Here is a 120,477-nt window from a genome sequence, read left to right on the forward strand (position 1 = left end):
AGGCAGGACTGTTCAACTAAAAAAAATTAATTTGGTCAAACTTATATTTTACCCTTTCAGTATAACATACTGACTGGGAATATATAATTTTTTTTTCAATTTTTTGTGAATTTGACATTTTTTTTAATGAAATTCAATATAAGGGCTCAAACCGCTATTTTCCATTGAAATGTATGGGAAAAAGCCAGTTTCTTACTGTTTTCAATTATCCGTCATCGGAGAAAAACAATACTTATGACAAAACTACCTATATAGAAGTCTAGTACTATGTTGGTGTAAAAAATAATGAAAATAAAATTTTTGGTATCTTTTTGATTTTGTTCAAAAAAATAAGGTAAAAAAATGCTAAAATAAGGAAAATTGAGAAAATTGAGAAATGCCAGTTTCTAACCGTTTTCAATGATCCATCATTGGAGAAAAACAGCCCTTATGACTAAACTACCTATATGGAAGTTTAGTACTATGTTGGTGTAAAAAATAATGGAAATAAAATTTTTGGTATCTTTTTGATTTTTTTCAAAAAATAAGGTAAAAAAATGCTAAAATATGGAAAATTGAGAAATGCCAGTTTCTAACCGTTTTCAATGATCAATCATTGGAGAAAAACAGCCTTTATGAATTAAATACCTTAATGGAAGTCTTGTACTATGTTGGTGTAAAAAATAATGAGAATAAAGTTTTTGGTATCTTTTTGATTTTTTTCAAAAAATAAGGTAAACAAATGCTAAAATAAGGAAAATTGAGAAAATTGAGAAATGCCAGTTTCTGACCGTTTTCAATGATCCATCATTGGAGAAAAACAGCCCTTATGACTAAACTACCTATATGGAAGTTAAGTACTATGTTGGTGTAAAAAATAATGGAAATAAAATTTTTGGTATCTTTTTGATTTTTTTCAAAAAATAAGGTAAAAAAAATGCTAAAATATGGAAAATTGAGAAATGCCAGTTTCTAACCGTTTTCAATGATCAATCATTGGAGAAAAACAGCCTTTATGAATTAAATACCTTTATGGAAGTCTTGTACTATGTTGGTGTAAAAAATAATGAGAATAAAGTTTTTGGAATCTTTTTGATTTTTTTCAAGAAATAAGGTAAAAAAATGCTAAAATAGGGAAAATTGAGAAAATTTGAGAAAATTCGTTTTCTGACCGTTTTCAATTATCCATCACCAGAGGAAAACAACACTTATGAATAAACTATCTATATGCAAGTCTAGTACTATTTTGGTGTGAAAAATGATGAAAATAAAATTTTTGGTATCTTTTTGATTAAAAAAAAAGGTAAAAAAATGCTAAAATAATAAATTGAGAAAATTTAAGAAAAGCCAGTTTCTATTCAGTTTTCAATTATCCATCACCAGAGGAAAACAACATTTATGACTTACTACTGATATGGAAGTCTAGTACTATGTTGGTTTAAAACAAGAATGTGTCCACAGTACACGGATGCCTCACTCGCACTATCATTTTCTATGTTTAGTGGACCGTGAAATTGGAATTCGGCATTAAAATTATAATGATGTTATCAAAGGAAACATGTACACTAAGTTTCAGGTTGATTTAACTTCTACTTTATCAAAAACTACCTTGACCAAAAACTTTAACCTGAAATTTGCACTATCATTTTCTATGTTCAGTGAACCGTAAAATTGGGGTCAAAACTCTAATTTGGCATTTAAATTAGAAAAAAAAACATATCATAGGGCACATGTTACTAAGTTTCAAGTTTATTGGACTTCATCTTCATCAAAAACTACCGTGACCAAAAACTTTAACCTGAAGCGGGACAGACGGACGGACGGACAGACGAACGGAGGCACTATCGTAGGTGGGGCATAAAAATAATGAAGGTACAATTTTTGGTATCTTTTTTACTCTTTTTAAAACAATTCAGTAAAAAAATGCAAAAAATAAGGAAAATTGTAATATTGAGAAAATTTTGCTTTGGCAAACCAAAATGGTATTACATGGATTAAGTTGCAACATACCATACACTTTTGCATCTTTATTGTATTTATCATGTTTTAGTGAGTTTTTGATGAAAAAAAATAAAGAAAAAAAGTTGTAGTCTTGTCGCCACTTTGTTCCTTTGGTTGCCATAGCAAGCATAAAATGTACACTATTCCTTTCCTGTATGCCTTTTTTGTACAAATTTTCACCATGAAAGTACTTAGTTGGGAGATGCAAGAAAATTCTCACTGAATTGGCATCTAGATCATAAGTCAATGCCACAGATACCTATAATACAATTTTTTGCTGACCTTTGACCTCAAAGAAAAAAGATGACTTTTGTTTACAATTTTGTGTCGGGAGCATTATCTGTTTGCCCTTTGACAAAATCGTTTGATATTTGGCACATGTGTGCAGCACCTCAAGACAATCGGTTGTGTTCCGAGGACCATCATCCCCAAATTTATCCAAACCTTCCTTTAGGGGAATTGAACCTTTTAACAAAATTTCATAGATATCCATTAATTTAAACTAAAGTTATTGTCCAGAAACCAATGTGTCTTCAGACAACAACAATGACGACATCATACCATTATCATGATTATACATTCCCAAAAATTGTTTGCAGTCGAATAATAAATGATTAGATCCTCATTTCTCAATCTTATATATTCTGAACTCCCAACTGGCATGACCATCATGACCAAGGATCTTGTCCATTTATATAAAAAAAATATTTTGGGGGGGGGGGGATTTCAAATCAAGGACAGACACCACATGAATACATTAGTACATGCGCATATATAATTGATAGTGACAAAATCTATAAATAAGCATTCTCTTTGTTTTTGCAAAATCAAATATGATTATGCAGAGTGGTTTAATTCTTTATTGAAGGCTGTACCTATTACTATAAACTTCAATTCAATTATGGCCTAAAGAGAACTGTGATAGGTACATGTAGCCTTGAAATTGGCAATCATATCAAACCTCCTTTGTTAATAAGACTGATAACTTGGCCTGATTAAATGTGACATATACTTAGCTACAGTGTTAACATAACAATTAGTTTCTTCTGTTTATTAATTCAATCCGTAAATTTTGATCAAGATTCAAATGCATGTACTTCACAAAACAAAGAATAGCAAGGGCATACTACATAGATACTTATATTAAAGTTTTTTTTTTTTTTGTGTACATATTTCTAAATAGCACAAAAATGTTAACACAATTATTTTAAAAAATACAATTTTTGACTTTTCATTTCCTTTTAACAGATCTGTTTTAATATAAATTGATCCCATTTTCTGTTACTCTGTAATAATTTGGAACTTATTTTATCAACACATATATACATCTTTTTAGAAATTCATATAAACCCTTGCATAACATAAATGACATGTATAAATATTTGCCTATATACACACATGAAACATGATAAATATCTAAATAGTTTCAGAAAAATTTGAAATATTCTTTCAGACACCCAGTAATATTTTAGAAGATAAAGATCCACAAACAACTAAGTTGATATTCTTAAAATTGTCCTCCATCAAAATTGTCATTTTCAACATTGAGGTGTCTCAATTACTAAAGTAACTTCCAAAATATTACCAAAAGTCAAACATATACATAAAAAACTTAATAGGTATTGAAATGTTCTGTTGTATGAGTCTCCCAAACTGGTTACAGTTTCATGTGTGATTTTCTTTTAGCTCAGTCACCTGAAAACAAATAAAGGAAAAGTCTAGCTATACATTTATACATCAGTTTTTTGCTTGAAAATGTTTTAAATTAATTATATTAAATAAGATGAATTTTAATATTATATAAATATATTCAAGTACACATATTTGAAGTTTAGTATAATTTTTTAGAAGATTTCACATTCAGGACTTCAAATACATTTGTAGTGAGAGATTAAAACCCTTCTTGCATATCTGGAAAATACACACTTGGTCTCATTAATTTTTATGTGTGTGTCATCTGTGTTTTAATTTGTTCTTAAATTAAGCTGACACTGGTCATATTAAAATGTTTAACAATTCATTTGTTATGCATTCTTATTCTGATTTACATTATGTACTGATGTAATGTCTAGTATATTTACAGGATTTAAGATTTCACATACTTTATCTCATATGGTACTTTATCAAAATAAAGATAAACATGTAAAAAATGTACTTTAAGAGATACTGGTATTCACTTATGAATGTTCATATTAATGCAGTAGGTTAACTTCAACATCAAGTTGATCCATTTTTTTAATTATAGGCTCCTCTATATGTAAGTCTGTCATCTGATGTATCTTTTATCTGTTTAAAGAAATAACAGATTATAAGGTGATCAATTATTCTTTGAATTGAATTTGGAAAATTGTATTTAAAATCAAATTAGTTATTTTCTTATCTTAAGAACCAGTGGAAAATATATAATGAGCTGTTAGCATCTTACTACATTAAAACATTCAAAGTTACAAGACTTTTTTGTATGATTAACTCTATTTTTAAATGGACAGGTTAATGTATAAAATGATCTAAATGAACACTTTAAAGCAGAAATGTAAATTGTGATTAACTTATTACTAAACAACTTTACTTGATATATTTGAGTCAAATTAACCTTATATGTTATGGGCTTCAGGATCACACATGTACATGTACAAATGTATCTAAATTCTAATGACAAGATCTCAAAATGTGCTAATTTTAAAATATTTTTTTCAGTTTTGAACTAAATGTTAAAAGTTTGAAATCCTTGCAATTGTATCATGTATATATCATATGTCTAATTTAGTTTCTAAGGACACGAAGGACAATAAACAACAATTTTATGAAACAAAGGTATTGCGGTCCCAAAAGATCCCATCTAAATAGTGGATTAAGAATCTAATTATCTTAAGATTTGATATACAAGTTTTATTTTTATAAATAAATATATATGTAATCATGATAACCACTTTTCAATATATGTGTGTCTTTCATATGTCATAATATATAGGTACACTGTATATGTAGCAATCAAAATTACAGAAAATTTAAATTTGACGTTCCTGATTTTTAACAAATTAAGCTTACTGTTTACATGTATATCTGACATAAACATACATACATGTATGACTATCCTGATAACTGTAGGATTGTCTTTACTTTTATAAATTGTGACTTGGATGGAGAGTTATATCATGATCTATCATTGACACTCATACCACATCTTTTTATACATTTATCTATTCTACATGTACATGTACATGCAAATGTATTCAGTTGTTGTCGCATTTTGCCTACATGTACATTCATTTTGGCACATGAACATACCTTACTGACATGTACATATTAATGATAAGCATAATAAATAAGGTGACAGACATGTATGGTCTGTTGTGTATATGGAGGATAGTTGTACATGTGATTTTCTCATTGGCAACCATCATGATCATAACCAAATCTTCTTTTTTTTTGTAACTTTTGAGTCTGAAACATGTAGTTTTATTTTTTTTTTATTTCAAATTATTATCCTATTCAAATAATGTTTGAACATGATGAATAAAATTGTATAAAATTGCTTTCAGCACAGATCATATATTTGCAGAGAATAATTTCACATTGTAACTAAAAATATGAGGGAAAGGGGGATGTATTAAAATTATTGAACGGGCCACATGATTTATCCGAGAAGTAATTTTAAACTTTCATAATTTAAATTATTACCTGTTCCAACTGGTATAACTGTCGCAAAGAATTCACTATCACTATCATCTGCTTCAAAGTGATCCGCCTTTCCAGTTTTCAAGATGCACAAAATTATGGCATTTAGATCTTTATAGTTTGATTTTGGTGTCCATGAAATACCATGTACTGTTTTAAGGTGGGAGAAAACTGTATAATTTCCAGCTTTTGTTCAGCTGAATCATCAAAAACTACTCACGGATGGCTTTACATTCCTCATATTCCACATTTCCAGCAAATAATACAATAATTTCAGTCTTATAAATAATCCTCATTCCCGTACAGATATTGTAACTGCCTCTGTCTAGAAGTGATCACCCGTACATGTATGCAACAATCTCCTGGTGAGGGAAATAAGTTTCCCAACACCACAAAGTTATGTACTTTTCTTTAATCTTATCAAAATGTTCAATTATGTATAAAAATATACAACAGAAGTTCATTTTTCTGTCAAAACATTACCAGCTGGTTACAACCTTTATCGGTTTTTAAATTGAAGAGCATCACTTTTGGTATGTCTAAACACCAAAAAGACAAAAGTAAACTGCTGTTTCCTGACAGTTTACTGCATTAGAACATTTACATATCAACAGATACCAAAGATGTTATTATCATTTCCTGCTGTATTCATGGTCATCTTTTAGAATATATATCAATTGTTATATTGTAGGCTGTTTTTGTTGAGAAATTAATACCCCTATTTCCCTATATAAGCAGTCAAATTTACTGAAAAATCAAATTCATTTTTTTATACATAACAAATGTGGACACAGATGAGTGTGGATAGTATGTTTTGATGTTTGATAGTTACTTATGACAAAAGGGAGTTGTATGTTTTCCTATATGGTGTTATTAACGGCGTTGCACGATGACAACCAACCTGAGCATTAGGAGTATTGTTTATTCAATATTTAGTTTTTATGTTCAAGATGGGCATGGAAGAGACAGTAATTACATTAGTTACCAAATGATTATGATCGAATATGTTCCACATCTTTGATTTTTGATTCACTTTGTAGCTAGGAGAGCGACACATAATAGGTTCATTTTTTCATGTGTTTTTTTCTAATTGGGAGATGATATAGAGATTTGATAACATGAGGAGCCTGTAATTCAGTGGTTGTCGTTTGTTTGTGTGTTACATAGTCGCTTTTTGTATAATTTTTGGTACATAACTAAGGCCGTTGGTTTTCTCGTTTGAATTGTTTTATATTGTCATTTCGGGGCTTTTTATAGCTGATGATGGGGTATTGGCTTTGCTCATTGTTGATGGCCATAAGGTGACTTGTAGTTGTTAATGTCTGTGTCATTTTGGTCTCTTGTGGAGAATTGTCTCATTGGCAATCATACCACATCTTTTTTTATATGTATTTGCTTACTATTTGTATGGTTGTATTTATATTATTTTGTGGTGGATCATCAGTATCATTAGTAAAAAATTGTTAAAATGTTCCTCATATTAGAATACATTTATTGGTTTTTAGTAATGACAATGCCTGACATGATGTTTGGGGCTATATGATCTAGGAAGAGAACCTTTGTGCTGATTTTTTATCAATTCTTTGATAATATCCCCTCCAAATCTGGTCGAAGCAAAGAAAAATATTGACCAATATGACAATGATTTCACATAAAGAACCTTTGAGCATGCTTCAAAGACTCACAACTGCTCCAAAAGTAATATGATAGAATTTCAAGTATGTCAAGTGGATATTATCAACAGCTTAATTAGTCTTAATATGTTTAAATATTTAAAAAGTAATAGTATTCAAAAGGTTGTGCAAAATTATTCTCTTTTCATTTTTTTCTGTTATATGGATACTAATATAAGTGATACATGTACCAATACAGTATGTGTTGTGGTATGAAAGTGCAGTAATTAACATTTACTATATCAATGTTAATTCACAAATTAAGAAATTATCCAATAAACAAATGAATGAAAAATGTTCAACATGTACAATAAAATATAGTTTTAGAAATCAGGTTAAATTGAAGTTCACATGAATACGGATTTAATGAGGTCGACTTAATCACTTGCAAGTGAATACTTCATTATCAATATTATTTAACATAATTTGACAAAATTGACCCATTTTGGCTGCTAAAAGCGAATTATTATTTCACTCTTTCAGTTTTATAATTGATTAAACAAAAACGAATCATACTTTAGATTTTTATACATCTCTTAGCTAGTGCCCCTTTAAACATACCCTTACTGAAAAAATCAGCCTCCTGCAAACATTTGCTGCAAGTTTGCTGCGAACTTGCAGCGAACACAGAGTCCGTGAACCACGCTGCAAATACGCTGCAGGTCTGCTGCAAACAATTTACCATGCAAATGAGTGTTTGCTGCAGACCTGCTGCAAACATTTATATGCAAATGAGTGTTTGCTGCAGACCTGCTGCAAACATGTATATGCAAATGAGTGTTTGCCACAGACCTGCTGCAAACATATTTATGCAAATTAATCTTTCTCCTGCGTGTTTGCTGCAGACCTGCTGCAAACATGTATATGCAAATGAGTGTTTGCTGCAGACCTGCTGCAAACATATTTATGCAAATTAATCTTTCTCCTGCGTGTTTGCTGCAGACAGTCAGCAAACATTTTTATTCAGATCAATCTGTTATACAATTAACCAATGTGATGTTGTGTACACACCATTTTATCTATATTACACAACAAATTTTAAAAAAGTTATGTTACATCCATTCATAAAAAAATTCAATTACATTATCATTTGAAAAATTATCATAGCATAAGTTTATACCTTTCAACATGTTAAATAAGTTGGATTAATTCCAAGAACGTTCTCAAATGAATTACATGCATGAATTTGAAGTTAAAAAAAGATTTATTTGAAATTTACTTTGCGCATATATATATATATATATATACAACTCGTCTAAACATCAACCCAACAATGTTAGATCTGTAAATTTGCTTTCGCAAGTTTTTGGTTCTTCCCTCGCCGGGATTCGAACCCATGCTACTGTGATATCGTGACACCAAATCGCCTGCACTGCAGCCGTCCCACTAGACCACACGACCACCTGGGCTCTCAAAAAAAGAGCTTTCGGTGGGCACGTGTTACCTTTCCACGTCAGTTTTAATCTAGCGGCGTACTACAGTACATGATACAATGTATATAAGGCATGAAGATGTAATTGTTACAGATCAGCTAAATTATCTATAGTAAAGGATCCTACAAATTAATGTAAGATACAGTCACAGAAAATAATTATATTCATAAGTACGTCCGAGTCAGTGACAACCCTACAACAGATGTATCCATCGGATCTATATACACAGCTAGTTAAATTAAAATTGTCACAAAATTCAACTAGACTTACATATTTTGCAAGTTATAATCTCTAAGCATATGAGGGAGTATTGTACATTGCATGGTTACATATTTGAAAATGTAATTTTAGCCTTCATGCAGATATCTGTGGAGGGAATGAATTTCATAAGTTTACATTCTACGATGAATTTGTACTTACAAATAATGTCTTAAAAAACTAATCTGTTAATTGCCAAACTATAATGAATCCCTGAACACTAATATATATCATGACACATTGCAAACATCACCAACATTTTCAAATTTCAAATCTTATCTTCCAGGAAGTTACCAATAGGCATGCTCAGTCGTTTTATGTAGTTTCTTGCAATGCTCTTGCAAACATATAAAATCGTCAAAGATTCCTGCAATCTAGTTGCAAACATCCCTTATATTCTTGTTTTTCCTGCAATCTTACTGCAAACATATTTGTTTCTGCAAACTTGCCGCAAGCTTGCAGCAAAAAGCTAGCTGCAAACCATCTGCAAACATTATTCTAAGGGTTCCTGCAAGCTTTTTGTTTGCAGCAGACCTGCAGCAAGTTTGCAGCAAATCTGCTGCAAACATTTCAGTTCTGTAAGGGTACTTTAAGGACCATTTACACTCAGGACCAAGTCATCAGTAGGCAGTACAGATGTATTAAAACAACCTAGCACCATATTGCTAGTAGCGGGAGTAGTATTGTCAGGTAAATTTGGTCTTTTTTTTTAAATTTGGTCAATGAACAATCGAAATAGAATGCTTTTATCTCCCTATTACTTACATTGTACATAGAGGTGATACTTCTTTGACAAATCCTTGTACATGAGAGTTGTCTGTCAAATCTTTATTTCACAAAGAATGAATTGCATAACAATGAACTGAGCTCAAAGCAAAGTACTTTAATAATACACGTAGACAAAGAGCTAAATCCAGTGATATACTTTGTACTAAAGGTCCTTCACGAACATCCACCGACCAAAACCATATCCCAATAACATGCCATACTACATGGTTGGATCAGAAGTCCTGAAAAAGACATGATTTTTTTTTATCATATTTTAAGTATATATGCACAGGTTAAAACTTTTTTGTGGTATAATCATTCAGTATCTAGCAACTATCAATTTGCTTCATGCACAAATTGATATAGGTTGAGTGCCCCTCTGTTGGAAATAAGAACCTAATTTTAGTCAACTGATGAAAAAACATTCAAAACTATAAAATGTTATCTAAGACTTGTCAGTGTCTATTTACCATTGCCACTGAATCAGTGATATATCGTACACATAATTATAAACATGCAATACTAAAATTTTAAAGTACATATACAAATGTTCAAATGACAAAGCAATAATAGGCAACCATACAGCCTTCAAACATGAGGGAAACTGTCCCAACATGAAAAGTATGCATTAATAAAATTGAGAAGAGTAATGGCCTGATTCATAATTCCACTAATAAACAGGTCGGGAACATCTACCCTTCAAATAAACCAGATGCTCCACAGGGCGCAGCTTGATACTACAGCAGAGGTCGAACCCTGAACAGTTGGGGCAAGTATGGACACAACATTAAAGCCTGATACTGCTCTGAATTTGGATTGTGATCATATAGTCAAAACAGAATAGGTTTCCGACACAGAATGAATGTGGTCTAAGAACTTAAAACATTTAATTTTAAATTGGACTTTTACCTATTGTGGTCCTTTATCCAAAATCTTAATACATGGTTTGAGGCACTTGTCGCAGAAAAAAATTCCTATATAGACTATGGGGTCGCCCATTTGATATTCTGGGGGAGGGGGGGGCAGGAGGATTTGTTTTTGACAGGTTATTTATTTTTTTAATCTAAGAGGACAAATTATTCATTTTCTGCACTATTGAAGCAAGATTTTTCATTTTCATTAAAGCAAGGGACTGATTATTCATTTTCACAACTGTATATATATGATATTATGATATTCAAAAATATACAATTTTTAAATGATTTGTTTATTATAAACAACATATTTGTGTTTCCTTTAAATTTTTATTTTGACATATTTTTTTTGCATGCCGAATGCTATAAATTTTATTTTGACATTTTTTTTTGTATGCTGAATTGATGTGCACGCAACTGCGTGTTGGTGTATAGGGAGCTACGGGCCTGAATACAATTTAATTAATTTAATTAAATATATTAAATAACTGGGAATCCTCCCCCTTTATAAGTAGAGACAATCCATCACCTACATCTCAGAAATATTAATCTTAAATTTATATAAATGAAAAGTAAGCTTCCATAAATAAAATTCAACAATGTTTCTTAAAATTAGTAAAAGTGGTTTATCGTCATACCCCAACATGTTGACCATAGATAGACAAACAATTCACTTGCATTCGATTCGCATTTGAACTATATGTGTTTGTTAATGTAAACCATTTCAAATGTGAATTAAACTAATTCAAATTAGGTGTGAACTCAGTATGATTCTCAGGTAGTTTCAAACTGAAAGATACTTTTAAGGGAAGGGAAAGAAACAGATAAAACCATGTGTGTTACAAACACTGTTTATTCAAGTCAGAATCCTGGATCTCAATAGTACTTTGAAAATGTCAAATAAAAACATGAATATGATAGTTACATACAATACTACATGTATTTATTACGTATTAAATGACATTTATTTTAGTGATTGGTAATTAGGAAAAATCTGAAATTCAGGTGTAAATTGAGACAAACAATATCACTGAATGCAGTTTCTAGTCAAGTGACCAGCAAACATGGCAATCTACCTTTTGAATGAAAGGAGAACTCTTACATTGAAAATGAATGATGTAAATCTAGATTCTAATAATAGCCGAAGGGATCTCACATTCACAACAGTTAAAGCATTGCTGAATTAGTGAACAAAGCATTTTTTTCATTAACTTGAAAATCCACCTATTAGAATGGATAAAACCCGAATTTTAAGACATAAGGTCCGAGACCACAATTATTTCGTAGTGCATTTCTTTTAGAACATAAATGAAAATAAAAAAAATCCGACCTGCGCTTTTTCAAAAAAACTTTTACAGTGTGTTGTACTACTCTTGGGAAAAATTATATCAAAATTATAGAAAACTTCATCGGCTCAAACTCAAACTATGAACAATTTTATGTTTAGGGCGTCTTGAAATCTTTTGACAGCTTCTGAAGTGCTAATTTTAAACCTTTTTCAGCTGGACCAAATCACTACTTTCCTTTATAATTCTGGACTCAATTTTTTTTAGTGTAATTTGACCCCCCCCCCCCCCCCCCCCCCCCCCCCGCCCCCTACTTGCAATTTGAGGCATTAAACATGGAGAAATAAATTTGGAAGTGGTATAAAAATTAATGGCAAGTAACCCATTGTCAACACTTTGTTTGGTCTCGGACCTAATAAATTATAAAATTCCTGATAAAAATGCTTGAAACATATTCAAAGAATAAAGTTATATAACTTCCTAATGTCATATCCAAAATTTATCAAAACCTAAAGAGGAGTTATCTTACTGTGGATTCCTATATTTTTCGTGGATGTCAGTTCTCCTGGATTGTTGAAAACTTGCATATTTATCGATATTTGATTTTGTGGTTTTAACAATCCAGACAGACAAATAGCAATAAGGTGTTTAGGAAAACATGACCTAAAACCTCCTTCATATAAGACAAAAATACATGGGAACTCATACTGAATGGTCAAATGTGTTCAATACACCTTATCGCTAATCCCGGCTGACCCGGCCGCTTGAATGTTTGAAGCATACAACTGTAGCGGGGTTGCTTCCCCTCAGTACAGGTAGAACATATAAAGCCAGTCTTAATCAACTGAGCTAGAGAATCGATTCTTTGGCTCAGTGGGTTAACGCACTGACTGTCACGCAGATGACCGAGGTTTGAATCCCGGTGGTGATGATATGAATTTGTAGAGTAGATACATGCTCTCCGGTTACACAACAATCACTTTTCCATTGTGGCGTCAGATATTTTGTTTTATGACGTCAAAATTTTACGGGAACCTGTGTGATATCCAGTAATGGCAGACAAATAGCAATAAGGTGTATATGAAAATTGCAGTTAACTTAAGATGGTAAAATCACAAATCAGCCGTTACTGTAAATGGACTAAAAGTATGACTTTTGAGCAAATTTAAAGGGAAATGACAGGGAAGGGGCCAAATAGTGTTCAAGGGGAGCAAATGCCGTTTAATTTGGTATGGAGGTTTCAAAAATAGAGGGAGAATTAGAGGGAAAGTTGAGTCATCTTTTAAACTTCAGTTAAATAATGACTTGTGAAGTTATGTAGACTTACCTTCTAATTCTAAAAAAAAACCACACTTCTCAGAACTATGTCTAATTCACTTTGACTACTGATATGCAAACCTAAAAACAAACAGAAAAATATATCATAAAATAGTGATTGAAAGATTCATAACACTTTGAAAGGATAATTCACACGTGTTACACGGGGAGCATGTTTGTTTACAAATAATAATGTCACGTGATCGCGCAGACCTCACATGTTGCATCGCCCTTACAATCCACTAATACATAACCCATTATCATGCAAACATGCAACGTGAATGTGATTGGTTATCAAATAATACAGAAATAATGCATGTACAGTTTATGAAGAAATTAGTTCATCAAATAGATGCGATTTTCACTTTTGACACGAACAGGTCGGGTTGACATTTCTGTCATCGGGGATAATAATTTGAGATAAATTGGATAAAACTGACCGTCAAAATGGTCTAGAGAAGCACATCAGGAGAACCTTAACATTAATAAGTAAAACTTACCAAAATTTCTCTAATTAATAAACTATATAACTGAAATTTCACAAAGATAACGGTAAATAATTTTGATGATGTTGAATGATGGTGGTTAAATTGGCGCGAAATAATATTCTTACTCTTTTTGCTTTACGTAAAAAAAAAAATGTATAGAATTGAATTTGACTAAAGTTGAGCATACAAAAACGTGAATATGCAAAAGCCTGGTAATATATTAATGATAAAGTGTGTATAAATTTCCGTAAACGAATTTACCCGTATACTTCACTAAGAATTACATTTGAGCGCAAGGAGATCTTTACCATCTTTATTTGTGAATCGGTTTATATAACCCCGGTTGAACTCAGGGTCGCATTAACGGAATTTTTTGCGTTGCTTTAACTCATTGAGGCCATCTATTTTTATTACGGGTTTCCACATCTTTAAATCGGAATTATAGAAAAAATGGAATGTTGTTAGCAGAATCAAAACAGAAATGATGAACACTGCAACATTTTCAGCAAAACATAAATAGGATGGAGGATCTGTGTATTCACATTATTTGTAAAACTCTCCTTATTCCTGTGAAGCGTGTGCTTACATCGAGGCTTTCTATGCTTATCATCGACGCCACAGTACTTCAACCAATCAGACAACGTTTATTTGGGGCATTCGACCTATTAGAACTCAGATTTTGGAATTTTTCAATCGAAATTGTAGAAAAATGGAATGTTGTTAGTACATGTAAAATAGAAAAGATGAATACTATTAGCTAAAGCAAGTTTGGATGGGGTTCTGTGTATTTACATTGTTTGTACAACTCTCCTTACTGATGCCATATTTTGGAATTTCCGTGACCTAAATGGTTCGCGAAAATTAATATTTTTATATATAGTATAGTAATAACCCAATATGACTTTTTAAAATGTCATTTCCCAACAAAACAAGGTGGATACATTACAAAAACACATTTATCTCAAAAAGGCTGTTGAACAAAATTTCCAAGTTCTGCCTGGTTTTCTCTGGCATTGCCTCTTAATTGGTTTGATGTGTGTTGAACTTTTGATTTTGACATTTGATAAAGGGCTTTCCATATTGAACTTTTCTTAAGAGTTCGTTAAACTTATTGCTTAAACTACATACATTAATTTATATTCTTATTTATTAATTCTGTTTTATAATCTCGTCAAGCTGTTTGATGTTCATGTTAGACATTTCCGGGTTATAAAATAAGAGAAGAGGCGTCATGTTAGGAAAAAGAGTCTATGTCATTTCGTCGAAATCTCATTGAATTATAGGATGTTTTTAAAAGTATAAAATCTATAAACTACATGTATTGGAATTGCACTTTACTTGTAATGAATTCAGGTAATGTCGGTTCAATCGTAAAGGCATACTTTGCAGTACATGTAAACGATTATGCCATTTTAACTTTCAAATACTAAAATCATTATTGTTAGTGCCTTTGTAAGATATAAGTGCATGTTTATTAGGATTATTCGATTTAGTTATGTTCTTTATCTATGATTTCCGGATCAGTACCGATTATCAGGTTGTCTGCATGTTGATATCGTAAAATATCAGCTGCGAGACATAATATGAAGCTTTTTGTCGAGTAAGCGCAGCGAACGAGATCAAAAAGCCTTCATATTATGTCGAGCAGCTGATATTTTACAATATTAATATGCCGATAACCTGATAATCGATTTATCGGGCTGTATTTGCGTCTTTTGGAAGTATTGTCTTAGTTTCACCAGCAACCGGAAGTTGACTTGATAAGTTCGGGTCAAACTTATCAACGTCGGTTCAAGCATTATGACGTCGCTGATATGTCCAGTTCAAAGTTATTAAGGCCAGGTCAACGTATTTGACGTCACAAAGCCGTGATATGGAGTTTTATTAAGAGCTGAGTAGATTGATATAGACAGTTGGACGACCGATAACAATTATTATCACGTTTCCCACTGTACAAATATATGTTAGTTTTGCTCACATGGTATTTGGCAATATTACAGTACTCATTATAAGCAACTGTCAAACAAATGAGACGTTAAAGGGGCACTAGCTGTCAAATTCATGTTCGCCGATTTTAATCAAATTCTCATATTGATTTATAACAATGTAAAACATTTATCCAAACTATTAAAAGTCTAAAACAAGCAATTAATAGGACACGGGCATGAAAATACGTAGCTTCGTTTCATGTGTATTTTAGTCTATATGCCATCTTATTAACTATCGATATGACCTCGAAAGTCATCCGATGACCATATACAGCGATGTATACAAAAATATAGATATAAATAGATTAAGCAAACTCGTGCAGTTGGAATTTTCTAGGTCTATTTAATATCATATCATAGGTGAAAAATAAATGTTAATCATCGTTTTTACATGTACAAGAATGATTTTTTGTAGATCGAATCAGTTAATCAAATGATTTACCTTTGTTTCACTTTCCATGTTGACATTGTTTTCCTTTACATATCTTTACACATACAATTCACGTGTTATCCATTTCAAGGTAAGGGGTTAAATTGAAGTTCACATTAATACGGATTCAATGAGATCGAATCATAATCAATGTGTATTAGCTTATTTTAACAAAATTGAACCATATTGGCTGCTAAAAGCGAATAGTAATTTCATTATTTGCATTTCATTAAAGATTGAGCAAAAAATATAATAAATTAGATTTTTTTATAAAGCTCGTAGCTAGTGCCTCTTTAAGCTAGCTATTATCCCTGGTTTTACTTATAATACATGTACAGTACCATGAGAGAAATATAAGTTGTTTTCCAGTTGCTGTTTGATGTAGTCGAGTGTTTGATTTTGTTAGGTTCTATAGACTTTACCTTTTTCAATTCGGTAAGTTCGGATTTGTTTGTTTTTCCTTTTTATTTTATTTCTAAAGACAAGACAATGTGCATCACATGACAGTGGCTACTGAGGTCAGTATTAATATAAAATTACCATTTAATCACAATTATCATTTGATTATTTGATATTCCTGTCCGGTGAAGAAAAAAACCCACGAAGGTTTTACGGATGACATGTCCATCATATTAAAAAAGCTAAATTTCTTGATTATGGATAATACAACATAGTGTTTTATGTCTATTCTAAATCGGTAATTTTATACACCTTCCTATTTTCATTATATAAAATTAATCATGCCAGATCAATTGCAAACTCAAGATAAGTTGTCACTGTAAGGCATTTACCAAAAACAGTGTAACGTTTGTTTGCAAATGCCTTATGTTTTTGGGTAAGTTAATAAAAATAGATGAGAAGAAAGCAACAATAGTTTTAGATTCGAAATCATTTTAAAAGATGGGCGAAAGATACCAGAGGAACATTCAAAATCATAAATCGAAACTAAATTGACAACGCAACGGCTAAAAAAAGACAAAGACAAACAAAAGTACAACAAATCGGAACATAGAAAAAGATATTCAAATATTGTCAATGTATTAAAAGCATTTTTGATAGAATAATTGTTATAACTAAAATAGTAGCAGTCTTTAACAGTCAAGGGTTGTGCAATATAAAATCGTGTAAAATTGCTGTTGTTTTCAATTTTAGATCCTGGTAGAAATGTTTAAAGACATTACCATCCTTAGCATCTTGATTCAGATGGCTGGAGGTTTTCTGCTACCTAAAGGTATCTTAACTTTTTCAGATTGGGAATTTAATGATCTTTAATTATAATTTATTTTATTATTTATTTTTAATTACGTATTCGAATAAACTCCATGACTGTCGGTTTACTTGAGATTTTTTCATTTGAGTCGTTCTTCCTGATTGAAAAAAGTATACAAAATAGGATATGAATTATGAAAAAATTTTTAAATTCGAAAAACCAATTTTCTAATAATCGTAACGAAAAAGCGCGGTTAGCTTTTTTCTCTTTTATAGTCTCAAAAGTGTTTTTTCTAACTTATAATTTTGTAACCACATTAATCAAACACAAGTTATGACTGTGTTTGACTCTACATGAATGGAAATTTTAAAACAATTATTTATATTTATTTCATTAAAACAAACTCCGTAATAGTATGGCATATAATAAATATCACTTGAATCGAGTGTAAGTAAAATATTAGAAACAAAATGCTATCACCTGAAATTGACAACTTCAGCCTATTTTGTTGATATCGTATCCATCAAAGCTTTTCTCTATTTACATGTATGTATGCTGTTTTATAATACTTTAATACAACAAATATATATACAAAAGGCGAAAAAAGGCAATTCTCGTCAACCTCTAAAGACAAGAACAGCCGTCAAATGTGTTTGTTGGTCGACTCCAGTCAGTCATGCAACTTTCAAAGTCAATAGTACATCATAAGATTTTATTAATCTGGTTCAGACAAAATATGCACTTTTATATCCAATAACCCCAGGTAATATTGTGTAATGTATGTTATCTGGAACATTTCCATTCACCTATCGCATTCGTGTTGTCAAACTGTCCTGAAACAAAATATTATAAACTTCTATTTATTATATAAAGTATATGCGCTAATCCGAAGACTCGTCTAATCATGATGCTAATGTTCAAAATGCTCTTTTATAGGAGAAAACCATACCGGATGCAGCGGTCACATTATGCTTACCGGAGACAAAGGTATGAATTATGACAAAACAAGACCTAATTTTTTTATATTGATTATAGAATTGAATTATCATCGAGCGTTCAAATGTAATTGTGATAATTAACGAAAAAAAATAATGTCAATGAAAAAGTCAAAGTAAATGTATTTTTGATAAAAATTTTGATTTTTTAAAGTAAAAAAAAAAAGGCGACTGATCAATAGGTAAAGATAAGTAATTGAAGACAACTCTCAGTACGCGAAGGTAGTTTACATATATTGAGTTAACCTTGTCATTAAAAATATAGAAAAAGGCAAACATATATTTTCTTCTATGAAATCCTTTTGACCAGCTAAATATTGCAGACTTTGGAAAATCCAATATTAATTACTTCAAGTATCAATTAAACTTTATGGACATTTTTTTAGAAGAAAAAAAATATATAATTTGAGGGTTTATAATTTTTTTGAAAAATAATTATTCAACTCCTTTAGGCGTTTCATCTTGAAGGAAGCATTGTTCAAGAGGGATATTTCAACGTTCAATTACAAGTTAAATTTATAAATTTGGTGTTACTTGTAATGCTGTGTTTTATATGTGTTGTATAAAAGGCAACTAGATAATTTATTATTTAATAATCATTCTTACAGTTAGGCAATGCGCAATAGAGGATGGCACTCGTATGCTTCTTGAACAAAGAAATACTGAATGGGGATGGGGAGAGCGTTCTGAGGCTGAGGCAATAATTGCACTTCATATGGCGAATGATGCATGGTTTTCAAAGAAAGATCCTGCCTCGTATATAAGTGTAAAACAAATGAACTTGGATTTGTTATCTGCAATCAGCAAGTATGAAAGTGTTTCATATCTGCAGATCACTAATAAGTATTATGCGTTAAAGATTTCAAAAGAAAAGAAGGACAAATATTTTCAAGATTATTCAAACTCATAAGTCAAAAACAAACTGACATTGTCATGGCAAAAAAAAAATAAAATAGAAAAGAAAAAAAAAACTTAAAGACAAACAACAAACAAGCATATTAATCTTTTAAAAAGGGCTAGTCTACTCTTTATAGCTGATGAAAATGGAAAGTGCTCTCGCTTTGTAGATTAATTCGTTTACTAGAATAGCCACGTGCATCAATCAACAAATTTTACCACACACGTGAGGTCACACGATTTGAAGTAGTATATATTGTTTAACGTTGTTGTTTACGAAACTCCAGAAGATTCGACTATTTATAGATAAAAGTTATAGTGCGGTGACTGAAGGTAGATTTTTTTGAATTTAATCTCCCCACCGAACACACACCTATATAATATATCATTGGAAAGAGAAAATCGTGTACTATAATAATATGCCTGTCGTCAGGATTTGGTATGGTCACAATTTTTTTAAATTGAGGTCAAAGGTCATACGTGAAAATCTGTGAAAATTTGGGAGGGTTTCAATTTTGACATTTTTTTCTATTTCTAAACTCTACATAAATACAAACGATACTGTTTTGGCTTTATTAATGTTTGTTATTATACATAAACCTTAATCATTAAGATTTATTTTATCAAAAAAATCCTAAAACGACGTTTTATATACAAAACCTCAAAAATTAAGTTTTCAACCTATAAAATGTTTAGAGCACCTTAACCTTTTGAAAAAATTTAATTTCAGGTAAAAATCAAGTGTCATGCAGGACAATACTTAAAAATTATTTTTTAAACTATCATATTGGGTGAGGTATCAAATCAAAGCAATAGAACCCTACAGTCAAATATGACCTCAAATTGAATTGCGGATACTTTACGTTTTATTATAGACTATTTGTTGCTTTTGGTTTTTTTCACAATTATTACTGCTTCCATATAGTATTATCTGTTGTTGCATATTTTACTCTGGTTAATATCTATTACATTATAACTTTTGTACCTATATCCCCCCTTTTTATCCTTGCAACGTACCACAAACTTCAAAAGTATTCCATATAAAAAAAAAAGAAGATGTGATATGATTGCAAATGAGGCAACCATCCAAATGAGACATAAATTAACAATATGTCCTGTACGGGCTTCAACAATGAGTAAAATTTATACTGCATAGTCTTCAATTCACGAAATGAATATTGTAAAACAAACGAAAAATCTATCGACCTGATTAATGTACAAAATGAATAAGAAACAAAAAAATATATTATAAAGAAACATACGACAAACACTGCATTACCGTCTCGTGACTTGAAACAGACACAAACAAAATGTAGCGTGATTGATTTTTTCAAGGGCACGCCAACACTCCCCAAACCCGGGGGTGGGACCGTGTGTATCAGTTCAACAAGCTATATACCTAATCAACCGTTATCTCCATCATCTTCATTTTCACCAACCGTCACAAGACATGTTTATAATATTTCTATACATTTCACTCATGGCCACAGGTATGCACATGAAAGGTACTGTTCAAAGCAAACACGTAATTTTGAGATTTTCTTATAAGTACAGACAAGGTATTGTAGGAAGTCCGAAGACATTTGTTCCCAAAGAAATACCAGCTTCAAACCATCCCTTTCAATTCATCCAAGATTTAACAGAGATCTAAAATGGGGAGATGACATCCATATGCTTGTCCTCAAAGATGATGGGGGAAACATTATGCATGAGACGTACACACTGTCTTCATTTCGCTCAATTTCATGGTTGGCAACACATTAGATAGCGTCGCACTCTATTTAGAAGCATAAAATCCATTGGCATTCAATATTTCAACAAGGTGTTTCGAACCAAACTCATTGTACATTTGTAAAGCCAATATGAAATGAAAAGCAGTAAAAACAAATGGCAACACAAACGGTTGACGCAACAACTGCTTAGCAATTAAGAAATTTCTGTGATGCTACATGTATTTCCTGAGAATAGTTTTGGCTATGCAGTTTCATTGAGTTACCATAAAATTAGTTGCAATAAAGACGAAGGCATTGACTGAATTGAAGAAGAACAAGACAATTCTTCCGAAGTTGGGTATACTTCTGTACAGTTTGTAGATATGTCTTTTCTATTTGTATACTTGCAGCGGAATGACATATCTGTCCGTTATTTTTGTCTATTACATTTGACATTAAAATTTTGAGTTCAGTTTTCCATTGACTTGCAGCTGATATGGCATCTTAAATAGTTATTTTGCTACAAAATATTGTTATATTTGCCTTGAACTTGTTGAAGTTGTTTGACAACTGAATTTCTATAGAAATCAATGAATTTAGACTGCATTTTACAAGTAGAATATTTTAAATTAGAATCAGCTGGAAGAAAAGATCTACTACTAAGTAATATATTTATCTAGTAACGGTGTCATGAGGAATGACCATAACATCGTTGTCAATAGCCAAAATAAAATTAGTAAAAGCAGTATCGTGATCTGAGATATCTGCTTTTTTTTCGTTTTTAGCAAATAATTTGTAATGCAACCAAAATGACAGAGTGCTTGAAGTTTAAAAGAGGGACGGGAAACTATTTTAACTTTAACTTTATCTGACACGGTTAAAACATTTTTAATACGCTCATCTGATTCAAACTTGAGTAGTTCTTGATCTTTCTAAAATGTTTGGTTGCAACAAAATATACAAGCGCTCCAGTTGAACGACTGCATTCTAGAACGCGTACACATACCGAAACAGAGGGACAACAGTCCGAAAATTGTATGTCGTCATTAAATATCAGATTAGAAGCTTCCTCGCTCTAAAAGGGGGAACAAATATGTTTACTTGTGTAACTTTTGTAGCATGAACAACGATAAACAGCCTGCACGGACTTCTGTAAATTAACAGCTTCCGCATGAAACATCTTGATGTTCACCTCGTCTAATCTTTTATTCAATGCAGATATAAAAATCGACTTTCCAATACTGGTAAATTGACTCAAAATGTCAGTCCATTTTTTCTTTTCTTTGCATATTAAACACTGCATAAAATTTAACAACGTTTGTCTTTTCTTTGGACTTAATGGGGCAAGTTGCAACGGACTTGACGTATCACGGAATATTTACTGAAACTATCCGTAAATTATTTGAATTTTACAATTAGACTTTTCTGACAAAGTATATTTAATGTTTTATAACAAAAAAACATAGAATATAAACACATACACACAAAGATTGTAGCATATATCAGTGCAAATATGTGTATATAATAGCGAAAAGGTAGTAATGTCATATATCAGTTGAGACCAAATTATTGACTAATACACAAAATGTGACGGAAGGCAAGTGATTAAGTTCCGTGTTGAAATTGAAGTTTTTTATTCCATTCTTTTTCCATTGATTTCTTAAGGTTTTTTTCATATTTTGGTTCCAAATTTTTTATCACTGATTAGTTTTATGAAATACTATATGCTAAAAATATTACGGGATAATTTGTTTTACTACAATGAAGAAGAAACTAAAGTTTGTGTCTGAATTTGCGATTAAAATTACCTAAATTTTTAACAGTCTAAACTTCGCAAATTTTATAGATTATAAGAAAATGAAATACTAAATAGAATATTTCGATATCTGAAAATAGCGTCAGGAAAAACTATTTCAGTTAAATGTAAGCAAACATACACAATTTTTCATTTTGAAAAAGGGGGGTTGAAACTCTCCTATATACTACTAGTCATTAAAACGACTTTTTAGAAAAATGTGACCGTACGAAATTCTGACGACAGGGCAAAAACTAAAGAAGACATATTTGTCTTTAAGTTAAGACCATTTTTAGCCGTGTGTTATTTGGGGAGATTAAACTCGCGATCTAGACGACTTTTTACACTTCTGTCACCGCACTATTACCTGTGTACCAATATCATGAATATGCATGATTAATTACGTGGCAAACTCTAGTTGCTAAAATAGAGAGGACAAATCCGATTCTCCACGGGATTGAAGGACATTTACTAGGTTTGGATTGTCCTAACCAATCAATAAACTTTGATTATTCACGTCTCGTAATATCTTCCATTCAGGTAGCAAGAAAAATTAACACACTGACTGTCCATCGTTCAATTCCTAATATCGACTCCTGGGAGCCGATAATCAATATGCTTGATAAAGTTTCATTTACATTTGTCTAATCACATATTGTATAAGACTTGTGTGCTCGTTTTTTTGCATTTATTCACTCGAACAATAAGGAGTTGTGATATGATAACCAATAAGTCAACTTACGGTTTAATGACCAAAATGAACAGTGTATTGAAGATTTATTTTTAGCACAAAAAAACCTTTAACTGGATTCTTAATTATTTTGAGTGGCCTTTCTTTGAATAAATGTCTATAATTTATACAAATATATAATCAGGTATTTGTGTTGGTTTCAAAATCTTGGCTATTTTTTTTTTATTAAAACAAGACAACAATGTGAAATAAGATCTTATGAAACAGATTGTTATCTTTTTACAGCGATGTAGCACTGACAAATCCTGCATGGGGACGCGGCAAGTTAGCTCATTACGTCCTCGGACTAACAGCTACATGTCAAGATCCAAGAAACTTCTATGGACATAACTTGATAGATAAACTCCAGAACCATCTAAACGTATCTTCGAAACATTTTCAAAACAACAAGTTTGCATATGCACTTGTTGTTCTGTCATTGTGTAACGCGAACGCTACTGTAGATGCAGCTTATTTGAAAGATATTTCAACTGAACCAGGCAACTATACATTCGGTGTTGGTAGGTATCATTGGTAGTTAGACGCCAATCGTGTAATAATAAGTAAATATGACGACAACACATATAATTTCCAGCCTTTAATTATTATATGCTTACTTGATTTGGCCTTTTTCAACTCTTTTTTTTCTCGAGCGTCGCTGATGAGTCTTTTGTAGACGAAACTCGCGTTTGGCAAATATACAAAATTTCAATTCTGGTATCTATGATGAGTTTATTTATATCATGAATGCAATTTTTATTCATGAGCTTAAATATATTTTCTATAATTATTTTTAAAACTTCAATGCAGTTAATTCTACAGGACACAAACACTATGATAATAGTAAAATAAGGAATCCGCTTTTCAACTTTGCCTTCAGCTTTTAAATCGAGAAAACAATCATTATTTCTATATTAAATTTTCCTCAGAAACTATCTCTAAAATTGAAAATGGAAATGGGGAATGTGCCAAAGAGACAACAACTTCTATTTTGAATTTTCAATACGTACTTTTGAATCTATTCCATTTTCAAAGTAATATTCGTGGTTATTCGCTGTCATAAACAAAGGCAACTAACAGTCATCAATCGATTAAGCAAAAACATATACGGGTCACAAACCAAATCCGAGGGACAGATCAACAATAAGACGAAAAACGTTTGAACAACAGAAATACTGAACTGCAAAGTAAACAAACGCATAAAACATAGAACCAGACAGTTTAAATAACAACTGCTAAACAACTTATCGGAATTATTCAATTTTTTATATTCTTCTGCTTTGACTCGATTTTTTTACTTAACCAATTTAGAAGGAAAACTACATATATGAGTAACAATAATATGTGATAAATAAAGGCAACAGTAGTATACCGCTGTTCAAAATTCATAAATCGATAGAGAAAAAACAAATCCGGGTTACAAACTAAAACTGAGGGAAACGTATCAAATATAAGAGAACTTGGAGACAACTTCGACACACCAGCGAAATGTAACACATACAGAAACGAACTATTATAATGTAACCACGGCCATTTTCCTGTCTTGGTACAGGGCATTTTATGAAAAAATGGTGGGTTGAACCTGGTTTTGTGGCTTGCTAAACCTCCCACTTTAATGACAGTGTTAATTATAACATTCAAATGACAACATTACACGACAGGGTTACAATAAATAAACAGATAAATGGGAGAAAATATAGGACAGAGAAACGAACGATAATAGCCGTCAAAAAGTAACAGGTTAAAAAATATTTGTATACGCCAGACGCGCGCTACGTCCACACAAAACTATGCTCGGATGTAAAAAGTTTGAAAGCCATAACAACTACAAAGTTGAAGATCGCCGAGGACCAAAAGTTCCAAAAAGTTGTGAGGCCATTTTATCCGCCTGGGACACAAACATCATTATTATCAAGGATAATACATAGTTTTGCAAACAGTAAATTTTATAAAATGACTATATAATAGATATACATGATTAAACTGAAGTGGTGACTAGCTTCTGTATAGATTGAAAACGAAAACATTACAAAAACACAGCCCTGTTAACCATATTCAATGCAACGCCCAAAGTGACGTCACATTTCAATTTCTAAAACGTGTTTCGAAAATTAAGAAAGAATTTGGACGAAATTCAAAATTAGATTTGTATGATTTATCTAACTTATATTAATAACAGTGAAAATATAATACTTATTAATATTTAATTGTAGTAGTAATTAGATAATTACTTGTATTATCTAGCTTTGTGGGTGTTTCTTTTGATCAAACTGCAAACCAAATATATAGTGTAAATTTCGTTGATCAAAAATTAAATCTACCAAATGAACTGGATCAATACAACACACGAATAACAGAAAAAAATACGATTTACAACTACAAACGTTAAGACATTTGACAAAAGCCGATGACAACAACAAACACAACATCAAAACCCAACAAATTAATTTGGGATTGAAAAGTACCGTGCCACGTCTTAAAGCAATACGAATTCACACTCAGCAAAACAGTCGCATTCGGGAATAAGTCACGTTCGGTAATCAAAAGATCAGACGACGTAATGACAAACCACAATCTAACACGTGGTAAAAATGTCTATAGTTAGTTTGGACAGAGATACATCGTATGGATCAACCAATTCGTGTTGGTGTCCGTAAAATTTACGGAGTGAATATGGGGAATCTTGACATTAATTAGAACCAAAAATGAATTTGCACATCTAAGTAAATTTTGGTATAGTGTTCTTTTTGGTATCGTGAACAATATGGTGAACGATTGGATGTGTTTAATTACTTACAATGTTTAATTTCAGACGAAGCTGCGATGGTTTATTTAGCCTATGCTTGTGTCAATGATGCTGCATATTCATCACAATCAAAGGCAGCATTTAGATATATTCTACACAAACGTGATAGTAAAGGGTTATACGGAAATGAATATTCTACAGCATTAGCAGTACAGGTAATTAAAACATAATTAGCCGTTAATATAGTGTTCAGCCAAAAAAGGGGAAAAGCTTTGAAATGCGGTTTTCAAACCAGTTCTCTACAGATGATATTTTGGAAAATTGAAAAATGGTTAAAATATGTCAAAGACATTCTTTTTTATATTTATATCAATTAATATGATAGTAGATTGCCTAACAATGTAATTTTAAGACACAATTTAGTATGTAAATTTAAGAATGTTTAAAATATTTAGAAAATGATGAAAATAAACGCAATATTTCGCTAGACCAACTAGCTTTATCAAGCGTGCATCTATCCAGGTGAAATCGGATGTAGATGATAAGAAACTTTTGCAGCTCAATGTATATGTTGCACTTGAATTTAGTTGCCTTGAAAATAAGAAAATTTTGCAGCTCAATGTATATGTTGCACTTGGATTTAGCTGCCTTGAAAATACATAATTGGTATTTGAAGGTAGCAACGTACATTGGCCAATATTACGGGATAAAAAGGACGATGCTTTGTATTAAATTATTCTTTATCTTTCCTGTATCTTTTCTCGTCTTTTTCGTTAAGACCATCAGGTAAGATAATAGTATATAATATATATATATTATATATATATATATATATATATATAACTCGTCTAAACATCAACCCAACAATGTTAGATCTGTAAATTTTCTTTCGCAAATTTTTTGTTCGCTATATATATATATATTTTTTTTCGCTTAAAGAAACACTGAAATAAAATGATAGCAGATCAAAATATACATATATACGCCAGTCTTTTTTAATTTTTTAATTTTAAAATATATTTTACCGAAATCAGGCAATATTTGCAAGCCACAATAAATCATTGGAATCACTGTCAGATGCTGGGATAGCATACATGGCAAATTCTATTGGTAAGTATATATATTCACAATTTTATTCAATAAGATTAGTACACATACACATAAACATTGTTATCTAGTGCACGTTGCACATTAGTGAATACAAATATACACCCTTGCTTTAAAATGAAAAAAATTCAGGCAAAACATTCTCAACCGATTCATAAAATATCCTATAAAATAGATTGAAATTCGCAGTATTTGTGAGAAAAAATGTAAGTTTTTACATCGACATCTATCAAATCGTAATCTTTCAGGTAGTTGTCTAATCTATTATACAAGATTTACTAGAAATACAGAATTCCTATTCTTCATCCTTCGTGCAACGTATCAAAACATATTTCGAAAATATAGAATAACCGAACATAAATTTATGTTTTATGGCTTTGACATTTTATAAGGCAAACCGCTGTTCCTACAATGGTAATTATAAGTTGAACTGTAATCATGTTATTTTGTTTTAAAATATTTACTTCAGATCGAAGCAAAAATCCACACAAGTCTATGTTGTTGTCTGTTTTACCAGCCTTGGCCAAAAAGTCGTACATCGATGTCGGCAGAACTCCCTGTATATCGGACATAATAGGTAAAGCTTCCAAGTATAACGATGGACTTGTTCAATTAAGTATAAGTAAGAAGTAAAACAAACCATAATATATTGTAAACTAGAACTACACAACTAGCATATATATGTATTTTAATGAAAAGAAAATACTGATGTGAAATAATGTGTAAAGAAAGCATATGCGAATGTACTGATTTCATTCTTCATTAGTATAGTACTTTTTGCGGATACCTGTCGCCATGATAAGCGTGTCTAATTTCCCTCTTTATATTTTTTAACAAAACTATACAAAGTGCGATGAATACGCATTGTTTTGTCCATTTGTTTAGTAGGAATAATTATTTGTTTACAATTTATAAGTTATATTCCAAAAAAATGTTACACAGTGATACACACACATGGAGGATGAAAAAAATGAAATATTTATTTGTTTACGATAAATATAGATACAATTTATAAAAATAAATAAATGTACAAATAATTACTTAAAATAAGCTTAAAGTACTAAATTGATATTCATATTGGCATTTATTTTGTTATTCTAAGCCCACTTTATTTCTTTACTTTCAGTTACTACTCCTCCTTCGTTGAAGGTATTCGCGATTAAAATTACGGTTATAAACAACGTATCAGGTCATTTCAACCGAGTGTGGTCAGTGTCGTTAAATGAAGGTCAGACGCTATTTAATGCATTGCAGAATTTACAAGCTGCTGATTCTTCTTTTAGGTAAGAACTAATATAAGTATCAAAACCTATTTGACTTAAAATATGAAGTTCATTATTATCAGGACGAAACATGTTTTAAGTTGATTGATTATGCAAATGACAAAAAGAGAAAAAAAAGAACTATTTTTTTGTACACTAGAGCATAAATAGTAATTTAACGACTGAAACCGATACATTTTGAATAGAATTTTTTTTTTTTTAAATCAACCGAAATTGACAACTCTCAGAAACTATAACTCTAAAGAAATTTAACAAATACTAACGTTTTTTTTTGTTTTTTTCAGCTTTACAAGTACTACAACAACATATGGTCAATCGATCAGATCTGTTTGCGGTATGGATGCTCTAACTGTAAATAGACAATATTGGCAGATGTTGGATTCTAATGACACTCCGTTGTCTACAGGTAATAATCAAATTTATTGTCTCCGGAATCAAAATTATTATCACTACATCCTTATAATTCGGATTGCGAATGCAGAGGCTTAAATATCTGTATAGCTGTGTAATATATTCTTCGACCATCTTTCAACTCAAAATAGTAAGTCTCAGCAAAAGAGTGCAGAGTTTGGTAATTAAGGCTTAATATTAGGATAACGATATACAGTAAAACTATGCAATTTAAAGTATGTCGATTTTAAAAACAACGCAAAACGTTAAACTTTGTACAAGAAATAATACGATACTCAGATTAAATGTTTTTTCCCTGGTGTCACCCATTTGCAATTAATAATGACTACTTTTGACTTGACGGGGTCTCTAAGAATAATTTTATTACTATAAAAAACGCAAAATTTTCACTATATGTATATATTGCAATATGCAGGAGATACACACTGTTGAGTATCGTGAATACCTTTATATGACAATGAATACGTAATTAAGGCTACATGCACTAGATCTATAATAACGATGTTCGTGCTTTTTTCTTTCATTTGCATATGTGCGTCGTCTAAAAAGTGTCTTTATGCCATTTTGTTTTTTCTTTTTGACATAGGTGATGTGTTTATAGCGATTAAGATTATATCACAGTGTTGACTGCTGTACCCTAATGTTTGATTTTTTAACCTACCATGTATAACCAAAATTAGAAGATGTGGTATGATTGCCGATGAGACAACTATTTACCCAATTATAGCAACTAATCGACCTTCAAACATGAGAAAAATTCTATACCGTTTAGTCGTCATTTCTGTATTTTCTTTCTCACACACCGTTGTCATTATGATGATTTTCTATGCAACTGTCATACAAGGAAGAGGTTTCCAATTAGCTAGCTATAAATCCAGATTTAAAGCACCAAAAATACTATAAGGAAATACCTGTACCAAGTCGGGAATATGAAAGTTGTTTCCCGTGTGTTTGCTCTTTTTATTTGTCATTTGATAAGTGACTTTCCGTTTTGAATTCCCCTCGGAGTTCTTTTTGCTGCTGTTATTTTACTTTTTATACTACCCTGTAAAGTGAATAGTAAAATGAAAAATGTCTGTACTTCTTGTATAACAATTGCTCAGGGTTGAAAGGGTTTAAAACTCAGTCTGTGTCTCAATTCAAGTAACTCATCGATGGTGAATGTTATAACGAAACACTATCGTCCACCGAGTGAACTTGACTATTTTTTTTTCAGTAAAGTTCAAAAGTGGCTCCTTATTAAACAATGTTATAACATTTTATATAACATAAAACGTGTATTTGATAATTGATCGAATACAGTGACAATATATTTGTTTCAGCCTCAGACAGATTCTTCCCTACTGATGGTTCAAGCTTTACACTGAAGCTGACTAAATGGTAATCACTGGTACACATTTTGGAAAAATGAGACTTGAACGATCCAAAGGCAAAAGTGGAAATATAAAGTGATGAATAAAATGCTATCAACCTTAAAATATCAAAATGTTCATTTTTTTTTAATTCCTGTCAAAAGGGTGGTAAAATTCTCATGGAATACTTATAAATGTCATTTTTTGAAAGATTTATAATTGTAGGTTTTAATGACAAATTCCAAACTCTCAAACCCACGAGTATGACATTGACTGGTCATTAGTTGTAATAAAAGTCAAACATTTTTTCCTTACGTTTAACAGTTTAATCATTGGACAATTCTGAGCATTATGGACATACCTCATTACCCATATTCACTCTCTTGCGTATACTTGTGAGGTAAATATCTGGTAAACGTCAATAACCCAACAACATAACAATTATCATACAAATAGAGATTTTGTAAATTTGAATAGTTAATCAAGATTATCAAAGCGTTATGTTTTTGAGAAATATTACACTATTGGTTTTTTTTTATAAAGAAATCAATTAGATAGAAACCGATTCAAGTACAAAAAGACAGGCGTATGGTAGAGAATAATATACAAGTTAATGAAGAAGTTCCTGGGTTTTGATAGTCCCATATGTGACAAAGTCAGCAACGTTTTCCGAGTTTTCCACCTCTACATTTTAATTCGATTTTTCAATTAGAAATTGTGAAAGTGCTGTAGAACTTAGAAAAGAAACTTACCTAAAACCGAAAACAATATATAATAAAAACTTAACAATACAATATATAACAATCAATGCGGGATAAAGAATAATCAGATAATAGACATACATAAGTGAATGATTTACTTCTAACTTCGGAGACTGTGCACAATTACAATGCCTTTAAACACAAATTAGTAAATAGAAAACACCACAGGCCCGAATTGAATAACATAGCCACATTCAAAGAAAGTCTCAAAGGACTTAACTTGTAAGATATGATACGAATGTTACTTTACTACTGCAGGTAAAACAACATCAACATCCAATATCACGTTTACATCCCTTTTGAATCTTGACTTGGAGTTTGGTATTTTTGTAACATATAAAAAAGAAGATGTGGTATGAATACCAATGAGACAACTATCCTCAAAAGACTAAAAAATACTTGTTTTAATACAACCAAGATGTCATTGGAGAGAGATGAATATCGGCAGAACCGAGAATTTATCTAGCAGACAAATCCATAACTAACAATACATCACCAATTCTAAAAGTTATTTTCTTATGTCTTGAAATTTCCTTTACTTTCTTTTTACCAATTTCGTTGATTTTGTGGATCATCTCGAAACAGTTGTATATATGCAACACTCCCAAACGCGTCCATCCCCTCAAACCTGTCCGATTACCCCCAAACGTGTCTATCTCGTCTAAACGGGTGCTTAAAATCTTAAATCGCCCAAATGTGTCCGATTTCACATCCCCCACATTCATTGATTCGCGTGTCTGACGTCAGAAAATTATATACGTCACATATTTTTGTCGTTCAATGTCTATACAAACAATTTTAAAATTTCACATGGGCAATGTTAGCAGACAGGGTTAAAAAATCTAATGTATGTTAGAATGAATTTCAGAAATAGACCGAGATTTAAAATAGTCCAAAAGTTACATTCCACTACGCGATTGAATAATTTTTACGTTTGTGGTTCAACGTATTTTCTTATTCATAATAGAAATATATTAAAATGATATATAATAGAAATATATCAAAATGATATATTATAGAACAATATCATAACGACGGGATCTTTTAAAGTACAGAGTCACGTTATAAGAACCAAAGAAACACAAAAATTCGCATATACAAAACACACCTTAAAAAAATGAAAGATAATACAAACACATTGACGGGACGTTTAAGTACCGACCCACGTAAAATGGATATTACATAAAACAATCCAACAGTAAAAGTAATATTAATAATAGAACAAAGACAAATGAAAGATCAATATAACACGTCGTTTAGATGATAAACAACATCAGTACGCAGAATCTATGCATCAAGACCATCAGGTATTATTTGTGAAGTTGATACGGAATATTTATCAACAAGGTCTTTGTACCTTCTGATGAACTTTTTAAGAAAAAAGGAAGAGACGTTCTTTGCATACAGACACTGATGACGTTTTACAAAGTCTGATTAGGAGCTTCAAGCTCTTGAATATCGAATAAGTTGGGATATATCCCTTATGCAGGTGAAGTTGGTATATTGCTACTAAGGTGGGGGAAATTTATAATTTCAAAATTAAAATCGTCTCGTTTGTCATAGATTATAGTACTGAGATGACTGTGTAAGTCAAATTCGAGATATAAGTCTAAAAATTAGTCGAAGGAAGCCGTATCTGTTGTTTCTTTGATTTCTAGTTCTGGGGGATATATTAATGGAACCCAATCAGAAAAGTTCGGATTGTTTATGGAAAGAACATCATCAATATATCTGAAAGTGAAATTAAATAATCTGGCTTCTTTGATCCTCTTGTTTTTGACAAGTGTCTGAAGGAATTCTGATTCAAATGAAACTAAGAAGAGGTATGAAAGAAGAGGCGCACAGTTTGTTCCCATAGGAATGCCGACATTTTCACGTCTCAAAACTTTTAGCGCCAAAATGTCCCCAATAAAGTGAAAGACGTTTACGGCATTTCAATGATGGGGAAAAGAAAGAAGATTATTTTTTTGATTGAATTTTAAACAAAATATCGTAGCCGCTATCCAAGGATATCTGGAAGAAATATGTAGTGATCCGTGTAGAAAAATTGTCCAATATACGATAAACTATGCATAGTGACTTCTGATTTTAAATATACAGACACCTGATAACATAAGGAATGAACAATTAAAAGTTGGTTTTGCTAACAGCGGTTTTATTATTTTTTTTATCATCGATTTACATTTTCATTGATCTGCTATTTTAATTTATCTTGCACGTTTTCCTAGTGTTTCACTATTATGGTCATTTATAGCATTCCATAATTAACTGTTGCCTGTTGATTGTTGTCCAGTAGCAAGTGTTTCATGAATATTTAGAACAAAGGTAAAATATATAGCGATTAACTAGTTTTGTACAGTTTAGTTCATTGCTTTCTTAGCAAATTATTTTGTTCTTATACACTCGGGCCAGGCTTAATAACCTTTAATGATATTGCAAGACCGGCTTCTTGCGGGAGTGATTTCTGGGCATTAAAATAGGAGACGTTTTGGCTTTATTGATACGTTTGATAGGATTTGAAACTATATGGCTTTAAAAAAAATGGACACGATTTGGCGTTTATAAAAAAAACACGTTTTTGGCGTTCGTAAAAGGAACACTTTTTGACGCCCATGGCCAACAAGGCATGTTTTTCAGATTCGTCACAACTCGACCAATTCCGTATCTGACTTTGAACAGGCACAGTAATGCAGCGGGGTTAAACGTATGTTGCAGCACCTGCATACGGGGTATATATCTCCCAATTGATACGATATTCCCGTGCTTGCATTTCCTATCATGATTTTCTTGATAGAGGTTTGCTGCTCACAAGGAAGCTATTAAACCAAGAGTTCCAAATGGTGAAGTTGAAATCATCCCTTCGTAAATTTTACGGACGCCATCACGAGTTGGTTGACCGTTATGGAATAACCGTTTCACAAATGATATCGGATATGTTCCTTACGTCGTAACTACAATCCCCTTCCCTTTCATGAATATGACCTACCGAATAAGACTATTTACCGGATTTGTAATCACTTAAGCAACACGACGGGTGCCACATGTGGAGCAGGATCTGCTTACCCTTCCGGAGCACCTGAGATCACCCCTAGTTTTTGGTGGGGTTCGTGTTGTTTATTCTTTAGTTTTCTATGTTGTGTCGTGTGTACTATTGTTTTTCTGTTTGTCTTTTTTTATTTTTAGCCATGGCGTTGTCAGTTTGTTTTAGATTTATGAGTTTGACTGTCCCTTTGGTATCTTTCGTCCCTCTTTTATTACCACTGGGTCGATGTCTCTGCTGGTGGACATTTTGTCCCCGAGGACATCATCCGCCCAGTAGCAAAACTACAATTGCATGAACTTACGAAGATTAAACAGGAAACTGGCTCGGACGTCGCCCAGTATAAAAAGGTCCGAAACAGACGTCACCATGGACACGGTGTCGTCTGATACGGCAGGTGTCCCCTCATCACCAGACATGACAAATATCTCAAACACGACTCATTCAGATCATCGTCCTAGTGACAATAGCAATATTACACATATACAGCCATGTTCAGTTCTCCTTAAAGACATTTTGGTGTTTGATGACACAGTACAACACTGTCGCATTTCAAAATGTGAGACCAAAGGCTGCAAAACTTGTGCTATTTTAATTACAGATGCTGAATTCACTAGCAATTTGACCAAGAAGTCATATTTTACCAGAAGTTACGATGATCTGAATTGTAAATCGATAAATGTCGTCTACGGATTAGAGTGCAACCTTTGCGGATTGGTATACGTCGGTGAAACGAAAGGAAGGCTTAACAAACGTATGTGCGGTCATAGATCAGACATTAACCTTAATGCTAACGACATTCTATACCAGCATTTCAATCAGCCCGATCATTCCATCGTTTCTATGACAGTTCGTATTATCGAAAAGATATACCATAGCTCTAACAATCCTAATCTTTCAACGACTCTCCGTAGACAAAAAGAAGACTACTGGATTAGACAATTGGGAACTGCAACACCTTATGGCTGCAATGACAAAATTGATGGTATAGGTATTCTATCTAGTCCTTCGTGTAACTCGGTGAATGTGATGAATATTTTCAACTCGACTCCTCGACGTAGACGCAGTCATGGTCATCGTCATTATACATCACCTTCTCTGCATGATGTCTCTATTAATGACTTGCTGCCATTCATACAAAAGCCGTTAGGTATTCATCACATTCGCACGAAACTTTATTCATTACCCCTTTCGAAACTTCATTCTCTGTTCAATTTATGTTTGGAATCCACTGTTACAAACCCTCATTCAAACCAATACAAACTTGAAGCTATAATTTCGGATATTGCAAGTCACAGACTTTTCAAGCCAGTTCGCATTGGAAAAGATGAAAAAGAGAAAAGATCTTTTCTTAATCTTTCCTTTGCCAACAAAGGTCTCGATGGCGTCAACCTAGGCAATATCCTTCATCATAAATTAGTGCAATCGAAAATACCTCCTTATTTCAAAGACCAGTCTGTACCAATAATTTCTTATACCTATACCAAACCTATTGCAACTAAAATTTTCAATTACAAACGCGTTTTGCAGGATCTCGATATTGACGACTTCAAGTCTAAACCTCCTGATTGCACTTGTGCTAGTTCCCAATTCACATATAATCCTGCTGGCCACGTTATTACCGGTGACCTTAACATTGTTAATAACACTTCTCTACGAAATGTGTTATCGAAAGGTCCCAAATATCGTGAGCCTAAATCCATCAATTGGAAATACAACTTTAAAATTTTGATGGATTCAGTTGAGGATTATGCCAGGCAATGGGCTAAGCGCGAGAAGGAAGACGTAGACACTCTTTCCGAATGGATTAAGGCAGTGAGGTCGTTGATACAAATCAGAATTAAGAAACTGAATGGGTCAATCAATGCCCATGCTACGTCAATCTTTAAAGACCCAAATGTTGCAAAACACCTATCCGACCTCCATGACAAATATGTTGTTGTCCCTGCAGATAAAGCCCCAAATAACATCGTTTTTGTGTGTAAAAGTCACTACATCAACTGCTTGATAAACGAATTAGGTATTGACAATTCACTTGGTAACTCAACATATACCCTCACGACACTTACCAAAGAGGAAATCCTGGATAATCATAGGTCTGTTCTATGTTCCTTTGGAATTTCAACCAAAGATGAAGAACTGGATCTTCCATCACTGTATTGGATACCTAAACTACATAAGTGTCCTTACAAACAACGGTATATTGCTGGGTCTTCCAAGTGCTCCACGAAACCTCTTTCTAAATTATTAACATCTATTTTATCAGCAATCAAAGACGGGCTTCAAAGTTATTGTGAAACTGCCTATTCTAGAGGTGGCGTGAATCAGATGTGGATACTTAAAAATTCAAAAGATCTTTTAGAGTACATACAATCTAACTCTCTTTCATCTTGTAACAGTATTAAAACATTTGACTTTTCTACCCTGTACACAAGTATTCCACATTCCAAACTAAAAGACAAATTGAAAGAGTTGATATTACTTTGCTTCATAAAAAAGAATGGCCAACGTAGATACAAGTATCTTGTTTTAGGGAGGGATAAATCCTACTTTGTAAAGAATCACTCTGATTCAAACAAAAAATTCTCTGAAACTGATATTATCAAGATGCTTGATTTCTTGATTGACAACATATTTGTTACGTTCGGAGGACGTGTTTTTCAACAGACTGTCGGCATTCCAATGGGAACAAACTGTGCCCCTCTACTCGCCGACTTGTTTCTTTATTATTATGAGGCTGACTTCATGCAGGAACTTCTTAGGAAGAAAGATAAGAAGTTAGCAATATCCTTTAACTCTACTTTCCGCTATATAGATGATGTTCTTTCACTAAACAATTCAAAATTTGGTGACTATGTGGAACGCATCTATCCAATCGAACTAGAGATAAAGGATACTACAGATACAGTTAAGTCGGCTTCATATCTTGACTTACATCTAGAAATTGACAATGAGGGTCGGTTGAAAACAAAACTTTACGACAAAAGAGATGATTTCAGCTTTCCAATTGTGAACTTTCCATTTCTAAGTAGCAACATTCCAGCAGCACCTGCATACGGGGTATATATCTCCCAATTGATACGATATTCCCGTGCTTGCATTTCCTATCATGATTTTCTTGATAGAGGTTTGCTGCTCACAAGGAAGCTATTAAACCAAGAGTTCCAAATGGTGAAGTTGAAATCATCCCTTCGTAAATTTTACGGACGCCATCACGAGTTGGTTGACCGTTATGGAATAACCGTTTCACAAATGATATCGGATATGTTCCTTACGTCGTAACTACAATCCCCTTCCCTTTCATGAATATGACCTACCGAATAAGACTATTTACCGGATTTGTAATCACTTAAGCAACACGACGGGTGCCACATGTGGAGCAGGATCTGCTTACCCTTCCGGAGCACCTGAGATCACCCCTAGTTTTTGGTGGGGTTCGTGTTGTTTATTCTTTAGTTTTCTATGTTGTGTCGTGTGTACTATTGTTTTTCTGTTTGTCCTTTTTATTTTTAGCCATGGCGTTGTCAGTTTGTTTTAGATTTATGAGTTTGACTGTCCCTTTGGTATCTTTCGTCCCTCTTTTGAAAGATCTCAACCCTCTCCAACACCTCAAGCCAATGCAGAATTTCTTTGTTCCAAGGATTAAAGCGATACAATATTGTATTTGCAAATTTAAATATGTTTTGGTTTAACAATTCTGAAAACTTATTTATCGTCTCCTCGAACGAATCATGATGGTATTAAGTCGTTTTAACTTTAAGTATTTCGAAAAACTAAGGATTTTCTTATCCCAGGAATAGATTACCTTAGCCGTATTTGACACAACTTTTTGCAATTGTGGGTCCTCAATGGTCTTCAACTTTGTACTTGTTTGGCGGTATAATTATTTTGACCTGAGCGTCACTGGTGAGTCTTACCGCGTATTAAATTATAATCCTGGTACTATTTGCAGTTGCATTAGTCTTAGTTTAAATATAAACAGATAAACCAGAAAAAAATGTTGTACAACAATGAAATTTTTCAACACAAGTGATAAACTAATTAGGCAAAACGAAAACCCTTTAAAAATTCATTTAGTTCCTGCATATACAGGCATGTACAGGCAAAGGTTTTAAGAGAATCAAAAAGATTTAAATGGACAAATGTATCCGGAAACGAGACTTCACTAAACATTTTATCAGTGAAACTTACAGTTTATGAATGGCTCGTTAAAATTTAAATCTCGTTGTATTGTTTGTAACTGTCTTTAACCAATTAATATACAATATTTGGTCGATGTCAGGAAAATACAAAAAATTTGTAAAAGACTGAGAAACTGGGGAAGGCCGAGGTTCTATCGAGCTATTTCCAAGTTTTGCGCCTAGTACAAAAAGTTTTATATTTTTATGAAGTTGACCTAATATTGTTTTATACTGCAACTTTAATTAATAAATTGATAGCTTTTTATATTTAACACAAATGTCAAACTTATTTTAGTCCCTTAATGGACCCCTGATTGTGGAGAAAATGATCCATGATGAAATTGACATCATACAAAATATAGAGATGTTACTATATTAAGAAATAAACACAACTAGTTGAAGTTTAAATATCACTGTAAACTCAGTAACAGTAAAGGACTTTAACTTGCATTATATTCAATGATATCCCCGCTTACAATTGCTATTGCTAAATGTTAATTTGCTTACTGAATAAATACACATGTGATCAAGATTTCACGAAATCATGAAAAATCCTTAAAAATATTCGATTAATAATATTATTGTGTTTAGCGTTTCGTATTAAAACAGCTTACTGCAAAGGTCATACATCATGTTATTTAAATATACATCTCGAAATCCCCAATTTTACATTGTTCATGCAATGGATTTTGATTAATAACATAATAATTCTAGTCTTTGATTAATTCCTGATGTTTATGCAGAGGAGAATATGATATTGAGAGGGGAATAGTATGGAAGTTTTGTTCAATGCCTTGGGGGAAAGTCTCACCAAATTGAAAGTATATTTTGCTACCAATATTCACATACATAAAAATACAAAAAAATATCGTTTGGTATTCTTTCGGTTTAGTTTTGGTTTTAGTTTCATGTGAATTTCTAATTTCCTTTATCAGAAAATACAAAAATTGTAAATTATTTTCAAATGGCACATATAATTCATCGTAAAAAATGTATTAAAGCGCGTTGATGATTTAAATTAAAATCACCAATGTGTTTTTTGACTTTGATCATGAAGTAGATACACTTTATATTTAACACCAAGAACAATCGGATGTTAACTAAATTTGGTATTTTCGTTATGAGGTTGATACGTACTACTAAATCATTTTATCCCAATATCCATACTTGATTTTTAGATATTGCTTTTTCAATAAGCTACTAGTTGCTCAGTAATTTATTTCAAAACCTCATGATTTAATTCGTTATTTATTTTAAAAGCATGTAAACAATCTATATTTTCCGAAAACGTAAAAAAGAATTTCATTTTGTAAAAGAAGAAGAAAATAATTGCGACATAGTGTTATATTGTTACAGGAGTAACCAAGATAAGAGGAAAGATTTACAAATAAATATCATCAAAGACAAATCCAATTGACTTTGATGATCACAATTCAAACAAACCTTTAGACAAATCGCATCTTATCATTTAATTTATGACATTTGAGACGCAGAACTGGCTATTTCGAATGTTATCATGCAATAATTATATTTGTATTTAATAGCATAACGGACACTGTCGGATACAGCATTTGCTGTTTTCCCACATAAACAAGATAAATGATTTTTCTTGGAAAGCGACATAATATTGAGTATTCTAAGACAGTGGAGTTGGATAGCCACAAACACACACGATGTTACAACCGAAAGGTAAAATATTCTTTTTTCTTCTTCTTTGTTTTAACTCTAAGTATAATAGTCATGTAACCTCGCTATTTTTTTTTAACTTTTAAAAATATTTTTTCGGTTATAACGCATTCGATTTTGTTTATACAAACCACACATTTTCTTCTTTTATTTTTTAACACTGGTGTATTCTTTACAAATACCTTCAAGATTGCACAAAATTGTAGTAAAACTAAATCAATTAAAATGAGTATGTAGAACTACTTATTCTGAAATTGTCATGATAGACTTTTAAGAGTTTCGTTTGGAAATTTGGAAAACGTTATGTTCATTGTTATTCTAATTAAATCTATACATTTTAGCTGCTTACATAAACTTTTATTTGTTGTTTATCAAACAAAATATATTTACCCTGCTTGTAGTTTTAAAAGTTATTAAATATGAAATGTAATGTACAGACTCCACAGAGAGGAAACGAGATCAGGCAATTATTTTTTAAATATTTTCGTACGCTTTGACCTACAAAAATACTGTATTTGAATCGAAATAATTTCTTCGTGTCATGTCATGCTCTATGCTCATTTTAACATGGGTAAGCATTATATTTGACATTATTTTACACCTCGCCAACGCTCAGTGTAAAATATCGACAAATATAATGCCTACCCATGTTAAAATGAGCATATATCTTGACATAAAGGAATAGTTCCTAATCTGAGTCGCACAAAATGAAGAGACATGTCATTTTGTCGAAAACGGCAAGGATAAGCTAAACATACATCGATACAATCTATCGTAATGGTTGTTGGATGAAGTGTGCAGTGTATTCTTCACGTACTGCACTTCTAAGTGTGAACAAGGAATAACACATTTACAATTGAGATACGACAGACAACCAATCTGTTTTTGTACGAGTTTGATTGTCAAATATCTGAAGCTTTAATTGTCAAATTGAAATGATATAGATGAGAAAATCATACAATATGGAATTTTATATGTTCATAGTTTATCTCACTTTGACGTACAGCTAATTTTCTTTCAGGGGAAATTATCTTAGGACTACTTCTGTTTTATTGTAAGATGATTTATCCTATACAGCTAACAACTGAGAGAATATTAACTTCTGAAGATACAACGACAAACGAGTCCAGATTATCCTCATCGAGTGAAGTCTCAGGTACAGTTGTTAAATGTGATCTGTTTCGCTATTTGTGGACATGTAGATTATACGTAACTGTCACTGTGTAATACGACTGAGCTAGCATTTGGTTGGGTTTTTTTTATTGTAAAGGACACATACACAGGCGTCTTTTAGGTTATTCTTTACCAGATATCCCTACATAGTTTTATTCATATTGTGTAAAAAATAAATCTGATTAATTACAATAATTTATGGACAACAAATGCTGTGTATTCAGCATCTTTCTATGAATATTTTTATATTTAATATTACCACCAGTTTAGTACATACAATGTTTTTATGAATATATAATGTGAGATAAACGAAGTGTAATTACAACGATGTAAAAGGAAGGCATATCTATGTCAAAATACGATGTGGACAAATATCTAGTAGATAATAAAATGTCTCCGAGTGTAAAATAGCTTGGAAAATACAATGATTTTCTGAACGATTTTGTCATCTAACTTTTAATTTACTTTTTTGACTAGATACACAAGAGCTGACAACAACTGGTTTTGTTACAACAGTTGACGTAGTAAAGACGTTTAACACATCTCCATTTGAGAGGACCATTACACATAACGATTCCATGTCAAACAGAATAGCGGCTGTTGGTGATGTAAAACACATAGGGTCTACAAAATTACCACCAGGTGAAAACAAATACTAGCAACCGTAACTCATGTGACCAAAACACTTATTAGAGAAACGATGGCGACAAGTAGAACATAATCCTAAACATAGCCCAGTTATACTTTTACAAAAAATAAATGTAATTTGAACGTAGTTATACATGGTATCTTGAGTTTACAAATGAACCGATTGAAACATTTTTATTTTAAAACTAACTCGTATTTTAGAATAAACTATTTTTTCTCCAGCCTGATTTTAAGTTTTTTTTTTATGTTTCTATGATTTATATTTAAGGTACTTCTATAGCTTCAGCCTCTATCAACATATCAACAGAAGAATGTGCAGGTTTTTGCAGGATTCTCCAGTATGTGATGAACCGAACAATAACACCAAGTACACCACAAACAACCAGTCCAACAACTAATACCACGACTGTATTAACTACAGCAGAAACTGATTATATTAGCAAAACATTACAATCGTATATCAGCAAAACAGCTGCCGTCACATTTCCCACAACAACAAAGCGCGTCGTTACATTTACGACAACGACAAAAACCTTTAAACCAACACCGGTTAACCTTGTTTCGATGACAACTGTTTCAAAAAGTACTTCACCATCGACGACCACTAACTTCTTGGACCTGTTGCTGCATGTAATAGATAAAAGCAACTTAAACATCTCGTTGACAGATATACAACCAACGCTTAAAAAAGTAAGTAAAATATATGTACTAATCAAGGTTATAAGCATTTAATTTACATTCAAACTATCACGCAACTAAATAAAAGTTACAATTTCAAATTAAAAAAAAATAAACAAGTACAGCATGAATGTTGTTACACGTTGTAGTTTTTAGTTCTATGCCTTATCAAAAAATTATAATTTTATGGATCGTATAATCTACAAAGTGTCTTTTCCATTGATATATAACTAGTGATATTTTGTGTTAAATTATATCATGTGTTGATACAGATTCGTAAAAAAAACCTGCTTTTAAATATAATTTACAATTCTATTTGGTTGAATGAAAGATTTGTATTGGTCACTGAAAATACGACCCCTCCCAAAGAGATAATGATATGTTATATGGTTATATTTATACATTAACTGTTTACAAAATTTTGAATTTTTGAAATACTAAGGCTTTTCTACTTCAGGCATAGATTACCTAAGCTGTATTTGGCAAAACTTTTAGGAAGTTTGGTACTCAATGCTCTTCAACTTCGTACTTTATTTGGCCTTTTAATTTCTTTTGGATTCGAGCGTCACTGATGAGTCTTTTGTAGACGAAACGCGCGTCTGACGTATATGCAAAATTTAGTCCTGGTATCTATGATGAGTTTATTTGCATTATGCTTCGGTCTTGTTATATACACATTGCTATTTTACATTTAAGGTTATTGATGAAGTGAATGCTCACAATAGTACTAACGTGGACATAGCCACTGTCAATTCTATTCTTACTCAGTTAGATATGCTGACGAATGGAACGACTCAGTTTGGAATCCCAGAATTGAGTAATATTCTACTCAATATATCCAAATGGAAAACTTCTAACACAGCAACAATTGAGGTACTTTGGTTATTTCAACATATACAAGCTTTTAAATTCTTATATGCTAAGTTTTTTTATTCATTGACAAACTTTAATATCAGGAAAAGATAATACTTTTTTTTAAATATCCTAAGCAAAGTTTTGAACTAATAATTTCAATAACTTGTAATAATGCACCCGTACTGAATATTGGCTGCTTCAATTTTCAACTTTGACATAGAACTGTGTTTCTAATGTACCTGTTCAAAGCATTACATATTTACATCAAAACACTCGCTCCACACTTGAAACGTAATAAAAAGGAATCACTTTTATCAACTCGATTGCAACTGAAAAAGATACAAGAGGTACTAGTTTCTCGTTGTCTCATTTCTCACTTCTATTTTCAAAATTACTTTTAGTTATAAATTTTTTTTGAAGAGAAAATAATTTTGAGTTAAGATCCATGAAAAAAATCTCCAAAAAAAATATTTGTATTTGTTTTTTCATTCTTTAGAAGAGTGCAAGTGTTATTTCAAATCTCATGGAAACAGTGAGCAACAATGCCAGTATAGCAACAGCAAGCGAAGAAACGGTAAAATTTATAATTCTTTGATACATCAATACATATAATAAAATTAACGGTACCAATTTTCTTGCACCAGATGCGCATTTCGACAATACATGTCTCTTCAGTGATGCTCGTGACCAAAATATTTGAAATCCAAAGCTTATATAAAAGATGAAGAGCTATAATCCAAAAGGTCCAAAAAGTATAGCCAAATCCGTGAAAGGAATCAGAGCTTTGCATGAGGGAGATACATTCCTTAATTTATAATAATTTCTATCATTTTGTAACAGTAAATTTTAATAACACAAAAAATCCGTATTTTCATGCCAGTACCGAAGTACTGGCTACTGGGGTGGTGATACCCTCGGGGACTAATAGTCCACCAGCAGAGGCATCGACCCAGTGGTAGTAATAAAATTAACGGTACCAATTTTCTTGCACCAGATGCGCATTTCGACAATACATGTCTCTTCAGTGATGCTCGTGGTCAAAATATTTGAAATCCAAAGCTTATATAAAAGATGAAGAGCTATAATCCAAAAGGTCCAAAAAGTATAGCCAAATCCGTGAAAGGAATCAGAGCTTTGCATGAGGGAGATACATTCCTTAATTCATAATAATTTCTATCATTTTGTAACAGTAAATTTTTATAACACAAAAAATCCGTATTTGCATGCCATACATATTTGGATAACACGAGGGTACTCAAATTGCAATATATTGTGCATGTGTTCACCTTTACTTGTATATGATCCAGATAATGGTTTCAATTATGGGTTTGGTTTGAAGGCTATCCTTATTTACAATGAAATCCCATCAATTTAATTTTGAATCCATATTGAATCATAGAAAAATGGTTTTGAACCAACTTCAAAACGATCCATGATATTGTAAAGAGGCGTACCCAAATTGCATCCAAGCTTACATTCGAATCCGTAAAAATTAAATGATTAGAACAATTTGAAATTGGTCAATACATACTAATTTTTTCATTGTTGCCTGTAACTTATCTTATTTGCTCATTTTATTTAAAGTTGACCTTTTATGGAGGATGCATGGCGGCGTTTCCGTAGATTTTACGTTTTCCAGTTTTCCTGTGAATACTTCGTCTGTTAATATATACTGTAAATATTATAGGTGCAATTTGTGTACTGTGAAACTATATACCATTGATAATGGAAAAAACTAAATGAGATGAAGTGGCTGGAAAAAAATAACCCAAATAATTAAGAATTATTATTCTTCGAAAAAGATATCTGCTTGAAATTAAACTTTCAAATCTAAAAACGAAAAAACTCTTCATGTTTTTGGCTAGGCTATGGAAAGACATGTTTACTGCACCTTATCCTCACTTAACGTGGGACAATGGTGCAACAGGTTAATATAAAACCAAATGGGTAAGTCAGTTAGAAAAGATTTGACTCATCAGACCGTTATTTAACACAAACACTAACCCGAGGGTATCACAAGCCCAGTAGTCAGCACTTTTTGTACTGACATGAATATTCATTGATATTGTTAGATTTATAAATTAACTGTTTACAAAATTTAGAATTTTTTGAAATAATAAGGCTTTTCTACCTCAGGCATAGATTACCTTAGCTGTATTTGGCAACACTTTTAGGAATTTTGGATCTCAATGCTGTTCAACTTTTTATTTGTCTATTTTCCTAAAAAAAATCCTATCTATGTTACTAAAACATGCGGAATGGGTTTTGCTCATGGTTGAAGTCCGTACGGTGACCTATAGTTTTTTTTTTTTTTAATGATAAGGCTTTTCTACCTCAGTCATAGATTATCTTAGCTGTATTTGGCAACACTTTTAGGAATTTTGGATCTCAATGCTCCTCAACTTTGTACTTTATTTGGCTTTTTTTTTTTTGGATTCGAGCGTCACTGATGAGTCTTTTGTAGACGAAACGCGCGTCTGGCGTATATACAAAAGTTAGTCCTGGTATCTATGATGAGTTTATTGATAACAATGTTTTAAATTCACACTTATCTTTTATATGTCTATTTTCCCAAAAAAAATCCTATCAATGTTACTAAAACATGCGGAATGGGTTTTGCTCATGGTTGAAGTCCGTACGGTGACCTATAGTTGTTTATGTGTCATTTTGGTCTCTTCTGGACAGTTGTTTCATTTGCGATCATTCCACATCTTTTTTTATATATAATATATACAGTAAGAAAAAGAATCTGTTTGTGAAATTTTTATTGGTCATACCTTAGACTTTAAACGAGCTAATTTTTATTTAGAAAATTACCGTTTCAATTTGATATATAACAACCTGTTTTATTTCAGAATGCAATGCAAAACATTTTATTGACGATGCAAAACATTGTTACATCATCCGTGACCACAGCCGTCTCTATTACATCATCAGCAGTTGGTAAGTGTCAACTATTTAACGGACCTTTAGATAGGTTGTTATAGATTTTTACATGACATTTTCCATAAATCTTCACTGGTATCAGACTGAGACTTTCATATTTTAAGTCAAATGGCGTAAAATGGCGAATGCTGTTCTTGACCGAGAGCTTATAAAAGGTTTAGTATTGAAAATGCTAGTATGTTCTATTCATTACATATTGTATTTATTGTATATCGTAAGTTAAATTCGGGGCACAATATGGGTATTTTAGTGCTAATATCGACACTGGCCACTAGTACAAGCAACCGACACTGACTCCCGGCTACTATTGGACATGAAAAAACGTATATATAAGTAAAACCGTGTGATAAATATTATCAGATTATAGGCTCTAGAGCCGAATGCTGATAATACATATGATATGAAAAATGATATGTTAGGATCTTTTTATCATATACTCCAAGAATGGAGAAAAATAATAATTAAATAATTCATCGTGGTTCTCAAGTATAAGCTTCAAAAGTAGATAGTTTTCGTTATTATAGTTTTGTAAGCAATACTGATATAGACATTGATTCAACATAATAAGTACATTTGTGGTTGTTATCTTTTCATCTATGAATAACAACTATTAACGTTTTTTAATAGATATATCAACTCGAACTGTTGAAGAAAACATAACATCAAGCTTTGAAGTCTTTACATCAGGTGGAAATATTGTTCTTTCTCATAAGTTGTTTATCAACAGAATAGGTAAGTATTATAATCCAAATTAATTAAACTTTTACACAAATTATTCAAAATAGTTTAAGTTGTCCATCGTATCAACCATAATCAAACCTCAAATTGAATATTACACGAGTTCCTGTTCATTTCTTGAAATCTAGCTATGAAATACTTTTTTTTCAAGGTTTTTAGGAGCGTAATGATTGTTTTTATACAAATATATGCAATCTAGTACATTCAGATCAATGATTTTTGTCTTTTTCTAGGTTCTCCAATATTTGGACACAATTTTCGAATGATCTATAATTTGTTATCAATTATATTGTTGACTATGATACAATAACTATAAATACATATATATTGTATTCTAGTTCGAATATCAACAGTTGTTTTTCAAGAGACACTTGGTGAGAAATTGGGAGGAAGTAACAATTTTGGAGGGGCAGAAGTCAGTAGTAATGTTGTTGCTGTGTCTCTAGAAGAATTGAATAACACATCTCCAAGTGCAATTGCAGTCAATGAAACAGGGGCTATAATTATCACATTACCTACAGAAATCAGAAGGGTAAGATAAAATAAAAGAATGCCATCTTTTAATCTGAAAATCAACACCCAGTTAAGGCTTCTAGCATATGCAAAACTTTTAACTGATATTCTCGGCAAGATAATTCTGGTATCTATTAGACATTGATTCCTGCAAATTTATGGATATAAAATATTTTGTTGAACTGTTTTTAAATTGCGGTTAAAACAGATTGAGCCTTTTTCTCATTGACATATTACAGTATTTCTGAAATTGTCATCAAATCCTGTGCTACTGACAAAGGACCGCGATGCTAAATTTGGTGTACTTGTATATAAATAAACTATAATTAGCACATTCTAGTGCAATTCTTATAATATAATATACTCTTTAACCTCGTAAATTGCTTTCAAACTGTTTTGATACAAAAGCCATTGATTATACTTGTGTGAACGAAACGCGTGTATGGATCACCAAATGTATTTACTTATCATCTTTGGTGAACTAATTATGAAATTATGAAACAATAAAAAACAATTTGTCGGTAAACACACAATAATTAGGTTGTGCAAAATGCTCACTTAAAATATTAAGTTTGAATAGTATTATAAAGACGTTTTCTTTTGTTTTTGATACACATATCTTTGTATTTATGTGTTTGTTCCGATATGCTATTTGATGATATTTACAAGTGTGATCTTTCAAAGAAAACATCCGCATATATTCTTCCTCCTAAGTTATTTCGCTTTGATGTATAATTTCAACTTTCTTTTTCAGAGGGAGAAAAGACGTATATGTACCTACTGGGATTTCAATCTAAAGTAAATTTGTTTTGTAAAGTAGACCTTCGTGCAATTTGTAGAATAAAACTGTAGCATACAAGTTCAAACAAAACGCCAACCTAACAGTTTGTAATATTACATAACAAAAACCAGTACTCAAGTATTTTTTAAACGAATAACTTGTTGATTTAACGAATAAGACTGATCAACGAGTTTGTACTTATAAGCAAAACGATGAATGCAAAATGTAGAACAGGATCAGTTTACCTCTTCCAGAGCAGTTGCGACTATACATAGAATTATTTAAAGGGGCGTTATGTTTCTCTTTCTAAAGTTTTAAGTGTTTTCTTTATTAATATTTTTTTTACTTTTTCATGAACAAATTGTTTCAATTTCAAAATTGGTCAATTTTTTTGATAGCCTTAAGGTTAGATAAGAGTGAATTACCAGTCTACTATTGCATGATGACTAACCATAATATACAAAAGAGAGGCAAAACATACCAAAAGGACATGATTGTTCAACATACTTGATCACGACGGGTTTCACATTAGAGTAGAAGTTACTTTGATCATCAGCATCCAGCGAAAGTGTCAGGCATGGATGAAATGATGTAGAAAAATAATGGTAATAGAAGCGACAAACAAATATTACATCTTTATCCGTAGACAATGACTATTCCTACAAAGCAGAGTACATTAGCCTATATGTAGATTGTCTTAACGTTTACGTTGCGATCGGATTCTATTGAACTAAAGTTCAAGGGTGTCGAAGTTCGATATTTTTTGTAAATATTTTTTTTGCAGAGGTTGGGCTTCTGACGTAGGAGTAATATTAGACAAGAATGATACCTATACAACCTGTATGTTTGACCATCTAACTAACTTTGCTGTACTTGTTATGTATTTTGATGATGAAAAGGAGGTACTTTTAAATTTTCTAATATAAAAAAAGAGATGTGGTTTGACTGCCAAAGAGACAACTCTCCACAAGAGACATAAAAGACACAGAAATTAACAACTATAGGTCACTGTACGGCGTTCAATAATGAGCAAAGCCCATACCGCATAGTCAGCTATAAAATGCCCGGAATAACAATGTTAAACAATTCAAACGAGAAAACTAACAGCCTAATTAATGTACAAAAATGAACGAAAAACAAATATATAACACATATGCAAACGACAACCACTGAAATAATGTTTACTTGTATTCAATGTTATCAAAATATCTCAGCAATAGTAAAACGAATGATCATCGTGATTTTTTTTAACTTGTTTCTGTAAATAAATATGTTTGTAAGCTTTTTTGTTATCGAAAAATAATCTTGTTTCTAAGACCATATTTCTAATCAGACTGAGTGTAAATTACAGATCATAGATTTGTCCGACCGATGCGCTATATTTCTGGATTAACCTTCATCAGACTTTGAAATATCTACATTAAGAGGTGATCGATTTTTGTGAACTTTTAATCCGCCAGATGTAATAAATTGTTAATTCATTTTCATCTTAAAAACGAATTCTACTGCTTGCGTTTATTGAGATCATTTCGTCACATAAATGATACAAACTGCATTTTTGAGCTTATTTCATCAAAGTTTTAAGTATATAAAAAATCAAATAACAACAAAAAAATGAAAATGTTCCAAATGACATATATTTCATTTTATTATTGAGCACATTAAAATGTAGTATTTAGTAGATGACTCCACAAAACAAGCAAAAGTAGAGTTTGATTACTGGCATATACTCTCCAGGATACCTACAATATTCTCGTCCGTAGTCGCATACAATTATATGAATTTAAACATAAAACGCATTAAAACCAAATTTGAACTGTCAAATATTAATATTTTTAGGTATCCATTAATCAAGAAAATATTCTCATGATTATGACAACAATTGGATGTAGCATATCAATAACATGCCTGGGGATGACCGTTGTAGCATTTGCATACTTAAAGTAGGTTTTGATTCTTTAAAAGTATATTTAACCTATTAATATTGTATAACACACGCCAGTTTGTTACGTTCTATTCGAATAACCATTATCGTGCAAGCATTTTTCATAAGGGTATCAATCAAATGGATAACAATACGTTAAAAGGAATAACTATTGTCATCTTAAGTAGACCTAACCTCATTATGATTCATCTGGCAATACACAATTGATGAGTAAATTAATAAATCGTCTCAGAAGCACTGTGCTCAGAAGTCGTTTTTTGCCCTGCAAGTAAGACATGATATATAAATAGTTATTAGAAGACATTTTAAAGTATAATTCTTTGCATCAAATAGATCTACAAATCTATGAAAAGGTATGCAGCACATTGAATTTGATCGAACGAGGTTAAAACCCTGACGGTAATAAAAATCTATATGATATCTACGAAAGCCGATAAGGCTCACCTATAATTCAGAATTCAACATTCAGAATTCAGCATTCAGAATTCAGAATTCGGAATTCAGAATTGGGAAATATTATTCTTTTTAATGTTATAAACTGAGTTATTATTGTAATAATTACTATTTGTTGTAAATTCAATAACTGTCTCCATATCATCTTCTCCTTCTTATACAAAGAAATCTGTTTATTTGTCCATGGCATGAGCTATAGAGGAGGGTTTGCTTTTCATTTCATCTTTGTGCGTTTACTGGTTTGAAACCGACTCTGGCAAGTATATGGTTCTAACTTCCACCCTCATAACCTTCCCATCATACACCCCTACGCTGTTTCTATTCCATGTCTTTTTAATCAATCAAAGAAAATACGTTATTTCAAACAAAAAGCGAATACACCGTTTAGCGTTAAAATTAAATATAGAATTACATAAAAACTTAAATAGAAGCTTTTTCATGATCGAAAGATAGTATCTCTGGCAAAACTTGATTATTTATGGGAAAATAGCAAGGCGAGACACGGATTCTAGCATTTTGCTAGCTTTGAATTAATCCTCACCGGTATGCTCTATCTCCACACTGTATAACATCCCTTTTTGCTATAATAAAACACCCATGCAACCACACTTCCCATATTGCATGATAGGACCCGACACATTATTAATTACATGTTTCGGCAGTTAAGCTTGGGATGGTAATTTTAAGATGCATTATTTGAATATAATCAACTATGAAAATTATTCATGTTTATATTGATATATTGATATTTTAATTCTTCTTTAATAGATCTAGTTATTATGATAGATCTGCCATCATCAGAGGTCCAACTGTCAATTTTATGTTAAAGTCTTTAACTTTGATCTACTAAGTATATATCCAATACTTTTATGTTTGCTATACGCAACTATTGGTGCTGTATTGAATATTTGTACACAGTCTTCGTCGAACTGTAATAAATGTCAGTGTTTCATTATACGTTTCTTTATTTTACGTATACATGGATTGTATTTAGTTGTTAAAGCTTCTCTTTAGATTTGTTTTGTTGTAATAAATCAGTACGGACAATTGATAAAGCATCAGTAATACTATCATTTATTTCCACGTTATCATAACCCCTATCTAATAATTTCACTTTTAGTTTATTAGTTTGTCTGGTCACTTGTATTTCTAATTTGCCGTATTGCTTCGTCTTTAATATATCCTCTGCATACATGCTGTGAGTGACAGCTATTTGATTTTCTGTGCAGAAACAGATAAGAATTTGATTCTTTAGAATGTATTTCGAGGTCAAGAATGCCATATGTTGTAAATCTTTGACCTTTAATTACATCAACATCCAAGAACGACATTTTATCGTTTTTTATTTCATAGGTGAACTTCAATAAGTGGTTATAATTATTTGCTAGACGAAAAAAATCTATAATTTCATCCGATGTTCCATCATATACTATGAATCCATCGTCTCTATATCTGCCATGATAGAATATTTTGTTTTTATATTGAAATGCAGAAATATTATTTGATTCATTATTTCGAACATAAGTATGTCACAGATTTCCTCACGTCGTCGATACAGCTTTAGCTTTTTCAATATTCTTTTTAAAGTTGCTAAAATTATCGACACATTATGACCGAGCGACATAGCTGATAATATCTCCAAATTTGTATAGCTTCTTGCAAAATATGACGTCACAATATCAAAACAGTGATTCATGCTTATTAAGTATTGGGTGGTCATCTTCAAACACTGCTTCTTCTGCTATAAGTAGAGAGGCAATCACAAGCTGAAATGATAAGAAGTATAAAAAATAAATGCATTATTCTAATGCAACGTTTCTTTTAAAGTTTTTTATTGGATATTGACCTGCATCTTATGCACGGTTAACGTTGAAAACATCATCGCACAAGTCGTCGCTCTCTGAATAAGCGTCATATTAAAAGGGTGGTTATGCCCTTCGCCGTCAGCCGTCCAACGGTAATTTTTGGCTACCGTTAGCGTCAAATTGGTTAAGATCTTACCGTGATTAGTCAAAATATCCTTATCGTGATTCGTCGAAGTCTCAAATAATTATCGTTACCGTCATTTTTGGAGAAAAAAAATAACGTGATTCGTCAAATCATCTGATTTTTTTATCGTCTAAAAGAAAGTGTACATTTTATCGTCATGCACTACACATTATTATTTAACGTCATTTGGCAAGAATTATTAACGTTGTACGTCATGAAGGTACCCCCATTATTACCCTCTATTAAGGATAAAGGAATATACAATTATCTTTACCAAGTTAATTCCTTCATATACACAAGCACGTACACTGGAACAATCGTGATAATTGTCCAGTCAACGTTTTACACTTTGCCTATACAGGAGAACTTAAGAGGCTCAGAAGAGGATTGTATTAATTGAAACTTAATTTTTCTGAATGGATTTACTGCTTGTGACTTTAAATGTCGAAACAATATAAATAAAATTAATATAAACTATTAATTATCACTATTTCTACCTATATCATATTTATTATTCTTATTACTATTATCAGTATTCTTATTTTCTATCTTAATGCTAAAAATATAAATTAAAATGAATACTTACGAATCGGCGTGACATCTTTTGGACATCAAATACACAAATCACAAACACAAAACACTTGATAATTAGCAGATTTCGAATGCATTAAGCTTGTGCTAATTAATTTCCACAGCAGGGGATGTTATAAACACATGTTGACAGATAGAAATATTCAGCGTATGGATTGTACGATTACAGAATGATAGTTTTAGATACGAGTCCGTTATAAGAGAGAAGACGTTATTAAAATCAAAATATATTTTATTGGCGAAGTAAGATCATGGCTTCTGTCGGTTACCAACCCACAAACAAAGGGTCTTTGGGCAACCGTAAATTAGATGCAAATAAAATAGATAAATAAAATTCAAAATTCCAATAAAAACTAAAATGAAATAAAATTTTTGAAATAATGGGATGCTGACTTGAACCCTGGCAACAGATGTCCAAAATCAACACGAGAAACTACGTTTGAGGTGGAAATGAAGATAACATGGATTAATGTTCTAAATTAAATAATAATACAGTGATAAATCAAGTTCATCGGTACTGGTGCAGCCTATAAAGTCCGACCTAGTGATGAACTCTGCTAAAAGACTATCATAACATTATTTATCGGTACACTATGACTGTTAATCCGTTATCACTCATCAGATGGACGTCATACTGTGGTTAATTGTGTTTATAGACTGGTGAAGAGTTGTAAATCCAGGAGCCGTGACAGGAGTTCTATGTTGAGGTTAAAAACAAGCAGAAATCTGTAAAATAAGACATAAAACAGCAGTATCGAAAAAATAAAAGAGGAGGGTTGGGTGGGTTTACATTAATTATGTGTACAATAAACTCAACAATCTGACCTTAGATAAATTCAGTTACTTCCTAGCAGACCGTGCATTCAACATATTGTGAGGAGTGCTTTAGCTGTTAAAATTGATATGCCGTGTAATCGAATTAAGACATGCGCGTTACATTGACCTGTGCATGAACTGTCGCAAGTCTTGCCTTCCTCTGATAACGCGATTTAACGGTCAAGCCCTTTAAATCGAATTATAAGAGAGAAGACGTTATTAAAATCAAAATATATTTTATTGGCGAAGTAAGATCATGGCTTCTGTCGGTTACCAACCCACAAACAAAGGGTCTTTGGGCAACCGTAAATTAGATGCAAATAAAATAGATAAATAAAATTCAAAATTCCAATAAAAACTAAAATGAAATAAAATTTTTGAAATAATGGGATGCTGACTTGAACCCTGGCAACAGATGTCCAAAATCAACACGAGAAACTACGTTTGAGGTGGAAATGAAGATAACATGGATTAATGTTCTAAATTAAATAATAATACAGTGATAAATCAAGTTCATCGGTACTGGTGCAGCCTATAAAGTCCGCCACTAAACAAATTCAAAAACATTAATTTCATAAAGGATGTTTTGGAACTTGTTACCGCCAACCAGTACCATACAATGAGAGTCGATATTACAGATAACTCTGATTGTAATATTGTAATAACAAGAATCTGACCGCAGTAACTACTAGCTAACAGATTCCCGAAGCCAATGACCTACTTCGCCGTTTGATGGTCAATAAATGGATGTAAATTGATAATAGCATAACTGGATAATAAATAAAAATGAAAATGGATAATAGATGAAAATAGATAACAGCATAACTGAAGTTGTAACTTGTATAAAATTAGATAACTTTCAATACTGACAAATAAATATTCCTTCTCACTGTAGTTTGGTTCAATCACTTATTTGGAATCTTGTTCTTGTATTGCAATCGTGGTAACATTGGAACCAAGCAAATTTGACTAATGTAACAAATCTTGGAGAAAATCAATATCGCTTATAAGTTAAGTCCTATCGTATTGAGCGCTTTGTCCGATGTCATGTCCATTTAAGTGGATTACTTAATATTGCGGGCCCTTCGAGAATGAGCATACGATAAGTTTATCTCTATACTTAAAGTGCCTCATAACACTTTGACCTTGCTAACAAATTGTGATACGAAAATGTATAAGAGAACACAACCATAAGTAACTACAATCTTCCGAGCACGAACGAAGTCATTTTGGTGATTGAAAAACCCACTATCCAAGCACGCTTTTGGAAACATGAAATATCTTAAATTGACAATCAATCAAAATCAGCTCCAGATTGGTAATATACAATATAGAAAAATAATTAAAATTGATATGATAACAGATGGAGATATTTGACTAGCCAACTGTTATGTTTGTAATCAGATATATGGTTAATACTTTTTATATTACCAATGACTGAATTCTATTTTTACCATCAGAAAATATAAAAACTAAAAGATCTGACATGAATGTCAATGAGGCAACTATTTGCCTAAAACTTAATAGCGTGGGCGTAAACAGCTATAGGCCACCATACAGCCTTCAGCATTGAACATAGTCCATACAGTATAATAGCAATAAAAGGCCCCGGCAACAATTCAAACAAGAAAACAAGGCCATATTTAAATATAAATCAATTTAAACGTAAAACAAGTATAATAGACTGCGACAAACAACAAGTTTGTGAGAACTAAGCCCTCTCGTAACCAGGGACAGTGGTTAACAACACAAAATAAAACAAAGTTGAGGTAGGTTTGACTCATCAGATCGACACAACTAACGAATAGACTAAAGACACCAAGTACCCACCTAAGAGTATTCGCAGTTACTGAAAGCTTGAAACTAGTAAATGAATCGTGTTTCCCAGACAAAAACTTTTTAAACTGAGGTGCAGTTAAGACCCCCAAAAATTTGACTCTAAAAATAGCCGATGGAATATTTGCCGTCTTATGGCGCTCGTCAATACGGCATTAAAACTGGTATCGTGTAACATTTTATTGTATTTGTTTAATTTTGTTTTTGTTTTTGTTTTTTTGAGTTTTGTTTTTGTTTTTTGTTTTGTTTTGTTTTGTTTTTGTTTTTGTTTTTGTTTTTGTTTTTTGTTTTGTTTTGTTTTTGTTTTATTGCATATCATGAGTATGGCGTTCGACAACAATTATTATCCCAAATCATTTATGACTGCTTCAAAAAACGAATATTCTCTAATATACGTATATACATAAAATTCCATGTATAACTGTTCACAATATTTAACCCAATTGCGTTGTTTCTCTTTCAGATAACAAAATCGTACTAATTAGCAGTTTTATAGTCTGAGATATACGCTACTATTAAATCTAAACCACAAAAGCAATAAAATTAATTCATCGCCTAACTTATTTGAACTTTTCTTGACCTCTGTAATGATATAAATAAGATTTAAGAAAACCATTAACCCAGACAATAACTCGCTTTCAGATGTAAATTTATATCAGCAAATTTTCAGACGATAATTTTATCAAAGATCTACACATCTGGTAATAAAGTTTGTAAACGTAACTTGCAGAAGTGTATAATATTTCTTATCTATTCGTTATTAATGGTAATTAAAAGATTGTAATTGCCAGTGAGACAACTATCCACTAAAGTACAAATGAAGTAAATGTAAGCAAATATATGCAACCGTATGGCTTTCAACAATGAGAAAAACTCATACCGTATAGTCTGCTATTAGAGGCCCCGACATGAAAAATATAAAACAATTCAATTGAGAAAACTAACGGCCTAATTTATAACAAAACAGTTTACGAAAAACAAATATGACAGACATAAACCAACGATGCCTTTTTCCAAGTATAGTAGTAAAACTATCTTGCCTTGCTGATCAATTTTCTAAAATTTAGGACTAATGGAAACATTGTTATCTGTAAAACGAATATCATTTGAATGCGCAAGTGGATTGATAGCTACTAGTTCCACTCATGAAAAATCCAATAAAGCTAGTTTAAACAAACCCCGAAAAATAAAGATTCGTTACTTGAACGGCAAACAGATGGCAATAATATTTCAGTTTATGTAAATATTTGATAGTTATAGCAATCTTGAAAATCAAAATTTGATTATCTTGTCCATTACATGTAGCATTTTATTTTTCTGGGCACGATTAAAACGTGCGCAAAAAAACTGTGTGAGTAATGACGGTTTATCCTAGTGCAAGACCTTAGTTTGATCACAATATTTATACATAATACAGACAGGGTATGAATGATTTGTTGTGATCATGGAACATGAATAATAGCCATAGATCTAAATCAACTGGTCCCCAATTACAAGACTGTGAAATAGCTTCTTTAACCGAAACAGCTCGTTTCCAACTTATGACCTGAACCCTGCTAGCTCCAAGACTTATTTGCTCATATACTGGATGAGTTCTCTTGCCTACTTCAAATTGGTTGTTAAATAAATATCCAATATAAAAATGCATCAGTTTACCTACTGATATCATCGGTATTTACCGTTGATGAATTTTTATATAGCTGCGAGATACCATTTTTTTTTATATTATATATATATACTTCGCACAAATAGTGCAGAACTAGTTTCTGAAATTACTGAAATGGTTCTCTCTTTTATAAAGATGACATATGAAAATAAATCAAATTTAGGTAAACTTGTGGTGAGAATGATATAATTAGAATAATTGTAAAAATTCCTTCGTGATATGTACACATACTAAAAATGCTCTGAATATAAAATTACTTGCGGGACTATACCTTCGCAGTGTAATTATAAAATAAATCAGTGTTGAAATGTTTTCAAATCGGGATGAGATATATAGATAAGAAACCAATTATAAATAAATCAATCATATTCTTATTCTTATTCGTGGTATGTTCTTTCATAGTAAAAGCAATCCGGATCAATATAGTATTCGCCATTTTTAAATCGTTTTCCTTATTATGCTCGAAATGCTACTACTGAAATCATTGTTAAAGCTAAAAATGTCATGTACTGAAATAGCTACATTAAAATTAAAGAATAAAATATGTACCTGTTTTATTACTGTATTTAGATAAGGCATACTGCCACTTCTCTAACTAACATACATATAGATAATCCTGCTGATGAATGAAATAATCCTGCATAACAAATTTTCAGTTTCTGTTTCAGATGCGTAGCTATTTTGACATCACATGTGGCTAAAGCAGTTTTCTTTACCCCAATTATAACACCTCTGTCAACGCCTTTTCTACTCAGACATCATAAACCTCCAATAAATGTCATTATGAACAAATATAATTAAAATAATATATATTTTATACACTAAATAAATATCAAAATGTGTGCAATGCAATTTGGATAACCGAAAAAACAATCGGTTATAAAGACATTACTTCAAAATATGAATGAATATTATTTGAAAATAAATATTATAATATATATCAGAGACATATTGTATTATATGTCTCTGTATAGTATTTGCAACGCAATTTGGTTGACCTAAAAATAATCGGTTATAAAGACATCACTGTAGCTGCCAAACATTTTATCAACTAATTTCTTTTAACGAAGGCTCAACTTTGAAATATATTTACGATTTGCTGCTGTCCTAAACACACTAAAGAACAATAAATGGTACCATAAATTAATTAAATGCATTTGATGGTGTTAATGTCTCACAAGGCAACCCCATTGTTATATAATATTTAACATACCTGATAATGGAACAATACCATTTTAATCTGCATTACGAAATGTAAATTGAATAGAAATACCTGGAATCTAGTTTTCAATTTTAATACCTCAATAAAAAGATACAAAAATATTAATGCAACTGGAATTAAAAACTATGTGAATCAAATATTTATTATACAATCCAGCATAAATTAAAATAAATTCGCTCGTATTATAATAACTTTAGTCAAAGATTTGTATACTATATATAAATCATTGCTTTAGTAAATTGTCCACTAATGTATAAATTATCAAGTTGAATGTGACCGATTTTAAATTAATTAATCAATAATATGTTGAAATTGAAAAATTAATAAGATAAGTATTTACATTAATTATGCGTACAATAAACTCAACAATCTGACCTTAGATAAATTCAGTTACTTCCTAGCAGACCGTGCATTCAACATATTGTGAGGAGTGCTTTAGCTGTTAAAATTGATATGCCGTGTAATCGAATTAAGACATGCGCGTTACATTGACCTGTGCATGAACTGTCGCAAGTCTTGCCTTCCTCTGATAACGCGATTTAACGGTCAAGCCCTTTAAATCGAAATAAAGTGATGATTGATTTTAGGTCAGTACTGTAAAGATGTAATTATCTGACACGCATCTGTTGGTTTTACAGTGAACATGTCCACCTGCATGCTCAGCAATAGTGAAGAAGAACCGATTAATTTGATGTTAAACGGTTGTTTGCTTCTTTTTTTCCGAACTGGATACATTCGTGGATGGGGTCTGGTGGGAATGGGTGGTATTCATATTATCGTGTAATAGACATGTTCTGAGGGAGTTAATGGACGAAAAGGGATGAACACACAGATATGACGAAAAGCAACCCCGCCTTCTATAGATTATTGACAAAAAAAACTATTTATATAAGGTGGAATAGTTAACAGGCATATAATGTTCATATCACAATTGCAACATATATCAATTATTACAATATGTATGTTATAACATTTGATAAAAAATGATTTCCGAATTCTGAATTCCGAATTCTGAATGCTGAATTCTGTATTTAAGGTGAGCCTTCTCGGCTTTCGTAGATATCCTTAATATCATAAACTTTAAAATATATCATCGATGTCGTCGTCTATCATCTCCTTGTTTCAATAGCAATATTATGTGTATCACCAGTTGAACTTCCTTGCTTATCATTATCCGTCTTTTAGTATTTTTGCGTTGTCCAATTATTTTATACTATGGAGAATTGGCTATTTTCTCTTGTTAATGTAACGTTGGAGGTATATTAACTAATGTTTAATTCCCCTGGTACAATCCTTATATTTTTATTATAGAATTTTCAATTTCTTTAATTAAAAAAATATCGAACAAATATGACACCTGGTATAGCACTGTATATATTTCATTACTGGTCGAATATCTATAGAATCGTCATAACAGATACACATTTTTTTCTTCGGGGTGAAATACCTGTCTGTTCTTTATTAATGACTTTAATTTTCATCGTACATTCCTTTTTTTAGACTTATGTGCAAAGAGACTATTCTTATTCACGGAAACTTATCTATTGCATTACTGATTGGACAGCTGGTCATGGTAGCATCCAACGATGCTATTGAAAATACGGTATATACTTTTTAAACAATTTTGGTGTCTACACGCATATTATATGGCATAACAAAAGTTGCATGTAAAATATGTATATTATCTTAAACCGTTCTTAGCAAATGAAGGCTGTTGATTTACTTGTAAGATTCTTGCTAAATATAAAAATTATGAAACGTAATATGATTGTAAATCATACTCAATGAGACAACTATATAACAGTAGTCAGCTATACAGTCAACACAATTATATATGTTCATATTAAAGATAGGATGTGGGACCATATCTTTTCGTAACTGTATCTCAATGCATATAAGTTTTTTATATAAAACACAAAAAAATACCGATGCTAGTACCGATATAAGCAATCTTCAAAGATCCCACCAGAATCTTTGATTTTTTTTATGTATCGAACCTTACTTTAAGGCTATATAATATAAGGCAACATATTAAAGGATTGGAAGTCAATCTTACAGGAGAAATAATATTGACCAAAACTTTTAAAGATACTATAGACAGTTGTTTGGTTCAGCAAATTAAAAAATAAAATATCGAACTCAAAGAAAAGGTCAAATCAAAAAGTTCGTTATATAATGGCAATATCAAAAGCTCAAACACATTAAACGAATTGAAAACTGATTTGCATGTTTAAATAAAGACCACAAATAATGGCAAGTTACAAGTTGTATATTTTCTAATGTATGTTCTTATTTTTAATCAGGTTGCGTGTAAGGTGGTTGCAATGGTTATGCATTACTTTTTCTTGTCTTCTTTCTCGTGGATGATGGTGGAGGGAATTGCATTATATCTTTCCTGTACACGAGGCTTATATAATCAAGGAAACAAGAGAATGAAATATTGCGCTGTTGGCTGGGGATTTCCTCTTCTGATCGTAATTGTGTCTATTGGTGCAGAATTCCCAAACTATGGCACAGGCGAACGACATAGGTATCAAATTTAGTGTATTTTTTATGTTATATTTTGTTAGCCTTTTAAATAAAACCATAATTTTCGATCATTTTCATAAGATATTTACACACAATATATTTTTTATTTAACAATGACCAAACATGAGAAACATACTAATATGGTAACTTCTATCGTAAACACAGTTCCAGTAATTCACTACTGTTATCTTTCAGTTGTTGGTTATCTACAGATGATGGATTGATATGGGCTTTCATGGGACCAATGCTTATAATAATCATGGTATGATATCTTTATTGTTTAATTGACAGAAACTCTTTTTAATTTACTTTTATGAATCTCACATGAAATAATCTACAGGGATAACTCAGGATCCAAAATCTGTATAGCAATGGCATAAAACCTAAATAAGTGATAATGTAGTAAGCTATCCGTAAAGTTTATTAGTTTTGGGGCATAAGTACATGTCTTACATAGACACATGTTGTAGGTGTATCTTGTTTACTGGTTAAGCCAGTTAATTTCACCATTTTTTGCATTAAGAAATCCCTGTTCCAAGATAGGAATATGGTATTTGTTTTGCATTTGTTTGCTGTGTCTCGGCTGTATATGTGCATTTGATATTGAATTTTCCGTGAGGAATTTTCCTCTGAGTTCGATATTTTTGTTATTGTACTCTATGTCAGAACATTTTTTTTTTTTTTTTTTCTTATTCTGAAATTTGTTTTTCCTATAATAGTTATCAAAGGTACCATGATTATAATTTAGTACGCCAGACGCATTGTTCGTCTATAAAATTTGGAGTCCGCCTTTATTTTTTTTTTAAATTTCCTTAATGGGCCTTTTTTCTGCCTGATTGTCCCGTATCATGTGCCTATATTTTAAAAGTTATCGTTGGTTTGTGTTGATCATATTTGTTTTTTTGAATATTTATTTGTACATAAATCAGGCCGTTGGTTTACATTTTGTCATATCGCCCACCTTACGATATAGATGTTTAATATGGTGAAAGACTGTATGATGAACTATAGTTGCTTTTAAAAAAAATGTTAGTAATTTGGACTCTGAGGTAAAGTTGTTGCGTTGGCAATCGTAGCATATATTTTTATTTTCAAATGTATGATAAGATACATGATATACCTACGCATGTCATACAAGTGATACGCAAATGCAATAGACTTGTGTTTCTGGTAAGTTACTTCTAATGCAATCTTAATTATTCTCTTAGTATCTTTATATTTGATTCAATTGAGACCTATTATGATATGTCCATCCTTTGAATTGTGTATGTGACAAGTGAAGATGGTACTCACAAAGATAACAAGAACTATCAAATACTTTGGACAGACAGACAGACCAAAACGACACCTGACTGCTATGCAAAAAAATACTTTCTGGTCATGTGGTTTGTAAATACCTGTCATTGGTATTTGTAAATTTGTCGTGTTTAAGATGTAACACCACTAATTCGGGCCAGGTTAGAAAGAACATACCAGAAAGTAGTAAATATTGAAAACAAAAGTCCCTTTTTTGTCACCCATGCACATGGGTGCTACTTTAAAAATATGTAGAACATTTTTGTAATTTTGGTTTCAAATGATGAACGTAAGACTGCTGATCATTGCAGAAACTTTTCGACTAATACAATTAAATAATATAAAAAAAATGCATGACATTTTAAAAAGAGGGTACATTGTGCCTTTTTCTATTACCTAAAGAACCTGTTTTAGTACTTCCTAAGTTCCGGGAACCAGTACGCTTTTGTATGCAATTAAAATTATGGTGATTTTGTCCTTTGTCAGCACAGTACACACTCTTCATTGCTTTGACATTAAAAGGATATCACATTTTTAAACTTAAAAACGACAAAAGAGCTACATGTTTGAATACTTGAAATTAAAAATGGTAACATAGAAAGTAGCTGGGACAAAAAAGTGGTGTACGACTTTTAGAGAAAAGAATTTAATAATGGTTTATTTTCTTTTACAGTTCAACATGTTTGTGCTAGGATTGGTAGTGAAAGTTTTTCTTTCACTGCAAACTATTTCAACCAAATCGGAAACTGCTAAAATAAGGTACGTGCAATTTTACTATTCGATTTAGAAAGGAAATATAACAACATCTTTTAATTAAGTAAATATATACTTGATCTACATATTCAATATTTTTCGCTTGTTGCAATTCGGAAATACCTATACAGCATTTTGAAATCAAAACAATTAAGCCCCCTTGTGGTCATTGCATAACGACACATGCATTGTACATGCTTGAATTAGTTTGATATATATGTAATTTTGTACCAACAATATGGTTGTTTATAAAGTTTTACAATTTAATTTGTTTTAGAGCCAGTATAAGGGCAATGGTGTTTTTGCTGCCTCTATTAGGTATAACCTGGTTGTTAGGTATCCTTGTTCCACTTCATGCGACTTTTCACTATTTGTTTGTTGTTGGAAACTCCCTACAGGTAGGTCAGTTTGTCCTATTTGAGATTCATTCTTCAGTATTGTTATACTACAAACAACACACTTAAAACACTGAAACACATGACATCAAACTGATGAATCGTTTAGAGAAAAGCGTATGAGGTGTAATAAATTAAAAGTCTGGTGACTTTGAAACGTCTTGTACACAGAAAACATTTAAAATATATGTTACTGACGTGAAAGTAAGACAAAAGTATCTAGATTCCGTGGAATTTATGATATTTGGACCGAAGTTTTGTTTATGATCTAAAGATATTACATAGAGCAAAATCATGTTAACAATTATTTTTATTTCAACTTCTACTTTTGTTGAAGTTATCATTTAGATACAGAATTTTTATAAAACTTGGATAGAAGCTAATCTCCAAGAATTAAAAAAAAAACACTTCTAAATCAAAAGTTTTTAATTTTTTTCTAAATCTGTATTTTACCATCAAATGGACTCGAGCTAACTTTTTATAGTCACCTTTCATTTTTACACTGACATCATTAGAATACTAATCAGTATAGATTTTAACTCTCAATTTTTTGAAAGAAAGAATAAAATAATATGCAAATACTAATATTACCAGTATGCATTATTCTGAATGATATTTCACGAATATTTTATAGGGAATGATGATATTTTTCCTTCACTGTATCTGTAACGATGAAGTAAGTATTACATAAATATCAAGACACTCATTCAATCTTTTAAATCCATGTATCTTTACTTTCATGATGAAGGTAAATCATTTCATCACTATTCAGTATAGAATTGCTTTAATATATATATATATATGTACCTTTTACTCTAATGGTAATGATTACTATTTGTCACTCCTTAAGTCTCGAAGAGTAACTTAAGTATTTTTTTTTGTTTTGATATCCTTAAATGTTTTGTATATCTTGGTTTTTTTTCATGGAGATTAACGTCGAGTGTTCATTACAAACGGAAATTTAAAAAAAACGCACATGCTTTGTCCAAAGAGGTGTTTATTGTTGATATGGTAGTTTTATTGCAGTTCATTGTTTAGGATAGCATGTGTTTACTCAGTAATCCGAGCATTCGTTTGTATTACCTGTGTATAAGGTATTGGTTCTTTTTTTAAACTTTTTGGTTATGGACACCACTCTACAACATTGGAAGGGGTAACAAAATCATAAATCAAATTGAGTTTTTAAATATTTTTTAACATTCTATAATACGCAATTTTTTAACACCACGATTCTTTGTCTTCGTCGTTACTGGTATAGAAGATACTTACATTTAATGAGAGATGGGTTATAACAAAGGGATATTCAAACTCGACGCAATGATTAAAAGCGAAAAACGACAAACTAATAGTCTTCATAACCCAACAAAAACATCTTAAAATAAGAAACACGAACATCAAAAATACCAGAGGAGCTCCAGATGAGTACAGACCTCATGATCCAACTGTTGCATCAATAAGACGAATCAATAAAGATTTCAGTACATAACTTATATTTTAATAAGTGTTTCTTTATCTTGGTATGGCCTGTTAAAGTTGAAGGTTTTCTGTAGTAATTGTGAACATCTACAATCATATAGTTTATGTATTCAATGGATTCATGAGTTTAATTAAAAATTGAAATTGTGTAGGATAAAAATGTATGCATTTAAAGCAAACACCAAAAACAGCAATACCATAAATAACGCGATAATGTTTAATTCTTTCGTTTTGCTATAATATTTCATCATATGTTTGTAGATCAGAAAGAAATTTCTAGAGAAAAAGAAAAGACTCAGTTCGACTCAAAGAACATTTGCTGACCCTGATATGACAGTCATAGTTAAAAGAAATAAAATGGTTGGTTATCACACTGACTTATCTAAAGCTTTCATTTGAAAACAATGTAGTTTCGTAATGCACCTTTCAAAAATGAGAATTTTTTTCAGTTACTTTAGTACCAGGGTAAGTATTGCTTTAGTACTGTACAATATTACGCCTATATTGTACAAAACTATTTTGAAAACCTTCTTTTCGTAAGCGAGTTTAAATCTTCATACGATTATTTGTCTTTCAGACACAAATAACACTAGAGATACGCTTGAAGTCCAGCTGTAGATTGCGAAGTTAAAATTATTGTTTTTATATTTAGCTTCTTATACTTTTTGTCTCAAAAGTCTATTTGTGGTGTGTTCTGATAATGACATATTGCTTTTAAGTTCGGTATAACGGTGTTATTCACTAAAATACTAGTACAGATATTTAGTATGATTTACTGTGAGACGCCCATCTACAAGAAACATGTTCAACTTGATTAAGCATAGAGTAAATTAATTTGTATCAATACTAATTACTTAATAAATATTGAACCTAAAATATAAACAATTTTATCCCAAGAGATATTTTACTGGTAAAATGCAAAACATATTTTGTTTCAGAAGAACATGTTTTCGGATGTTCAGTTGGAGATTCAGAATGCGCCAAGAGGTAAACCGTTTATAAGTATTTTATATAAAAAAAATCCCTTAACAAATATTTGTTTAAATAAATGCATTTAGATTGTTTGTCTAAAATATTCGTAGTCTGCATGTAAAGTATAGGTACATTTTGAAAAATCATTGCAAATTATTGTGAATGCTTAACAGATGAGGAACTCATTTTATGTTTTGAGGATGAAATAACGAATTGTACCTCCAGTTAAAATACTAAATATTGTAGTCATTAACACTGTTAATAAAACTAGACTGGTGTCTACAATATAAAAAGAAGATGTGATATGATTGCCAATGAGACAACTCTCCACAAGAGACTAAATGACGCAATAACTAATAACTGTAGGTCACCTTACGGCATTTAACAACGAACAAAATCCTTACTGCATAGTCAGCTATAAATGATCCTTAAAGGACAAATGTTAAACTATTCAAACGAGAAACCTAACGGCCTAATTCATGTTTAAAAAAATGAACGAAAAACAAACATGTAACGCAGCAACAAACGATATTCACTGACAAATTATATTGTATTACTACACATAATTGATTATTGGTTGAAAATCTACACTATTTCTAGCTAACATTTCATTGAAATGCTTAAATAATCAATATATCTGAAAATATTTCAATAAAGGTGACATTAAATAAAATAGCTGCTGCAAAACGCATCTAATTTTAGTGGATTATTAAACACAAAACAAAATATGATAATATGTGTTAAACTCTATCATACCAAACCATACGCAAAACTTGTCAAACGTAATTTTATAGTTGTTGATATGTTTACAGATCACAAGTATGCTTGGGTATCGTAAAAGCTGACTGTCCATCTAATATGCTATGGTATAAAAGCTGTGCAAATAAATTCTGCTTTTGTTTCTTATCAATTACTCAATTATGCGTCAACGGTGGTTAAAAAGATGACAAACGTTTTTAGACTTTGCTTTATTTTCTGTTGTTAATCGCACTGTATAAACTGTATCGCTATAGCAATAAAATATCGATAGCCAAAAGTAATAATTGAGTGATGTGTACTGATTAAAAGCGAGCAATATCTGTACTAATGGCTTGAGACCTAGAACTATTATTTTTGAAGTCTTGTATTAGTTTGTTACAGATGTTTCTATAACTATCGTTTTTTTTTTTTAGTTTGTTTCCAATATTGTGCAAGGTGACGTACATTAAACGATCATCCATTTAGAAAGCATATCAATGCAACTGAAGTTTGGGGGAAATATGTTGTTTAACCATGTCAGTCCGTCTGCCCTTCTTCTTTCAGTCCGTTCTAATATGGGTATACAGATATTCTAGATAATTCCTTCTACAGATTTAATAAAAGGAAGTCTTCAATTAGCTGGCTGAACTTAGCTAGCTTTTGGAGATACATATAGTTAAAATTTGTCATTTTGGAGTATATACTTGCATTGGAGGTGTATAGCTATTCCAGATTATTCCCTGTACAGTTTGAATTCTAGGAAGTTGTAAGTTTGCTGGCTGTTAGTGCATATATTGAAGGTGTGCATGTGGTTAGGGTTTCGATTTTGTTTTATTGAAATTTACTCTTTTGGAAGACAGTTGAACTTTATCATTTTAGTAGTATTTACTTGCGTAAGTGGTATATAGCGTTTCGGAATAACTGTTACTACTGTGAAGCAATGATCAAGTTTGTGTATTTTAGAATAAGACTTTGCATCTGCGAGGCGGGAATCATTTGTGTCACTCAGACACAATAATATCCCAAAGGAAGTCCTGCATTGACTTTGTGATAATACAGTTACTTCATAGCGACGTGCGGCGGCTTCACTTTGTCAATATTTATTCTCGCCGATTGAGAACATAATTTTTCTATATCATATATTTTATAGAAATATGTTGATATTATAAAAAGCCGAAAAACAATGCATGAAACAACATTAGTATACTTTTCGTTTGCAAACAACTATACTTTAAATCATGTAAAGATTAAAATATATATATCGCGAGGAAGATGAAATACTCATTTTGAAAGTTAAATCATTGAATTATTCATACAAACAATATCCTTCTTTAATTCTGGTAACGCATTACTGAGCTACCTGGCTGTTAATAGATACCCCCGGGAACTTACATCATAACAGCAGCGGGCTCGACACAGTGGGTATTCTAACATGAACTCTACTATTTGTTTCTGCACCTCCTGCAAATTTAAAATTATCTGATTCTTCAGTAATGATCTTGGCAACAAAGTTGAAAAACAATCTAGTTCAAACGTAGAAGCGGTGTTAAAACCAAAAATGAGAATATTGGCTGAGCAATGCATCACAGACATTATATCCTTAATTTCATATGAATTCCTGTGTATAATCTCTGCAGATTCCATTATATGTATCATAATATAATTTAATAGAAGTCCATGAAAACTATTTGAAAATAGTAAAGCAATGTATTTTTTATTTTATTTTAATAATCATACTTCAAAACGAACAGTCTACAAAACATCATAAAAAAGCAAATCAAATGTCTTTGTTTAGACGTTGGCATAAAATGAACAGAAGTGTTATAAGGGTTAACTGTTAGTTAGACTTGGGGAACACGTATTTGCTATGCTGATTTTGGAAACACGTATTTGCTATGCTGATTTAGGGAACACGTATTTGCTATGCTGATTTAGGGAACACGTATTTGCTATGCTGATTTGGGGAACACGTATTTGCTATGCTGATTTGGGGAACACGTATTTGCTATGCTGATTTGGGGAACACGTATTTGCTATGCTGATTTGGGAAACACGTATTTGCTATGCTGATTTTGGAAACACGTATTTGCTATGCTGATTTGGGGAACACGTTTTTGCTATGCTGATTTGGGGAACACGTATTTGCTATGCTGATTTGGGGAACACGTATTTGATATGCTGATTTGGGGAACACGTATTTGCTATGCTGATTTGGGGAACACGTATTTGCTATGCTGATTTGGGGAACACGTATTTGCTATGAACCCGAAAGGTTCTCTATGATATCCATTGAAAGCTTTTTACGAGGTTCCGAACTAATACATGAATGTGTTGCGTCTTTTTTTTTTTTTAATCTCAACTATAAACCTTTATAATTGAGATCTGTGGCATGACAAAAAGTCATTATATGACAGTACATAAAAACTGAGGAATTACAATTAAAATACACAAATAAATGGCACCGTCATTTGAAAAAAGATAAAGAAAAATACTCAACATCTGTATTCTACTGATAAGCATATGGAATATATCAACAAACAGTTGAATTGACAATGTTGAAAAAACAGGTTCCGCTACTGATTGTGCAATACGTAGAACGCATTATAGTTAAGGCTCTTTTCTACCAGGAGTCCATGATCGACTCCTGAAAAACGACAAAACATCAGATATTAAGATAAGACCGAAGATAACCGTTAAGAGTATAATGCCAAGTGCACCCACAGCAGCCGATGAGGGACGACTGTCTGGTGCAGATATCTTAGTGTTCTTAAAAGCGGAAGTGCCTTTTGGATCAATTGTTAAATTTCCTCGTAGATTAGCTATTTCCTCTTCCAAGTAAACTTCGAGTTCTTTCTTAGTCAAATTTAGACCGTTAAGAAAATCCCATTTAGAAGAAACCAATGAACAGGGACAATTACAAACGGGTTCTGCACTTGAACTCTCCTGTTGTGGCATCTCGGTTGATCTCAGAACGTTATCCAAGGTAGAAAAATTCGAGCTAGAATAATGTTCAGTTGATTCCGTTATTATTTCAGTAACATTTTCAATGGCTATGGTAGTTAAATGACTGTCTTGTGTAGTTTCAGAGGATAACGTCGTTTCTCCCTCTCTTTTTGTTGTTGTCGATTCAGTTATGTCTTCAGTAAAAGTGGTGAATATATTGGAAGATGTTGTTCCTGCGCTGGTTTCGGTGTTGCGTAAATACCATCTGGTGAATTGATCTGTGAAAGATAGAAATCAAATATACTTTTTGTTTAGAAAAACAATATTTTAAACTAAACAAAGTGATGCCCCCGCACAACACTCTCAATTAACTGTATCATAACAAAGTCAATGTAGGACTTGCTTTGATATACACTCATCATAGATACCAGGATTAAATTTTGTATATACACCAGACGCGCGTTTCGTCTACAAAAGACTCATCAGTGACGCTCTATATTATTGTGTCTGGCAGACACAATAGATGACCCCGCAGATGCAAAATGTTACTAGTATTTTAATATACACAAAGGTGAGCAGAGGAACATGCTCATCTTATGCAAGTTAATACTCCATTAACTGACAAAGATCAACTTTTTCCGAAAAGAGCAAATATTAACAAACCCTGACAGCATGCATACCTTCAATATATGTAGAAACATACAGCAAAGTGAAAACATCTAAGGATTCAAATTGTAAGAGCCGTTCTGCAGAGGGATAACGATATTCTCATAATGGGACGGACAGACGGAAGGATGAACGGAAGAACGGACATCATGACGCATGGACGGACAGAGGTGAAACAATACGCCCCTCAAACCCTCAACTTTTAGTTGTTGGGCCATAAAATAATATATTAAAGCTATAGTGCCTTTTAAAACAATAGCAAACCCCTCCCCCATAGTTGTATTCTTTATTATCCTTTCGATGTTTTTATAAATTTAAATGAACAAAAAACAAATTTGTTCTTGTGTAAAATGAATCTTTGTAGGTAGAATGATGCACAAACCCACACGTTATATTATTTTTCTGTGATATAAAGTTGCTTAGATTTAGACCTTAATCCATGACTTTAATGCGTAAATGAAGGTCATTGACAACTAATTGTAGTGTGAACCAAGCAAGATTACTCTAAAACCATATTCAATGATCCCAAACTGACAATTGATTTTAGTTGTATAGATATATTCCTTGATATAAAGCCTTTCTTATACGGATAAATAAACGTGCAAACGAACGAAGAAAACTCAATATCTCTTTCATAACTTCATAAAACTATGGATCGCATTTTTCAACATTTTGAGCAACTTTTTAAAATTATTTAAATTATGTAGCTGTCTTAATAGAATATACACATTTAATGTACATTGTACGTACATATCAAAGTAACTCTATACCTGCTTATAACAAAAGTAAATAGTTTATATTCAAGGCAAATTCAGTTGTCTCTCTTCTTTCAGTACATTTCTTACATTTAAAACGTAATGTTGTAATGAACGTTAAATTTTAAAGAATTATTTATCATTTAAATAAAAATTACTTGTAGTTGCTTTAGTTCGATGTATGTCTCACTTTCTATGATATATACTGTAAGCATTCCGTGTAACTTTGAAAATTTTCTAAAAAGATTTGTAAAATGCGGTTGAAAAAATAGTAGTCTGCATCATTTTTGTCTGATAAAATTCAACTGGTGGTGTCAATGAGATTAGGAATGTTAAAACATCGAAATATTTTCTCCAAAACATGCAATCATGATTTATGAGAGTTTGCCCTATGGAATTTTAATACACTCATCATAGTACCAGGATAGAAATTTTGTATTTGCGCCAGACGCGCGTTTCGTCTTCAAAAGACTCATCAGTAACGCTCGGATAAAAAAGGTTAAAATGGCAAAATAAAGTATGAAGTTGAAGAGCACTGAAGACCACAAATTCCTAAAAGTTTTGCCAAATACAGCTAAGCGCTCTCAAGCCTACAACTTGTATAACATTTTTCTGAAATTGTTATCAAAAGTATATATCGGCCTTATTATACTATGATTTACACGTTTGATATAAATATTCAACAAAACCAAATCGACAGACGTAGCATGTTCTGTTATGAGAAGAACATCTATGGGACTGGACATTTTTTATTTTACACAGGATAACGAAAAACTGCATTTCAAATATTGATCTGACTGTTCCTGGGTTCAATATAATGTATCGCATCTAAAAATAAAAACACGAACTTGTGGGTAATTGTAAAGTCGTGGACTACTGGGCATATTTTAACTGAAGTAAATTTTTTATACCAAAGTTCCTGATTTGACAACTATGACCAACAACTTTATGTTTACAAATTGCTCTCATAAATCCAATATAAATACTGGAATACATAAACAAGGATAACTTGTTTGGTTGTGGTATTATAGGATCATTTTTTACCGCATTGAAATTTTCTGGTATCAAACTACATATGAAGTTGCATTTTATAGTTTACTTAATTCTGTATGCCCTGAATTCTTAATAAAAAGACCATTCCGTATTATATTCCAGTGTTTGACTGTTACCATCTTTTCTTACTATGGGTATACATTTATACATTATTGCAATATATACACTATCTTGTACTGCAGTATTTTTGTCAATCATTTTTTCTACATGATTTGAAGGAAGCATTGTCGTGTACTTACAAAATTTCATTATTAGGTGTGTGCAATTTTCTGTATCTTGAGTTGGAACAATTTCTTCAGGAATGTTTTCATCTTCTGAACAGCGACATATGTCTTTTCCTGTCTTCAATGTCAAATTAATATTAAGACATTTGAACTTAAGTTTTAATTTTCATATATAAAATATCATGTCAAATGCATGTAAATTTGATTTAAAGAACTTGTTTGTTAATGTTCCTGAATGAAGAAGGATTCAACTGATCTTGGCCATTTTTGGTTGTCGTTTGGCTATCAAGTACATTATACATAACATTTATGTTTAAATCAAGTACTGACCAAAGGCTAATACCATTCCTCCTTTAAAGCAAAAAATACTTATATCTGTAAAAATTTAGAATTCGTGCACCTCTTTTTATTTGTTTCACCAACAGTGATGAAATATCCAAGACGAAAAATTCTACGATAGTGTATGAATACATATTTTGAAACTGCACTAATGTTACTCGATGTAGCTTGATAGGTTAGTTCTTATTCTAATTCATGATGTAGCAGTATTTACCAAATGTACTGTTACTACTTTTTCTTGTCTTCATTCCAAACAATACTGAAAACTCTTTATTCTTGATTGTATTCAACACATTTGAAAGATTTTTATGAATTAAAATTTTTTTTAATGGTTTTTTTTAAAGATAAACTGTTCATAGTTTGTCCTTTATGGGTAGAAATTGATTCAGTAAAATTCAAGTGGTCGAAACATGTAAACTGTATCAAGTACTTACTATCCATAATCTAGTATAACATATGGAAAAGTATTTTCACATTAATAATTTTTACTATAAACAAATAGTTAAAAAGTACTTTTAAATCTTATTACTTGTATAAAACATATAAATGGATCAAAATCTCTGATCGAGTTTGTGACTTTGAAAGTAAAAAGTTGTAGTAGTTCATTCTTAGATATAAGAAGATGTGGTATGAATGTCAATGAGGAAAGTCTCTATCCAGGTCACAATTTATTAAAAGTAAGCCATTGTAGGTCTAAGTACGGCCTTCAACACGCAGCCGACCACAGACTTGATAACCAGCAAGCAACAGGCTATGTTTCTTACCGTTTGAATCACAGCAGGAACCGGGTCCTTGCTACTATATTTTTGACAATGGTCTGAACAGTTTGTAATTACATCAACACCATCGCACGTCAGTGAAGTATTATTTCCACAAGCGGTGATATTATGAATTATATGGCCTCCTGTTGATATAAATTGTCATTAGCGATGTGAATTTTAAAATTTTAGTATATACCACGTGCATGCAACAAAGTGTCGTTCGTGATCTAAAAAGGAGTTGATTTTAAATAATTAAACCTAAGCATATAATGGTATAAAATAACGGTCACAATAGACAATGATAAATGAAATATTTTAAGCTTTGAATAGCAGTTTGACAGGTTATACAAAAGATTTGATAAATTCTCAAAAGGAAGAAAAAACAATTATTACTTGCAAATCAATTTCTGATGTGGCCGACTTTCCATAAAAACATACGGCGTGATTGCTAAATAATACTATGATTGCACTTAATTTGTTTTTGTCAATATAATGGATTTCTATGAGACTATCAAACAAGTCAGATGTTTGGCTAGCTTTAATTAGTTATCAAAGGTACCAGGATTATAATTTAGTACGCCAGACGCGCGTTTCGTCTACATAAGACTCATCAGTGACGCTCATATCAAAATATTTATAAAGCCAAACAAGTACAAAGTTGAAGAGCATTGAGGATCCAAAATTCCAAAAAGTTGTGCCAAATACGGCTAAGGTAATCTATGCCTGGGATAAAAAAATCCTTAGTTTTTCGAAAAATTCAAACTTTTGTAAACAGGAAATTTATAAAAATGACCACATTATTGATATTCATGTCAAAATTAGGTTTAATCTACCATTTTCTACATCAGGAAATGCCTATACCAAGTCAGGAATATGACAGTTGTTTTAAATTCGTTTACCTTGTTTGAATCTGATTTTGCCATTTGATCAAACACTTTCGGTTTGTACGTTTCCTTGGAGTTCGGTAATTTTGCTATTTTACTTATTACTCTTCCGTACATAATTCTTTGGCATTTTATTGTCATGAGAAATTTTTGAAAAGGACGTGTTAGGTTTTTTTTCCGAATCGAGCTTCAGTTGAAATTTTAATAAGATGTTTTGACTGCAAATAAATGCAACAGTAGTATACCGCTGTTCAAACTCATAAATCCATGGACAAAAAACAAAATCGGGGTAACAATTCATTAAAATTTCATATCTGATATAAACTTTAACCTTAATCTTAATTGCATTTCAGGAAAATGCAGGTAATATCTTGTTATGGTAAATATTGTGAAATAAAACATTTTCGTTAATTTGTAATTTTTTGTCCTTCGTTCTACATTGATATAATTCTGCTGACTTTATCTGGTGGAATAATTCATTACATGTAATTTGCATATATTACGCACTATAAAACTGCTTTATGTATTCGTACATTTACACATCTCTTTCATTTTAAGATGTGTTGTCTTCATAAACAAGTCTGAATTAATATCAAAATAAATGTGTTCCATTATTAAAACTTAAAACGTTGATCATGCACATAGTATACATTTGTAACAAACTGGTCCTCTTAACAAATATCAATATGTTAAATGGTTAATATCAGAATTACCTTTAAAATGTAATGTTGCACTTGTTGTACCTTCACATGTTGATTGGTGTTTGAAACCATGGTTTTTGAATAAAGTAAAATTCGTATCACATCGACAATAGTTACCATGCTGAAGTAAAAAGGCTTATATTTAAAGTAGGGTGTAATAAACCACTAGTTATTGCGTATTTGATATCAGTCTTGTAAACATCAATACAAATATATTATTTGAACGGCTAGTACAATTTCAAAGCTTTTCTTTTTTGCGTTTTCCTGATTCCAGCATCAGAGAGTTACTAAAAACAAGGAACCCAATAAATCTGTGAGTGCGGTTCAAGAGTTAACTTGAGTCTAGCAAGTCTTTGTGGATTCTTAAACAATAATTGTCCAATGAAAAAATCTATTTGTAGTAACAACAATTTTGGCATATTGTTAAAATGCCTGTTAAATAAACGTTTTACAGCCGCCACAAATTTTCTAGAAAATTCATATAATTTCAAAATAATGGCAATTTCTTAAGATGGTTAAGCAGAGATTACTTCTTCCATGTTTTTACTCTTGCTCTAGCCTGATGATTTTCAAGATAAGAGGGAAAAGTTGTGAAAATCATCAAAGGAAAGTTTTGACGCAATGCAGATCTTCGTATTTCTTAACTTGCCCATCATTTTAAACCGTTCATAACCACTTATAGTTTCTGAGATATCAAGCAGATAATGTATGTTATATTTAAGTAACACCAATCATGTTTTTTGATGGATCAGAACCTCGGATACTGTTTACAGACTAGATACATCAAAAACACAAAAACAACACAAAGCTAAAGGTACACAGATATTGGCTTGTTAAACAATATAAAACTGACCATGTTGCTATAAATAATTTAGGCTTTTTTAAAATAAGAAACATTTAATTTTAACAACCACAGTCGTGTCTGATTGTGTTGTGCTTTGGGATTTCTTTTTTTCCTGTGTTTCCTCTTGTGGTTGATGCGTATCCCTTGGTTTTGGTTGTTACCCGGCTTTGTTTTCTTTCAATCGAGTTACGACTTTGGAACACCGGTATACTACTGTTGCCTTCAACTGGAATCCGCTTGTATTACGCTTCACTTAAACAAAGTGTAGCAGTCAGTCGAGAACCAGCTTACTGTTGCCTGTATTTATCCATAGAGTCATAAGCTAAAGGTTTCCAAACTTCATTTACCCAAATGAAAAGCTGTACAATACACCATTATATCATATGTTTACCATATTCTAATCAATTTTATTGATATTATGATATTGGCAATTAAAATAGATATTTTTCTGCACATAACTGTCTATATGAGTAAAAAAAAAGATCTTGGGTATGGATGTGGTTAATATTTATCCTGAATGCACGTGTTTTCATGCGAAGCATACTCCACCCAATTTAAAGTTTTTTAAATGGAGTTGGTTTCTGTCATATTCGAAATACACTCGCACATTACAACTTATCACTGTGAAGCTGCTGAACAAATAGGTCGGTCGATGTACTTTCTTTTCACCGACCAAATAAATGTTTTTATCATACATTCGTCTTAAAATACAAAATGAATTTAAGAGGCAAGACTTGTGCTTTTGATATAAACGTCATTTCTATTTGAGTGATATTTTTTATGGATTACTTTGTGAGGTGAAAATCACGGAATAACTATGTTTCTTTGTCGAAAATATCTGCTGTATGTTGATGATGTCTTATTATTGATTTATAATTCAATAAGTATAATATTTCAGTATATGCTAACATAAGTAACCGCATAGATCTAAGTGGAACTGATACAAATTACATTGCTAAAGCGTGATTGTTTATCCAAACAATCAGCTTGACAACTCCCTTAATAACGAAAAGGGTGTAAACCCCACTGAATAAAGGTCTCTTAAGTCGCCCCACTTATAAAAATATCTTGCTTCCTTTAAGTATGTTAAATTACTAATAGTTCGTATTCAGTCGTTCTGGTGTAGTGGTATGTGTCGTGACCTGATATGCTAAAGGTATTGAGTTCGAATCCCAGCATAAACACTGGATTTTTTCTACGTGAATTTTGATAGATAGTCTTTTCCGTTCAATTAATTATAAGTTATATAGTAGATTTGACATTCCCGCCAAAATGTTACAGAAAAAAGGAAAGCATGCATAACAAAGAAACTAAAACTTGGCTGATCCGGCTCAGATCGCCCCTGTTAGAACAAAGGAGCTGGGATGTAACTTTATATACCCTTTGCTTTGGCATTGGCATGATGAAACTATATATGTTAATTAATTTAAAGTCATAAGAAACCTCAAATTAAAAAAAAAAATACATATGTTTTTTATTACTCAATGGATAGTTTTCATTATAAAACTTATGTACATATACTTTTTTCCGACGAAAATTCTTTAATTTGTTCATAATAACAATAAGTTTACTTTATTTTAGTTGCTTCCTTCCAAGAAGCAATTCTCCGACATATTTTCCGTATGCAAAGTGACCTCCGTGTGATCGCAATACGCATGGATGTCCTTAAAATAAACTATTATCTGATTGTACATGTTAAACACGTGCTCCATATGCATGCGTTTTAGTTGATTGTTGACAAACAGGTATCAATCGTTAAACTTCGGCTTCAAAACAAGAACTTTAATTACCTGCCATATTTCCACAACAACACTGACCGATTGAAATAAAAATTGAAGATTATATGAAATTTATGCGAAAAAAATGATAAAATCGTGCACAGAAGACTAAGTTTATGATGTTTGTATGCATAGGTTCAAGAATTGGAATAACATTATTTTTCACCGGTCACTCGTTTATTATGACTTAAGAATTAAATCAACAAAATACGTTTTAGTTATGTAGTTCGTATTCCGCTATTTTCAGGATCTGTCAAATGTTGTTTATAAAAGAATAATTGAATTTTGGATGTCTTCTGACTGCCTTACGTTGTTTTGTTTATAGGCTCATAGACAAAATTTAGTCATGTGACCATGACGTCATCGACGTTTTTTCATGGTTTACTCCGGTTTCAACCGGAATTTATAATTAAATTATAAGTTATAACTGTAATAATTTTTCTGTCTATTCGAAATAACATAAACAAATGTGGCGCTACGCGTGTTATTCAGTATGCACCACATTTTTGATGTTATTTCTTCATAGACAGAAAAAATATTACAGTCATTCCTTAACTGAATGTAGGGATTATCTGCTAGATGAGTTATTTACAATAGAACAAAGTTAAAGAGCAGCGTTTTGTCATGCGTTTGAAAGTTCATAAATGATATTACTTAATTAACTTACTTCTATTCCTGCAAAGTCCCGACCAATGTGTAAGCAATACTCCACACAGTATTCGGCCGTTAAATTTGCGCTTGTAAAGCCAATTGTATGATTAGGAAATGGACTATAACATCCGTGAAATGTAAAACCTGGAAATGATTAAATATACTGACTACTACTGCCAAGTCTGCAACCATAAGTTGAAAAGAAGTTATTTAATCAAATAAATATATTGTGGAGAGTTGTCTCATTGGAAATCCTACCACATCTTCTTTTATATCTCTTAATTTGCAGTTCAAATATATTTGTTTGGGTACTATATATAAATAACTAACCTTACATTCTAATCTGGTTTTTCTGTATAAATCCTTTAAAATGATTGTGACATAACCAACTATATGTTTGAAATGAATAACACGATGGGTGCTACTGGTAGAAAATGAACTGATTACTCCAGAAGGGTTTGTGTTGTCTAATCCTTAGTTATATATGCAGTGTTTTAGTTTTTCTTGTCGTTGTTGTTTCGTTTTTGTCTCATGTAGACACGTCTTGCGTTCAAAATTGTGAGTATGGTATTTGTACATTTCGTTGTCGGTGCAAATGCCTGATTCTACGTTACAAACCGTATTTCCAGCTTAGTATAATTGGCAGGTATAGTCAGACCTATCTAGTCAATTTCAATGTTCAGTTTATTCTAATCAATGAAAAATAAATTATTAAATGTTTAACTACTGCCTTTTCACATCTTACTTACATGCTCCGATTGCTTTCTGTGAGCAGTCTCGATTAAAGTCGTTAGTTGCTGGCATTGTGAGACTGTCTATGTCTTCATTTGAACAAGCACATGCCATCTAGAAAATGTTTTTTTTTATATAGTCATAACAAAATAAGAAGAATAAAAATCTAGAAAAATTTAAAAGAACAAATGATGATCTTCGTCATATTTACACAAGAGAACATACACTGAACGAATACATTTAATCTGACACAATGTAAATATAAAATGAATAAGGCGTGAGATTTTAAACAGTTTAAGAAAGACAACCATAACCTTGATCAAAATGCCGCCAAATAGAATAATATACACAGGCAAATAAAAATAGATTTGTACGATAAATTTCGAATTTAAACAGTAAATAGTCTTGGGTGCTTCTAACTTACAAAATGACCGCGTGCTGTTGATACCATTTTTTCTCTCTGAAACTAGTCATATCATGTGCTATATAGCACGTATTAATCACAGTTAAATGTATCGTTTTCATGTGTACCATATATACTTATTGAATTATCGTCAAACCGAACGCTCTGAGCCAGTGATTGACACAATTTGGGGTACCATTAATGTAATTTTGAATATTTTTATATGCGTTTCTACTTTGTCATTGTTAATCGATGATGTGATGGAGATTCATCTTTAAACAACTACCTCCAGGACATTATAAGTATAACAATAATGTTTTCGATGCTTATTCACTTACCATATCATTATTATGAATCATAACAAAGGCTGTGAAATTTCGACAGAACTGTACACATTGACTGGTTTCAGTTAGACCGGCACAAAACCGCATTGTTTCGAATCCTGGATACCCACAGAGGGTCACATTCAAAATATAATCTGTAAATACATTTTTTTAAATTCATCATAACAGCAATTTTACGAAGTATAACTATTTAAAAAATGCAGTGATATTATTGGTAAATAATAAGATTCTGCATGTTTTATTCACACACACATTTTAAAGTGAAGAAATATTGTATCCGAAAACTGGCTTTGATTATCTTTTTTAATTAACCGGTTGTTTTGGGTTTTTTTTTTTGTTAAAATTTACCAATCAATTAAATCAATATTATGCAAGGTTTAATAATGTAAAATTTCTAATTCGCCAAAATGAAATAATTAGAAATTTGATACTAGTTAATTTTATGATGAATATTCAAACAAAATTTGTCAGTTTTGTAGTAGAATAAGTTTAAATTGATTCGCATATGCAATTATCAAATAATGATGATAGCAATTCTTTTGGGATGAATTCAAAATGCGTAGGTATTCTGTCATATTATGTTGTAGTATTATTTCTCCACTACCTTGGATAACCGTTGAGTACACAACTTAATAAGTCCATCAATACGCAATCAATACGAAAAGGTTGATTTAACCAGTTATTTGTAATTGAATACATTTTAAATTCAGTACCAGTTAGTAGTCTTTTAGGAGTTAAACCCACCGTACCTGAATGGTACAAGGACGACGTTCTATGGTCATTACATTTTGGTACATAATTCGATGTTCTAATCACCAGGTCATAAACCTCAAACATGTCAATAGAATCACTACATCTACATATGTCGTCTCCCTAAATAAAATGAATGTGAACTTTAGCATGTACTTTATCTTAAAATGTATGTGAAATTAAACATATTTAAATATATTAAAGTAAATGATGACTTTAAATATAGAACATTTTAAAATGAACATGAACTTAAACATATTCATTCGTCATACATATTTAAAGAATAAATTTAAAATTAATCATATCGAATATTGTTATCAAAGGTATCAGGATTATAATTTAGTACGCAAGACGCGCGTTTCATCTACATAAGTCTCATCAGTGACGCTCAAATCAAAATATTTATAAAGCCAAACAAGTACAAAGTTGAAGAGCATTGATAATCGAAAATACCAAAAAGTTGTGCCAAATACAGCTAAGGTGATTTATGCCTGGGATAGGAAAATCCTTAGTTTTTCAAAAATTCAAAGTTTTGTAAACAGGAAATTTATAAAAATGACCACATCATTGATATTCAAGTCAACACTGACTACTGGGCTGGTGATACCCTCGGGGACGAAACGTCCACCAGAAGTGGCATCGACCCAGTGGTGTAAATAGTTATCGAAGGTACGAACATATTAAAATTGATGTGCAGTTAACATAAAGAACATATTAAAATGAATGTGAAGTTAACATATAGAACATATTAAAATGAATGTGAAGTTAACATATATAATATATTTAAATGAATGTGATGTTAAACATATAGTCACATATTAAAGTTGTAAATTTAATCATATGCATATATTGTGAATGAACAGTAATCTGGACCTGATCGCTATCAAATAAAACATTTTGCATAAAAGAAAACTAATGGTCTTTCCACCTACAAAAGTCACACTTTTGAATAATTAGCTTTAATACAGTTATGTATATTTATTCTATAAAGTAGATATTCTTTAAGTTATCAAAAGAACGCTTATGTTCCACTTATTCCAAAAAAATGTATTATCAAGTCAGGAATATGACAGATGTTATGATTTTGTTTGAGCTTTTGATTTTGTCATTTACTGAGGGACTGTTCTTTTAGAATGTTCCTCGGATTTCGGTATTTTTGTTATTTTACTTCTTAATTGTTGTGTCTCAAATAAGCACTTATTCAACTACTTTGTAAACAGTAACATACTGAGTCAATGTTTTTTGACGTAACAAAAATGTTTACTATATAGTTTTACTTGAAATAAGGGAGATCATTTTCTACTTCCGATTTAAAAAAAAAATATCTTTCGTCTTTCTTACATTATTCCAAATATACATGGTTTCTATGAACTTTTGATGAAATAAGGAAGATATTATACTACTTCCGGTTTTTTTTTAAACAGACACATCCGGCTTCATACAAAACAGGTGTTATTAATAAAAAGTCCATAAATTCAAATACTGATGTTTACAAAATTAAAACTAAAGTCAAATATACGAAGGCAATCAATAATTTTTACAACGTTGGCTTATTAATATTTGGGTATCAGATTCATTATGAGAAACACATTTTGTCTGCTAAGAATCGGTATTGACTCATTTTAAATTTATAAGAATATTTATAGTTTTATAAATTATTCTTTTGATTTTTATTGATTTTTCTACTGTAAAAGAGGGACGAAAGATACCAAAGGGACAGTCAAACTCATAAATCTAAAATAAACTGACATCGCCATGGCTAAAAGTAAAAATGACAAACAGACAAACAATAGTACACATGCCACAACATAGAAAACTAAAAAATAAACAACACGAACCCCACCAAAAACTAAGGGTGATCTCAGGTGTTCCGGAAGGTTAAGCAAATAAATGAGAACTTCGTCCTCATATTGGCTTACATTACCGCTAGTTCCCAAAATAAACGTTTTCTATGTTAGGTTACTTGAAATACGAACCAATATAAGACTATAAATTTGTAATTATTGGTGTACACATTCCAAACTAAAAGACAAATTGAAAGAGTTGGTATTGCTTTGCTTCGTAAAAAAGAATGGCCAACGTAGATATAAGTATCTTGTCTTAGGGAGGGATAAATCCTACTTTGTAAAGGATCACTTTGATTCAAACAAAAAATTCTCTGAAACTGATATTATCAAGATGTTTGATTTCTTGATTGACAACATATTTGTTACGTTCGGAGGACGTGTTTTTCAACAGAATGTCGGCATTCCAATGGGAACAAACTGTGCCCCTCTACTTGCCGACTTGTTTCTTTATTATTATGAGGCTGACTTCATGCAGGAACTTCTTAGGAAGAAAGATAAGAAGTTAGCAATATCCTTTAACTCTACTTTTCGCTATATAGATGATGTTCTTTCACTAAATAATTCAAAATTTGGTGACAATGTGGAATGCATCTATCCAATCGAGCTACAGATAAAGGATACTACAGATACAGTTAAGTCGGCCTCATATCTTGACTTACATCTAGAAATTGACAATGAGGGTCGGTTGAAAACAAAACTTTACGACAAAAGAGATGTTTTCAGCTTTCCAATTGTGAACTTTAAATTTCTAAGTAGCAACATTCCATCAGCACCTGCATACGGGGTATATATCTCCCAATTGATACGATATTCCCGTGCTTGCATTTCCTATCAGGATTTTTTTGATAGAGGGTTGCTGCTCACAAGGAAGCTATTGAACCAAGAGTTCCAAATGGTGAAGTTGAAATCATCCCTTCGTAAATTTTACAGACGCCATCACGAGTTGGTTGACAGTTATGGAATAACCGTTTCACAATGATATCGGATATGTTCCTTACGTCGTAACTACAATCCCCTTTCCTTTCATGAATGTGACCTACCGAATTAGACTATTTACCGGATTTGTTATCACATAAGCAACACGACGGGTGCCGCATGTGGAGCAGGATCTGCTTACCCTTCAGGAGCACCTGAGATCACCCCTAGTTTTTTGGTGGGGTTCGTGTTGTTTATTCTTTAGTTTTCTATGTTGTGTCGTGTGTGCTGTTGTTTGTTTGTCTTTTTTTACATTTTTAGCCATGGCGTTGTCAGTTTGTTTTAGATTTATGAGTTTGACTGTCCCTTTGGTATCTTTCGTCCCTCTTTTAATGTTTATTCCGGTGTCATACCACACGTACTAGATTTTGTAAATAGTTTCTATGCAATTGTGCTTCAAATTAGACTAAACCAAATGATTCTTCAGCAATGTGATTTCCAGTTGACCTTTAAAAATCGAAAACTAAAAACCCACATTGTACCAGCATGTATTGATCACAAATAAAAAAAAAAGCCAAATAATCTTGTTATAAATTTCAAGTTCAAGGATGATTGGTATCAAATAAAAAAATGATTGATCTTTGGTTAACATGTAAAATGTAAAGGCAATTGTTTCACGAATGTTCAGAACAAGAAATCATTACAAACCAGGTCTCTTATGTGTAAGATTTAACAAATTAAATCTAGAGGGAGAAATCACTTTAACATATATGTTTGTGCTTTGCGTCGAATCGTAGCTTGACAAACATTCTTTTTACAGTTATTGAGTAGTTGCGATAACACTCAAACAAAGTTCAAAATTTAGAAAATAATCTTGATATTTGACCTTGACATACTTTTCTTGATTGTGTACCAAACACTTAATTTCAAAGTATTTAAATTGTATATGTTAGACTAAGATCGACGTCTGGTCTCTAATCGATGTATAAATCTGACGTCACAATAAAACATCCTTTCAAATCGACGACTAATTCTATGCCATTCTAATCCATGCTTTTGCTTCTCTTATCGACATCTAATTTTTAGCTTATCTAATCAATGTCCGTTTTGAACTCAGAATAGAAAATTGACAACCGACAGCAGCTTAAACCTTTAGACCTTTAAACATATTATGACATAATAATGTGTGAAAAATAGAATCATTTTTTTTATTTTAGAAATTTCGTAAAAATAAGGAGATATGATATGACATGAAAAATGTAAACAACTCAAAATAGAAAATAAACGGTCTTATTTATGAAAAAAATTCAGAAAAATAAATTTGACAGACATACACCATCGAAAACCACAGCACGACAGGCCCATAAAGACGATGTCGAGGGTAGACATGCGTGTGTGTGTGTGTGTGTGTGTGAGTACTTCAAGTAAACTAGAACAGTTATGTAACAGCACAACATAAAGCACAGTGCCACTTTCTTGCGTGTATGTTTCACTCCAAGTGTAAAACAAATGTTGAAAATATCTTACAGAGTATATATTATAATACTAAAAAAAAACAATTGGGTGTACTTCGTTATTTTGTCTATTGTTGAATATTTAATAATGCCCTCTAGAAGTCATTTAGTTTTCTTTGTCGTTACTTTGCTTTCTCATTGACACCCACTTACATGTCATTTACTAACATGAATATGAATGACACACTACTGTGTAGATCGATTTGATTAACTTTTTATCAAGATAAACTTCAATATGCATGATACCTATTTCGGGTTGAAAAAAATTCTAAGTAATTAATCATTTATTAATTTTGGACATTGATAAAAGAGTACTACAATCACTCAGGCGTAGTTTTGTCAATACATGTCGTTACATTGGACTTCGATTTGAGAATGTGACGTCCGATTTGGAGGTCGATTGTGGATTAAAATATTGGACGTCTTTTTAAGAATGTGACTTCAGATTTGGACGTTGATTTGAGAATGGACGGCGATTAGAGGCCGGACGTCGATCTGAGTCTAACATATATAAAGGCAAGAGTAATAAATCGATTAAAGAAAAAAAAATCCGGGTTCAAAACTAAAACCGATGGAAACACATTAACTGTAAAATAAAAACAACGAAACAAAAGAAACACTTAAGTGCAACAAAACAATTGCCTTATAACGTATTCATGAGTGTCACCTCACTTTGTCAAGGACAAGATGGGAACTAACTCTAATTAAAAGTAATCGGATAACTCGATTGCCAATACAGATTTTACCGGGGAATGATTGAACATTTTGAAACCAATAAAATCGGCATCTTTTAAGTTTCTTTGTACATGTTTGGCTTTAAAGATATTTCAATATGAGCGTCACTGATAAGTCTTTCAAAGAAATATATGAAATCAAATAACGTCTTAAAAGGAATAAATATGTAACGCTGGATTCTTACGATTTGGGGGAGAAGTAACACTGGTTACACAAGTACTTATTTTCTATTTATTTAGACTTATAAGGGATGCTAACTTTAAGGTTATTTAATTTACAAACAATTAGTTATGTTATGTTTTAAATTACCTCGACTCCAGAGAAAGTTTTGCCATTATGCAGGCATGATTGTGTACACATCTCTCTTGTCACATTACTAATCAGTAGTGCTTGGTTACTTGCTCCACCATATACAGGTGCTTCATAGCAGCCAATAAACCTATTATCTAATATTTTAAAAAGGAATAATAGCAACGCAAAGAAAACATAATACATGTACATAATGCAGTAAATAGGTTTAATCATGGATTATGTTTAATCACTAGTTACTTTAGTGATTATATATGAATTACATTTAGTGAATGCAGGTGTTTCATAAACCACGCTTCATTTTGAGAGATATTTAATATTTATATATATATTTTTTTTCTTTGTGCAACATAGTTAAATAGCATATCACTGGAAAAACGTTTTTAATTTGAAATGTGATAAATAAATAGGAAATAAAAACTGCCCACTTCACCCGGTAATAAAAAAATACAGGTGAGTTATTTCAAATCACTTTCAGTGATGATATCCTCACAAATGATTTAAGTGACTATGTTAAATTCCAGAAAAATTAGGGATCCTCCTTAATCCCTCGTTATATAAATTCACTGACAAATATATAATATATGAAATATATTCTGCTGTAACAAACGCAATGTCATTCTATTCAATTTCACGCGCATATTATTACTTCTCGTTTGTCGCCAAGGAAATTTCGGATCTGTGAATAATTTGCCTGAAACGTCAGTACCAATTGTTACATTGATAGTTGTTCCTTTGGTATATTTTTCATCAATAAATAGCAATGACTTGCAAAGCAACATACTATTATAATATTGACAAAAATAGTGGCATAAAACATAAGAAAAAGGGTTGAATATATTATGTTGGAGTCAAAGATTGGACACTGGAATTCTTCAGTCATTATTACAGTGTGAAATTTTTTTTACAAATGGTTGATGTAATGGTAATATTTCATTATCGCGACTAATGTGTTTGAATCTCTCTTTACGGCGATCATGACGCCGGTCTTTATATTATACCCGTTCATATCCTGACTGTAAAGCTATGATTTCTGAATTTTCTGTTTGTCAACTGACATGTCCTCAAGATTAACACTATGAGGATGCCAAATTCGACTTCCATGAAGCTTTCCAAAAATAATGCAATAGACATGCGAATGATGTACACAAAATGTACATGTGTATTAGAAAATTTTAAAAATACATATCCTTGCTTATTTATTGTTTTACGTTCAAATATTTTGTGTGTTTATTTTGACTAATTAATTTTTTGGCTGTACTTAAAGCTGAATAAAATGGCCTGGAAACGGAAATAATTATTTCAATTTAATGTATGAAATCTTCTATGGTTACATTTGATGTTCTGTAATGTTCCCTTACCTTTACGGGTTCCATTGTTAGATTCACAAACACTCTGTGGTGGAAAGGTACTATTTTCGCTACTGACAATTTCTCCAATGTTAACAAAAAGCATAAACGTAAAAATAGAAATCATGGCAGAATATTCAAAAACTCTTATGACACATCTTCATAGCAGTTATAAACTTTCCCAATATGCACAAGTAGTAACTCCGATTTAAATGTCGATAGGAATGTTTACTCCTGCACTTCTAAATTGAAAGTTTTTTTTTTAAATTGAGTAGTGTATCTTATTTCGTAACAATTATCCATCCAATGACAGTCGTAAAATCGATTGATGGTTCTAATATAATTGTTATTTTAAGTGAAAGGATGTTCACATTTCAAAACTTATTTTTTTTATTGGAAATGTATCAAAATGTGTATTGATTAACGACAAGCACATACGATGGTTACATTTCATACGTGTTAATGTTGTTGAACTGCAATTATAGAAACGTTTCTTTAAATAACGAAATATAAAATAAAGATAAAATCGAATTATTTTACAATTAAGTTTTTGATATTGCATAACTATTAGTTTAGCAATACATTGTACTTGAAATATAGAATGAAATTCAAAACAGTGTAGCTGTGGCCATTGATTGACACATTGAAATCATCCATTGACTGGGACAATTTAGGTGAACGTTTGTATGTAACGACCAATGCTCACTATGTACTTTTTAAAGACACTTAAACTATGGGGTCACCAAAGGTTCTCAACACCTAAAAAAAGTAATTCGAAAAATTAATCAGAAATAACACGATATTTTGATTTATATCAATTATATAAATCAAAACACAAAGGTTATTCCTGATTAATTTTTCGAATTATTTTATAATTAAAGGCGTTAAGAAACCTTTGGTGACCCCACAGTTTAAATGTGTATCGTAGGTACGTCGTGAACAGTGGTCGTTACAGACAAACGTTCACGTAAATTGTCACAGTCAATGGATGATTTTAATGTGTCAATCAATGGCCACAGCTACACTGTTTTGAATTTCATTCTAAATTAATTAAGATCACAAATTTGTAAAGTTTTATTAAAAATATTACTTTTTGTTGGAATGCATATATTGAAAAGTTCTATGAGTGGAAACAAATCTTAAAGGTACCCTTGTACACGTTCGCTTGATGGAGAAGCAAAATAACACATTATCTTTATTTAACTTGTAGTTTATTCAATTTTATTTCATCAGTTCACCTCAAAATAAAAATTGCTGATACTCCTAAACCGACTTAAGAAAAATGATAAGTTTTTAACAATATTTATCGATATAAACACAAGGATAAATAACATGTGTACATATATTAATACAAAGAAAATTATGCAAACTGCTGTTTTCCTTTTTTGAACATTCGTAATTAATTTTGTTTGTGTTTTGAAAAAAAATATATGTACCTTATTCATGGTATAATAGACGGGGAAATAACATCATATTTCTAAGTGGGTGTTGAAGCACATTTGGTCCTCAATCCTGTCGTTATTGTTATATTTATAAATTAACTCTTTACAAAATATTGATTTTTTGAAATACTAAGGCTTTTCGACCTCAGGCATAGATAACATTAACTTTTATTTGGCAACACTTTTAGGAATTTTGGATCTCAATGCTCTTCAACTTCGTACTTTATTTGGCTTTTTTCAACTTTTTTGGATTCGAGCGTCACTGATGGGTCTTTTGTAGACAAAACGCGCGTCTGGCATATATATAAAATGTAGTCCTGGAATCTATGATGAGTTTATTTACTAACGTTTCTGGATTTGTCAGGCTTGTTATTATCTCATACTATTTGGGACACACCAGTTGATGTGATCTTTATGAAATTTAAGCCTGGGAAAACATGATTAATTAATTAGTCAAAATTGTCTGACAAATATTTTATTAACTACAAGTACTATTAAATCGGTAAGAGATGAGTCAACCTTTTTTTCAACTATTTCGATGATTTTTCATGTTTAGCGTAGTCATATTCTGTATATCCCTCCCACCATTACGCCACCGCCACAAACAAACTATTTTAAATCGGCCTTTTTGGATGTACATTTGAATAATTTATCAGGAAATAGAGAGAATCGACCGATACACTCTATATACAATTGAGGTAACATATCCTGTACAGTGGTCTAAATTGTCTCATGAAACTTTCAAGACTAAATGCACTACTGTACCTGTCGAAAGGCAGTATCATGCATGTAAGTCAGTGGGTTTTTTTCTTGGCTGTTGTCTTATCATATACCGTTGTTTGTTTGTTTTTGTTTTTTTTTTAATTTGTTAGGCATTTTGTCATTACTGGACTTTTTAATTTCAGCTTACTCTAATGTGTATGTTTTGTTCATTATTAAAGGTCTTACATTGCCTCCAGTTGTGTACATTCTCGGTAAAGGTCTTTGGTGGATGTTTTTCTATTTGAAATCATAACACATCTTATTTCTTTTATTAATTTAGCAATCTTTTGTTATTGGTTACTTTGAATCGTGAATTGTCATATTATGTTGTTAAGTGCCAGTCTTTGTAAGAATCAGGCAATTTAGGTAAAAATTAAAACATGCTAAGAAAAAACCCACCGAGCTAATCATGCTATTTAATACTAACCATCATCCTGAGTTAAAAAGTATTAGTCTTTCGTTTGTGTGTGTCTGGTAATATCAAATAACTTGGTTAGAAAATTGGTAAGAATGATAGCAAATTACAGAATTATCTCCCCTTATTCGTTAATTTCTAGTGCATTTCAACCAAATTGTATCTTCTATAACCAGAGCAGAAAACAGAAATGAATGTTATTTTTGTGCATAACTACATATTATGAACTAAAATCAATGTCAAATTGAGTGGGTTTTTTTGTCATGTTTTCACCAATGCCTGATTCTTAGGCAGACTGGCACTTAATTATACAAAATCTTTGGTTTCTGTGAATTTTCGTTTGATTGCATTGTTGTTGGTTTTTTGTTTGATCAGCGTATTTTGCATATACATACACGTAACTGTCCTATCGCCTAATTTTTTGCTACGTCGAAACCATAAATCAAAAATAATCCTTAATGTCGTATGAAATGTTTAAGTAGAAAAGATAAGCATAATTTTCAAAAAGAAAATATATCATACACCAAACTACCCATGTATTTGCCGGAAACAAGCAACTTTATGTAGAGTATTATCGCATGATGATTTAGTAATGTATTTTCCATACCAAAACAATTATAGTCGTAAATATTCGTCTGTTAAAGTTTATTTCTAAATTGTTATATATTTAGTCTTTTTTATTTCATTTATTTGTGTATTATTATTGTTGTTTTTTTATTGTTTTTTTTTTAATATAACGGGAAGCCTGATTTAAAAAACAATTGTTTTGGGTTACAAATTGTCTTAAGTCACAATTTTGAATGAACCTGTGTCACCAACAAATAACGATGTAATGATGATATAGAAAATACAACTCGTCAAAACTGTAACTTAGCAGTCTCAAAGTTTCAATTTTACAAAATTGTTGACGGTATATTAATCAAAATCCATAAATGAAATGGATGTTATTTCAGTGGAATTATTTATAAATTGTGGTATCAATGATTCAGTAACAAATAGTTATAAAAGGTACCAGGATTATAATTTAGTACGCCAGATGCGCGTTTCGTCTACATAAGACTCGCCAGTGACTCTCAGATCAAAACAGTTACGAAGATAAACAAGTACAAAGTCGAAGAGCATTGAGGACTACAAATTTCGAAAGGTTGTGCCAAATACGTCTTAGGTAATTTAAGGTAATATATCAAATAGATACAATATACTTCAGACTAATAAACTGAACAATGGATCTATAAAAAAAAAGATGATCGATTAAATTATTTTGTTTTTTTATTGATTTGCAAATAGGAAATTATAAAAATAACGATATGATTTCTTTTTTGTCACAACAGTTGAAAACTTTATTTCGACAAGTGCGTAACGATCATAATTATAGGTCTTGGAGCGAGTTTAACAAAATGAGATTCATCGAACAATTAATATTGTCATCTGCTCCCCTGCTGTCAGATAATCATTGTACAACATTATATGTTGGTTCATATACCCGCTCTAAAATTCACTTTGTATGATTTATATTGTCTGTTAAAAACGTCTTCTTTTGTATTATATTTTTTCAATATTTTAATTTCCGATTGGACCTTTAAACTAAACAACAAAGAATTTCAGTAGAAATAAAGATTTACAATTACAACATGTCACTAAACAATCAAAATAATAGTGATGGGAAAATATTTCATCAAGTATAATGTTCTAAGACTTTTTTATATTAGCAAAATGAAATGTTATGTTTTTAATAGTATCATCAATCATTGGATTAAAAGTAAGCGTTTAAATCAAGAGGAGAAAAGAACAAAACAATAAAACAGTGTAATGAGTGCAAGTACTGCATATCGTTGTTTTTATTGAAGATTAAAGAATATACAGAGCAATGATCGATGTTCTTTGGAAGATGTTACAACTCATAAGTTGCTGGAAGATTCGAAGCGTATTCTAAGGACTATTATAATCAACAATTGTTCAATAACGACAACACAAAAAGTCTAATGTTGATAACATATTCTACTTTATACATGATATAAAACAATAAATAACAAGGTTAATAAGAAGATATGGTATGAGTGCAAATGAGACAACCCTCAAGCTAAGTCACAATGTATAAAACGTTAACATTTATAGGTATTCAATCTAACCTGAGATAGTAACGTAACATTACAACATAAAAATTCACACTATAAAATATCAAATGAAATGGCTTAATTCGATCAAAAAAAAGACGTTTAAACAAAAGACAAGTAAACCTACACTGAACGAATAAGTTTGATTTACGGCACGATATAAACACAAAATGGCGTTACAAAAAACAATGCACACATCAATTTATATATAATAGTTTTGTTGTAAGAAGTATGAATGTATTTTTTTATATATAAAATTATTAAATATATTGTTCAGAGTACGAGTACAGAATTGAAAGTTTATAGCTATATCTAAACGAGATACTCATCAAAGATGGTACATATTAAAAATTAAGAGACGAGATATAACACAAAATAAGTAATCATTGAATAACCAAATGCATGCATTTAAGGCAACAGAAGTTTACTGATTTTCTTGTTTCAGAACTCATTTTAAAATATATTACAAAACAAAATACGAAAAAATCGCGTTATCTTCAAAACGATACCGACCAGTGCGTTGATAGGATAAGTGTCCAGTTCTATATATGCATGGAACAACCCCAATGCAAAACCAACGCTCAGTCAAAAGTCAAAAGTCAAAATTCACAGTTATGAATAGGACGCAGTCGAATATAAACATTTAATGGTTTTACGGAAACTAGTGTTCATCTATCATCAAAGACCCTAATATTGCTAAGCATTATTCCTACCTCCATGCAAAATATATTATTGTTCCTGTCGAAATATTCAACATTATAGAGACAATATTTGTTTCAAATAAATAAATGTATGACTATTGAACAATGTTACTATAGTTGCCTTTTTTTATTATGTTGCAATTTTGTGTATACTTGGGAATTCAGTGAAATGTTAATTTAGGGAATAACTGTAATAATTTTTCGGCCACGAAGAAATAACATAAAAAATGTTAAGCACATTTAATAATCCGCGTAGTGGTCTATTTTAAGGACATACGATACAGTTACAGGGGAAGTAATGACGTTGCTAACGTAAATTGTTATTTTCTCGATGTCAAACTGTGACTTATCGGGAAAAGATGTAGTTTTCGACTGATTTTTATCATTCAAGCTGATTCACGTGAAAACGAGTTCATGGATTCCTCTTTATCAAAGTGACATTTGGTTTGACTACGTTTGACGATTATGCATACCAATTTTCATGAATAAGTCAATAGTGCAAATTGTTTTAATTAAATAAATATACAGCAAAAAATGACGTTATTTTTCTACATTCATGAGCATTTGATAAATATGAGTTATTTATAAAAATAAAATGTACAAATTTATATATAAAAAAAAAAATTAAAAATACTTTAACAAAAACAGCTTGTGTTAGTCTTTTAAGACAAAAAAGTTATGTATTTCTGTCTAAAGGAAAAATACGTTTACAAATCCGAATTTTGAGGAAATATCTAAAAGTTCAATCTCAGTTTACAACAAAAGAAGCGTATGACGGTATATTTTTTATTACATATTTGATTTAATCCGGTAAAATATAGCCTACAGACAAATACTCATCAACATTTCAATACGTTATCAAAACTGTATCGTATGCCCTTAAAGTGTCATTCCTTATAATTTAATTCTAAATTCTATTTCACATCAGAGTAAATCATGCAAAAACGTTAATGACGTCACGGTCACATGACTGAATTATGCCTATAATGTAATAGACAAAATACGGTCAGCCAATCAGAAGACGTGTTATATCCAAAATCAAATGATGCAATTATAATAATGTCTTGAAAATAATAATGAATAGAAAATAGTATATGTTTGATGTTGTTCATGGTATAAAAGAGGGACGAAAGATACCAAAGGGACAGTCAAACTCATAAATCCAGAGGGACAGTCAAACTCATAAATCGAAAATAAACTGACAACGCCATGGCTAAAAATGAAAAGGACAAACAGACAAACAATAGTACACACGACACAACATAGAAAACTTAAGAATAAACAACTCGAACCTCATCAAAAACTAGGGGTAATCTCAGGTGCTCCGGAAGGGTAAGCAGATCCTGCTCCAAATGTGGCACCCGTCGATAACCGATATGCCTTACATTTGTAATGTACTAGTTCTGTTTTTGAAATCTAAAAATATGTTATAACTAGGTATATTTCAAATACTGAATAGATGATGAACAATATCGATCGAACAATTGTAGCCCGTGTCAGATAGGTATTGTATACAGTTCCTACTAGTAATGAAAAGTTGTCATCAGTTATTTCATGGGTTATTATTATATAACAATACATACGATATGATATATAATGCACTTCGTATTCAATGCCAATGAAGCATCGAATTATCGTTTTCTGATGCCGATGATTCTATAAGTCCGTTATATGAGTGACAGATTCTCGTATAAGCGTATCATATAGGTATGCGAACCAAGTTCTCTGATAAGCATGAACGCGAGGCTCTAGCGTACGAGGATAATTTGTAACTTGTTGCTCTTTTATACGTGAACTACATAAAAAAATTGAAACATTTAATAACTTTAGATTACCAATTAGAAAGATTCTAATAATGGATAAAGATTTAATCAATAGGCGGGATTGAACTAGATTTAACAGATCACAGTCCCTACCTATAAAAATTTTAATTCTTTGAGTCAAAACATGCACGGGAAACGACAATCAATACAGAATAAAAACATAATTTTGTTAAGGGAAGTAATATGGGAGACAGGTTCTCGTATGTCTATGATGTAATAGACAAAGCGTCTCATACAGGTTTCCGAACCAAGTTCTCTGATTATCAGAAAGGCATATTTTGTTAAGGGAACATAAATGGTGTTGATTGTATTGCACCAGAATAAATCATAATCCTGGTACCCTTGATAACTATTTACGCTGTAACTTTAAACACTATCATTTCTAATAATGATCACTATTTATGAAAGCAAACTGATATGCATAGGCTACACTGGATAGTCATAATATTTATAGTTAAAATATTGATTGCTAGAAATTGAAACTTAATTGGTAGATTTTGTTACCGAATGTACATAGAGCAGGGTATCTTCCCATAACTAAATGTACCTCTTGGAATATTGATTATTGATTTATCGGCAGGTTTTTATTGTGCACTTTGTTGCCTTGGAGTAAACTGTAGCATTTAAAAACACAACAGAACAAATATTTCATGAAAATACTTTCTAACAAAACAAATATTTTATGCGATAAATGAACATTTGCATTCGAGTACACTTTAATGTTTTTGGTGTTGATGATTAAACCTGTTTAATGTACTGAGAAATCTTCGTATTATTTGTTAATTTAATTATAATTTAAATTGCAATTTAAATCAAAACTGATATCAGATATGGGAGATGACTATCGCAGAAAGGCGATATCATTTATGTCATACAGTTGTAAATAATTCCGTACTTTAAAAATTCAGCAGATGGAAATGAAGTTATTAATTTAATTCAATATTCGAGATTTAAAAGTGTAAATTATGCAGTTTGAAATACAAATTTTTAGATCTGGGTAAATCATGTCATGAATTTATTTGATTTGCTACTTGCAAGCCTAAGGACGACTTAGAGCGGGACGTAACTATATTGACCTCTAAATTTATTTGACTTTGTGTTTCGTAAGATTTCAGTCTCACTGACTTAAATGCCACCTCTGCTTTCAATCCTACTATTATAATTTTCATGTTCTGAAAGAGTTTCCTACACGAAACATACCAAATCGAATTGCTAAGTTTTAAAAGCCTGTCAGGTAAGATGGAATAGAAACAATCTTAAATCGCACAAGGGTTTCAATCATAAAACTTGTTTTTACATCATAAACTGATTAATGATAAGTAATACTTTGATGGATAGACTATCGATTTTCAATAAATGTAGCTATGCAAGCATCTTTTTGTGTTTCTTTAAATAAATCAAAATGACAGGCAATAGTAAATGGAGTGAAAATAAAGAAATTGTAAAGAATCATTTGAAAAGGGAAAAAATAAGAAAAAAACAGAGAAACATGACAATATTCAAGATCAAAGCTTTTATCCACAAATGATGACAATGATGAAGCTTTTGTCACAGCAGGAAATGCATGGTAGAAGTTATCTTATATGACAGTGCTTTTATTGCCAACTAGTATTATTTCTTTTAGCTCTCAAACAGGACATTATTAAGAAGAAGAAACCCACTAACAAAAGACGTTTCCTTAACATAGATCATACATTTTTTATAGTTGGTAGATTTCATATTTTTAAAAACTAAAACAGTATACATGTATCATTGATAATAAACTCACCAAAAATTCAAGATACCAGGATTAAAATTTTACATTTACGTAAGACGAGCGTTTCGTCCACAAAAGACTCATCAGTGACGCTCAAATTAAAAAATATTTCAAAGGCCAAATAAAGTACGAAGTTGAAGAGCATTGTGGACCAAAAATTCCTAAAAGTTTTTACAAATACAGCTAAAGTTATCTATTCCTGAGTTAAAGCCTTAGTTTTTCAAAAATTGAAACAGTTAATTTATAATCATGAACATATCAATGATAACTCGAGTCAACACAGAAATGCTTACTACTGAGCTGGTGATACCCTCGAGGAAATAAATATCCACCAGCAGTGGTATCGACCCAGTGGTTGCAAATAAACTCATCATAGATTGATAACAGTTTTGGATGATAAAATTGTGAACGGAAATGGGGAATGTGTCAAAAAGACAACAACCCGACCATAGAGCAGACAGCAGCCGAAGTCCACCGATGGGTCTGCAATGCAGCGAGAACTCCTGCACCCAGTGGCGTCCTTCAGTTGGCCCCTAAATAAATATGTATACTAGTTCAGTGATAATGGACGTCATACTAAACTCCAAATTATACACAAGAAACTAAAATAAAAAATGATACAAGACTAACAAAGGTGTATTTATTATAAGTCTGGTATAAATAAAGAAAATACGTAAGAGAAATTATATAAACGTTGATTTGTTGCCCAAAGTACTGATTATTACGTGAACTTTAATATATTTATATATAAGCCCCTTTATACATGCACTGTTTGATCTCAACCTCGATTCAATAAGCTGTATAGTATGTTTTACTTGAAAGAGGCAAAGATACAATATCGAGATAAAACTTCCTGCCAAAGTCTTGGTCAGAAATTTCTGTTTTCATTGTAGACTGTCCCAAGGTCCCAACAATTCACAAAGACCGTCAAACGTCACACCATTCTCGGACTATATATATAGCTTATGGGTTTATTTTCTTATCCATCCGGAATATAGTGTGGGGGCTTATTTTCTTCTCTGTTCTTGTAATTTCAGTTTCAAGCAAAGTTGTATTTTCTGTTCATTTATTTACACTTTTCTACTTTATTTGTCATTTTATTCTGATATATATTTTTTTGAGTATTCTTGTTTTAAATTATCACCAGTTCTTTATTATCAATTTGAAATTTGAGTGGATTTTTTTGTCCGTGGTGTATTAAAACATTCTTTGATCCTGTTTATATCGATTGCAGTATAATATTATGATCAAATATTCTAAATGAAACCAATTACATCGTTTTTCAGAGTCGTTATCCTTTTCAAGTTACGCACCATAACACTTTTTGAAGTACCAGACATGTTTCTATTTTACTTTATTATTGTGTTATGTAAACAGTACATCTTTGACAGGCTTTTTCAATTTAACTATCCATTTCATTACCCTGAAATTAAATATTATAAACAATCGATTGCCTTCCGATACTATATAGCTACCTGTGAATTAGAATCGTTGACGTTATCTTTCTCTTTAAATGGTACACCTTGTACTTGAAAAACTAAAATGTTTTCGTTTAAAAAATTGTTAAGTTGGCAATTTGTAAAACAATTTTACCAAACTGGAATGGACTGCTGGACTTAGTCTGACTGTTATAGCATAAACGGTACAAATTTTCTGCGCATTTCGACAAACAATGTCTCTTCAGTGATGCTCGAGACCACAATATTTGAAAATCCAAAGCTTATCAAAATTACAAAAACTATAAACCAAACATGAAATACAACATTCATGATGAGACGTCATTCCAATATAAGGTGCACAGGTAAATTAAAGAAAAGCAATTGATAGAAAACATGTTTTCATGATGGGGGATGTGTGAAAGAGATAACAATCCGTCCGCCCTTCATACAAAAGGTACTTCGTAATAAAATGAAACATACATGTTATATTTTATATAGCATAAAATGACTCTATTCTATACTAATTTGGATTAATGGCGAGTATTTTCACTATCAATGACTGTCTTCATTGAGCAATTTGGTTCAATAAAAATATGAACAACACCTTTACAGTTCAGGTTAACCCAAGAAGCACTTTTTTAAAGAAAACAAACTTTCTTCTTAATTAATAGTTTCAGACATTCACGAAAGGATGTTAAAAAGGTAGTTTTGCTTAATTGTTATCCAATGTGCATGAGTCTTAATACCAAAAGCTATCCAGTTAAATAATTTTGTAATCTTGGCACATTTAAAAGAATAAAGGTGTAATTGTTTTGAAAGCCCTTTTTAGCCAAATGTTCCTTTCAGTCAGTGGGATAAGTCAAATATTCCATTCCAGTCAAGGTTTTACCCTGTGTCGTTACCTTTACAATTTCTAGAAGTGTATTATGTAATCATGCAGCGAAGAAATTAAAGGTCAAACATAAATTGTGTTGTCCTGTTATATTGTAACAGAAGAGATAATAATGGGACAACTAATAAAATATCTGGTCGTTTCATTCAGTGCAATCATAAAATTTCTTTGTGCTGTCTGTTATTCGATAGGTATAAAAAGATTCATTTGAGTTTAAAATGTTTCAATAGCAAATTGATATAACCAAACCAACGAACTTTCAAAAACAAAGAGTATCAGATCAGCTTTTAGTTGATTTCCGGAAGTCTAGCCTTGATATTTACTCCTGGTATCTATGATGAGCTTATTTATCTAAAACAAATGCACGTTTGATACAACAGACAAAAGAATAGATTAAACAGACCAGTTTGAATACACATTAGCGGTCAATACTATTAAAAGAAAAGCGCATATTATGTGTCCAAACCCAACAACTAGAGTTTACAAGTTTTTATTAGATTTCAATAAGCCTACAGCATTGTCTAAGTTGCTAGAATATAAATATAATTTGATTTAATACACGTATGCATTGCTGAAATTCCGGGTTTTTTCTTTGGTAAAGTGGGTGTACAATAAAATTGACACACTTTAAAGGCACAACACTATATGTATTTTTGTATAATACATATATAAATAAAGGCAACAGTAGTATACTGCTGTTCAAAAGTCATAATTCGATTGAGAGAAAATAAATCCGGGTGACAAACTTAAACCGAGGAAAACACACCATCTTTAAGTGGAAAACTTCGAAACAACAGAAACACGGAAAATCACCACAACAACAAATATATCGTGGAAATAATGTAAAGCATGAACCTGTAAAGTTGAATTTATATAATCAAATCATGAGGTATGAATTTAAAATCTGTGTTTTTCTCTCTCGATTATTAATAGTTATCCACCGCTTATGAATGCTATAACCAACATATTAATTGATTGACAGACAAAGCATTCGACCATTTCTGGTGCGGAAGTTTTGAGTTCAATTATGCCTGAATCGTTTATGGCATGAATCTACATGTTGATTTGGTCATAGGAGGTCATTTAAAAATCCGGTCTACCAGTCCGCTGTTGTAAGTACAGAAAATGGAATTTTCAGAAGTGATATTATCTTACAACATCAAAAGAGGAACAAACTATTGGCAAGCGCATCGATAAAATCAGTAGCTTATTACAAGCTACATTCAACTTCAGATCCGAATTTACTTTAAATCTTAACAACGCCGAGATATTAGTTTCAGCCGCCTAAAATATAACTACTTTGATAATAAAATAAATGTTTATAAGACAAAGGATCTTATATTTTCCAAAGGGAGACAACACAAAAGTATTAGATTTTTTATAGTAGAGAATTAGAAACTGCCTCGGTATATTTTTTTGCTAGAAGTGGTTCATTTCTAAAGACAAGGAACATATATTTGTGAACAAGCTACAAAAGCAATGTATGGTATTTTAAAAAGAAGTGTAGACAAAACAGTTTGACTATAGAATGTCAGCTAGACATTTTTGATAAGATGGTTTTATCTATTATTCTTTATGGTTCGGAAATTTGGAACGTGTACATTTAAAATTTGGTAGGCTTGTTCTACATTTAAAACAGAGTACACCTAGCTGTATTGTTTATGTAGAATTGGGTAGCTATCCTGTAATTGTCAATGCCAAAGTTTGTATGGTTAGCTTCTTATGTAGATTACTATGTGGTAAAGAAAGTAAAATATCAAGTCTTTTATATAAACTATTTCAATTCAATTCTTTATTTACACTCATACACAACATATGTGTTACATAGGGACAAATAATAAATCAAATACAATAAATCACATAATAGACAGGTAACTAAAAACAAAAGTGTAATTTCCAAAGATCAGAAAACTTGTAAGATAAATGCATCTTTCTGAATGAAGGTAGATATTTTCTTGATAAATATAGCTAAATTATACAATATTGTATATTAATTTTTACACTCTAAATGGATATGATTTGTGAAAAAAATGTTTTTGATACATTCTGGAATGTCAAATATCTGGTTGAACCAATTGTTAGATAAATGAGTCATTGAAAGTATTGAAATGAAACTGAAAGACTAGTTTTTGCAGAATTGCCTCAGTTAGATTCACATTACTCCTAAATGCTTGTGTTATAGAAATTTTAAAACTGATGTTAAATTGCAAAGCTATTTTTCCAGATCGTCAATATATTAATTTTTATTTTGTACATTTAGATGTGGAAGTCACCGATTACCTATTGAGGCGGGAAGGTGGAATAACATATCCAGAAATGGTAGGTTGTGTCATCTTTGCGAATCAAGAGACATAGGTGACAAATATCATTATGTTATGTCATGTAATGCTATTAATCAAGAAAGAAAGAGGTTGTTACCATAGTATTGTACTCTTCGTCCAAATATTTATAAATATCAACAATTCATAAGCTCTAATAATTTTAATGTTCTTGGAAAACTATATAGATTTATAAAAAATATAAATGCGAGTGTCACTCCTTCTGGTTAGTTTGTAATTTAATGTTTAAGATTGTATTGTTCACATGTGCTTTAATATCTAATGTTTATACATATATAGTCTCTGTAACTCTGTAAGTTGTAGTTAATGAGAAATTAAATGCATTCATTCATTCATACTTTATAATCTTCACCATGTGGTGCTAGTACATAAACATATTTTTTTAATTGTCTTACCTTTTTAAATTAGTACCAATTTGTTAGTGTATAAACCGGTTTATTTATGAAGATGTTAAAACATTAAGAATGACATATTATTGACACATTAAAAATGTTTTACTTTTTTATGTGTGACAGTGATCATCAATTTGTTTCAAATCAAGACATTGAATTAGTCACATGACGTGAGAGGTGTAATTTTTGTAAACTATACGGACAAAAAAAATATACCCAATAGATGAAATGTGTAAGTAACATCAACAATTATAATCTTTCATTTTCTGTTTTCGCGATGAGAGATTTAACATAAGTTTGGTTTTCTATCCATAAAGATGTCCTCCTGGAATAGTCGGTTTCAGAAAAAGGTAAATTTAATCAACAGGGCAACTGCGTTCTTCTTGTTTATTTCATTTAACAGTTCATATATATGCAATACTTAATACTTGATGTTTTATTTGTTATTATATTGTATTGTTTTAGTGACATATACATCGCATTAAGTTGATTTTGATTTTAGCTTTCTTATATGTGGAAATTCATTTAAATTCAGAGGTATACACATAATAATAATATATGACAGGATCGCCAATGAAACAGCTACCCATCAAAGTCCAAAATGACGTAGATGTTTGCAGCAACAATTTGAATATGTCACTGTGCAGCCTTTCAGACTCTCAGAATGATCAAAATGATGTATAAAGAGCCTTCAAAATCCTGATATACTAAAACAATAAACAAAAAAAAACTATGAAAGACAGAAAACAACCGTGGGGAATAAACAAACGTTAATTTGCTCGGTAAATTTAAAGGTGAAAAAAAAGCATACAGCAGCTCTCTATTGACATGTCGTCATCTAATGTATTTGTAGATAACAATACAGAATACCAAAGATAAAGGAGTAGGTCCAGTAAGGACCGATTTTGGCCTCAAATTTCAGGTTCATCTGACGAAAGATTTTTACCACTTTTTAAACACTTAAGTGTCTATTTTATTTGAATTAATTAGTTTATGTGAAAGATTTTAACAGATTTAGTCATTAAAAACCATCCGATTCAAGCTCAAATATGAAAAATCTACCTAATATGCCGAAAAATGTCACTTTTCAGATGTTTTTTGGTAAAAATGAAAGTGGCCGCATCCGTGTTCATCCTCAACATTTATATATGTTATGTATTATCATAAAATACAACTTACATTTCAATATTAAGGATGAACACGAATGCGACCACTTTCGTTTTACACGAAAACCGTCTAAAATTTAACTAAAATGCTAGAATTATGAGGATTTCAGTAATTAAGCATGACTTAATGGTGCTAGTACCGGATATATGTGCATTGTATTGTCAAAAACAGCCCATATTTATGTAGCAGAAGCATTCTATAAATAACTAAAGGTTTACATTTTAACAATTTTGTAAAACTGATATATTTTGGGGCCAAAAAGGGGTCTTACTGAACCTACTCCTTTACTTAACAAATGTGTGGTAACGGAACCCCCAACTTGATAATTTCGCAGAAATGCATACATTTTGTTATCTGAAATCTTTAATTTCACGGCAGACACGGAAATTGAGAACGAGTTCCAAAATGTACACATCATAAGAAGATTACAAAGTAACATCATCGTGCAAAATGGAAAATTAACAATCTGGAACGAAAATGATATATGGTATTACCGTTGGATCAAGGATAAAATGAATCATTCTATTTATACAATTTTAATGCGTAAATATTGTCGACGGAAACGTTTGATTCTGTTTTAAGTTGTACATATCATAAAATAATGTAGATTTTACCAATGAATATTCCCTATTCTTTTTTTCTTCAAAAGATGATACATCAAATGACAAGAATAGTCTTGTAATTTGTTTTCGTTACTATTTTTCTTAATGAGTTTTTATATTTTTTTGCAAACTTATCTGTTTGCAATGTTATATACTTCTCATAGTACATGTTCGCTTACACAAGCAAATATTTACTATTGTATATACATGTCGGGAATAACACCTACTAATTTATCAGGTGTGTCCACATTGTATGTTAATTATAGAACACTTAATGGTAGTGTCTTAAACATGTGGGAAACCGGTGTGAGGATTTTCTTATTTTTGTACACCTGGATACCGTTCTCGGATTAAATTACAAATAAAAGAATTGAAATGAACGGACGCGAAAGAAGGAATCGTGGACGGTACTCTGAGGTTAGTATGCACTATTTGTAAGAAAAGAGAGATAATTCTAGAAAGAATACTTTGTCATTTTATACAGCACGATAACAATGACTAGTTCTTGACAATTTTCTCTTTGTTAAAATGTGTATTAAAATTCAATTTTAGAATTAAGGTAAACAAAATACTTCAAAATAATGTTTTCAGAACAAAATTAACAAGTATTATAGTTTGTCATTTATGATCTATGGTAAGACAAGTACTTGTGCAATGATATTAACATGTCAAAAACGTCAATAAAGATCATGTTTTTGTTCGAATATAGAAATATATGGAAGGCCATGCATAACTTAATTTAAGTTCTTATAGGAAAACATTTAATTGTCTGGCGCAGATAAACATAAGTAACTTGAGATGTTTGAATATGCCACTCCACAATTGCGATACAAAACTAAAATAAAAAAAGTTGTAGTGTTTTTACGATTATCAACTATCTTATCAGTGTGTCAATATGTATACTTGTATAGTTAGCAGACTTTCCATAACATGGCTATAGATGATTCGTTTAATGGTATATATCAGCTACCTTTATGGTGTTGGGGTGTGGTTGTCTCATGTAACTTCGCTTGGCCTTAAGCATACAAATGACGTTTCAAAATTGAATTATGCTATTTAGTTTTCATATTGAACTCTGCCTCACACAAGACTGTGTTTACCTGTTGTGAATTTTTTGTGCAATAGAAGTAAGAAAAAATCAATTCATGTTGCTATTAACTATTTTTATCACTTATTCGAAAGAAGAGAGAAGGAGGGGGAGAGATAAAACTCAATTCCAATCGTAATAACAGACAATGACGTAGAAAAAATAAAATAAACAAAACATCACAAACAAACAAACAAACAAATTCTAAAATTTACGTTTTGGGATTTATTATGACTGCATATCAACAAACATTTATTTTGGATAGAATTACTTATAAGTTATATTCTTCTAGAAGGAATTCCGTACTTTGAATCTTATTTATAACATTGGATGAATGCTTAAGTTAGCAACTCGACGGATGGCACATGTGGAGCAGGGTCTGTTTTTGACATATTTTTTCTATATTTAACATTATTTTCGAAGTATAAAACAACTTTAAAACCATATCGGTACTATCCCCTTACATTAATAAACATTGTTTACTTATTATAGTGGCCACATATGACAACCCTGTATAATAGCAACAGTCGTATACATGAAGCAGGAAAGAGCAATGATGTTCCATTGAGTACTATTGAAAACAGCTTTGAACCACCTAATTCGCATGGATATTTTCGTTATAATGGACAAAGAAATGATACTTTAGATTCAGTGATATCAGAAGGAATAAGTTCACGTCCACCGTCTTTTAAATACGAGGAAGACGAACGAGTATCGTCTTACGAGCTTGGAGACAAGTTTAAAAGAGGATCCACATGTAGAGTAATACTATGTATATTTTTCGTACTTTGTTTCATTGGAGTAGTTATTGCCGGTGTTGTGTTGTCAGTTTTATGTAAGTTTTTGAAAACAAGAAATCGATATAACTAAAATGCAGGAATTTGTTTTTGTTTCAACTGACAACTATATTATGTGACCTTTACACATTTCAAGATGATGAAAGATGTCGCATTTGATGTCGCATGTGATGTCGCATGTGATGTCGCTTTCAATCATGTGTGTAATGTTTGTTTATTAAGTTTACATGAAAATATAGCTTTATAAGTGTTTTTTCTATCATGCATCAGTATAAACACATATTATGAACGGGAGTTATTTTTTAAGTTTAAATCTGTTTGTCTATCTATCATCTGAAACTAAATGCCTCTGGTTTTTTCATGTCAATAAAAGCGATGGCTTATTTTACATAATATATCATGTGGTTTGTAGTTTTAACTTATGAAGGTAAGATATGAATGTTTAGATATTTTATATGAAGAGATCACAAATGAAAGTTTTTGTCCGGCCTGGGATGCGTAGCGGGTCTTTGCGACAGTTCGTTATCCCAAATCCATGTATCAGATAGACAGCCGTGAAGTTGACCTAATTTTAAAATACATTGCACTTGATATATATTCTAAGCGTAATATTTCCAAAATATAAGTTTGAAGAATGGTGTTGCTATTCAGTTTATAAACATCTTAAACATGTATTTATTTTTATTAAAAATCATGGCTAGGACATTTATTACAAATATGATATTTTTGTTTGGTTCTTAAAACTGCGATACGAAAACAATGGTAAAATGTTTATTGACGTTCACGAATGTAACTTGTATGTCTTTATCATTTCAGTGTCACAACGAATACTCCCAAAGAAGGTGTCCAGTAAGTAAAATAATACTTTTAGTCTCTTATTTCTGTGCTTAAATTTTGATGGCTTTTTTTCTGTTTTCTATTGATCATGAACGGTTTGCCTTTTTTCGACTTTTTTTTTAAATTATCACCATGATATGGGCTAAATTTATTTCATTTTTTAATTACAAATAATGAGAAGATGTATGATTACTTATGAGAGAACTATCAACAACTTTAACAGTTCAAATAAAGTGGGCATTTTTAATCAATATGAGTATTACTTTTGATATCTTAAAATGTATCTAAATAATGAACACTGCCACTGTGGTTCTTTTGTCGTAGAGGGGAGAGGTCGGGCTTGGTTGTTCGATGCGATCTGTTGTATTGTAAATTTTCGTTTTTCATTCCTGTTGTCGTTTTCACACATTGTTCATTATGCTTCTGTTTCAAGCTAACACGTACATATGATTAATGGAATATAATTTACTATTACATACTATGATGTTTGACATCATTAACCTCTAGACGAATAACGGTTTCAGTAGATACATAATCAAGGGCATAACTAAAATAGTAAAAGAGATTTGTAATGTACTTTTATAAAGTTTATAACTTAAAATTTAATTTTGTGAAAATACAGATGAAACGACCACACCTGACTTCTCATTGAACATAAATCATTGATGCGATGTACAATATGTAGGTAAAATTGTAACTGTTCATAAAGTACTCGATTTAAAAGACCATCAGCAAACGTACAAAATTATTTTGTTGATAAAAGACAGATTGAAACGTGACCATATGTATGATAATAAACTCATCATAGATACCAGGATGGAAATTTTATGTTTACGCCAGACGCGCGTTTCGTCTTCTTAAGACTCATCAGTGACGCTCGAATCGAAAATGTTATATAAGGCCAATTAAAGTACGAAGTTTAAGAGCATTGAGGACCAAAAATTCCTAAAAGTTTTGCCAAATACAGATAACTTTATCTATTCCTGAGGTAGAAAAGCCTTAGTTTTTCAGAAATTCAAAGTTTTGTTAACAGTTAATTTATAATTATGAACATATCAATGAAAACGCGCGTCTGGCGTAAATATTAAATTTTATTCCTGGTATATATGATGAGTTTATTTGATACTTCTGAACAAGCAAAGATACCACTTACATAGCAAAATATCTCAGGTTTTTGAAAACAAAATTATAGTGATTTGGAACGGTTCAGAAGTGAAAGGCATGGTCGCAAGATTTCTTTAACGGCTGTATGCTTGTCTCTTGTACCACAAAACAACATAAATCGTTTCTTTTATTTTCTTGTATGAATTGATTTACAATTGTGATTACAGTGATTTTTATGACTTGCTAAGCGGTAAGGATTTGGCTCGTGGTTGGTGCCCATGCAGTTAATCATGTTGGTTGACTTCAAGGTTATAAGTCTCTGGTGGAGAGTAATCTACTTTATAACCATACCATATCTCCTTATTTCAAATAAAATTAAAGGGTGAACATACGATAATATTAGTAGGTTATTCGTGATGCATTACTTTTAGGAATTTTGAATCTCAATACTCTTCAACTTCGTACTTTATTTGGCTTTTTCCAACTTTTTTGGATTCGAGCGTCACTGTAAAATTCAGGTCTGAATTTTAGTCCTTACAATATTATCATATAAAGATAATCTGTATAACACTTTGAATTGGTGAATTAATTGTTAAAACCGTTGATCTCTTTTCAATATACTCTATCTATGGTTACAATGAGGTCTTCATATTTCCACACAAAATCGTTTATCGAAACTCAGCTTGATACTACAATGCTTTCTTTACTTTCTTTTAGAAACGTTTGAGTCTTCAGCCACCCTAAATAATGCAACATTTACTGAAGCTTTAACAGATGTTAATAGTCCTCAATTTCACAAACTAGCAACAGACTTTTGTGAAGCAGTAAGTTTATCTTTTGTTCAATTATACAGTAAACATTTTATTTTACAGCTTTGTCAATATATGTATTAAAACCGAGACGAATACATTTTTCGAACATGAACATTTTCAAAATCCCGTTTACCAATTGTAGTTATACCATTATACTTGTTGGTTTGTTGTTAAGTTATTAAAACGCAAACAACAGCTATCCTTGTGTTAATTGTGTTGGCGTAGTTTCAACTTGAGCTTAATAGCAAAAAACACAAACGGTTGTCATAACATTGTTTTTGTGTCAAGTTAATTTTGGAGTTGTTCCACGACGATATCATTCTTGGTTTTACTGTATCCTAAAACAGCTAATTAATTTAAAATGTGAGCTATAGTAATGAGCGATCAAACATTTTAATATCATTGCTCATTTAAGACCAGAGTGCATGTTGTTTGAGATAAGTGATGTTGAAATACCTTTTTTCATGCATAAAAACTTTCACAAATGATGTAGTTTAATCTAAAATAATAATAGATCAAAAAAATATTACGCTACCCGAATGCTTCACCTACAAAAGATTCACTATTGGCGATTGAATTAGAATAGTTTTAAAACCATAAAATTTGGCAGACGATCGAAAATAAAAAAGTGTGCCAAAATCGAGATTTGGTATTAATGCCTATGAGATAACTATCCACCAAAGGTCAAATGCAGTTAATGTGAGCATTTGTTAAAGGCAACCGTGCGGCTTTCAACAAAGAAAAAAATCTGTACAATATAGTCGCAAACTAAAAACGGCCTTATTTAATAAAACATTTGGGGGAAAACAAATATGACAGACATGAACCAAGTTAACTACCACTGAACTATATGGTCCGGACTTGGGACCGGCACACACAGAATATGTTTGTCTAGATTATTTAGTTGAGTTAAATGTCTGACATATCTGTTTACACAATTTTGAATGCTGGATACTCATTATTGTATGGTAAACAAATACTGTCTGTTTGGGCTGCTCTCCAAATTTTGTCAATACAATGCAACTCTAAATAAAAGAATTGCATACTAGTGGGAGGTTAAGCTAGCTGTAACACCAGGTTTAACCCGCCATATTCTACGAAAACTGCATGTTCCAAGTTAAGAATATGATATCCGTTTTGAATTTGTTTCATTGGTCGATTTATATAGTGAAGCGTGTGATTTTGTAGGCTTTATAAACTTTCCCCTTTTTGATTTTACCTCGATATTTAATCTAACACTTGTTTGCATGCTTTATTATTGTTACCTTAATTATTTAATAACATAACGTTTTAAATTGATTTCCCTTCTTGAAAACAACGAAAATGGTATTATAAGAAAAAACTTAAAAATACTTATACTATTCTAGTTTGGGATTTAAAAACATTTTAGTTACTTCATGAATACATTGACATTTACAGATGAAAGCAATGTTTACTACATCATCCTCACCATTTAGCGACGATTACGAAGATTGCGAGGTACTTTCATTCAGGTAATTCAAGAAATATTTAATGAGTTAGATGATACAAATAAAAAAGGCGTTATAAATCAAGAAACACACATAATAAATATTTATACATGTACTGTTCATAACTATTCTTTTGCTGATATGATAATGAGATCACTTAACAAAAACACTTAGCTAAATATGACTTCGTTAAACCTTCCAGATGAAACAAGTGAAATAGCAACAAACTTTTTGAGCATTACAAAAATGCACAACTTTGCATTGCCTTAACTACTGTTGGTCATCAAATACACATCACGTATCAGGTGTGTTAATAATAATACTACAGTCATGTTCCAATTTAGGATAGCGATAAGAAAGAGAACACATATGTGTGCATAGCACTTTTTTAAAATTTTAAATCAATGTTACTTTAAATGAAGAGCACACAATTGCAAAAACATCGGTTTTTGATAAAGTCTTTTACTAAAATATGTGTTACTTGGCGAAAAAAAACCAGCTTCATATCAACCTTCTTATATCAATGGCCAGGAACATATCTTATGTCCTATTTGTTGATATTTCTTATAGTTGTGCCAAAACCTTAATATTGAGACGTGGAAATGAAAAAATAAGGAACACATAAAGCAATATCTGACAACCTTTTGCTTAAATCCTTCATTGCAATTTCAGTTAATGCAAATTATAAGAAATAATATGCAAAAATCATTTCAAAGGTTAATTCTGTTGACACGCAAGCTTATTTATCTTTTAAATGTTTTGATTTACAGTCCCGGCAGCGTGAAGGTTAGATTTAGATTAGGCTCAAAGATATATTCAGAAGTTAATATGGAAACTATACTAGGGCAGCTTAAAAATCATTTACAAAATATGATCACACGGGAAGGACCATGGAATCCACTCAGAATAGATGAAACCACTATTTTAAATTTCAAAGAAGTAGATCCAAAATACAGAATAAAATACAGTAGCCAGTTCAAGATGACGACGAAGGAAACATCAACAGAAAATCTCTCATCTAAGTATATACAGTCCTCTTTAAAAGAGAAAGAGACAATGTCTTCAAAAAATATTATAGAATCAACAGAAATTAAACCATCCTCGTCTCGTGATAATTTGTCCTCTTTAAAAGATAGAGAAATAATGTCTTCACAACGTATTACAGAATCAACAGAAATTGAACCATTTCTGTCTCTTGATGATTTGTCCTCTGTAAAAGACAAAGAAATAATGTTTTCACAACGTGTTATAGAATTAACAGAAACTGAACAATCCTCGTCTCTTGATAATTTGTCCTCTTTAAGAGAGAAAGAAATAATGTCTTCACAAAGTACTATCGAGTCAACAGAAACTGAACCATATTCGTCTCGTGATAATTTGTCCTCTTTAAAAGACAAAGAAATAATGTCTTCACAACGTATTATAGAATCAATAGAAACTGAAACATCCTCTTCTCTTGATAATTGGTCCTCTTTTAAAGATAAAGAAATAATGTCTTCACAACGTATTATAGAATCAACAGAAACTCAACAATCCTCTTCTCGTGGTAATTTGTCCTCTTTTAAAAAGGAAGAAATAATGTCTTCACAAAATATTATAGAAGCAACAGAAATTAAACCATCCTCGTCTCGTGATAATTTGTCCTCTTTAAAAGACAAAGAAATAATGTCTTCACAACGTATTATAGAATCAACAGAAACTGAACCATCCTCGTCTCGTGATAATTTGTCCTCTTTAAAAGACAAAGAAATAATGTCTTCACAACGTATTATAGAATCAACAGAAACTGAACCATCCTCGTCTCGTGATAATTTGTCCTCTTTAAAAGACAAAGAAATAATGTCTTCACCACGTATTATAGAATCAACAGAAACTGAACAATCCTCGTCTCTTGATATATTTTCCTCTTTAAAAGAGAAAGATATAATGTCTTCACAACGTATTATAGAATCAACAGAAACTGAACAATCCTCGTCTCTTGATAATTTGTCTACTTTAAAAGACAAAGAAATAATGTCTTCACCACGTATTATAGAATCAACGGTAACTGAACAATCCTCGCCTCTTGATAATTTGTCCTCTTTAAAAGACAAAGAAATAATGTCTTCACAACGTATTATAGAATCAACAGAAACTGAACTATTCTCGTCTCTTGATAATTTGTCAGAAGAGTTAAAACAAATTACTAGTCTTAATCAAATATCTCTTAGTATCTTAGACACTACTGGAGATTATGAACGTTACATAACTGAAAATGTGGAGCCAAAAACAGATATTCCATCCTCATCGGTTTTAAACTCTCTTGTATCTAGCTTTACAGATTATGAAATAACTCCGTCTATTCCTGAAGAGGTTTTTAAGAGAACTGTCCATTTATTTAATGATGAAATGTCTAAATCAAAAATCAAAACCGGTTTAACGATGCTATATTCAACGGAATTATCTACTAGGAGGTTCAAAATGTCTCACGAAACTACTAATTCCGATACCATTCGTACATCAATAGTGTTGGATAAATTGTCCAATGACTTTCTTCACACTGAAAAGTACCAATTAGCGTATATGGAATTTGAAACAAATAGTTTGAATTCTTCGGATGTAACAAAATTATATATTACACCTGACATGGTTGTTACCAGTACTCTAATGGTTACTTCGGATAGCAGTGTATTTAGTATGCTTCCAAAAGATTTTCGAAAAATTGATGCGAGTCAGGTTTATGTTGATACTTCAAGCAAAAGAGATCAGAGTACAGTTGGATTAGAAGATTTAAATATTTTTTCTACAAAGTATGCGATTTCTTTTTCTGGATCAGGTCACTCAGATGATATCATGTCAACAACGACATCTCAAGTCACAGAGACAGTTAACAATAACATTCAAGTGTATTCGAATAATGTAGCACGAACCTTTACCCAAACTCGACCTCATGTACAATATCATACGACTACAGAAATGTTTTCAAGAGGAAGCTCACAATTGCCAATGCTCTCATCTCTATCACTTTTAAACACACCAGTAAATGTAAATACTTCAGATAACTTTGATTTCATAAGTAGTAAACTTACTTTAGATGGTGACGAATTTAGAAAAGCGTCAGTAAGTAGTACAAAAATATCACCTGATAAAACTATGTCATTGAAAGCAGACAAAAGCATGTATAAAGTCGTATCAATTGAAAAAAGTGTAAGTTCTACGGTAGATCCATCCTCCGTAGAGGAGTTAACGAGCAGTTTGCCAGAATTTATAACAAATTCCACCTCAAAATATTTAAGTCAATCAGCTTTACCTCTGTATAAAACAAGTCGGTATTTGTCAACAACTTCTAGTTTCACGGATTCATCTTCGCCATTGACAGCATTGGCCAGCTCTGATATATACGCATCAGTATCAACAACTCGAAATCTAGAAACAACTTTTGTCAAAATGAATCAACAACGCTCAAAAACCGACAAAGTTACAAAAATGGAACGAACTTTTGAACAGACATCGATGCCATATGTCGGGACTATGACTGAAATAGCAGGTACTACATCGGAATTTTCTTTCGACGAATCTACTTATCTCAATTATATACAACAAGCCGTTAACGAAACATCTATCGTTATCGCTTTCAAATCTAGTAATGAATACAAACAAGATAGTTCAATGCGTTCATCTGAGTTAGCTGCAGAAACTGAAACCACAAAGTCATTTTCGGATAAGGATATATCTTACTCTACCCGAGAACTAAGACCATTATCATCAGCAGAAGTTGCTGAGGAGTCCTATGTTTATGTTTCGCCCGATACTTCGTTATCTGAATACGGAATCTCAATAGCAATTGACACATTATATAGTTCACATCCGGATCCGTCAAGCGATCATCAGTATCTTCAATCATCCATACGAATGTTTTCCACTAAATCAGGAAAGTCATTCAAGTTGGTTCCGCAAATTTCTTCTGAAATTCAATTTTCGTCTTCTATTTCTACGTTTTCTATTGAGTATTCAGATGTGTCTGACATCGTGAGAAATATTGGTCCATCTATAATCTCAAATGCAACAGATCCATATATTTCAGTAACAGAAAAATCGTCAATATCGAACTACTTGGATATTATTCGACCAAATTTAACCAAGAGCCCAATAACAGGAAAACCTGATGTAACAAAACTGAAACCCGAAATAGAAAACGAAATATTTATAAATGAAACTTGGATTCAAATACCAGTAGATGACTCGTATTCTTCTAAATTGATAATAACCCCGCAAAAAGAACAAATGATTTCATCTCAAATAATTTCAAAACAATTAGATACGATATCAAGTAGAGAAAGCGAATCTCAGCATTCTCTCATTTCTTTTGATAATCAGCATACAAAATATCTTACTTTTGATTCAACGGACAGTTCAGCAGCAACGGAAAATATATTCAATTCACATATTCAATCGCAAGTACAAGAACATATATCTTTTGTGGATTCAGTGGAAACTTCAGCAGTAGAAAGTTCCATTCTACTCGAACAAAATTACAACACAAACACGTATATTAAACCAACAATTGTGCTAAAGCCTACTGCAAGTGTAGATAAATTATTTGCAACTCAAAATGTAATACTTGAAAATCTAAATAGCAATAGTACTACGCTCTTTTTATCAAGGACTAGACCAGTGCCTGACGTCGATCGTACGACTGATGTGATTGCATCATATATCGAAGAACTTTCTTCAGTTGTAAAATTAAAGACTTCAACAGACAGTGCAGACTTTACATTTATGACCAGTTATACAGATATTTTACCACAGCAGGAATCCGGAATAATTGAAAATTTTGAAAGTTCTTCACTTTCAACTGAAATCAATGCTTTAGTTTTAATCGATCGCGCTGAAAATAACACTTCAAATTTGTTCACATCGAACAGTTTAATCTATACTTCGTCAACTGCTTCGACATTTAGCACGGCTGGTTCCTTGCTTAGACCAATGCCTCCAATGACAGTTCTTGCTGAAATCATCTCTAACGAATCTGTTCTTATTGATCATGTTGATATCTCATTATTTTCTACAGTATATGTTACTTCTAAGGCTGTAAACGCACATTCTCCCGTAGACAATATGGAATCATCAAACACACACTCCGCTGCAGTTTACTCATCATTGACTAATCCAGAAAAGTCTAGTTTATTATTTGTGGACATTTTATCCTCAGAATCAAATAATCTGAAACCTGTTGTTTTTACACCGTCTTTCTACATTTCCTCCAATGATTTATATACTACCTTCAGTATCAATGAAGACATGGAAATAGTTGATATTTCCTCCTCTTCTCTTATAGAAAATGAGAAGCTCGAAACCAAATTTCAAACGTCTGTCATGACATTTACACCAACATCATTGCTACAAAATACATTACAAACAGGATATGCAACGGATCAACTCTTTCCTAGTGAACCATTTACAGTATCACAAGTATTTGATAATAATATGAAAGCTACACCAACGATTACCGGCACAATTTATGCTGAGAAGGATTTCGAATCTGATTTTGATTATGTTGAAACTACCTCAAAAACATTGGTCAACGAACAGTCAATAAAAAAAGGAAATCAAACTACTAAGTTAGTTTTAAAAACAACGCAGTTAGATGTAAGGGCAAATGAATCATCCAACTTTATCGTAGCATCACAGTATAACAATATACCTTCAATTAGAAGTTATATGATATCTTCGTCTGATTTTCCTAGTGAACCTCTTTCAATGACGAATTCGATTGACCAAAGAATAGAGGGCACAATAGTTTCAAAGATTCAAATGTCACCCGATAAAAGATACTTTTCTTCCATTACGAAGGATAACGTTTCTCATATTCCTACTGATTATTATAACTACAGTCATGATGCTATGGCTTCAAGCTCTATAACTAGCAATATGCAACTCTCAATAAATGGAAATAAATCAAACAATACTCCATTTGAACAAACGTTAAATGAAGAATCCATAACGCTGCCATATGATGCTTTTCCTTCTTCTGTTCAAAAGGAGGAAACCTTTAAAACTGAATTCAATGAAATTAACATGAATTTAATTACACCATCACAAATACAAAATGTGCAAGAAAATTCGTTGTCTTTAAGCTCCGTGTTTGCGGTGAACGTAGAGAATCAGATACAACAGAAATTGCCAACTGCTCCATATTTCATTTCAGCTATCAGAACATCAGATGTGGTATTATCTAATGACATCAATATGTATACAGCAAGCATACCTCAACTTACGTTTAAATCTATATCTGCTATTGATATAAACATTTCGTCTTCCAAATTGGCAAACAATGGCATTATTTCTCCGAAAACATCAACGCAAGACGTAGTAACATCTTCTATAATCAACATTCCTGATATTTTATCTAATGCCTTTTATAACACACATAGCAGCTTATCTACTACCTATCTTAGTTCTATAACAAGGGAAATAATTCAAATTATGAATCATTCATCTACGTCTAAAATACAAGAAAATATGGTAAAAGACATATCTTTGATAAATAGTACATTTTCTGCCAAAAAAAGTGAACAAAAAAATATAACACCAAGCGCTGGCAACTTTCTATTCAGCAAAAGTGAGGAATCGAATTTCTTTAAAATTTCTAGTACACAACCAGCTTCACATATCGTGATAAACAACATTTTGTCAAATTTGTCCGCTTTGCAACAAAGAGTCGTTGATGTTGTGGCAACTAAACTTACTGACGTTAATGATACAGATTGGATAAATGATGAGTTATCGCCAAGTTCAACTACAACAAAAAGCTCGCTTGGATATTTATCTACATATGTACATAAAATCAATAAAACCATGGTGGTTGATGGTTCAGAAAATACAAATGCGGAACTTTCTGACGAAGTATTAAGTTCAGCAAAACAATCAGATCTTGAGAAAAATAAAACATTAGCTATCTCAAGCAAGACAATTACAACTGAAATATTGAAAACATCGTTCATAAGCATTCCTGACATTTCTTTAACAGAAACAGTAGACAATTTTATTAGTACTTCTAGTTTGGATATTTCAGTGACAAATTTACATCTATCAACATTATTTTTTACTTCTGCGGAATTAGATACAAGTGAATATTACAACCAAGGTTCATATATATATGCATCACAGAGTATACCTTCATTTAGTGTTCTAAGCTCTGCCCAGGTACAAGATAATATACCAGATATTTTTAGATTTTTAGATACAACTCCATAGAAGCATTAACAGAAATAACTGTGTTCATGACTTTAGTTGCGTCATTCTTTTTAATTAATGTGAAATAATGTTGGCTGCAATTACTTTCATTTCATCTTTCATGCATCATATTGTAATAAATTATTCAGATCCAATATCAGCAACATATTTTGGCTACTATTGGTGATTATACTCACGAACAGTTCTTATAAAAACTTATAAATAACAAAAAACAAAAAGAAATCAATCCCGTATTTGTTTGTTTGTTTTTATAGTAACAAAGATTGTAACACAATGTTGACTGCTGTAACCCTATTTTTGACATTTTTACCTATTATGTCTGTTGTTTTGTTCACACATCGTTGTTAATATAATAGAGTTTAATGCGAATGTCATACAAGTGAGAGAATTTAAGTTAGTTAGCTATAAAACCAGGTTTAATCCACCATTTTTTACATAAAAAAATGTCTGTGCCAAGTCAAGAATTAAATAGTTGTTATCCATTCGTTTGATGTGTTTGAACTTTTGATTCCTAGGAGTTTAAAATTGAGAAAGGTAATGGGGAATGTGTCAATGCGACAACAACCAGACCATAGAGCAGACAACAGCCGGAGGCCACCAATGGGTCTTCAATGTCGCGAGAAACTCCCGTACCCGTAGGCGTCCTTCAGCTGGCCCCTTAAAAATATGTATACTAGAACAGTGATAATGGACGTCGAATTATACACAAGAAACTAAAATTCAAAATCTTACAAGACTAACAAAGGCAAGAGGCTCCTGACTTGGGACAGGCGCAAAATTGCGGCGGGGAAAAACATGTTTATGAGATCTCAACCCTCCCCCTATACCTCTAGTCAATATAGAAAAGTAAAAGCATAACAATACGCACATTAAAATTCAGTTCAAGAGAAGTCCGAGTCCGATGTCAGAAGATGAAACAAAGAAAATAAATAAAATGACAATAATATATAAATAACAACAGACTACTAGCAGTTAACTGACATGCCAGCTCCAGACCTCAATTAAACTGATTGAAAGATTATGTCTTCGTCATATGAATATCAGGCACAATCCCTCCCGTTATGGGTTTAGTATTTTTAAGATTTTACTTGTATGCTTATGCACTTTGTTTAGATGCCCTCTTGTTGTTCATTATTGACACATTTTTTTATAGTGATTAAGATTATAACCCCAATACTAGATTCTATACATTAAGACCATTCTGTACTATTTGTGAAGATGACACGGAATAATTATCAACACAGATCTTGGTATCTTGCGATGAAATGTTTTTATACATTTCTTCAATGTTCCATGATAATGTTTGTATAACTATCTTTCATCTTTGCTAATAAGCTTTGTCTTCATGCCTTTTTGTGATTCTTTGTTACATATGACGTGGCTCTGTACTGATATATCCCGTTATGCTGCCATGGTAAATGTTTGTTTGTATATTTGTTTTGTGTTCATAGTGATTAAGATAATAACACAATATTGACCGATGTACCCCTATTTTTGAAATTTATATCAATTATGTTTTGTTTTTGTTCACACATCGTTGTCAATATAATGGAATTTTATGCGACTGTCATACAAGAGAGAGGTTCACCTTGTTGTAAAACAAGGTTTAATTTACCATTTTTTTTACATTAGAAAATGCCTGTCAGGAAATGATATTTATTATCCGTTCGTTTGAGGTGATAGAGCTTTTGATTTTGCCATTTTATTAGGGACTGTCCGTTTTGAATTTTCCTCGGAGTTCAGTATTTTTGAGATTTTACTACTTACAGCTGTACCCCGATTTTTTACATATTTACCTGTTATGTCTGTTTGTTGTTGTCAATTTAATGGAATTTCATTTTTTTAAAAGCCTGTACCAAGTCAAGAATATGTCAGTTGTTATCCATTCGTGTGATGATTTTGAGCTTTTGATTTTGCTATTTGATTATGGACTTTCTCATTTGAATTTTCCTCGGAGTTCGGTATTTTTGTTAGTTTACTTTTTCGTTAGCTTCTTTTCTCTTCATATGACAAATCGATATTCTGATATTATTTAAAAAAGATAAATGGGTAATATTGGCTTAGATTGATGGACATTCAAAATTGTCAATTCGTTGATGTATTTTTTTCGAAGACATTTGCCCAGGTAAAATACCTCGCATAATGTCTGGATTTCCTCTATTACGATTGCCGTATCTGTTTTATTTGACCAAACAAAACATGACAAGCATTTTAGAAATCTGGAAATCAACAAGACATATGGCAACTATCATACATCTGCTATATTAGAAAGTATATACAAGTAACAATCAATCAAATGATATTAAAATAATAACAAAAAGATGTGGTATGACTGCAAATGAGACAATCTTAACCAGAGACCAAATGACATAGAGGTGGATGACTAAAGGTCACCGAAAGGCCTTCACCAAGGAGACAAACCCATTCTCGTGGGCAGTTACATGTATTAGAGACCCCAAAATGACATTTGTTATAGAATTCTTACGAAAAACTAACGGCCTGACTTTTTAACAAAACAGTAAAACTCGAAAAACAAATATTATACATGCATCCTACAGCAAACGACGACCACTGAATTACAGGCTCCTAACTTTGGAAATGCACATACAAAATGTGACGGGATTAAATTACTTTGTTAGCGTCCAAAACTATCTCTTAATTGGGTAAGTAGTGAACCAGTTCAACATAAGAACAAAATATAAAAATCAGTTTTAAATCAGTAAAGTGTATATCAAATACAGATAACCTCGCCTGGTAAACAAATTTATGGGTTGTCAGGAGGATATTTATAAATACTTTTCATGCGGTAGTCAATGCAAACCTCGCAAATTGGAATGTCTATTCATCTTATTTGGACCAATCAGAAACTGTGCTAAAGAATAATTTTAAATCGGTATTGGTTTCGTTCTTTTAAACAAAACTTGTCTTTATCGTTTATAGAAATGGGTTATATTTAAAAGTATTTCGATCGTTAAGGATACGTTTCTTCATATGCAAATCGTCCTATTCATATCAAATTCTTATGTTTTATTTGTTTAATTTTGATACGGGAGAGGAAATTGATTAAAACCATGTTATTTGATTATTGCAGGTGTAAGCACACGTTCTGACTACAATGTTCACCATATGTGTTTTAAATTTAATTTAAAATAGTACCCCTTGTGCGAAAAAATCTACCATCAATAACTGACTGATCTGGAACTAAAACAGAACTATGAGATACGATCAGTTTTACTTGAGGGAGTATACGCCTTTGCTTTAGTTCAGTTACAATGTTTTTACATAGAAAATTTATTTTTCAAATGTATCATTCAAATCAGGCGAATATCATATAGCTGGAAACAGGTTTGACGGCACCACAGTCAACAATCGTTAATCAGTTATTTGTATACAGTTGTTGTTATTTAAATGTGTGTCAATACAATGGGCACGCATGACACTAATTTCCTGAATAAAAAGATAAAATCTAAACCTGTCCCCGGAATTACATGCACATTACATTTTTGAACGAATATATATAACAGAACCTAAAGCAAGACAGTAAGTTTGGTTTGTTTGTATTGTAATTGTTTTATCGTATCTTCATGATACAAAAATGTGCCCCCATCCCCACTATCAGTTTCTATGTTCAGTGGACTATGAAATTGGGGTAAAAACTCTAATTTG

The 120,477-nt window shown here is 31.5% G+C and overlaps 4 protein-coding genes and 1 long non-coding RNA gene across 5 annotated transcripts; 3 read left to right on the plus strand and 2 right to left on the minus strand.

The window, feature by feature from the left end:
• Positions 1–3,135: 3,135 nt before the first annotated feature.
• LOC139514471 (uncharacterized) lies at positions 3,136–6,397 on the minus strand. The gene is made up of 3 exons (XR_011662623.1): positions 5,662–6,397; positions 4,158–4,266; positions 3,136–3,675 (listed from the first exon to the last, which is right to left on the minus strand). It is a non-coding gene; the product is annotated as an uncharacterized lncRNA (long non-coding RNA).
• Positions 6,398–16,698: 10,301 nt separating this feature from the next.
• On the plus strand, positions 16,699–30,577 carry LOC139514468 (cobalamin binding intrinsic factor-like). Its single transcript, XM_071303776.1, has 11 exons — positions 16,699–16,731; positions 17,366–17,444; positions 18,360–18,410; positions 19,027–19,225; positions 23,799–24,073; positions 26,365–26,513; positions 27,333–27,408; positions 27,875–27,982; positions 28,532–28,688; positions 28,973–29,094; positions 30,422–30,577. The coding sequence occupies exons 1-11, from the start codon at positions 16,714–16,716 to the stop codon at positions 30,481–30,483; spliced, it is 1,296 nt and encodes a 431-aa protein (XP_071159877.1). The 5' UTR covers positions 16,699–16,713; the 3' UTR covers positions 30,484–30,577.
• A 9,160-nt stretch (positions 30,578–39,737) lies between these two features.
• On the plus strand, positions 39,738–67,432 carry LOC139514472 (adhesion G-protein coupled receptor D1-like). Its single transcript, XM_071303778.1, has 21 exons — positions 39,738–40,122; positions 41,141–41,275; positions 41,770–41,934; positions 42,209–42,630; positions 43,315–43,491; positions 43,970–44,047; positions 46,329–46,416; positions 47,047–47,151; positions 47,496–47,689; positions 48,425–48,468; positions 49,236–49,353; positions 50,291–50,394; positions 60,470–60,572; positions 61,273–61,499; positions 61,694–61,760; positions 63,468–63,553; positions 63,825–63,945; positions 64,577–64,618; positions 65,680–65,778; positions 66,357–66,405; positions 67,203–67,432. Exons 1-21 carry the CDS (start codon positions 40,107–40,109, stop codon positions 67,226–67,228), a joined length of 2,466 nt encoding a protein of 821 aa, XP_071159879.1. The 5' UTR covers positions 39,738–40,106; the 3' UTR covers positions 67,229–67,432.
• A 1,404-nt stretch (positions 67,433–68,836) lies between these two features.
• Positions 68,837–88,017, minus strand: LOC139517152 (uncharacterized). The gene is made up of 10 exons (XM_071307860.1): positions 87,638–88,017; positions 86,277–86,413; positions 80,956–81,079; positions 80,201–80,340; positions 79,477–79,573; positions 78,744–78,871; positions 75,467–75,575; positions 73,873–74,012; positions 72,785–72,887; positions 68,837–70,349 (listed from the first exon to the last, which is right to left on the minus strand). Exons 1-10 carry the CDS (start codon positions 87,750–87,752, stop codon positions 69,736–69,738), a joined length of 1,707 nt encoding a protein of 568 aa, XP_071163961.1. The 5' UTR covers positions 87,753–88,017; the 3' UTR covers positions 68,837–69,735.
• Positions 88,018–103,072: 15,055 nt separating this feature from the next.
• LOC139517153 (serine-rich adhesin for platelets-like) lies at positions 103,073–116,943 on the plus strand. The gene is made up of 6 exons (XM_071307861.1): positions 103,073–103,886; positions 105,049–105,391; positions 106,170–106,202; positions 108,012–108,118; positions 109,526–109,599; positions 110,346–116,943. The coding sequence occupies exons 1-6, from the start codon at positions 103,845–103,847 to the stop codon at positions 116,809–116,811; spliced, it is 7,065 nt and encodes a 2,354-aa protein (XP_071163962.1). The 5' UTR covers positions 103,073–103,844; the 3' UTR covers positions 116,812–116,943.
• Positions 116,944–120,477: the final 3,534 nt, after the last annotated feature.

The sequence above is a fragment of the Mytilus edulis genome, chromosome 3 (genome assembly GCF_963676685.1).
Source record: "Mytilus edulis chromosome 3, xbMytEdul2.2, whole genome shotgun sequence".
Classification (NCBI taxonomy): Eukaryota; Metazoa; Mollusca; class Bivalvia; order Mytilida; family Mytilidae; genus Mytilus; species Mytilus edulis.

What these genes read in the sequence shown, in the direction of transcription:
- LOC139514472 (XM_071303778.1), top strand. An exon ending in TATTACATCATCAGCAGTTG is followed by an intron (nt 46,417 to 47,046) that starts GTAAGTGTCAAC and finishes GTTTTTTAATAG; the next exon opens with ATATATCAACTCGAACTGTT. An exon ending in GATTCAGAATGCGCCAAGAG is followed by an intron (nt 66,406 to 67,202) that starts GTAAACCGTTTA and finishes ATATGTTTACAG; the next exon opens with ATCACAAGTATGCTTGGGTA.
- LOC139517152 (XM_071307860.1), bottom strand. Translation starts at nt 87,752, where the DNA reads ATGATTTCTATTTTTACGTTTATGCTTTTTGTTAACATTGGAGAAATT. An exon ending in TTCCTGCTGTGATTCAAACG is followed by an intron (nt 72,888 to 73,872) that starts GTAAGAAACATA and finishes TTGACATTGAAG; the next exon opens with ACAGGAAAAGACATATGTCG. An exon ending in ACACCTAATAATGAAATTTT is followed by an intron (nt 70,350 to 72,784) that starts GTAAGTACACGA and finishes TATCTTTCACAG; the next exon opens with ATCAATTCACCAGATGGTAT.
- LOC139514468 (XM_071303776.1), top strand. An exon ending in CAACTATACATTCGGTGTTG is followed by an intron (nt 24,074 to 26,364) that starts GTAGGTATCATT and finishes GTTTAATTTCAG; the next exon opens with ACGAAGCTGCGATGGTTTAT. An exon ending in TGACACTCCGTTGTCTACAG is followed by an intron (nt 29,095 to 30,421) that starts GTAATAATCAAA and finishes TATTTGTTTCAG; the next exon opens with CCTCAGACAGATTCTTCCCT.
- LOC139517153 (XM_071307861.1), top strand. Translation starts at nt 103,845, where the DNA reads ATGAACGGACGCGAAAGAAGGAATCGTGGACGGTACTCTGAG. An exon ending in TGTTGTGTTGTCAGTTTTAT is followed by an intron (nt 105,392 to 106,169) that starts GTAAGTTTTTGA and finishes TTATCATTTCAG; the next exon opens with TGTCACAACGAATACTCCCA. An exon ending in ACTCCCAAAGAAGGTGTCCA is followed by an intron (nt 106,203 to 108,011) that starts GTAAGTAAAATA and finishes ACTTTCTTTTAG; the next exon opens with AAACGTTTGAGTCTTCAGCC.